The sequence below is a fragment of the Cucumis sativus genome, chromosome 2, assembly GCF_000004075.3.
Source record: "Cucumis sativus cultivar 9930 chromosome 2, Cucumber_9930_V3, whole genome shotgun sequence".
In the NCBI taxonomy this organism is placed as follows: Eukaryota; Viridiplantae; Streptophyta; class Magnoliopsida; order Cucurbitales; family Cucurbitaceae; genus Cucumis; species Cucumis sativus.
Window position 1 is genome coordinate 23,860,037 of NC_026656.2, and position 140,870 is coordinate 24,000,906.

The 140,870-nt window shown below is 32.8% G+C and overlaps 16 protein-coding genes and 1 long non-coding RNA gene across 34 annotated transcripts; 11 read left to right on the forward strand and 6 right to left on the reverse strand.

The window, feature by feature from the left end:
- Window positions 1-982: 982 nt before the first annotated feature.
- LOC101203434 ((-)-germacrene D synthase) lies at window positions 983-5,410 on the reverse strand. The gene is made up of 7 exons (XM_004151868.3): window positions 5,212-5,410; window positions 4,860-5,127; window positions 2,646-3,021; window positions 2,333-2,551; window positions 2,062-2,203; window positions 1,728-1,976; window positions 983-1,437 (listed from the first exon to the last, which is right to left on the reverse strand). Exons 1-7 carry the CDS (start codon window positions 5,359-5,361, stop codon window positions 1,144-1,146), a joined length of 1,698 nt encoding a protein of 565 aa, XP_004151916.2. The 5' UTR covers window positions 5,362-5,410; the 3' UTR covers window positions 983-1,143.
- Window positions 5,411-17,390: 11,980 nt separating this feature from the next.
- On the forward strand, window positions 17,391-19,712 carry LOC101209976 (microtubule-associated protein RP/EB family member 1C). Its single transcript, XM_004151816.3, has 6 exons — window positions 17,391-17,648; window positions 17,769-17,924; window positions 18,050-18,156; window positions 18,709-18,934; window positions 19,015-19,128; window positions 19,210-19,712. The coding sequence occupies exons 1-6, from the start codon at window positions 17,541-17,543 to the stop codon at window positions 19,474-19,476; spliced, it is 978 nt and encodes a 325-aa protein (XP_004151864.1). The 5' UTR covers window positions 17,391-17,540; the 3' UTR covers window positions 19,477-19,712.
- Window positions 19,713-20,514: 802 nt separating this feature from the next.
- Window positions 20,515-21,405, forward strand: LOC105434696. The gene is made up of 2 exons (XM_031881311.1): window positions 20,515-20,741; window positions 20,979-21,405. Exons 1-2 carry the CDS (start codon window positions 20,721-20,723, stop codon window positions 21,201-21,203), a joined length of 246 nt encoding a protein of 81 aa, XP_031737171.1. The 5' UTR covers window positions 20,515-20,720; the 3' UTR covers window positions 21,204-21,405.
- Window positions 21,406-31,647: 10,242 nt separating this feature from the next.
- Window positions 31,648-33,726, reverse strand: LOC101203191 (F-box protein SKIP2). The gene has a single exon (XM_004151867.3). The coding sequence runs from the start codon at window positions 33,382-33,384 to the stop codon at window positions 31,798-31,800; it is 1,587 nt and encodes a 528-aa protein (XP_004151915.1). The 5' UTR covers window positions 33,385-33,726; the 3' UTR covers window positions 31,648-31,797.
- Window positions 33,727-44,597: 10,871 nt separating this feature from the next.
- WRKY14 (probable WRKY transcription factor 15-like) lies at window positions 44,598-46,281 on the forward strand. 2 transcript variants are annotated; one of them, XM_011650265.2, is made up of 3 exons: window positions 44,598-45,281; window positions 45,666-45,794; window positions 45,890-46,281. In XM_011650265.2, the coding sequence occupies exons 1-3, from the start codon at window positions 44,686-44,688 to the stop codon at window positions 46,047-46,049; spliced, it is 885 nt and encodes a 294-aa protein (XP_011648567.1). In that variant the 5' UTR covers window positions 44,598-44,685; the 3' UTR covers window positions 46,050-46,281. The 2 variants fall into 2 exon arrangements, with proteins under 2 accessions (XP_011648567.1, NP_001267663.1); NM_001280734.1 differs by having other exon boundaries at window positions 44,686-45,281; window positions 45,669-45,794; window positions 45,890-46,049.
- A 3,757-nt stretch (window positions 46,282-50,038) lies between these two features.
- LOC101209488 (tRNA-dihydrouridine(16/17) synthase [NAD(P)(+)]-like) lies at window positions 50,039-54,371 on the forward strand. Its single transcript, XM_011651734.2, has 3 exons — window positions 50,039-51,620; window positions 51,802-51,908; window positions 53,193-54,371. Exons 1-3 carry the CDS (start codon window positions 51,177-51,179, stop codon window positions 53,920-53,922), a joined length of 1,281 nt encoding a protein of 426 aa, XP_011650036.1. The 5' UTR covers window positions 50,039-51,176; the 3' UTR covers window positions 53,923-54,371.
- Window positions 54,372-55,881: 1,510 nt separating this feature from the next.
- Window positions 55,882-60,258, reverse strand: LOC101209241 (probable 2-oxoglutarate-dependent dioxygenase At3g50210). Of its 2 annotated transcripts, XM_004151813.3 has the most exons (12): window positions 59,976-60,258; window positions 59,662-59,777; window positions 58,276-58,394; window positions 58,109-58,172; window positions 57,916-57,983; window positions 57,272-57,330; window positions 57,013-57,178; window positions 56,866-56,885; window positions 56,716-56,762; window positions 56,516-56,596; window positions 56,352-56,441; window positions 55,882-56,246 (listed from the first exon to the last, which is right to left on the reverse strand). In XM_004151813.3, the coding sequence occupies exons 1-12, from the start codon at window positions 60,007-60,009 to the stop codon at window positions 56,121-56,123; spliced, it is 990 nt and encodes a 329-aa protein (XP_004151861.3). In that variant the 5' UTR covers window positions 60,010-60,258; the 3' UTR covers window positions 55,882-56,120. The 2 variants fall into 2 exon arrangements, with proteins under 2 accessions (XP_004151861.3, XP_031736851.1); XM_031880991.1 differs by lacking the exons at window positions 59,662-59,777; window positions 59,976-60,258 and adding an exon at window positions 59,006-59,146.
- A 1,452-nt stretch (window positions 60,259-61,710) lies between these two features.
- On the forward strand, window positions 61,711-65,996 carry LOC101208997 (SUMO-conjugating enzyme SCE1). The gene is made up of 5 exons (XM_004151812.3): window positions 61,711-62,187; window positions 62,263-62,346; window positions 63,878-64,030; window positions 64,115-64,228; window positions 65,589-65,996. Exons 1-5 carry the CDS (start codon window positions 62,119-62,121, stop codon window positions 65,649-65,651), a joined length of 483 nt encoding a protein of 160 aa, XP_004151860.1. The 5' UTR covers window positions 61,711-62,118; the 3' UTR covers window positions 65,652-65,996.
- An 8,029-nt stretch (window positions 65,997-74,025) lies between these two features.
- On the forward strand, window positions 74,026-78,555 carry LOC101202958 (ABC transporter B family member 7). The gene is given in 5 exon segments (XM_031881209.1): window positions 74,026-74,487; window positions 74,489-74,791; window positions 75,486-75,829; window positions 75,906-76,336; window positions 76,945-78,555. Coding segments are annotated over 5 exon segments (2,910 nt in total). The 5' UTR covers window positions 74,026-74,127; the 3' UTR covers window positions 78,417-78,555.
- Window positions 78,556-80,159: 1,604 nt separating this feature from the next.
- LOC101223228 (ABC transporter B family member 19-like) lies at window positions 80,160-89,221 on the forward strand. The gene is made up of 10 exons (XM_031881210.1): window positions 80,160-80,411; window positions 84,253-84,307; window positions 84,406-84,581; window positions 84,723-84,923; window positions 85,449-85,708; window positions 85,895-86,208; window positions 86,294-86,517; window positions 86,756-87,099; window positions 87,182-87,509; window positions 87,706-89,221. Exons 1-10 carry the CDS (start codon window positions 80,160-80,162, stop codon window positions 89,191-89,193), a joined length of 3,642 nt encoding a protein of 1,213 aa, XP_031737070.1. The 3' UTR covers window positions 89,194-89,221.
- On the reverse strand, window positions 84,324-92,873 carry LOC101208754 (zinc finger-containing ubiquitin peptidase 1). Of its 12 annotated transcripts, none has more exons than XR_004214447.1 (11): window positions 92,655-92,870; window positions 92,235-92,341; window positions 91,972-92,083; window positions 90,963-91,852; window positions 90,378-90,489; window positions 89,563-89,658; window positions 89,324-89,482; window positions 88,823-88,932; window positions 85,327-86,389; window positions 85,063-85,190; window positions 84,324-84,906 (listed from the first exon to the last, which is right to left on the reverse strand). XR_004214447.1 is itself a non-coding variant. In XM_004151811.3 (7 exons), exons 2-7 carry the CDS (start codon window positions 92,291-92,293, stop codon window positions 89,399-89,401), a joined length of 1,353 nt encoding a protein of 450 aa, XP_004151859.1. In that variant the 5' UTR covers window positions 92,294-92,341; window positions 92,655-92,870; the 3' UTR covers window positions 89,267-89,398. The 12 variants fall into 12 exon arrangements, 2 of the variants coding, with proteins under 2 accessions (XP_004151859.1, XP_031736744.1); XR_004214444.1 differs by having other exon boundaries at window positions 84,324-84,910; XR_004214449.1 differs by lacking the exons at window positions 84,324-84,906; window positions 85,063-85,190 and having other exon boundaries at window positions 85,219-85,944; window positions 86,067-86,389.
- A 4,004-nt stretch (window positions 92,874-96,877) lies between these two features.
- LOC101222994 (BUD13 homolog) lies at window positions 96,878-103,638 on the forward strand. 4 transcript variants are annotated; one of them, XM_031881233.1, is made up of 10 exons: window positions 96,894-97,208; window positions 97,300-97,476; window positions 99,364-99,579; window positions 99,669-100,566; window positions 101,638-101,702; window positions 101,791-101,852; window positions 101,980-102,083; window positions 102,394-102,466; window positions 102,548-102,728; window positions 103,249-103,638. In XM_031881233.1, the coding sequence occupies exons 3-10, from the start codon at window positions 99,378-99,380 to the stop codon at window positions 103,332-103,334; spliced, it is 1,671 nt and encodes a 556-aa protein (XP_031737093.1). In that variant the 5' UTR covers window positions 96,894-97,208; window positions 97,300-97,476; window positions 99,364-99,377; the 3' UTR covers window positions 103,335-103,638. The 4 variants fall into 4 exon arrangements, with proteins under 4 accessions (XP_011650042.1, XP_031737093.1, XP_031737094.1 ...); XM_011651740.2 differs by lacking the exon at window positions 97,300-97,476 and having other exon boundaries at window positions 96,878-97,208; XM_031881234.1 differs by lacking the exon at window positions 97,300-97,476 and having other exon boundaries at window positions 99,357-99,579.
- Window positions 103,639-112,606: 8,968 nt separating this feature from the next.
- On the forward strand, window positions 112,607-115,008 carry LOC101208513 (benzyl alcohol O-benzoyltransferase). Its single transcript, XM_004151810.3, has 2 exons — window positions 112,607-113,059; window positions 113,825-115,008. The coding sequence occupies exons 1-2, from the start codon at window positions 112,607-112,609 to the stop codon at window positions 114,704-114,706; spliced, it is 1,335 nt and encodes a 444-aa protein (XP_004151858.1). The 3' UTR covers window positions 114,707-115,008.
- Window positions 115,009-119,535: 4,527 nt separating this feature from the next.
- On the reverse strand, window positions 119,536-121,202 carry LOC116402037. Its single transcript, XR_004214392.1, has 2 exons — window positions 121,011-121,202; window positions 119,536-120,871 (listed from the first exon to the last, which is right to left on the reverse strand). It is a non-coding gene; the product is annotated as an uncharacterized LOC116402037 (long non-coding RNA).
- A 1,721-nt stretch (window positions 121,203-122,923) lies between these two features.
- On the forward strand, window positions 122,924-124,783 carry LOC101208273 (benzyl alcohol O-benzoyltransferase). Its single transcript, XM_004151809.3, has 2 exons — window positions 122,924-123,519; window positions 123,617-124,783. Exons 1-2 carry the CDS (start codon window positions 123,070-123,072, stop codon window positions 124,550-124,552), a joined length of 1,386 nt encoding a protein of 461 aa, XP_004151857.1. The 5' UTR covers window positions 122,924-123,069; the 3' UTR covers window positions 124,553-124,783.
- Window positions 124,784-131,120: 6,337 nt separating this feature from the next.
- On the forward strand, window positions 131,121-133,848 carry LOC101208031 (benzyl alcohol O-benzoyltransferase). The gene is made up of 3 exons (XM_004151808.3): window positions 131,121-131,513; window positions 132,127-132,381; window positions 132,824-133,848. The coding sequence occupies exons 1-3, from the start codon at window positions 131,202-131,204 to the stop codon at window positions 133,697-133,699; spliced, it is 1,443 nt and encodes a 480-aa protein (XP_004151856.3). The 5' UTR covers window positions 131,121-131,201; the 3' UTR covers window positions 133,700-133,848.
- A 649-nt stretch (window positions 133,849-134,497) lies between these two features.
- On the reverse strand, window positions 134,498-136,162 carry LOC116402027. Of its 2 annotated transcripts, none has more exons than XM_031880712.1 (2): window positions 135,434-136,162; window positions 134,498-134,983 (listed from the first exon to the last, which is right to left on the reverse strand). In XM_031880712.1, exons 1-2 carry the CDS (start codon window positions 135,580-135,582, stop codon window positions 134,713-134,715), a joined length of 420 nt encoding a protein of 139 aa, XP_031736572.1. In that variant the 5' UTR covers window positions 135,583-136,162; the 3' UTR covers window positions 134,498-134,712. The 2 variants fall into 2 exon arrangements, 1 of the variants encoding a protein (XP_031736572.1); XR_004214383.1 differs by having other exon boundaries at window positions 134,706-135,284; window positions 135,434-136,159.
- Between the last annotated feature and the right edge of the window lie 4,708 nt (window positions 136,163-140,870).

Genomic DNA, 140,870 nt, shown 5'->3' on the forward strand with positions numbered 1-140,870 from the left:
GCTGCTATATATTTAATTATTAAAAAAATAATTAAGTATATAGCAACATTTTAAAAATTTGCAAATATAGAAAAATTTGTCAAATTCTATTAATGATAGAAATCTATTACCGATAGACCATGTTGTAAATATTGGTCTATCATTGATAGATCATACGAGTTTATCAATGATACAAGTCTATCAACCATAGTTTTGCTATATTTGCAATTTTTTAAAAATATTGTTATATCCTTAATTATTTTTCCTCAAATGACTATAAATTACAATTACCTAACTATTATTGCCAAAATTGAATCACAAAATTCAAAAACAATTTTAAAAAACAGAACTGGAGTTATCTCCCAAGCAGACATTTTTTGAATTCTATCATTGATAGAATTTGACAAATTTTTATATATTTGAAATTTTTTTAAAATATTGTTATATTCTTAATTATTTTTCCTCAAATGACTACCATTTACAATTACCCTAACTATTATCGTCAAAATTGAATCACAAAATTCGAAAACAGTTTTAAAAAACAGAACTGGAGTTATATCTCAAACAGACATTTTTTTGAATTCAACGAGTACGAAAACTTAAAAACAAAATCACCAACAAAAGAAACACTTAGTTTTTGGTCTTCAACTTCTTAAAATTAAGTTGATTTTATCTCAATTTTCACACTAATTTACCTATTTCTCACGTAACATAATTAAATATTCTTAGCAAACTTTCACCCCCACAAACATTAGATGCATAATGGATATTAGACATGTATCAAGAGTATCACTTGTAATGAACTTGGAATGGACTTATTATTTGCTAAATGGAAAAAATTTACGAGAAGTTTGCGAATCATTGTCAAACTCAAATTTCTGGCCGCCACTAGTTTCCCTCGTTAATATAGTGCTAATTTTCGCTTACATTCATGCACATATCCTACATTGGTCTTATAATAATAGAATAAATTTGATTGATCTCCAACATCCCAGACATGTCGTCTTCTAAACCCATAAAAAAGATATATATTTTCACACTATTTTATTTTAATAAAACACACATAACAAAGTACATGAAAACATATTAAGTTCAAACTGCGAAGCATTCTTACAACTTTTATTGAAGGCATTACAAGTTTAAATAAGTAGATTATAGATATGTTCAAATTGGCACAGGCTCTGTAAGCAATAAGGCGATAAGATGTTTAGTTTCTGTATTAGCAAAAGTGAAACCATCTCGTTCCTTATAATAGAAGTCTGTGACTCGAGCAAAATTGGGTCCATAATCATGAATCACACTTGGAAACTTGCCACGTTTTATGTAATCTTCTATTATTTCTTTCCATGCTTCACCCACTTGCTTTTTCAGTTCAGCTACGGCTATCTCTTTTGATACTCCATATTGTTCCATGTAGCACTCAATCGAACAAGTAACATGGCACCTCTCTTCTCCAAACTAAAAATATGTAGACACATGATAATTATTCTTTATTAAGCCATTTGTTTCGTAAAGAAGAAATTTTAAAGGTGGATCGATGTTGTTTATGTAGACTTAATCTTCAAAACTGAAAAACCAAGATCTAAGACCTTCGCTCTCACCCCTTGACAACCATTTGGTTATTAGTTTTTTTTGTTCATTCAGTCACTAATTTTTTTATTAGTTATCTACTATTTTACATATATTTTCAAATTTTCTTTTTATTTTTTAAGTTAGCTAACAATTCAACTTTCATCTACTGTACGTACCTTGTGGGAAACTATGTCATTCACAAGTCTACTAGCAGCTTCACTTGCTTGATGAAGCATAGGGTTACCTTGAACCCATTGGAAAACCTCTTCTGAAACAATATTTCCTAAAGATAGGAAGGCAATTGAAGCCACAGCATACACGCCAATGGAAGTGGCACTAATTTTCATGTACTCTTCTATTGTTGGCACATAGTCTTCATTGAACCATTTAGCTTCCACTATATAAAGTTTACATTGCCTTATTATCTGTCCTCAAAACCCTAAAACGTATTAGAAAGTGGGTACTCTTTTGATGAAACCACATTATTACAATGTCATAGAGATCTCTTACCCCTTCTTTTGCATAATCAAATGCATATGGAATATTGTTGTCCATGCACATATCTTTTATACTCCCTTCATAAAATTCAAGTATAGCTTCATACAAAACTTTCATGTAGTTTGGGAGCTCCTCAATGCAATTCAAATCCCATCTTTATATTTAATAAAAAAAAAATCAAAATATTAGATGGAAAATCAATATTAGTTAAGGTAAATTTGATTACTTTAATTAATATATAATTTTAACAAATGCTAAAACTAAGAGTTTTGAAGAGCCAAACCTTTCAATTGCTTTGGTGAATAGTTGAAGTTCTTCAAGTGTGCCATAACAATCATACATATCATCAATAACTGTTATGATAGCAATAATTTTGGCAACTATTGTTCTAGCACTAGAGTACTTTGGTTCATAGTATATTCCCAATGCCCAAATATAGCTCTCCACCACTCTATCTCTTGCAAAAGGTAATTTCTCTTTTAACTTCAAATCATTCCACCACCTATATATGTACATATACATTCATAATTAGAAAAACATTAACAACAAGAAAATTTTCAAAGATGGTATAGGAAGTTTTTATTGAAAAAAGATACCTTGAAAGTTCACCAAGTTCTCTTTGGTAGAGTTTTTGAAGTGAATTGTAGTCTAACTTTGCAAAAGTGAGCAAAATATTACTTTTCTTCAATGGATTGTTGCGATAGAGAGAGATATAGTTCCTAGTCATGAACCTTGGCAAAGTTTTATAGATTGGCCACTTTAATGCATATTTAGCTTCTTCTGAGAATGGAGAAGTGGAATCCATTGCCATTGCTTCAAGTTGAGTTGATGTGAATTCTAATGCTTCATCCATTATATTTTCTCCCTTCATTCTCAAGTGAGATGCCTCATACAAGCTTAATAAACCTCTTTCATCTTTTGTAATTGACTCTTTGAAATCTCCACTTTCACTTGTAAACTTTTTTAATATCTCTATTGAAATTTACAATGTTTATGTCACAGCCTCTTTTAGAAAATTATTGGAAATAATATAAATCCATGCACTTTGAAAAGTTGAACAAGTCGAAATAAAAAAAAATATTAATTTTGAAGGAAGTGGCGTCACAGAGAGGGTTTAAAAATTTTATTCAAAATTATATAAGGTTTTCTATGATTAAACAATGAAAAAGAAAATTGCACCTTGGTATAGATATTAGCTATATAATTTTTAAAAAATATTTCTTAACCATATTTTCTTATCATTAACAATATTTTGTTAATTTAAAAGGAATGATGTTGGTACATTATCTGCAAGTCTAAAAAATATAGCAAATCGAGACCTGGGCGTAAAATATGACAAAATTTTCACTTATAAAAATATTCATCTTAAATTTTTTATTATTCTTAAATTACATTTTAATAACTTATTTCTCTTCCTCTTCTTAATGCTCTACTCATTATATATTTATTCTCTAATTATTTATTTTTTATGTTTTAATCTTGATTTTAGAATATCAATAGTACAATAATTGTCATATAAAATATAATGGTTGTTGATCGGAATAATTTAACTTCATTTGTGATTTTTTTTTACTTTCTTCGATTTGTATTTAGAGTTGATTTTATTTTATTTATTTTTACATTGATTTTGTTTTGATTTTATTTTGTCTGAGTTTTGTATATTAGTGTTGTGATATACTTATATTATATGTATTAGTTGGTTAACGTGATTTTCGTTTTTCTAAATTTTATGCAGTTCATTAGAGTATAATTAAGTATATGAATGATGTAACTCAACGTATAATTATCAAGTATATCAACAATATATTGTTAAAGTGAATCAGTAAAATGAATCATTAACAAGTATATGAATTAAGTTTATAAGCGTATATCGATAGTATATCAAGTGTATAAGTAGGACTTCAAGCATATCAAGTGTATCTAATCAATCAAATGTAGAAGTGAAGAATACCAAGTGTATCTGCAGTACATCGAGTGTATCAAACATATCATGTACATCAAACATATCAAATTTGTTGAGTGTACCAATGAAACATAGCAAGTTTATTAGCGGTGTATCAAACTTATAAGTGAAGTCTTTAAGTGTATCAAACTAATCAAGTACTGTATCAAGGCCTAAGGAGTATCAAGTGTATCAAGAAGAATCAAGTGTAACGAGGAGTATTATAATGTGTATCAAGATGTTTCAAGTGTGTATCAAAAGTTATCGAGTGTATTAACGAGTATCAGGTACATCAAGTGTATCAATCAAATATAATGTATGAGGTGTATTCAAAAGTATTATGTGTATCAAAGGGTATTAAGTGTATCAAACGTATATTAGTAACAAGGGAATTTGTGACATTTTACCTCTTGATGTGTGAGTTAAGCTTTGTTTTTGTCATTTTCACAAATAGTAAAGTGTGTGTACTAAAGGAAAATTACAATGGATGACTATTTTAGCAATAATAATTAAGGATATAGTAACATTTTTAAAAAGTTGTAAATATAGCAAAACTATCACTGATAGATTTGTATCGCTGATAGATTTCATATGATATATCAGTGATAAACCAATATTTGCAACATGGTCTATCAGTGATAAACTTATATCATTGATAGAATTTGACAAATTTTACTATATTTGTAAAATTTTTAAAATTGTGTTATATACTTAATTAATTTGAATTTAATTGCTAAATTTGGAGTTATCCCGTATTATAACTTCTTTTCTGATTTTGGGATGTGGCCCAAGATAATAATTGAGTTTAAATGTCATAATCTTTTATTAGCATTAATAAATGGTAAAATTAATTGAATGAGAGACTTACCACAAGAAACAAAGAAACCTCGTTGCCTAAGCAGTCGGAATTTAAGAGCCACAATGTAAAGATCCTCCACATCTTCTTCATCAACATGGGCAGAATTTTGAATTTGATCAAGTATTTTGTTAATTTCATCTTCAAAGTGGTATGACAAACCTAAACATTGGAGTGAATCAATCAAACTCAATTTTTCTGAATGCTTTTCAGCAGCTACAAACATGCTTCTCGCTTCTTCTTTAAGTTCTTCAAGTTTTTTCAGGACTGAATCTTCTTCCTGAATTTTCATAACCTTTATGTAACATATAAATACAGAAATTGCATTTGAAACAATAACAGTAATTAAAAGACAAAAATATACCAAAAGATTGGAAAGATTGGAAATATTGGAAAGGAAATAATCTCCCCAAGCACTTGGTTCATGGTATTCAATGCGACGAAGAACATCATTGTCGCTTAAAGTAAGTTTATTTGCTGCCTCGGATTCTGATGGAGTTATTTGAAATGACATTTTTCTTTTTTTCTCTCGACCTCTTTTCCTTTTATGAGAATATGTATAAGATCCTTCCTCACCAGCTTTATAAGAATCGTTTAATGAGGATTTGGATGATGATTCTTGGGTGTAGCTAGTGGGAAAGTTATTGAACTTTAACGTCAGGTTGATATTCTTTTGATTTTTTAAGTAAATAATTTATTTTATAGATATTTCGATAGTGTTGTCTTTTCCATAATGAGTAAAACGTTTCCCACCAATTTTCTTAAGTTGGTGTAGGCAATAAAAACTATTTTAGAGTAACTTTATCTTTTTCATATTTATATTTTCACATTGATCAAAAATTTCAATTTTGTCCACTTAATCTATGTATTCAAAAACTTCATCATACCACTATAAACACAAATTACAAATTTAATATAATTCTAAATAAAATAAGTCGTGTGTTGTTCAAACTGAAAAATAGAGCTGAGGTTATAATCAAAACTGTTACTGCTAGTAATATATGAACCTTAGTGATCTTCAGACTTGAATCTCACTTGTTAGAACTTGAATTAAAGAAAAATACAAGTTTTTAACATTACGTTTTTTTTTTATTTGAAAAACCTGCATCGGTCTTTTAAAATATTTCTAAAAAGTGGATGAAAAATAACCCCAATAGATGATGTAGAAAGAAAACTTGGCAAAAATAGCACACTTATGGTTTTACATTATTTCAAATGTAGCACACCTTGAAAAAACTCAAATTTGTTTTCTTGATCAATTTCAGCCGACCTCGACAACACGATTGTTTTGAATTTTTTTAAAAATAGTTTCAACATCATTTCTTGGCCCATCTTGGTCAAACTCGACACAAGATTTTGGATTTTTTTTTTTTAATTTGAAAATAAAGGGTATTCTCTAATAACAAAAACACCTTTGGAAGCCCAAACGTTTGATATTTGTATACCCTAAACTCTGTGCTCATTCCGATTGAGACGTTACGTGTTTGCTCCCAAAATTGAAGAGATTTGACTAATGTTAGGTGTCCAAATTTCAAGAAGTCATTTTCAAGCTTAAATATGGGAAGGTAATTTAGTTTGAACAATTTCAAAGTTTAAGGCTGAAATTATGTTATATTGTTTTTTTTTGAAATCTAAGGCAGAATATGAAAAAAATAATATGTGGTTGGTTTTGTAGTTGGATATATGGATATATAACTAGATTTTAATTAGTTAATGTATGTGGTTTCATTTGATGAATCTCAATAATTTTATCAGTCTAGGCTCGTGTAGATGAAGAAATCTCTACTAAGATTGAAGAAATTGTTCAAAGATTTGTTGAATGTGTCTCGAGATCTATTCCATTTTATATGCATTTTGTGGGGTAATCTCAGGGACAATTTCGCCAAATATTGGATCGAGATACATCACAGAATGCATATAAAACCCTTGTCTTGTGGCATCTAGCTAGTGCAATGTTTCTCGTGTTCCATTGTTAATTTATGTTATTCCTGATTATTAATTTTCTTTTAGACATCATGATTCATTAAACTAAATAATCTTTTGATTCTTTATGTGAAGTTTCAATAATTCTTATCATAATTGTAGATCTTGGATGACTTAATCGATTATGCTAAATTGCAAATATGTTTGGATTCGTGAACTTTAGGTCCATTATTGCATGTATTTCAATTACTCGTATATGTTTTTCTAATATATGTTTTTTATTTGAGACTGTTGATATAATGTAAAGATATTCTATTTCATTCTTTTCGTAAGTCTCAATATGATAATCATTGCAACATATATCAAATGCATTATCAATTGTGAATTTTGTTTCTCTAAGTAAAATAGTATTTGATTTTTCAAACCCTTCAATTATTAGGTTTGCAGAAGTTGATACTGCATTGACTTTTACTTCCAGCATTGTCGTTTGAAGAATTTTTTTTTATTATTTGTATGTATTGTGTGTGTCCTTGTACTGTCTGCCAGACATGGATCTTGTTTGTTCATTTCCGAATCACCCAACTTTTGAAAATGATTTATATTTAATTTCTTCATTTAATTAAAGGAAATAATTACAATAAGTAAAACATACATGGAATGTCTAAGATTTAATATTAATAAAAGCAAAACATGAAGATAACAAAACAACAACATTATTTTAGATATTTTCAAAATCAAAAGAAACACTCGTTGTTCCATCAAATACACTGATCTTCTTTTTAGAAGTTTCAAAGAAATCTATCATATCAAAATTAGTTTGGTTGGATGGATCGAATATATTGTTATCTTGATGGGTACTATTGACTTCTACATTTTTCTTTTTCTTTTTCTTCTACAGGCAAGCTTGGTATAGATAAACTAAGTGTTTTGATGTACGAAAAATTAAATATGTGACCAATGTCCAGTCATACCACGTCAGTAGCATAATTCTTCATCACTTTGTAAATTTTTATTTTGTGGAGTTTTCCCTTTATGATCATCGTTTCTTGTGGTTCTTTTGAAATTTGGATTATTAGAATGACCACCATAAAAATAATAATAATTTTTTCCTTCCACGATATCTACCTCAACCATGACCTCATCCAAGATGAAAATTCATAACATTCGCTTCAAGAAATTGTGTTCCATTTGGTTGGGATATATGATTTTTCATCAACTTTTTATTTTGTTTCGCAACAAGAATGAGATGAGTTCATAATATTTTTTAAAACCTTTATCTTGATATTAGCGTTGCAGGAGCATATTCAAGATATGAAAAAGTAGAAAATGTCTTTTCCAACATGTTTGTACTTGTAACTTTTTATCCATACAATAACTTTTAAGTAATTCTAATTAATTCAGAATTTTAAATATTTATTTAAAATCCTGTACCCTCAAATGTATCTAATCATGATGAGCTTGGAAAAGATGAACTACTTTTAAATTATCATATCTTTCTTTCAATTTATTCCACAACATATGAGGATCTTTTATGGTTAAATATTTTGACTTGAATCCATAATTATAAATGTGACGACAAAAGAGAAAATCACAGCTTTCGTTTTTTGTTGATTGGTGATTGCATTTTCTTATTTAATTGTATTTTTTAGATTCATGGCATCGAGATGTATTTTAGCATCGAGAACCCATGATAAATAATTTGTACCTTAACTCTAGTTTTGCAAGATTTGTCATGGTAATATTATAAAATATATTATAAATTTAATATACATCAAATATGCAAAATAATATTTATTTTATTAATTACCTTTAGGACCTTGGAGGGAGGAGACGATTGGAGCTCATGCTAATAATGTATTCTAAAAACGAGGTGCAACTAGAACACGAATATAGAGAAATATAACATAATATAATAAAAATAATAAAAAATCTCACATTTACCCACTTCCTTTGAGTGATTTGAAATTGCTCCAATATAAGTGTATTTCTCCAAACTCAAAAATGCTAATTAAAGGCGTGAACTACTTAACTACTAAGAGATGATGTTCAATGGATACGACTATGACACGATGAACACTAAGCATGATAATAGACATCTATATTAATATTTATAATAAAAATTAAAAACAAAATTATCCCAAGATTTTGTAATGATTTATCAACCACCGACTTTTCTGTCTCATATATATTATCATTCTCTTTTTAAAAAGTAGAAACAACAAACCTCAATAACTGTGTTAATTCAGAAAAAACAAACTTCAATAATTGTATTTATTGCGTTTTCACTATTTTTTGTCAAACGATAATTCTTGGAAAAAAATATATAATTAATTGGCATATTTAATATTAATTAGCATATATGGGATCTTTTATTAAAATATTGGGAATGGAAAAAAAAAAAAAAAAAGGCAACTCAATGATATGATTTTAAACAATAATAAATATTATTGTAGTAAAGATATCATTTTACCAGAGATGCAAAATCACAAGTTGAATGTAAACCTAAACTAAGAAGATTAATTTTCTTTCCTTGATAAACTAACAGATAAACAAAGGAAACGATAATTATCCTCCATTCAAAATGACTTTACAGTTTGCACTTCAGGATGGAAATACAATACACTTCACTTGTTTTTACTTAGAAACTGTTTGGTTTGTTATAACACATCAAACTCTTGATTACTTAACGATAAGCTTATAGATGTAGGGGCTAAATAACCCTCACATGTTCTTACTAGTCGGCCTAAATATTACGGGAGCCTAATCTAGCAATCGGAGCTTCAGTGATGCCAAAAGATCATTTGTCGTGCAATGCTTCCATGTGATGCTTTAAGATAGAATATATTATTATTATCGAAATGTAATGGAACACAGTCTGATATCAACTCTAGATCAAATAATTTCATTCCTACCTTTGATGTAGTGGCAGTATGGGTCGGACAAAGGAACCGACGTGTTTCTCTGATAAACTATTTTTACAACCCAAGGTTAGTGGGGGAATTTGAGATGAGTTGTTTGAATGGAAAAATAAATTACACAAAAATTAAATAGCTGTGATAACAACGACAAAAATAATATCTAGCTTGGATTTAATTTGGATTTCGTCAATTCAATCTGATTCATCATAGAATTCTCCTTGGGTTTAATTATTCGTTTGCACTTAACTTAATTAATTAGAAAAATCTAATAAACGTATCTCAGTAAGAAGGCATAGTTTTGGTACATTCCATTGTATTGTAACATTTGCATTATGGGCACCACCACGTTGCATAAAGCAACCCTTGGGTGGGGTGCAATGCAGGAGAGGCGCCGTGACGCTGAAGGATGTTATAATGGCTTTGCAATGCCACAGGGGAGCGTCGTAACGCCCAACATTTAGTGCGCAAGTGTTTATGTCTCAAGTTCGTAGCTCTGTGGAGGTATAGAGTAGCACTGCAGCCCCATGCCATATTCACAAAAACTACCCATTATGTCTTCCGATCCCATATTCTCAACTTGTCAATGATCAATTCTACGCTGGATTGATGCTCTAAACTTCCAATTAAACTCATTTAGTCTCGAAATGAATATTGAACAAGAACTACATTGTTTTAACCTTTTGGATTCTGTAGAAAAAGTAATGTTGATAAAGTATATCAAAACAAATGAAGTATGCATTGGAACAAATCTACACCTATTCGGTCTTGTGTCTGGTAATTTCTTTAGGAGTTGTACGTCGTAGCTACTATTGAATGCTCTCATGGGTAGCTGAATACATTAGCAAGCGAACGAGCATGGGAATGGTATCCTGCCGGACTTGTTGGTTATTGTTATAATCAATAGGAGTTGTTATGTCTAATCAAATGGATCAGGGAAGTATGTAACACATTTTATGATCACCAGTTGATTGTTTGTTAATTAGGCAACACAAATTGTGATGTATATATGTGAACTAACACAATCCATAAAGAGCTACAAAAACATTCTCTTAAACAGTGAAGGTGATGTTCATTGTTATCTTATTTTCGTATTTTATTTTCTCGCATTCTAGTTTCACCTTTCAATCAATCTATAGAGAATCTACTAATAAAATATTAAAATTACCACGTAATGGCAAAACAGATGCAACATTCTGATACACTTTATTTATATATAAGCAAAAAAAGAGTGATTACATTAGTCACAAATATGCATAATAACAAAAGGAAAAAACATGAAAGAACATACCTAGCCTTTCTTACCCTAGCTGAATATTTCCCCAGGCATGCATCAGCAGCCATCCTTTTCAAAATGATAATAATAGACCTAGCTACGTAGGCCTCACTTGCTTATACCTATTTATACCTCATTCTCTCATTCATGTACGTGGTCCTCGCTTGCACGATCTTTTTCCATCATTCTCTCGTCATTAGAAGTTTGTACATTTACCATTTGCCCCTTCTTTTACATGTATGGACAATTGGGGGTCTTACACAATCCTTCTGCCACATTCTACGATAGTTGCAAATATAACAATTAAATTCAAAATAATTAAGTGTGTACCAATATTTTAAAAAATTTGCAAATATAACAAAATCTGACAAAGTATCCGTGATAGAAGTTTATTACTAATAGACCATGCAACTATTGATCTAATAAATCATAAGAGTTTATCAACGATAGTAGTCTATCACGTATAAATTTTGCTATATTGACAAAAAAAAAAAATTGCTATATACTTAATTATTATTCCTAAAATTGTTACCACTTTGTAATTAACCTATAAATTTAACTTTAAAAAAAAGTATACATGTTGTTGCTACTATTACCCAAGTTAGTAGACTTATAGGTTGTTATTATTGTAAATGATTTTTATTGTGAGAACCGTAAATAGGTTGTCAGTTTCAATTAGTCACAATGGTCATGTAAACTTTTACCATATGTATGTGATATACAGGCATTAAATAGCATATATTGAATCTTAGTTTATTAGATTTAAGTGATGCAAATAATAATAACACTTTATTTATTCATAATTTGTTTAACATGTAATTTAAAAATTGGATGGACATAAATCCAAACATTATTAAAGACATAAATTGATTGATCGAGTAGACAGTACAAACTGACGACTAGCTAGGGAACAACAGAGTCGTCATACTGTGATGGCATGGTGTCTAGGCAAGAGCAGTTAGCAATTACAGGCTCCATTGTAGGGAGAGCAGACTTCAAAAAAAATTGGCTTTCAACTAACACTCAAACACGAGAAACAAAATCGCCATGCATACGACATGCATGCTTCTGAACTAAAAAACTTGCTTCAAATATTCTTCATTTTGTTGAGTTGCCCACCTTACCCACAACGCGTAGCACATCTAACTAGAAACAAAAAAAACGAAACAAAATGGCTCCTCATGCAACACCATCATTTTGTAAAAAGGACTGACCATTAAGATAGTTAATGTTGTAATTAAAAGTTATAGATACTTGTCATGCTACATTTCAAAGTAAAAATAAGATAAAGAACAACTTAATAAGTTTAAGTTGACAAAAACTTATTGAATTGGTGTTGTAAGAAGCTACACTTTAGAAACCAAAATTATGGATGGACAATCTTTAGGTAGGTTGTTTTGAACAAAATGAGAACTTTTGCACTCAAATTACCATAGTCAAACCAACAACTAACAAGTTCTATTGAAAAATAGAACATAAATAACCAAACATCTTTATCTAATGTGTTTCCTTTAATAATATCAACTCCACTTTAAGAACCTACAAAATATATGTTTACTTGTTTATCCGAAACAATCCATATTAGTGTCATCCATATTAGTGTCTATTGTGGTGATGTCCGTCTCCATTACAAAGGAAGCCCAATTGGTAATTAAAAACTTAAAAATTACATATTATTCTTCTTCCTACTTTGGGCCTTTTTTTTACTTTATTTTGTGATTGATTTTATGTACCACATAATAACTAGTATTATAAAAAAGAGAGGTACCTGTCATGCTACATTTCTGAAAAGGACTAATCAATATATAAGATCCTTAGTGCTGTAATTAAAAGTTACAGGAACTTCTCGTGCTACATTTCTAAGTAAAAAAAGAATAATAAAGAACAACTTAACAATTTTAAGTTGATAAAAACATATTCAATTGGTTTGTAAAAGCTACATGTTAGAAATTATACCAATAGGCTACATTTTAGAAACCAATAGGATGGGTAGTGATCATTAGGTTGGTTGTATTTGAACAAAGACGAGAACTTTTAAATGGCCATGCCTTCCAATTACTATATATACTCAGCTAACAAGTTATCTTCAGGTCAAATAGAACATAAATAACCAAACATCATTCGTTAATATGTTTTGCGTTAAAATTTATGTCATAAAACTCGTAATTTATAATTTAAAATCAAATTTTATTTCAGAGTGATTGTTGAGGACTTATTAATGAAAATGAATGCTATAATCTTGAATCCAATAAACTAAAGTTCTGAGACTATTTTGCATAGACTTGACCTTTATATAAAGGCACAAAAATAGAATCAAGTTCATGCATATTGTCTAAACGGTTTATAGTGTATGAATAAGGTTGAAACACAATATTAATGCAGTCGGCTTTGTAGTTAGTACAAATAATGTGATCCTAAATTGTTCATATAGTGATATGAAAGTGGGAGCATCTTTTGTAGAAGGTTTACACAAGACTGAACCCATGAAATACTTACTTTTACGTTATAACACCATTTATTATATAAAACTGACTATTTCGATCATTAATGAACTAGCACTACAAAAAAGGGGCTCTTCCGACACATAAAATTGTCGGGAGATATATGAAATACGTCGAAAAAGCCTTTCCCGACGCATAAATATGTGTTGGGGCAAATGTGTCGGGAGAGGAATGTTGTGCGTCAAAAATTCCTAAACATCTCCTGACGGTGTATGAATGTCAAAGGATGTTGTCAATATGGCATCAGGAGATGTCGCGGAACTCCCGTCGCACATGTTAGGAACTGCGTCGGGAGTTCCTATATTTTATTTTAAAAAAATATCTTCCATTAATTCCTAAATTCAAATTAAAATTCAAACTCATCTTCAATCTCAATTTCAACACTTCAATTTAAACTTCAACACTTCAATCTCAACATTCAACACTTCAACGCTTCAAATTCAAATTCCTAAAACTTACAACTAATTCAAAATCCTAACAACACTTCAAATTCAAATTCAATACTAAAATCTGCAACTAATTCAAAATCTAAATAACTAATTTGAAACCTAAAATCTAAAACCTAAAACTAATTTAAAATCTAAATACTAAAACTAATTAACTAAAACAAAAGAATAACTAAACTAAACCACTTACTGACGGCGGCGGCAACAAGGACGACAATGACGACGGCGACGGTAACGGGGATGACAACGGCGATGAATGACTCTTCTTCTTGATTTCCCTTTCGGTCTCCCTCTCCCTCTCTCGATTTTCTTTCTCTTTTCTGTTTCCATTCTGTAAAAAATGGACTTAAAAAGACGAAGAACTCCCGACGCAGAACGAAAATGTTGAGAATAGCACCCTATTCCCGAGGCGATTAGTGACACGTTGGGAATCCCTAAACCTATTTCTGACTGATTAGTGACATGCCGGGAATCCCTAAACCTATTCCCGATGTGATTAGTGACACGTCGAGAATCCCTAAACCTATTTTCGACATTGCTGATACCACATCGGAGAAAGGCGTAACGTACAATTAATAATCTGTCCTTCCTCTGACGCAACACTGTAAACGTTGAGAATAGGTGCACATTTTCCTACGCACCTGGCACCACGTCAGAGGAAGGCCAAACGATACAATTAATTATCCACCCTCTTCTGACACTACACTTTCCACGTCAGGAATACTGGCTCATTTCCTGACGTACATCGCACCGCGACGGAGGAACCCTAAACCCATTACAGCCAGTTCCGACGCTAATGTGTCAGCGTCGGGAGAAATACCTTCCCCCAACGTGCACCAAGCTGCATCGAGAAACACTGGCTTCTACCGACATCATGTTTTCCTACGAATTTTTCTGCGTCGAGAAACTCCCGATTTCTTGTACTGTAGGTAAACTTAATCTTAATTTTGAGCTAACTATGAACTCTTGTTCACATCGGATTATCTTTAGATCTGAATAAGTAAGGACAACTAATCAACACTAGCTCAACAAGCCTCCCATTTCAAGGGTATAAGACCCTATGGATATAATTGAGGACATAGTGTGCAAAATGAAATTCACACTTAGCCGTTTTAGAGTCTTGGAAAAAGGGCCACACCCTCTCATTAGTACGAGAGAGATTTGATTTAGAGGTTGGACCTTAATCCAATTATTTAATAGTGGATAGGTTGTTCCATTATGCACTGAATCCAAATCAAACTCGGTGGTAAAATAGTATTTTGACTTACAAAAAACCTATGAATGATTATCTTACTATTCATGGTCATATCAAATAGACACAAATATATCTATTGTGAGGGGAGTGCAAGATTTTAGTGAAATAACTCATTAGTTAAAGAATATTGCTTAGCTTGGTTAAAAAGAATTTAGTCAGTTAATCTTGAATCGTTGGAACCCATGAACTATAGGTCCATTAGGTTCCCCGGCTAGCTTATATGAAATAAAACTTGGAACAATATATTAGGTTAGTACGAATAAATCAACTTGGGAAATGAGAGAAAAACCAACAAGTATATGTGATATAGTAGTCGGTTATTAGTTAAGAGGAACTTTATGTCTATATGCGATTTAAATATCAAGAATATGAAATGTGGATTCATATTCAAAAGCTCGAAAATGATGGAAATGGTCAAAGTTGTAAACAGTTAAAGGTTTGACATTTAACTTTGAAAAGTCAAACTTTGATCGATTTTTATTCAAATTTGATTTGAATTTCACAAAAATGAACGCAGATTCATCATCGGAAGGTCGAAATTAGTCGAGACGGATAAATTGGTAAAAATTCATAATGTTGACTATTGGTTTGAAAAGTTAAATTTTAACTTTGACTAAAAGTGTGAAAAGACCATTTTGCCATTTTAACTGAAGTTAGTGATAAAATCCAACAATTTTTTAGGTAGTCAATGAGAAGATCCAACAATTTGTTAGATAATCCACATTAATTTTTTTTAATCCAAAAAAAAAAGTTTAATTTTTCCACGCTAACTCGTAGTAGGATAAATGGCTACATAGAAGGTAAAACACATAGCCCACAAAACGCAGTAATTATTTGTTGAATGTGAGGTATTGAACTTTAGTGAATTAATTACATGTAATTAGTTTATAAAAGGAGATCTAATTTTCAAATGTTGAAAAAACTTTTGTCCCAATTTTTTTTTTTTAAATTCTTCACCACAAGAAACCCTCCCCCTCTTTAAAAGTGAATTTCTTCCATCAATTTTCATATCTTATTCTTAGTTTGATTACTACATTCATCGGATCCCACAACTCGACTCTGAGTCTATAGTATAGTGGGTCAACACTAATGATAGTTCGATTCGAGTGCATGCAAAGATTATGAGTGATTGAGAACTACCGAAGTTATGTGTTATTTTGAACCTAGTTTTTATTTAATTAGAGAGATTTAAGCATGTCAATATCCAAATAGATTAGTTATAGTTAGAGTTTAATTTGATCCTTATTCCCCTATGCAAACGTTTGTTCTTTTGATCGTTTTCTTAACAATATCAACTTGATTTGATGAAATATATGTTAAATTGTTTATTCGATAGGATCCAATTACATATTATTTTCCATACGCATATAGTGCCATCTTAAAACCCTTCAAATTCAATAAATTAGCTTTTTTCCAGAAGCATTTTTTTTTTAAATTTTATGCAGTGGTGTTTGTCACTGTTGTAAAGGAAGCTCAATATTGGCAGATCAGTTACATACAAAACATCACATATAAATTCTGAAAGTCATTCACTAGCCAAGATGCTATGTTTGGATTCTTTTACTATTCATAACAGTCTTACATATTTATACTATTCAAAATATAATAACATGTATTTTTGTAAATCTATTTTAAATTTTTATTAAAGAAGTAATTCTTTTTTAAAAAATAAAAAATTTGACATTACTAACCTATAACAAAATTAAAAATTATATGTTTTTATGAATGACACTAATAGAAAAACTATCAATTTCTATTATTAATAAAATTTAAAATTTTATTATAATTTATAAATTTATAAATTTTATCTTATTTTTTTAGAAAAAATAAGGTAATAATTACAATTATAGATTTAAAATTAAAAATTAACTTGTCAAATTTTTATTTAAAATTTTAAAATTGAACAACTTTGCATAAATTCTAAATATATATAAATATATATATAGGTGAAGTTGAGATAAAGTTTTGTTGGCATTCTTTTTTATTTTAAAAGTATTATGAGTTTGATGTGTGCATGTATTGGGTTCTTTGTAGATCTGCTTGCTAAAAAAATAGTAAAAGCAAAAAGAAAAGAAAAAAATAAAAAGAAACTGATGACGTGTGGCGACTTCATAGGCTAGTATAGGGCCACGTGGCTACCAAGATCTGGTCTTTATAATTTCAATGGGAAGAAATTCAAAATTTTGAATTCCCTCCTCACCCCCAACCTTTTCAAGAAAATAGCCGTTGTAAGCAACCTTACTCATATTAAACCCCAACGTTAAGCAAAAATATAAATAATAAAAATAAATTAGTTCTTCCCACAAATCTTACACTTCAATTCCAACAATCTCACTCCCTAAACCCCATTTCTGAAAACGAACTGAAAGAAAGAAAAATGGCTTCAAGTATTGGAATCATGGATTCGGCTTACTTTGTTGGCAGATCTGAGATCCTTTCATGGATCAACTCCACTCTCCACCTTAATCTCTCCAAAGTTGAAGAGGTTTTCATTTCCTTTCTCTCTCAACTTCTTTTTTTCTTTTTGCATTTTGGATCTCAATTTTTATTATCATATTGTTGCAATCGACTGTTCTTTACAATGAGTCTTGATGTTGTCGCACAGTCTTGCTCTGGTGCGGTCCAGTGCCAGTTGATGGATGCGGTTCATCCAGGAATGGTGTCCATGCATAAGGTCAATTTCGATGCGAAAAGCGAATACGAGATGATTCAGAACTATAAGGTTCTTCAAGATGTGTTCAACAAGCTCAAGATCACAAAGGTTCCGTTTCTCCCAACTTTGATGGCTGGATTGGTTTTTTTGTTTGATTCATATTTGGTTTTGACTTAATGTTTCTTAGATCTGTTGTTCTGAAACTGCAATTTTATTCTTGTTTATGTTCTCAGCATATTGAGGTTAGCAAACTTGTGAAAGGTAGACCACTTGATAATTTGGAGTTCATGCAATGGATGAAGTGGTACTGTGATTCCATCAATGGAGGAGTTCTACACAAGTAAGTTTCTTCTTCTTGCTTTTCTCCTTTCACGTTCAGGAAATTATGAATAATAACTTGATTTTTATGATATTTACTTCATAGTTATAAATTTGTCACATTCACCTTTAATGTTATTGTTTAACCTTAACAACAACGATAATAGAAGACGTAACAATAAATGTGAAATTAATAATTTTCATAATATTACAGTCCGATACTTAATCAGATTGCTTGTGTATTTTGATTACAAATTTGGAGATGGATTCCACGGTTCTTTGCGATTGCGAAACCTAGTAAACAACAATAAATGCAATCAAATAAGACTCACTTTTCAAATTACCGTTGATTTATGATGTTTCCGTTGGATAAACATTACCTTAGCTATACTTAATTGAAACCTCCATTAAACATTTTCTAAAGTTGAGAAGTCTATTAGAAACAATCTTGTAGGAATTTAACCCGAAATCTTCCTGAAGATTTTTTGTTAGGTTTCAGTAGCTTTTGAATCCAAAAACAATTTGTTTATTTTTGAAGAGTACTTGGTTATAAACCACCGTGTTCCTTTTCCAGTTATAACGCTTTAGAAAGGAGAGAAGCCTGCAAAGGAGGGAAAGAAGCCAGTAAGAAATTTGCAGCTTCTCAATCTTCAGCCAAGAACTCAGTGGCTACATCTAGATCTCAAACCTCTCAGAATGCAAGAAGAAATGAAGCCACTGCTTCTATCAACTCAGCAAATCAATCAGCAAAAGCTTCAAGGCCTTCCTCTAGTCATGGAGCAGCTGTATATGATGAACAGGTAATTTGTGGATTACAATATGGATATGAGTTCCTTCTGTTTAGAACATCTGATCTGTAATGATAAGAATTCCCATGCAGATCACAGAGCTGAAACTTTCAATTGATAGTCTTGAGAAAGAAAGAGACTTTTACTTTGCCAAATTGAGGGATATTGAGATTCTATGCCAGAGTCATCAAATACAGGACTCCAATGTAAAGTACTCTTAAGATTTTAGAAAATGTCAATTCTTTCCATTTTTGCTCAACTTTGAGGTGATGAACTCTGTACTACAGGTTGTAAGAGCGATAAAGAAGATTCTGTATGCTGGGGAAGATGATGCATCAGTAGTGGTAGAAGCTCAAGCGATGGTGTCCATGGATGCCCAAAAGGAAGGTAAGACAACAACTGAAGGGATTTCTGCAAATATGGAAACGCAGAAGAGAAAAACTATTCAAAATCTTGATGTTGATGCTGTGGGGATTTCAACATTGTCTCCTAGGCAGAGAATTTCTGGTGTTTCTGATGTTCATTGCAGTAGTTCACCACTGATGACTTACTGATTATGGATGGAACTCTTCAACATTCTTTGGATTTGATGAACCACAGGATTTTCTTAAAGCAATCATGAATCAATTGATTCATTTACACTAGTACATTTTCATTTTGGGAGATGAAAGCTTCTGTTTAACATGGTTTAAACTGTTGTAGAATGTATACTCAGACTCTCAGACAAACAATGAAAGAACATTTCTCGTTATTAGAATATATCTTGCTAAACTTGGTTTTAGGTTGCCAATCAAATCTGTGGTAGATGTGAGGCTGTGGTTTTGGATGTCTATTTAGAGTTGGTTGAGGAGCTGGAATATAATAAAAAATACTGACAATTTCAAGAGGAATCGAAGGTGAAATGAAAATAGGATCGTGACGAAATGAGTTTGGTATTATAAATCGAGTCTAAAACGCTCAATTCAAACGTGAGTTTACAAAGCCGTTCTATTATGACTTTCCAAACAATCTCTTAAATATTAAAGTGGAAAGTGCATTTAAGTGAGATTAATAACAAATTCATCTCTTTAATTTTCACTCTCCATCGGATATAAATCTACATATTAGTTTATTTTTCATGACCATTGGAGCCCAAAATAGACACCAAGTTGAGAGGATGATTGAACATATACTACTTTCAAAAGTTCAAAAGTTCAAAAGTTCAAAAGTTAACGTATTCATCAAATACAACCTCAAAATTTGAATGTAGGATTAAATACAAAAATCCTTCACAAACTATATTTGACAAAGGGTTAAGTTTTATGAATATTAGTTTTTTAATATATATTTTAATTCTCTATATCACATCATAATTTGCTTGAGAAAAAGGAAAACATTCACTGAAATCAAATCATGTTCTTCACCACCCTGAAGCCATGTGAATACCCTCAATTCAGTTACACTCGATTGGACAATCCAAATATATAATGATATGGAGATTTGTGCTACTTAAATCTCAAAGTAGTAGACTTATGGATGAAGTCCCTAATTTAGTGAAATTGGTTTCTAAAAATGAAATGGATGTATGGGTAAAATTTGAAAGTGTTGGACCAAATTTATGGTAATGTCATTGGGGCGATTCAGTCGGCTATTCTTGTCCATCGGCATAATTTATGGGTCATACAATTGTAACCACTAGCTTTCACCCAAAAAAAAGAACATTGATCTCTCTTCCTATTAATTTGTTTTGAGAGACGTGAGCATCTCTTAGTTCCTTAAAGAGCTCAGCTCATTTTCATCCATTGCCAACAAAATCAACATGAATATGCAAGCAAACAAGGCATGTCTCTTCCTCTTTCTCTCTCTCTCTCTCTCTCTCTCTCTCTACGGTGGCTTTCCTTTCACCCTTTCTAGCTTTTCTATCTTCATTTCTTATTTTCAAATCTACTAAAATGAAATAATTTACTTGTAATCTACTCGTGGTAGATCAAGTTAATTTGGCAGGGTTTAAAATAATATGGGTATGATTTAAGTTATTAATATGAATATAAGCTACAGCTTGAAATTGATAATTCAGGAAGTAGAACGTAGAAATGCACAAGGTCAAGTGGAGAAGAGAGTGGAGACAGTAGACTATCGATCATCGGTGGGGCAAGGCCTAGAAAAGAGAAATGTGCAAGTAGTCCATCTCCCTCATTCCTCAACGGAAAACTTTGCCACCAGCGGTGGTGTCCTCGCCGGAGCGGCAGCAGCGGTTGCCAACACCCTCCAATCTGCCAAGGAAGCCATCTCTCGCAAATAAAACCCATATACATATATATATATATATCCTTTACATTTCACAAAATCCCATCTTCAAACTAAATCAAATCTAAAGAATTAATAGTACTTCACTTTTTTTCCAACTTTCTACTATGTAATCAAATAACAATTCTACATAGTTTGTGCCTATTGCTTACAATATATATCTGCTTAGAAATGGGAACACGGAATTCTTCTTCTTCTTTTTCTTCTTTTTATTCTCTTTTGATTTTTTTTTCTCTCTTTTGATTTTTAAAGGTAATAGATTGCGTAATAAACTCAATGGGTACTTCTCTAAAACATTCCTTTAGGTGGCATAGATAGTTGAAATACTTACAAAATGTGTAAACCCCATCTCTTACAATGTTCTATATATATTTTAATGTCTGAATTAACATTTTAAAAATAACTAATATATGAATTTTACTTTAAATTAAATGTACTATGTAATTTTGAGTATGCGTTAGTATGTTTATATGAGCATGATTACAAGCATTATTGGATAAAATTGGAGTTAACTTAGAAAAATACAACATAAAGAAAAAAATATGTGAAAGGCATTTCGTTATTGTACTTTTCAAATCCTTCAAATCCACTAATTTTGTAGTGTTGTCTGTACTAGAAGTTAGAAATAAAATAATTATCATTTGTAATTTGATAATTTTTATTTGATTTTCATGCTTCATTACAATTATTTAGAATCAAGAAGTTCATCTTCTATTATATACTAAATCTTCCATATTAATCAAGACAAAGATTCTTAATGTTGTTAATTAGAAGTTACAGGTAAAGGCCATGCTGCATTTCTAAGTAAATAAAAAAATAAATATCCTAATTATCTTGAAGTGTTGTTGAGAAAAACTTATTCTGATGGAATGAGAAATGGGCAGTAGGTTGTTTTGAACAAAGATGAGAACAAAGATCTTTATCTAATGAATTCCCTAACAATATCAACTCCACTCCTAAGAACCTATAAAATATATTTTAAATTGTTTACCAGATACTATCCATTTACATTCTCTTTTCCTCATGTTCATATTAGTGTCATCTTAAAATTCCTTGGAAATGAAGAAAGTTTTTTCTATTGCAAGTTTTTTTGTTTAATTGTGGTGGTGTTTGTCGTGGTCGTAAAGGAAGCTCAATTGGTAGGGGCAAAGCTCACATGTGACCTAAATGAGATGAATGACACAAAAATAAACTTGAAAGGAAGGAATGGAAGCAACTGAGAAGGAAGTGACGATGAACGTGAAGGAAATGATGTTGAAAATGAAGAAAGTGATGGAGAGTATAGTTTAAGATGTAAAAGAGAACAAAGAAAATGATTGCAAAGAGAAACAGTGCACCACTGAGGGATCAATATTGAAACTAAAAAGGAAGACAGATGACACAAAAACGAAAATGGAAGACAGGAGTTGCAGACTGAATTAAGTATAAAAAGTTAGAGATGCTGAATTTTATTAGGAGAATCAAGAATCATGGGTCTACACGCGAAGCATTTTTTTTTTAAATCAATGACTTGGCTGACTGAAAAATTGAAAAGGTTGTCATGGTGAGTTTTGGTCAGGATGAAGTGAATTGGTTCACGTTGAGTAACAACCAGAAAAAGGTTGCAACGTGGGTGGACTTGAAAGAGTGGATGTTCAAACACTTCGAGCAAGACTCATTGGAAAAACATAATACAGGTCCAATAACTATTACGTGAAGAAATTCTTGAACTACTCTGCCTCTTGTCGGAAATGGCTGAAAGTGTTTTGATGGATGCATTTGTGATCGGATTATCATCGTTACGAGCGGAGGAGGTGAGTAGACATCCTCAAACTTTAGAGGCGTGTATAAAAGAGTTGACTTAGTTGGTGAACGACTGCAACCTAGTCCCTAAAATTGGTTCAAAGTGAGTATGATTATCATGGGTCGAAAGAAAAAAGAAGCTTGATTCTTAAAGGGAGGGCCTAATACCAAAATAGGAGGCCCACACAAAATGGACTTTATCATGTGTATGATATCCATTCCAATTAAAGGGAACTGTGAAATGAAGTCTATTAAACCACCAATTCATCCAAAAGCTTCAGGTAGTGGTTAAAGGTAAATTATGTGGTTAAAGGCAAATTTAATTATATATCACCAACAGTCTCCCTCACATTGGGGAGGAAACGACAATGCAGGGTTTGAACACAGGACCTCCTTGGCTCTGATACTATATTAAACCACCAATTCATTCAAAAGCTTAAGATAGTAGTTAAAGGCAAATTTAATTATATATCACCAACAAGGTCCATCTGTGAAAAGGCTATCCGACGTGGAATTTAGCGCAAGACTGGACAAGAGTCTTTGCTTTAGATGCAATATAATGATAAGTACTTCTACTGGCATCGTTGTAAAGTGAAGGAGAATAAGGAACTAATGATATTCATCATTAACGAAGAAAAAAAGTAGGAAGAAGACGGGTTGAGCGAAAACGATGATAGATAGGAGATGGTCGAACTCAGCACGTTGGAGGTATTAAAAGATGATGAAGTTGCACTAAGGACAATCATGGGGTTCACTGCGAAAAGAATTTTAAAGCTAAAATGAGAAATAAAGGAAAGAGGAATGATTGTGCTAATTAGTAGTGGGACGACGCACAACTTCATACACTAGTGGTTAGTAAATGAATAAGAATTGGAGGTACCAAAGAGAATCAATTTTGAGGTGACCATTGAAAATGGAATGGCATGAAAGGAGCGTGGCATGTGCGAACACGTGGAAGTGAAGCCCCCGGAGTTGACAATATTATTGCAAACTTTCTAGCTATCGACCTCGGAAGGATAGATGTAATATTATTGGAGATGTAGTGGTTATGTATGACGGACTTCATGAAGGTGCACTGGGTGACTATGACTGTGTTGTTCATGGTAGGGGAACAACCAGTCATCCTACAAGGAGATCGCTCCTTAAGTAAAGCGGAGTGCTCACTCAAAGCTATCACAAAAACATGGGTCTCTAAAGATCGAGTTTCCTAATTGAATTTCAGAATTTAGAGATTGAAGAGACAACTGCCATGGGCAATGAGGTGGAAGAGAAAGGGAATGAAGAGGATTTACCAATGATGAATTTTTTTTCCACACCAAAAAGGTTGCCCCTAAACAGATATGTAGACCATCACATTCTTTCGATGGAGGGACAAAAATTGATCAAGATCGTACAAATATGGGTACAATCAAAAGCTAGAGATTAAGAGATTGGTCACCAAGATGTTATAGGCCAAAATTATTAGGCTGAGTTTATATCCGTACTCTAGCCTAGTGCTGTTAGTGAAAAAGAAGCATGGAGGATGACGTTTTTGCGTTGATTAATTACCGTAACCTTAAATCAAGGCACCATAGTCGACAAGTTTCCAATACCCGTTTTAAAGAAATTGCTTGACAAACTCCATGGGTGCAATGTTCTCCAAACTGGACTTAAGATCTAGGTTCCATTAGATAAGAGTGAGAGAAGAAGACAACATTGAGAAGTTCGAGTTTCACACGCATGAGTAACATTATGAATTTTGGTCATGTCGATTGAGATTACCGACACCCTAGCCACATTCCAATTCTTAATAAACCATGTATTTCGACCATTCTTAAGGAGATTAGTGTTAGTGTTTTTTTCTTATGATATTTTGATGTACAATCCAGACATTGCAGAACGTAAGAGACATTTAAAAGTGGTCTTAGCCATATTAACAGATCACCAGTTGTATGTCAATCAAAAGAAATGCATTGTTAGGCACCATAGAATACAATACTTGGGCTGCTGGATATCAAGTCTAGGTGTTGAAGCGGATGGAGAAAAGATCCAAGTCATGGTAGATTGGCCATTGTATTGGTTCTAGACTTAGCCCTTTCTAATTCTTCACTTTCGTTTATTATTCAGACAAATACTTCAAGTAGTGGGTTAGGAGTGGTGTTATTCCAAAACGCCTGACCCATTGCTTATTTTAGCTAAAAGTTATCACCCCAAGCTCAAGCTAAATCAATACAATGAGAGAAAATTAATGGCAGTTGTGTAGCAGTTCAAATGTGGAGACACTACTTATTGGAAAAGAGATTTACAATTATATTGTATCAAAAGTCCTCGAAGTTTCTGATAAAATAAATTGGAGGTACAAACATAGTTTAAGAAATGGCTAACAAACTTAACAAAAATTGATTTCAAGTATACTAGCCTGGACTTTAGAATTATAAGACAATCGATGTTTTATCAAGATGGGAACATCCAACAGATTTTGATAAAGTTACATTCCTCATATATATCAATATTGATTGCAATTAATGTACCGTTTTGATATTCTAAAATCAAAATTAATATTGTTAGGATATTTTGTCAAATAGTGTATAATTCTTAATTCTTTTATGAAAATAGCTAATGTTCCTATTATTTAGGAATCTTGATAAGATTGTTTCCTTTTATTATGGAAAAGATATCTACATAATATATTCTAAGAATATATATATATATCGTCCGAAGACAATTGGAGAGGTGAAGAACGTCACGAATATCTGATGTTGATCTAATCGCTATAGTTGTATGTTTTGATATGATTATGAAATAAATGGATATGATTATGAAATAAATGGATATGATTATGAAATAAATGGAGTATGTTGATGAGAAGACAACTGAATTGAGGGATCGGTTCATAAAAGCAGGGGGAGCTTGTATCAGTCTTCGAAGAGATTATGCCCATCCTCAGAGGGAGCCTGAGTTTATTATGCACACCTTCGGGGAATCTCAATAATACTCCTTATCTGAGCAGAGAAGCTCCCTAGATGTAAGGAATATTTGCCGAACTCCCTAGATATGTATCAGTCTTCGAAGAGATTATGCCCATCCTCAGAGGGAGCCTGAGTTTATTATGCACACCTTCGGGGAATCTCAATAATACTCCTTATCTGAGCAGAGAAGCTCCCTAGATGTAAGGAATATTTGCCGAACTCCCTAGATGTAAGGAATATTTGCCGAACTGGATTACCAAAGTGCGCTGTAATTTTATTGTCTATGTGCTTTAGTTAAACAAATAGTCCTAAGCTATAGAATAGGAAAGAAAAGTAATTCATGGATGCCTAATAATAGCAATACATCCCCTTCAAAAAAAAATAAAGAAAGACAAACAAAACCATAAATAAAACTTAAAAAATCATTCAAATCATTAAAAAAAATACAAAAAAAATCAAATTATTAAAACCACAGGGACAAAATCAATAATAACGAAGGACGAAATCAAAATCACAAATCCATCTTCATATGAATCTCGAACGACATGACAAACAATTCACAAATGAAGATGTGCCCTTGCTGATTTTGAAAACCAATTGAAATCTACCGATGAAGAAGAATGAATTACTGAAAATGTAAGAAAAAGAATGACTAGGGCTTAAAAAGTGGGACAAGAAATACTTTCAAGGGTAGTTCGAGAATAATAACAAACTTAAATATAGACTTTTGAAGAATGAGAATTTTGCCTTATTTGCTATACACTATTCTAAAACTTAAATTCTCATTCAAAATAAAAAAAATAAAAAATGTATTAAAATGGAAAAGAAGACAAAGAAGATAACTCATAATTTTGGATGGATATAGTTCATGGACATAAATGATGCATAAGAATAGTTTATTATTGTCATTTCTAGACTATAAAACTTTGTATCAAACAATGGCATATTTATTCTACCCATTCTCACAATTACATTTTTATCTAACTAATGTGAAACTTTGGTCGCATTTCCAACCTTTGCTGCTATGAACAAAAGACCAACCGAGTCTTTTAGAATGGTCATCCAACCATATAATTCTTAATTTTCCGGGCCAACTACTTTTCTCACTTGAGCATTCTACCCATTTGATAGAGTTCAACTATAAATTACACGAAAACTACTTTCAAGGTTTCATTATCTAATGTTTGTTCGCCAGGACCTAAGAATTATATAAACCTGAATAAACTAGAGACACGTTTGATCCCCCACTAGAGACGGTTTAAATCAATCACACTTGATGATCAACAACTACTAAACCACACTAATCATTTTCCATTTTCCAAAACAAAACGCACCTTTAGTAGCTAATTTTAATCATTTCACTAATTTACTCGCTCAACGCAAAGTAAAGTATTATATAATGCACTACTTTTTAAGAGAAATCTCTTAAATAATGTCATTAGTTGGATGTGAATCACCATGTTTGCTTACTATAAACAATTAATTCCCTTTCCTTCTATATATTAGTTTTTGCCAAAAGTTGTTTCATCATTTAGTGCACCCAACTTTCTTTCATGGTTGCATATATGAGAAATGGTTGTAACATTGTACAGTACACATATGAGAATATAAATGAACTTCTACTCTTCAACTTGATTTCGAAAATTGTTTACATATATATTGGCAGATATTTAGATAGAAAAGAAAAATCATGGCATAAGAATAGAAGCTAAATTTTCTCAATCAAAACAAAAATATCCTTAATGTTGTTAATTAAAAGTTGACATGCTACATATCTAAGTCATCCCTTGTTTTTAAAATGTTTAGAGGATTAAAATAAGCTAAGACATTGTAACTTATTCAAATGATGTTGTAGAAGCTACATTTCAGAAACCAAATGAGGAATGGGCTATCATTAGGTAGGTTGTTTTGAACAAATTAGATGAGAACTTTTAACTGGGCGTTCTCTCTAGAAATAGAATATAAATAACCAAACATCATTTCCTTAACAATATCAACTTCACCCTAATATTCTATAAAATACTTGTTTATTTGTTTACACAATACAATTCATTTACATCTTCTTTTCCTTGTACACACATATTAGTGTCGTCTTAAAACCCATCAAAATGAAGAAAGCTTTATCTATGGAAATCCAAGAAAACCTTCTGCTGCTTGTTGCAACGACCTGAGGAAGCACAGAATATGTTACTGTCAATACAAATACAATCCAATGATCCAACCTTATTTGAGAGCTCCTGCCACCAAAACGATCCTCTTTAATTGTCAAGTTTCTCTACCCTCTTGCTAGAATTGCAAGCATCCTTCTCATGAGATTCCGTATGCAACAAAGATACAAACACAAGCTATTAAAAAATAAAAGTTACATATTGTTATTCTTCGTTCATAATTCAGTTTTTTATTCTTTATTTTCTGATTGATTGTATGTACCACATCAAGGAGTTTCGATATTGATATATATGTTAAATAACAAAATTGATCTTTACGTTTTAATGTAAAGTTTTAATATTTATTTTCATTGTATGGATCGACTATTATAATTGGCTATTGTTGTATATAGCGAGGGTTGTCAAATTCTCAATAGGCAAAATACACTTATCCAAAATAATGATTTGTATTACTAAATAATTGTTCTCAGGCGAATTCAATAAACCCTTTAATCGATGAAGATTTGCATAAGAATGAAGACATTATTGTCCAAATTCTTGATTCGAATCTTTTGGTGCAATATTTTTATTAGATTGAGATGATCAAGACGATGTTGAACTATACATGGTGAATGATATCACTAAAGTCTCTTTTTTCCTTTTTATCAAGGAGGTAAAACCATAAGGTAGTGTTCTAGCTTATCCTTTTCTCTCATGTTCATTCATCATGTCAAAATGCTTTAGTCTTCCTATCTTACTTCTCCCTACTCCAGTTGTTTTGGATATATACTTGTGACTATGATATAGTCTTACAACAACATAAAAAGTATATATGGATGATAAATTTAAATGTAAAAACGAGCCACAATCGGAATACAAAATCGAGAAAATATAATATTAAAATAATAAAATATAATAAATAAATAAATAAGAAAAGAATAAAAATAAAGAGAATTAAAAAATCAAATTTCTTCACTTTCTTCCATGTATCGGGTTCTTTTACAAATCCACAAAAAAAAAACTACTTTTTATAGACAAATTTGAGTAGGACGTGAGATTACGTGGTAACTATGAGTACGTGATTATTTTATTTAGACTCTAAGTATCTACATCTATAATAATAAAATACATAGTCATGAACATCTACACTATCATATTACTTATTTACATTTATTGTTTCATTACAAAAAAATAAGTCAAACATTTTTAAATATAGCTTGTATTGTGATGTTATATCCCTAATTAAATGTAGTTGTTATAAATGAATGGTTTCAAGACTAAAAACTCAATTAAGGCTCTAATTATATAAGGAATTAAATAGTAATTAAAGCCTTAATTGAGTAACTAATTATATTAATTTATAACTGACCAAAGTTTTACATAAACGGACAGCATTTATATTCATTGCACTTTACATCCCTGTTTATATAACCCTAAACCAAAGTGTATCTCAAGTAAATCGAGACTATGAGATCTATGGAAAAGCTCTTTTTGGTATTTTGTTTCTTGCTTGTGTTGTCATTGGCTATAGTTCAGCCAACCAAGGGTCTCGGGCTGGAGAGATGGCACATCCATATTGTCAATGGCCTAACCAAAAACCAAAACTTGTTTGTTCATTGTCAATCCAAAGATGATGATTTAGGGAAAATAAATCTTAGCGTTGGAAAGGAATTCAATTGGAGTTTTAAGGTAAACTTTTGGGGTACATCGTTGTTTTGGTGTTACTTGCACAAGCCAAATTCAGAGTACTCCGTATCCTTCGAAGCATTTTGGGTTGAGAAAAAATCGATTTGGTTGTATTATAGATGTTACAATACTAATTGTATTTGGATAGCTAAAGATGATGGTATCTATTTGAGAAATAACCCACTTGAAAGAGATGATTTTGTTCATAAGTGGAGATATTGTTCCAAAAAATAAAACTCAGTTTATTTGGATTAATACAAATGTCCTCTCCAACATTCTGTTTGTATTTTCTTTTTCTGATTTTCTACATTTTCTTTGTTCGATCAATGAGCCGTATTGATGTGTATTAGTTTTGTTTTGCAATGATACTTGTGTATTTTTAACTGCATTATGATGGAAGTTCTTGTTAATTTTTTTTTTCTAACATGGAGTTGTGTTCCTCTTATTAGTTTTGTTTTGATAGTTTGGTTTAGGCTTTAAATCAACCTATCATACAAATGAAAAATTGATTTGTTTACCAAATGTATCACTACTTAATGCAAATGCTACATACATTTGACACCCTGAATGATTACACTTTTCTCCTCTTTTTTTATTTTTCTGGATTAATAATTAATACTTCTAGAAATTGGGCTTTTATTTGGGTCAAATCCAAATACTCTTAACTCAAAATATATATTTGGGTAACAGTAATAGATCACTATTTGAATATTTGAATAATAATAATTAATAATATAGTAATATTTTTAAAAGAAATTTACAAATATAGCAAAACTATCTTTGATAGACTTGTATTGTTGATATACTCGTATGATCTATCAGTGGTAGATAAATGTTTACAATATGACCTATCGATGATACACTTCTATCATTGATAAAAAAATTTGACAAATTTTGCTATATTTGTAAATTTTTTAAAAGGTTGTAATATACTTAATTATTTTGAATACAATTACTAAATTTTCAACTGCCCTCTATATTTCAATAAAATGTCAATTTTATGTAGTATTTTGAATCGAGAAAATTAAAATTGTCCCCACTTTCATTGATTTTAGTTCTAGTCAGTTGGGTTTAATTTTTAAGACTTAAAGCCACACAATCTTATAGTTGTGAGAGTAGGGGCACAGTTACTATGCTCCAACTTAATATGTTTAAAATAAAGCATTATTTAATATATATTATAATATGAAACTTTAAAATTAATACAAAATTCAAATGTGAGAGGGGACATGTGTCTGTTGGCCCCTATATAAATCCATATAATTCCGTCGGTGAGAGAGAATATGTGACTCATTGAAAGGGAGAGATTAGACTGTGAGATTTAGTGGTGTTTAGGACGAGTAGTATTCAAGATTATAATAATCACGACCTTCCTTGGTATTTGATCACTTTATTTGTTTTTCAATGTATTTGTTCGACATAGCAAAATTTTTAAATAAAGATTTGAAATTATATTATTTGATAGGCTATATTTGTTATATTTACAGTTATACATCAATTATTCGCCCTCGTATCATCCCATACTAATTTCTTTAAAACTTAATCTAATTAAAGTGCTAGTTCTTTGAGGGAAATTGTAGTCCAAACCATAAACTTCTAAACTAAACCAAAAATAAAATAAATAATATTTTTACAAACATCAAACCAAACCAGTCGGTTTGAACCGGTTCAGCTCAATTAATCGGTTTAGCTCGACCCTTAATTGACATTACTAATAAGCATAATTATTTATGACTGCTAATTAGCAGCGATATATACCAATATTAGTTTACCTAATATGTTTGATATGATGTACCTAAGTTGATAAACCATTTGAATAAGAATGCTGGGAAAACAATTCCATTACCTGATTAGTTCAGAGTTTTATAAAGAGGAATTTAACTATTAACTAATTGAGCTTATATTCTTTGGTGTGATATATATATATATATATGTAAAATACAAATCCAAAACACATGTATTCTCTCCACAAATAAATCTTCAGTCACAAAAATCATACAACATTCCAATTCTTATAAACATCATGTCATATACTTCTACTTGACCACCTCCCAAATGTGCACGCCATCAAACTTCTTCCAGCCAGCAGTCCCAACGTTGTCTTCAAAATCGTCAATCGACCATCCCCGGCGACTGGAGCTCCAACCCCTGTCTCCATCAGCCTCGGCTCCAGGACAGCAACTTCCCCAGCACTCCCCGCATCGCTACTACTCGCATCCAAGTGATCAATCTCCTCAACATCCCAATTAACACTCAATGATGTCCTCTTCTCCACAAGCCACTCCTTGATCTCACCAGTCACCCCTTTGCATTTCTTCACCTTAATCTTAGCTAAATTGGGACATCCCCAAGCCAGTGATTCAATTCCAATATTTGAAATTGGACATCCTTTGATGCAAAGTTTCTTCAACGACTTGCATTTTGCTGCAATGCAGGCAATCTCTTCATCCCCAACTCTACTCCCACACAAAGCCAATCTCTCCAAATTCACACAGTTTGAAGCCAACAATGATAGAGATAAACAAGTTGGGTTTACCCCAATTAGAACAAGCTCTTGTAAATCTACGCATTGTTTAGCTATGGCCATCAGCCCTTCATCTCCTATTCTATTAATTCTCCACCCATCAATATGAAGTTTCCTGATCTTTTTACAATATTCGGCAATACGAGCAAGGCCAAAATTTGAACAATCCCATACTTTGATAAGATGCAATATCTCTAAATCTAAACAGTTAGAAATGGCTGAAACTCCACAGTCACTCACCTGGATCCTCTCAATGTGAACTTCTATCAAACTAGCCATAGCATTTCCATGGCCAAACAATTGGAAGAGGTCATCCCAATTCCCTTGGCAGCGAATGATCTTCAGAGCTTTCAGATTTTTAGAACCCATGATCAGAGGAATTAAGCTCAACCCATCAACAAGATCCTTCAGCAGAATGGATTTCAGAGACGTCGCTGCTGCGCCGGGCACGATTGGCTCGGTACCGGCGATGACGCCACGGAGACCCTTCAAGGACAATTCCTCCAAAGTGCTGCAGTGCTTGAGGAGAGCATTTATGGAATTCCCCCCCAACGCACATGTACTACAAGAGAATTTCTTCAAGGTTTTGCAATTGGAAGCAAAAGCGGCAATACCCAAATCCGTGAGTTGAAATCTGCCGGAGAGCTTGATCCGGGTCAGATTCCGGCAACGGATTGAGACGAGAATCAAAGCATCGTCGTTGATTCGAGAGATTTTCCGGTTGCATCGAAGAGAAAGCTTCTTCACGGAGTCGAATCGAGTAAAGAGAGATGGAAGAAATGGGAGAATCTCATCCTGAGCATTGAGAGACAAACGGTGACGGCTCTGACCCTCCACTTGAAACCACCGCTTACAAACCAACGAACAACTTTTCCGGTCACCGGAGTTGAGGAATCGGAAAATGGAGGCCAAACATTCATCAGGAAGAGAAAAAGTAAAGTCCACAAAATCCAACAAACCCTCATCGTTTTGCTCCGTCGAAGGAAGAGCCAAAGGGGAAGAGAAACCACCAATTTGAGAACCCGGCGGCCATTGTTGGAGGCAATTGAGGTCCGGAGAGGTTCCAGCAGAAGAATAAAACTGACCCATCAGAGAGAAGGGTTGGTAAACCCTGAAAAACGAGAAAACTACCACAGAATTGGAGAAGATAAAAAGGGAAAGTCGAGTTTTTGGTTATGTGGGAAAGGGAAAAATATAAAGGGGAAAGAGGGGTTAGATTGAGAGAGAATTCGCGGTGCCGACGCCCCGTCAAAAGGGAATGCGTGTCATCTCGCCTTCGATTCAGCGGCGAGGTGCAAAAGTCACAAACAAAAACAATGGAAGTGAGGATGATGACCAGACCAATTTAAAAAAAGGAAGAAAAGAAAAGGGAGTAAAGTAAGAAGTAAGAACCAAGGACTTGGTCTTGCAAAGACGCCATTGCTTACTTGGACCATTAACATATGAAATAAAAATAATAACTTTGTGAATCTTCCCAAGAATTGATTTGTCTTCCATTTTCTCATATATGTTATGTGTCTACAACACAAACCATTGAATTATGTTGCTATTTTATATTAAGCTTCCACGTACTCTATTCTCATTCTTGTTTTCAAATCTACATGTATTATTGGTGTTTTTTTTAATGAATAAATAGTTCACATCATACACTACAAAGACTTTTGGAACTTTAAAATGATAAATTTCTTAAAATAATATCAAAGATAAGTGGTAGAGGAGTGTTGGAATAACGGTTATGTAGGGAGAGAGAACCAATATTGATACCAACGGAGGAAAGCATTGGAAAAGGTAAATGTTCTAACACTTTACTATTGCATTTGTTTATTGAATCCCTCCCTATATAGGGAAGAGATAGCCTATGTTCGGTATTTCATGTTCTAATAAATTCTGAAAATAGTACAAAAGTGTTGACAATCATCCTTTCCGGTAACACTTCACTTTGAGTATATTTTTTTTAATCTAAACTTTCATAATTAGCTAGAACTCAAATATTATAAAAAACGTACTAATTTAATTACATGAATGCAATAGTAGTAATAGAGTATCTTTTAGAGGCATTGTCTAGTTAACCTTGAGCCAACATGTTATATGACTTTTTTTTTCGGGATACATTCCCCTAATGTAATATATATCTATGTTTTTATGTGCTTATGTGCAGCACTAAAAGTTATAAAAACTGTAACTAAAAAGTGGATTTAGTTTTGAGGAAAATTGGTTATGCTTTGAGGAATTTGAAAAGATTATTAAAAATTAGAATCAACTCAGAGAAGGAAATCCAAACAAATCAACACAAAGAAAGCTGCCTTAACTTGTGATCCATAATGATTGCAGCTGAAAGAGAGATTGTTGAGAAACACTTTGAGGAGGATGAGATGTAATGGAAATAAAAATTGTAGGAAAGACTGTATAAATTAAATTATGGGAAGACAAAAATACAAAATGATCCCATCTTCGTCCGACCCAACACAGAGACTCATTAAGACTGCTTGCTAATTACAAGATGAAGATGGAAATGGCAATTTGGTGGACATGGAAGAGTAATTCAGTGTTCAAATAGCTCTAAAATACTTTGGAAACCTCATTGATCCAGATCAAGAGATAAGAAGAACTAGTTCTTCACTCAAAGCTCATCAAAACTTAAAAAACAAAGTGATCAAACTTATTTTAATATTTTTGACATGCAACCTAAATCAAAAATTATAAAAAATATATGTGGTGATGAGACTTTATCATCTACTAAAGGATTGATAGAAAAACCATAAAATTTAAATTATCAAAAAAACTTCTTTAAATAACTAAAGGCAAGACTTAAATAGTCTCTTGATAAAACTCAATGTACTGTAAAAAAACTGAATGAACCCTACTTAAATGTTGGGGTGTGGCGGGACTTGATCGGGTTGAGTTGTACTAAAATATTCTGAATATGGATAGTGGAGTTGGGGATCTTAATTATACTACAATTGTTCTTAATCCCCAAAGGAAACTATCAAACATCAATAGGGAATTTTTGTCCTATTATTTTTTGCTAACGCTTTGGCCAACTGACCGAAGGGTGTTATGGATTGAATAATCTCTCCATACCAATAAGCAAGCAGAAAAAAATGCGGTGCTTTGGCTTGAAATTAGCTAGATATGAACAAGACTTATGATAAGGTGGAAGGGAGCTCTGTTGAGTATGTGATAACAGAAAAGATGAAGATGGGTTGTTGCTAGTGTTGGATTCAACTGATCGTGCAGTGCGTTGAGACAATCTTCTCATACGTTCTCTTAAATTGGATTGGTGAACAACAATTTCGTCCATTTCCACGTCTGCAATAGGGGATCCTCTTTTGCCCTATTTATTCCTTATTTGCTCATAAAAAGCCTTTTAGATTTCTTCTAAACGTTTTTTCAGGTTTGTAAGTCAACTTTCATAGTTCCTCCTGCTATTTTTTTTTCAGATGATAGTCTTTTGGTCTTTTGAGCGAAGGAGTCTATGTGGTAAGTGATTAAAGAGTTCCAAGAGATGTATGAGCAGAGACTTTAGGCCTAACTATAAATCTAAGTAAGTTTATATTGTTCATGACCAACAAAATTATATATAACCATAACATAAAATATTGGTCAAAAAATTTGAAAGTATAATCTGTTATCTCTTGGAGTAAGTATCATGTTTACGTGGATATTAAAAATAGGTGATGACTATAAGTGATGTGATGTTAAATTGATCAGGTCTATTATTGCAAGTATATGTTGTCACAAATTGTACTCTAGGGTGTATTCCAAATACTCTATGATCCAACGGACTAATAAACAACTCAATTCTTTTTAATTAGCACAACACTTTCAATGCAAACCAAGTATACTGGGTAGAAATGGATGAATTTTTATTAGTTGATTTCTAAGAATAAAGGTAAATATATATGTGAAAATTGGGATTAGATGTAAAGTTTTGATCCATAGTGTCACATCCAGCTCTGCAACGCGTTCTTAACCTCGTGATGCAGCACGTGAACTCAACTTTGAGCAGCTCCGACACTTCAAATGAAATGTCAGAACGCTCTCAACTTAAGTCCTTGAACTTTAGCTTGATCGCTTAGCTCCAACTCAAATCTAACCCAACTTAATACTTAATTATTAGACAATAAAAAACATACACAACACATGATATCAACCAACTCTTTTATTACTTAAAAGTAATTGTTCCAAAATATACATGTTACACACTTCATTAAGTACATGAACTATAAAAATAATGCTTAGGACACCTTGTGAAGCTTGATAGACTCCACTTAGAACCCAATGGCTTGCTCGGCTTAACCTGTGTAGTACCTTGGCCTTACTTTTTTTCACTTTGGACTTAAACACCAGGCTAACTAAGGGGAAAGGAAACTTAGAAGTATTGGTCACTTTTACTTGATAGATCATTTCGCCCTGCAATCCTTTTCTATATGATTATCTTTACTCATTATGTGCGCATAGTATGTAGCTCATTAATAGAAATAAAACTAATGATTTACTCCTAAACATAGCATACAATCATCAAACATAAAGTTTTAGCTTGAAACATAAAACACACAAGCTTTCTTTGTAAAATTTACTTTTGATTAACATTAATGTGAAATACAACGTTACAATATAACATGAAACTTTAGAAGGAAAAGCTTTTCTAAAAGCAATTCAACTTTAGAAAAATCACTCGCAACTAATTTTCCTTCTTCAGAATGCATAATCACCCAAAAACTTTCTTCTCGCCTTGTGTTTATTCTTTTTAGCAGAGTAACTCTAAGAATTTTAGCATAACATTCCTTTCTACTGTGATTTCACCCCTACTTATACTACTCCAAAATCATAAGACATTCTTAATTTTCCTTTAAGCTTGTCCACTCCTGCTGGAAGGATTACATATGTAAGCTTATTGAACTTTCTAGACCATGCTTACCTTTTAACCCTTGTATGTGGCCCATTAATTGAGAACAATTAAGAAATTTTTCACAATTTTCCTAACTCACTTCATTATGCGTTGACCCTGAAAATGCCTACTTTATCTTGCTCGCAATCTCCATCATCTCGCGTCGCCTTGTTCCAGCGCCAACCACTACTCAGAATGCCTTCTTCAAAAACACTTTCTTCTCAAGCACACCTTCAAAATCCTTCAATCACATTTCTTACTTCCAAAGTCACCCTTCCAATTCAAGCTCAGGTCTCACACATAGACAATTTAATTACCTTAAGCTAAGCTAAGTGACTGAATCTCAATCGCATCACATGATATGAATAATGAACAACTTCTATTTTAGCTTGTTACAGAAGTTCTTTTAGGAGACTAAGTAGCCAATCATATATCTCTATAAATAAATGAATCTTCTCTAAGTCGTATGATGTGTCTTATGTTTAAGGTCATGGATAGCTCCTTATCAAGAGAGCTATATTTCTCGGTAAAATCATGTTAGTTCTAGGTATTTAATGCTTTATCTTAGTGTCTTGACAAGTAAACAAATAATTGACACCTCCAAGCGGTTTAGGATACTTTCAATATTAAAATAGAAGAGTTAGTAAGCAAACAACACAACAAGGATTAAGCCTTAACTAGGAATCGTTTGGGAGAAGGTACTACTATAAAATTGGCATTACTTTACGCTTAAAAACTGTAAAGTATCTGTTTACTTGACGTTTTTCAATGCATCAAGTAATCCAATGTCAAGAATAAGAGGGTTTTACTTGACCGTTTTTAAGCGTCAAGTAAAATTATACTTGACAGTTTATACTTGGGGGTAAGGATTATGATAGGATGTGTGTAGGAGAAGGGTTATGGAGGAACTGGTATGATAAGATGTGTTTGGAATGAGAATTATGTAAGTAGTGTTATGAAATTTATTTATTTTTTATTTTTCAAAATTCATATTATAAATCCAATATACAAATTTTGTATACTTAATTTACCAATTCATCCTAATTTTCGTAAAACAATTTGTCTTATTTTATTTCAATATGATGTTCATTTTCAACTTGTTTTAAGTAGTTGTTACGTGTCAATAATTTTTTTTAATTCATATTCTAAATTCAAAACACAAATTTTGTATATTTAATTTACCAAATCATCCTAGGTTTCGTAAAATAATTTGGGATCTTTTTTAAAAATAATGTAAAATTTGAAACATATATAAAAAATAGGGTGGGTGCAAAACTATTTTTAAAAATAGGTGATTTGAGGTGCCCGTACACGACTTCCATGCAATGGACCCCACATATTCTATTTTTTCCATATTTTTATATTTATACTACACTGAGTCCCACATTTTTTTATTTTCTCATTATTTATATATGTGGGTCCCACACATTTCACTTTTTTCATTACTTATATATACATACCCACATATAATATAATATATATATATATTAAACATTCAAATTCTAAAAATATCTTTCTTTATTAAATTAATTTATTTTTTTATTTTTTTTCTTTATATATATATAAATATCACAATCTTCAATTTTTCTTATTAAATTCATTTTTCTAATTTAATTTAATTCTTTCTTAATCAAAATTATACATATATTTTTTTTCCAATTTTCAATTTTTAAAAAAAAATCCCATATATTAACAAAACATGTTATTGAAAATATATGTTTCAAATTTTACATTATTTTAAAAATAGATTCAATAATTTGTCTTAATTTATTTAACTACGGTGTTCATTTTCAACATTTTTTTAAGTATACATTACATTTCAATAAAGTGGTTTTTGTGAATGTAATGTGACATGCAACCTGTAAACATGTAAATAAGTGCAAATAACAATTGAAAATACGAAGTACGGAAAACAGAAAATAACAATCAAGATTTTTATCAATTCTAGTTTTGTTTTCTAGAGGAAAATTACAATAAATCTAGTTTTAGGTTTCTCTTCCGTTCATTTTCATCTACTTTTAAAATATTAACTTTAATTTTTATTCCTTTTAACAATGATTTATATACTTTCAAAATATTTATTTTAGTTCTTCTACAACAATTATTGGATAAAAAATTCACGAGCCTACTATGTAATAAAATATTTGTTATGTTAATTTAACCGAACTTAATTTAATAACCAAAATAACATTATGAAAGTGAGAATTAAATATAGAAAAACCACTTTTAAATAATAGGTTTGTTGAAATTACAACCCCACTAATTTTTAATTTAATCAAATAGTCCTTATAGTTTGCTAATTTTTGTAATCAATTTATGGTAGTTTGTTAAAATTGAATCATTTTTTTTTATTGAATTAACATCCCTCAGATATTTAAGTTAATTAACAAAATACAATGAGGTTGTGATGATATTAAAATTTTAATTTCACAAATATATTGATATAAATTCTAACATAGAGTTGATTGAAAGTAATTAAATTAAAATTTTAATTGTGTAATCACAATAAATTACCTTAATTCAAGAGTAAAGAAAGAAATGAAAATCTTACTTAATAATGTAGTTGTACTAAATTCATAACTTAAAAACAAACTGTGTTTTTAAAAGTAAAGAAGATTAAAATTAACAAAACTTATAAGTATAGAAATTATAAATGAGAAGAAAAATTGAATTAAATATTATTTAAACTTTTATGGGACGTTAATTATAAATGAGGAAGGGTTGAAAAAGGATCAATGGTAAAACTAGGGTTATGATAACCCTTTTTCCAAATGCGGGTTGGATTATATAACCCAATCCTTCCCCCAAACACCCCTTTAGAATTTTGGAGGTAGCACCACAACACTCGTCCAGCGCCTGACTGGAGCTCCATGATGCTTTCACTGCGACGTTGCAGTACTCCTACATTTCCAATTTACACGCTCAACGCTCTGCTTCGACAAGGTGTCAAGCGCTACGACGCTCTAATAATCCTTAGGTCTTGACGCGGTTAGATGAACATGTTAGGTGTGGATTCAATATAGCATGTTTGGCTATTGAGCTGTTAGGACAATTGGTCAGAGTTGTGATCAATTGAGCTACACATATACAAGTATTAATCACTTGAAATTAAACACTTCAAGTTCCACTTATCCATATATAAGCTAGAACATTCCTAATTAGGGATATTTATCGTATAAATTCGTTGCATTTTACTTTTATGCTTCATCTCCCTTACTTTCCATACCAAACACCCATATCGACCACACTTTAATTAATTAAGGACAAGCATAATTGAACTCACCTTTTATGCATCCTTGTAGATCGACCCTCCACTTGCATTACTTGTACATTTTAGTAGTAGTAGCATTTAGTTTTGGTGAATTATAAATTTTATTTTATCAGTAGATGTTTACAAAATGACAGTAAAGTCTGCACGTGTTTGAGACGACGTAGAGAAATCGACATCCAAAAAAAAGTTGATTTTAAAATAAAACAAAAATGAACCACCACCAATCTTTTTTACGGTTTGACTCGACGTAGAAATAAAGTAAATAATTTTAAAATAAAATCAATAAAAGAAATGGTCGAGGAAAAACTAAAGTTGATTTTGGGAGTCATTGGTGTATGAGGAAGGCGTTAGCACCTCAATACCAGTTTGAAAAACAACCACCAAGTCTTATATCTTGAATTAAAATCATTATTTAAATAAAGTTCATTTTAAAAAATAAATTTTTTGAAAATGTATTATTTCATAAATTTTTTAAACATTGATTAAATCATTTTTTCTTGAGATCAAATCTCGAACTCACGTATATATTCACCTCTGGCCTTAATAATCTCAAAATAGTAAATTTTCATATATTGTTAGTTTTCATGGTAAAATGCTATTTAAGAACAACCGTATAAATTAGTAAAATGATTGAATATGAAACTTACTAAATTATAGATTTGATTTTGTACATTTGAAAAACAAACCAACCATGATTTAAAGAAAAATTTTCTAAATTGAGTTTTATGAAATATTTACAAATTTACTTTAAAAGAAGATTAAAATTATTTAAAAAAATTAAAAACTTTAATAAATTTTAGTTAGAAATCAAATAAGAGAGTTAATGACCAATATAATATAATAAGCAACATATAAAAATTGCAACATAACAAATTAACTAAATAAGAAAAATTTATAAAAAGTGTTCGGATCGATTTCGAACTCTGAAAGAATGGACTTCCTCCCCTCAAAAATCTAAAAGTGACAGACTTCTAGATATTTCTAGATTTTGTCGTCGGAATGTTTAGAACAGTGAAAAGAAAAAAATAACTTTAAAAAATCAAACTACTACTTGGTAACTACGATGTAATGCGGATATATTCAAATTACACCACAGTATGTTGCAAAATAAAATGCTAAAGGAAACATGCATACATACATATATTCTTTAATTTAGCTTTTTTTAATTAAATTTATCGAGAGTAGCAATTACTCAATTGCTCTCATGATCAAATTCTTGGAATAGGAAAAGATCTATATAACGGAAGCTAGATCTATTTATGATTGATTCAAAACTTTTATTTTATATCTTTGTTTTATGCAATTTACTTCCTTCCACGACAATTCCTTACAAACCCCATTCTTGGTTTCTTCGACTATGATTCTTTTAATCAAGAAACAAACATGGTTTGATGTGTTCAACTCGATCTTACTAATAAAGATTAGTGCTTGTAATAGATTTGGTATAATCATTTGATCATAACGAATGCGACAAAAATCCATCCAACCACCAATTGGATGAAAATGAAAGTTGTTTAATAGAGCTAATAAATCTATACTTATTCCCTGCATATCACAAAATATCATTTGATATAAAGTATACTACCTTTCATATCATTTGAATGATAAAAGTTGACGATCTTCTCAATATATTCTTTAGTAGATGAACTATTATTTTAAAGAAAAATAATCCAATATGTTATTTATTTATTCATATTCCCAACTTGGTATGAGTTCATGTGACATTCAAAATCTTGACCAATACATGTATAAAACAAATATTCTTTGCTGTCACAAGTATATATAATAGTATAAATTAAGACTAAATCATAGATGTATATTATATAGATATGTGTGTGTGTACCTAAAAAAGAGAGAAAACTCAAAATAAAAAATATGTATAATAATTCATCTAAACTAGACATTTTCGTACCTTTAACAAAAACAGGTTACATGTTGAAATCTTTAATTTAGTTAAAACCCATTTAATAAAATAGTATAATAAATGATATATATCTCTTTCTTGGGTAAATTTAAGAAAGTAAATTAGGAATCAACAATAGAAATGGTAAATTAGAAGAAAACAAAAAAAAAAAGAAATGTAGAACGAAAAGTCAACCGAATATGATATGCAAATATTGGCATTGCTTCTTATTAACTTATTCTCTAGTCTCTACAATTATTATTATGATTTGTTTTTCATTTGCCGTAGTTGAGACGATTGGTAAAGTCTAATATTTTGACCTAATCATAGTCCAATGTCCCATCTTTTAAGCTATGCTTTTATGCTATTTCCCCCAACATACATATTCTCATTCAAAATTTGAAATTATTTCACTTCTTCCTCTTCTTATCATTATTATTCATTATAACCTATTTTGACTCTTTGTCTCACTATCTATATATGTGTGTTAGTTTGACTCTAGAGATACGTAATTAGAGATATACGCTTCTTTTTTTTCTAGATCACTAGTTTTTAACACAAAGTAGCGTAGTTGGTAGATAAGTGTCTTTAGCATATCTAATTTATCAAATGTGGGGTCAACCTCAACTTCAACCTCATCCTCATCCTCGATTGTGGCTAAGTTAGGTTAATTTGAATCTTGGTATGAACTTCCCTTTTACCATACTTAATTATTGGGACATAAGGTATAATGTTGTGTCTTGAGTTCAACCATTTTTTTTATCGAATAGTTTGAAAACTCCATATAAAGTGAATATTATGTCCTCTTAATTATTGGGCGATGTTAGGTTTGTTCATTGTAAGCGTGATTATTATTATTATTTTGTTATATTAGTTGCACAAGTGCACACCTTCAAGTTATAGTATAGTTAAAATAGTTGGTTCAAAAAATTTATAAACATAATTTAAAAGAAAACAATAAATAGTGTTGATTTAAGAAAATTCATTTAGTAAAAACACCATTGGGTTTTGATTTCGTTCAACAAAGTTGTGGAGGCAAAAGATTTACCAACAATGTTTAAATCCATCGAACTCTAAAGATAACTTAGCCACTTATGATGTGTCATGGAAGAGAAACTCTAAACATGATGGAGTGAAGTATAGAAGAAAAGAAAGACTTAGTCATTGAACTTGATCCATCTTCGACATGTGTCCACGTTTTCTTCCAATTAATTTTCTTTCAACCTCTAGAGAAAGCTCTATATAATCTTTCACAAATTGATTGAAAATCGATGTGCAACCTCTTTTATATAAACAAACATTTATCAAAATTACGTAGGATTCATATTTCTAATACGATAAGTAAAAGATAAAAAATTTAATTTAAGTTGATTACCAAAAGTAAATAAAAGAAAATCTAAAATATAATGTTGAAAAGAATGGAAAAAAAGAAAGAAACAAGTAGTCACTCATCTACAATGCCCAGCCAGACCAAGAATTATGGCTAAATTATGACATCAATTTTCATGCCTTTGCCTTAGTTGGCCACTTTTCATCAACTTTGACTCATTCTCTTGCCCCACCTCAAACTTCAACCTATTCAACTCATATTTGTTCCTCTTAAATTAGTCTATTCTAATTCAAATGTTCGATTTTTTATAAATAAACGTAATAAAGCATCAAAGAACATAAATTATCAATAAAACTAACAAAAATTCAAGTCTAAGAACACACATTTTTAGTACATTTCACCCACTTTTTGGCGTGTGTTGTTTTTGTTTTGATCAAAGATCGCTCTCTATAAGGAGGCCTATTTGTTCTCTAGTAATTTTGGTTGGGTATTCTCTACTTTGAAATGAGCATTATTGGAGTTTATGAATTGAAAGAGTTAGACTTTTTGTGTGGTTTGTGATGTGGTAAAACAGTCCTAAATAATTCATATGATTTAATAAGAGATAGGTGTTATGTTTAAGAGTTATTAAGAAGTAAATTAAAATTATAAATGATTGTATGTGAATATAAATACATGAAAGTATTTAGAAAGGGTGTTGTGTTTGAATGTATATTATTTGAGTTAGAATAAAAGTGGATACGAAAACCATAATTTAAAAGAAGAAAAAGGATGAATAGAGGGAGAGGGGCCCATGAGTGATGAGGAAGGAGAACATTGGTCAATGAGAAGACCACACAGAGAGGATCAATCAATCAATTGTTGCTTTTAAGACCTTCAGTTTTCTTCTTTTCTTTTTGTTTATATTAATAACCTCCTTCTTCTTCTTCTTCTTCTTCTCTTCAATTGAATGATTCAATCTCCCTTTTCACCTTCTTCTTCTTCTTCCTAATTCAATGGCGGTGGAGCTCCTCTCCGGCTTCACCAACGCTCCTCAACTCTCCTCCCGATCCCCTATGGACCAAGACTCCGCCGTTCAAGAAGCCGCCTCCGGTCTCGACACCCTCAAAAAGCTCGTCACATTACTCTCTCATTCTCCCCCTTCTAATCTCGACTCCGATTGCCAAGCCGTCGCCAACGCCGCTGTCTCCCACTTCCGCAAGGCCATATCTCTCCTCGGCCGCTCCTCTAGGACCGGCCATGCCCGATTCCGCCGTGCCCCTTTAGATTCCTCTAAAATCTATAACGCTACCCCCATTCAACAAATCCCTCCCCCCTCCCTTGACCGCCTCGACTCCGCCACCACCATCAATTTCTCCTACTCCACTGCTCCTACTTCCTCCTTCTTAACCTCCCTTCCTGCTTCCGATTCAGAAATTAAGCTCCAGCATCAACCCTCTTCCTCTTCTTTTCAGATTACTGATCTTTCCAGAGTTTCCTCTGTTGTCTCTAAGCCTTCTTCTGGTCTCAAGAGAAAGTGCGGTTCTGAGAATTTGGGCTCTGGGAAATGCGCCGGATCTTCTGGTGGTCGTTGCCACTGCTCTAAGAAAAGGTAACAACTACCACTTAAACCCCTTCAAAATTTTCTTCGTTTTACTAATTTTCTTTCACGATTTATATTCTGAATCTTAGTGTGTAACGTAACGATTTAGTTCTTGTAATTTCAAGTTGGGTAAGATCTAAATCTCTGTCTGCTACTGATGTAGTTCACAATCTATCTGCCAATTGAAACTATAGGCGTAAATTAGTATCAACCGTTACTTGAATTGGGAATATGGAGGATTGAAATTAGTACTTAGTTCAATGTTAATTGGAAAGGAAATGATGTTTATTAACTGATCTGATACTATTATGTTCCAAGTATTTCTCTCATCTTTTTCAATGGATATGGACTAAAATAAACAAATCCCATGTGTTTGTTTGTTGAATTGAATAGCAGAAAATTGAGGTTGAAAAGGGTGGTAAGAGTACCAGCAATAAGTTCAAAGAACGCTGATATTCCTCCAGATGATTATTCGTGGAGGAAGTACGGGCAAAAGCCGATTAAGGGTTCTCCATATCCAAGGTAAAGATCATAACCCAATCATCAAGATCACTCAAAGTTGTTAAAATCATCAAGTTTTTGGGGAGAATAATAATAGAAACTTTGTAATTTTGCAGAGGTTACTATAAGTGTAGCAGTTTACGAGGATGTCCGGCAAGAAAACACGTTGAGAGAGCGTCAGACGATCCATCTATGTTAATAGTAACGTACGAAGGCGATCATAATCACTCTCAATCAGTTGCAGAAGCTTCAAGTCTCATCCTTGAATCTTGGTGAAACACTAAAGTTTTGTGTTTTGTTTTGATTCATACAGAAAAAAGAAATAGGAATGGATGAATTTATATCATAGATCATTGTTCTTTTTTCTTCATGTATACAAATGTGGGAAACTCTGCGAAGAAAAAAGAATCGTTTGAGGGTTAGAGTTTTAGTAGGATATTTGAGAAGAAAAAGAAATGAAGAAGATAGTGAATTTGATTTGATTTGCTAAGTCCTGTTTCATTTTTTTCATTTGAGTTACATATAGATTACGTTTATGAATGTTTCTTTAATCTGAATACAAAAGACTTGAGAGATAGAACTAAAGGGTGGGTGAAGGATTTGGTCAATGGCTTTAAGAAACAAATTGGAACAAACTAATCGTACTGATTACGGTTGACTGTGTGAAGGGGAAAAGATGAAAGTGGGTTGGGCAGTTTTAAGAGAGAAATGAAAGGAATCTTGTTTTGTTTGGTAATGAAGAAATGGTTGGAGGTTTTCAATGGGAATGGTTGGATGTAAAAGAAGGTTGAAGAACACAGTAGAAATGGAGCAAAGTCAAAAATGGTGGGCAAGATTGAGAAAAATCTCAACTAGCTGAAAGGGCATGATTCTTTGTTTTTATATGACAACCCTACAACCCTCATAATGTAGTTAAATATTATCCCCCACCCATTGAATAAGTGATTGTCGCAAATATAATAATCAAATTCAAAGTATATACTATAAACACAACTATATAAAAGAATTTATAAAAATAGCAAAATTTTGATTTAGTTTCAACGTAGATTTTACTATATTTTTTTATTTCTTTTAAATATCCGTATATGGGGATGGAAAGTAAAATGTTGATAAGAACATGTAGAATGAAAGTGATGAATATATGATGGGCTGTGGAAATATGAAGGGATAGTTTACGAAATTTAACAAATTTGAATATTTGAATCTCAGATTTGATTAAGGAAAGTTACAAAATTGTATTGGCAAATGGTCAAATTGGTGCATGCATTTCAACTTTTTTTTCTAATTACAAAACTTTGACTTTGCCTGCTTACGTCCCTACCAATTTTTTCTTTAATTATTGTATTACTTTATTTTATTTTGACTACCAATCTGTCTTTGAAAACAACTATTTCTCTTTTTCTTTTTCTTTTTCTTTTTCTAAGAATAGACTTTAGCTTTTATAAAGTTAGAAGAAAATTATTGACTAGTTAAAAAAATATGTAATGTTATATGTTAATATGCTTATCTTTTAGTGAACTGTTGGGGCTTATTATATTGCATGCATCATTGTTATATATTATTATTGCTACAAAGTTTAGATAAATATGCAAAAATTAGTTGGAATAATTAAGGGTTAGGCAAAGACGAGGTGTATGTTGATGAAATGGTCAAAGGGTGTGGGTATTTTAGTTTTGTTGAATAATATGTATATGTGTGTGTCACACTTCCAATTATGATCATGCTAGAGTGTTTGTATATGGCATGTTGTTTTAATTGATTTTTTATTTTATCTTTTACTTACCACACACTTAAAATGTTTCTGCATGACTTAAATACTATATTTTCCTGTAATTGAATTGTTTTTCTTTTTGAAAAATACATGATTTAATTAATATATTTGTGAATTTGAGATATGTGTTCCTATCGATACAAACATTGATAATTTCAATGTATTCTTTATCATATGTTGGAATATGAAATAAACAATGAATAGAAATGGATACATATAGTTTTTGAGAGAAAAAGGAAGAAAGAGCTTCATACATATGGAGATGTTTGACTAAGTTGGATTTTGTAGGAGTTGTCATTGGAAGTAGTCTTCTCCAAAATGAGGGGTCGAAGTGAGTTGTTGGAGGTGATTATGGAAGAGAGTTATTGCAAGGTCCTGGTCGCGCACTGTCAACATGATGAAGGACCTACATAGGGATAATGTGTGAAGTGATTATGCGAAGAAAGGCCTCTACGAGAAGAGAGTTACACAGTGGACAATTGGGTAAGATTGAGCTACTTCATCTAAGAACAATGATATGACCCCGATGCCAATAGGTTGACGATTGATTGGACATTGTTGTCCAATCCGAGTTCAGGATAAAAGGATGACAGAGACATGTAGCATTTTAAGATTGAGTCACTTCTCACCGCCAGCTAGGGTAATCATTCGAAATGGAAAAAATCATCGTAAAGATCTATAAATAAAGGAATTCAAGTCATTTTGAAGTCACTTGTACCCTAAATTTGTTAAGAAAGAAATAGGGGGTGTCCAAGGATTCAAGACGTTGAACAAGCTCATTCCGGTAAGGATTCCGAGAAGTGAAGGGAAGACTCTTGGGCGAGGAAGTTAGGCTAAGGAGCTAGTTGGGTGTGACTGTGAGTAGTTTTTTACTTTCTTCCTAACTAATCAAATGATTTGATTGTATATTTTGTGTTTGGAAATTAAATTTTTGATATTGAGAATATTGTTACAATGTTATGTTTTGTTGTGATCTTATTCACTAGCTAAATTGAATTTGTGTTTTGAGTGCACTTGAATATATGTTTAATTCTTTGAAATTAGTGTAATTAGGATGATATTTGATCCAACTGTTTATGAAAATATGAAAGTCTACACGCATGTGAAACAAACAATAATTGCACTACCAAAATATATGTTATCTATAGATGACTAAATAAATAAATACAAATTCATTTCCTAAATCAATATAATTGAGTAAAAGAGAGATTCTGAAAAGCATTCATTACCTAATAAAGTTAAATTTTAATATTTCAAAACTAAAGCATACATCAACGTTCTATCACCAACTGAGGTAAATTTGTATCCCTAACTAACCACTAATCACTAATAACTCTCTTATGGACAGTTCTCAATAATGTAACTTGTCTAAATCAACCAAAATTGAGTGTTTGATAAACTCATGATGTGTTTGACATGTTACACTTGCTCAGACGACGTGGCCAAATCATTTGTATGAGTTTAGTGTTATGAGTTTCATTTGTATTGTTTTTAATCTTCTTTTTTTTTTTTAATTTTAAAACAAGTTAAATAATTCTTTTCAAGTTTTAAGAGAAGAGATGCATCCAAGATTAAAGATTGGTTTTAAGATAAAATGAGTGTAAATAGAAAAATATTTACAAAAATATAACAAAATTTTAGGTTCTCTTAATGATAGAAATTTGTTGAATAATAGATTTGGACCAATGAAATTAACAAGTCGTGAAAGTTCTTATCAATCTTGAGCTTACCATCTTATGAAAGATTAAAGACTCGAACGATTAAATCTTCCTTGAATTTCAGAAGACTGAAGCTCAAATTGATTTGTAACCATAACTTTCTAAAGATCGAAGAACAATAAGTTTTAAAAGTTTAATTTGTGTTGAAGAGAAAACTTAGTATATATTAGAGTGTGTTTGGGAGCGATAGTTAAAGTAGTGATTTTTTTATTTCTAAACAATCAAATTTTATTTGCGTGGAGGATACCTAGCATCAACAACATATAGTAATTTTTTTAAATAAATTATATAAATAGTGCAAAGTTTAATATGAAAAATTTCATTCGCTTACTAGGCATCAATTGCTCCTATGCAATTATGGCCAATATCGATCATCGCTTTTAATTTTACTCGGAGTTCTCTAAATTGTAGATTGTTTGGCTTAATTATGTTGTGAGACCCTAAAACACGTTTTGTCCTATGCGATGAGACCTAGGCAGAACAAGAAGGCTACGTGATAAAGGATGGTTAGTGGGAAGATGTAACGTGGCGAACTGCTTGGAGTTTAAGTTACTTCTCCAAGAAGTAGTAGCATAGTCTTGATGTTAGTAGGTCGGTGATTGATTTGACTTTTCCATCCAGTTCAAATCCAGGATAAGGATTTGGGAGAGATATATGGTGTCCTGTGATTGGATCCTTCTCTTTGTCCACAGAAGTCATCACTTCTACATGAAAAACTTCACGAGAGGGGCCTATAAATAGATGAAGCTTGACCATTTTGAAGTTGCTTCTACCCCGAGTTGAATTAAGAAGGAATTGAGGAGATCTCCAAAGTTTTCAAAATTCTCATAAACTTGAATATCGGCAAAGAAGTTGCAAGGAAGGGAGTTCTAGACGGGGGAACTGGACGAAGAAGCTAGCTGTTTGATTAAGTGTGAGTGGTTCTTCTTACAAGATGTTTTCAAAATGAAAATGATTTCTAAAATGTATTTGAATTTGTATATGATTTCATTTATGCTTTCCAATTCTTAAAAATGCATATGATTTATAAATGAATTAGACTTATTATGACGGGAATGATGTGACAAAATAATATGTATTTGAGAATGACATGAGATTTAAAATGAATGGAATGATGAAACAAGAAAGATCCTTTGTATCCTATGTGATGAGAATACCTCATATGTATGTGATATTTTATCCTTGTTGTGTGATATGAGGTAAGATGCTCTATTTTGGTTGTGTTCTAGAATAAAATGTCTTATTCATCTTGAGTAGGATGCATCATATATACTTGGTGGATGATCTGATATGAGATGTCATTTGCTTGTTGTGTGATCTGGTATCGAAAGACGTGTTATGTGTGATGAAATTGGTGAAATTAGTTAAATGCATTAAGATTACTGCACATAGTTGTAACTTGGCAAAATAGTGTTGTAAACAATTGAACTGAGAAAAAAAGGTGTAGAGATGGTTATGTTGTATGCAAAATTTGTATTACGAAGTTATATGAAATGGTACAAACAAATTTTAAATTTAAAATCACAAACTGTAGGGACCAAAATTTGAAGTTTAATGAAAGTTAAAGATTATTACATATTTGAAGGAAGAGGTTATAGATTTTATAAAGTGATGTATTTTCAATTACATACAAAATGTTATTTTAAAAAATTATAATGGGTGTTAATCATAGATTTAAAAACAAAATTTCATAAATAGAATTGGGATAGTCTCATGTGATAACATAAAACAAAATTGATGATTTAAAACTGAGTTTGGCAAGAAACAAAATGGTTGGAGGGAAATATATTTACGTGAAAAACCTAATCCATAAGGCATAAACCCCGAAAGAAATAGATTCCATTTGCACCCTAAAATCTCCTCTACCGGACCGGCGGCGGCGATGGGCTGCCTAACCATCCTCATCCTTAGGTTATGAGATCTCTTTCCAATTCTCATCTTCATCTCAAATATATATTCTCTCTCCCTAACTCTCTCATGGCTTCCTCTCTTATACAAACCCTTAAACCAGATTTAGCTCCTCAAGACCTAGACGACCTTCTCTGTTCCCCTTCACACAAACAGCCACAACACGAATCCTCCTCTCTTACCAATTCCACTTCCAATGACTCAACTCCTCTCTTGGGGTCGCCGACTGGATATTTGAGTCGCGAGTCGCGCATTGAACGAGCCTGGGCTCACTGGACCAAGCTCGGTCGCCCAAAGTTGATTGTAGCTCCCATGGTTGATAATTCGGAGTTGCCATTTCGTTTACTCTGCAGGAAATATGGTGCTGAGGCTGCTTATACGCCTATGCTCCATTCACGAATCTTTACCGAGAACGAGAAGTATCGGAACATGGAATTCACCACTTGTCAGGTATGTGACAATTTAAAGCCATTTTATTGTGTTAACAACTTAAATATTCTGTTTCATTTGGAATTCATGTATGTTTCCGGCTGCTTTTTGTGGATCGGTAGCTAATTGTAGGTTTTGGTCTTGGCTGTACTATTGTTTATGCTTATTTTTCATTGTTTTTCAATTTTTGAATGCTTTGTAGGAGGACCGTCCATTATTTGTTCAATTTTGTGCCAATGATCCCGATGTTCTGTTGGAGGCTGCTAGAAGAGTGGAGCCATATTGTGATTACGTCGATCTTAACCTTGGGTACTCTCTATTACTCTAATTTGTACTTGGTTGATTAATTCGTATGGATGTTTGCATTCTTTATGGTCGTATGATCCAAATGCTGACTTCTTATAATTCTTGTCGGTGGTGGAGTGAGGATTTGTTCTCCAAAATACTTTATGTTTGTTAAGATTGTGGATTGTTCACCAAGTACATTTTGTCATTAAGAAGTAACAAAACAAAACTACAAAAGAAGGGAGCCCTCAGTAGGAGGATCTACAAAATACTTCTCCAATTAGAGAGCAGGAAAGGAAAGCTATAGTAATGAAAAAGAGGGGAGCATTTACGCCAAGTCACACAAACTAACTATTGTCCCAAAAATATCCTTAAAATTTTTTCTATTACGCTATTGGCAAATATCCTTAAAGAGCACTCACATAACGTTCCCGCAAGAAGCCTCGTTTCCTTTCTGAATGGATGACCCCTTGAACTTCAACTGTTTAAGCAATAAAGATCTTTGGATTCTCTGGTAGGACCATATGCTAAAAAACACCTTCATAATAGCCAGGAGATTCAAATACTTCATTCCCTAAGGAGGACACTATGTCTTGGACCATTTTAAACTTTATTATAAGTTGATGCATGTGCATGTAAAGGTATCCGAGAGAACTTGATATTGAGGAGTTTGAAAATCCTTGAGGATGTCATTTTGTCCCAGACAAAGGTATTTGGAAAATGGGGAAAATGGCGTCTTTTCTGAATGGTTCAGCTTTTCAAATAAGAAAAACTGAAAATATTCAGCCAGTGGTGAGCTTAGTCAAATTTGAACCAAATATACTCGAATCCGATCAAAGATTGAATAGTTTGCTAAGTAATGGAAGTGGTGCACCCGGTTAAAATTTTGCTTCCATATCCTAGAGGGCTTGAGTTCGATCCTCCGTCCTTGAGATTGGATCTTTTTAAAGACATTGGCGGCTTTCCTTCTGTTCAGCCAAATTTTTTCAGCACATCCCATTTGCAGTTCACAGGTTCTAAGCCCAACCCAACGCTGTGTGCCATTAACCAAATGGTGTACTGCTTCTAAACACTAAACCAACAGTTTGGTAGGTTTGGTTATTATGTGTGACAATTCAGTTCGTTTTTTAAATTTCTTCCTAGATTTAGCAATTTACTTTTTGATACTCTAAACTAACAAAAACAATCTAGGATAATCTGAGTTCACTTGCTTTCCAAATGTGTTGCATACCAAATATGTTGATTGTGTTCATATTTTTCACTTAAGGTTCCTGAACGTCAATTGAGCAGTCAAGTAATTTTGTGCAGGTGTCCTCAGCGTATTGCAAGGCGAGGAAATTATGGGGCTTTTTTAATGGATAACCTACCTCTTGTAAAAGCAATAGTAGAGAAACTGGCTTCCAATCTTCAAGTTCCTGTATCATGCAAAATCCGAATCTTCCCAAATCTACAGGATACAATTAATTATGCAAGAATGTTAGAGGATGCTGGATGCTCTCTTTTAGCTGTTCATGGCCGCACAAGAGATGAAAAAGATGGTAAAAAATTCCGAGCTAACTGGAGTGCCATTAGTGCGGTTAAAAACGCTGTACGAATTCCAGTTCTTGCCAATGGGAATATACGGCACATGGAAGATGTTAACGACTGTTTACAAGAGACGGGAGTTGAGGGTGTGCTCTCGGCAGAAACCCTTCTGGAGAACCCTGCACTTTTTGCTGGGTTTCGAACTGCTGAATGGATAGAGGGCCACGAAGAAAATACCCGGGATGGTAACCTGGATCAAGCGGATCTGCTTGTAGACTACTTGAAGCTTTGTGAAAAATACCCTGTCCCATGGAGAATGATCCGTTCGCATGTACACAAGTTATTGGGAGATTGGTTCAAGATTCATCCACACATTAGAGAAGACTTCAATGCACAATCGAAGCTCACCTTTGAATTTCTTTACAATATGGTGGAGCGGCTGAGAGAATTGCAGGTAAAAATGCCTCTTTATATCAAAGATTCTCATGCACTTGCAATTTCATCCAATGCTTGATTGATTCCACACATAATAATTGATAGGTTTATGGTCTTAACTTAAAGATTCTTTGAGGAAATTAGATTGATACTGTTGTTGTACCACTAATATTCACATAAAATTGTCTTTCTTCAATCAGCTTGAGCACACAGTGAAGAAAGAAAAGATTTTGTATTTATTCTTGCGAATTGTAGCCTTATTTGATTTAAATAGGTAAGAGAGATAAGAGAGTAAACATTACCTTTTGGCTTTGCCCACATTATCTATTCTACCATCTTGTTTACATTCTTCTAGAAACATTTTTCATTGTGTTCAAATGTTCATAGTGATTTGATGCGAGACTCTTGAAAATGTAATTCTTCGACATGTTTCATTTTAGTTCAACAAATGTTCGGGGTGGAGATTAAACTATTGACACCTTTGAAATAGTAATTGATATTTTATTTATGAAGCTATGCTTGGATTGATACTTATATTTCACATTGATCTTTGTATGATCGAACACTACTGGGTCAAACAATCTTCATCCTAATTGAATAAGAAAAGTAAAGATCGTACGCTATGCAACTTGATTCTTATGAACAGTTTATTTATCGCATGTTTGGAGTTTCTTTTGGACACTTTGGAGTGAGCACAATAGTCGACTTCTCAGAGACAGTCTGTTCTTTCGATAGATTTTTGGATTTTGTTTCTTGCACATGTTTTCAATTCCTGTGATTTCTGATCTTCCTTTTTGTTCCTCTATCTTATCCTTTTTATTTTCATTATCATAAGAGAGATTTCTTGTACTAATATATTCTCTCTTTTCGTTTCTATTTTTTTTTTTTAAAAAAAGATCACGGTTGGCCCATCTCTTCAAAGTTGTAGTTAAGTTGGCTCTGAACAGATTATGCTTGAACTTTGTAAGAGCAAGTATGTGCACATACGTGATCAAACTTTTCATTAATGTTCAATCATGTTCTTTCAAAATAGTTTTTTAACTAGCAATTATTTAGGATTGGAATGGGTAAAACCTTCTGATGTTGTTTACTTCAAACCCTAAAACCTTCGACTTCCAAAATTTTGTAATTTAATTACTAAATGTCCTTCAACTTTTCAAATATTCTCAAATTTGTTACTCAAAGTCTCGACTCTCTTTTTTGTGTATTTAATTTGAAGTACTAACTTACATGGATTACTAATTTACAAAATGTCTCTTTTTGTGTATTTAATTTCAGATAATTATTTTTTTTAAAAAAAGAACTTATTTACAACGTTTTTATCTTTAAAATCCTTTATTGGGTTTCATATATTCTTCTTTCGTTTTGCTATAATCTAAATGCATTTAAGAGGGTTGGTTTCGAAATTGATGAATAAGAGTATAGTAAAAGGGTGTTGAAGAAGAGTGAGTATTAAGATTATAGATCGAAGCACGAGAGAGATTCCAACAGGAAGGTGAAATGAGGTGTAGTGGTAAGTGTATCTTCTCAACTTTTTTTAAGCTCAAAACAGTGTTGATGCAACTTCTAAAAGTAGGCAACATTTTGAACTAATATATTAACAATTTTCATCTATTTATGTATATAGACATATTGACACTAAGGACATTTTAACTTAAAAGGTTTATCAAGGGTATGAAGTTTATAAATTTTCTTCAGCAAATTATTAACGGATTCACCAAATGATAATGGTAAAGATATTGCTTCAGTACAGGTATACTAAAAGTGTCGTCTAATGTCATCTCCTCAATACTAATGGAACTTCTCATTTTCTTTTAACACAATTTCTAAATATTCAACGGCGCGATATAACATTTACTTCGTACAAATTTTCTTATCTCATTCAACAAATTTTTGGCTCAACCATGTGTTTGCATCGCTAAAGCTACAAAAAAAAAAAAAAGTTTTGAACAGAAAGAAAAGGAAAGAAAAAGACAATAATAATAAGCAAATACATCTTACAAAATCAAAAGTTTTCTTCTCTTTTAAAAAAGTATGATAATTGGAGAACATTAGCACAACTTTTCTTCCAATATAAGAAAAAGTTCAAATAGAATAAATTATGAACCTTCTCCCATGGGGCCATAAACGGTAAAGAATCGAAAACAAATTTTAATACATAACAGTAAGTTGACAACAAAAATCAACTACAAGCTTCAGTATTGCACATCTCCACATAATAAACAAACAGAAATACAAATACGAAGATAGAGATCAAAGGATTGCAGTTTTGAACCCTCAAACAAAATTTGTGAGGACTTTGCTAACCAGATGTTCCCCATAGACAGCTCTCTTGAATTTTGATTCTCCTCCTGTTCTATTCTTGCAAATTTCCAAAGGCTCTACAGCTGTGTCAAAGTTTGTCTGTTTTTACAGAACAACAGCAAGTTCATATACATTAATGAAAAGCAGAAGAAAGAGAGGGATTACTGTAGTGGATAGAAGGAACAGAGAGAAAGAGGAAGAGACCTCATAGAAATATGCTACACAAACTCTATATTTCAAAGATTTGTTGATAACTCGATGTAAAGTTGACTCGTACAGCCCATTTGAGTAGATCTACAAATTCCAAAAGTTTTTCAATCAAAATATCCAATTAATTTGAACTGAGATATTCAAACGCGATCCTGTACCTTGAGCATGTCACCAATGTTACAAACAAAACTTCCAGCAATTGGTGGAGCTGATATCCATTCTCCAGATAAGTTTCTCACCTTTCACCAACTTATCCATCAGTTTATAAAGCAATAACTGAAGCAGGAGAAGATAGGGAGGAAAGAAAAGAAGCAACACCAAAATCATTTTGATGATTGTTGATTGTTTCAATCTTTACCTGAAGTGCAGTAATATCATCATCCTGATTAACCAATGTCAACAAACCTATCAAGGACTGATATTTAGTACTATGTAATCAAATAAACAGATTTTTTAAACTCAGTCATGATTTAAAAGGCTTTTTTTTCCCTCTAAGTATTCTTTTTACCATAGTCGGTGTGAGCCCCGCTGGATGTTGCTCAATGGTGAAAAGTTGAAAATGAAAGGATGGGAAAAGAACAAGAGCCAAAGAAACACAAAAGCATTAGATCCTGAAGATATATAGGTAGAAAAAACTACTGAAGCTGCAAATTACCATCCAATGTCATTTTCTGGGACATCAGAGGCCTTCAAAGAGGAGATTCCAGGATAACCAATAAGACGCGTAACCCAAAATGAATTTCCAGCTCTATCTCCCTCGAATTCATATGGGGATCCACCCAATGCTAAAGCGATTCCGCGCATAATATTTCTTGAAACATCTGATAACATATTAGAATTGACAAGTAAGAATCTATATTTTTTTTTCCTTTTTGGGTTGGGTTGGGTTGGGGGAGCTAACAAAGAAACTTTGCCTGTGCAGAGGTTGATATATTCTTCCATCAGTTGCTTGAAGTTGGGAGGATCAAGTGGCCTATATCCATACAAATAAGAACAATCTCAGATTGAATCCATCTCAATACTATAAGTGTTTGATTCACCATCTCCTTAAGTTGGTGTAAACAATTTAACTCTGTTAGACTTACAATTTTATCGAATAACTCCATTTTCCATTTTTTATACTATTCACATTTACCAAGGAACTTTATCTTCCCTTCTACCACTACTTACCTTCTTAATCTACTTTTTACAATTATAGAGGAACTCAACCTTACAACTTTGCATCCTAAACACAAACTTACTAACTCCAACGTATGACCCCAAGACTTATTAACTTCACTCAATGGAAGTGGGCTAAATGTCCCCCAAACATTCCCTAAAATATGGAAGAAATATGTTGATAGTAAAATGGAATCACTGGAAGAGGCATTGAAACTGGCAACTAACAACAAATTGATTAAATCTATGTTTTCTTTAATTTGTTAGTGTCCGGGTCAACTTACACACTCCTCGAGTATCATGAGACAACTCGCTTGACCCTACAACATTAGGTGAAAATACTAGGTAGGTAACCACCAAGGATTGAATCTACATTTTGAAATCCATAAATTATGCTTACCATTGGTTACTACCCTCCATAGTTTTGCCAAGAGTTCCATACGTTCCTGGTTTAAATTCCCTATAGCACTGTATACAATTGCAAACATGAAGACACAGAAGTTTAGAAATTCAAAATACAGGAATAGATGGCTTCCATTATGACATGGAAAGTTAATATCAGCAACTTGTTCAATAGATGAAGACAAACTCACGTCTATAGCTTCATGCATATCTGGAACTCCTTTGGTTATGTTTTCCCCTACTCTTTGATATCCTCTGCATATAAAATTTTAAATGCGCATTGGCTTCTTGAAATTATCAACAGAAAATTTGGCTGTTTACATGTGTGAGAAATAACATCCTATTCTCTTCAACAAACCTGTATCCACTGTCTGGAGTCAACTTGATTTTAATTTTTTCTTCATAAGGAAGTTGGAAAAACATGCGTGTCACTTTCTTTACCTCACTAAGGAGGGATTCAGAAATACCATGGCCCTTCTGATAAATCACAAGACATTTTTTTGTCAAATTTCATGTCAACATATTTGTGTTAGAAGTGAAAAGAAAAGGATGAATACTTTAAAGAATGGTTATATTATCATACCAAAAAGTATTAGAACTGGACAGAAAACTTCATGTTTTGAGAAATAAGGATGTTATTAATTATTCTCAGTACAGCTAGCCAAGACCTTTTAGAATTTCTTTTCTTGAAAATTTTCAAATGGCACAAGTATTTTACTCATAACTTTAGATGATTATCCTTAAAATATTAAACATCTACACTATCAATCTCTTCTAAGTTAATAGTTTAATATGGTAGACCAAGTTAACTCAACTTCTAGAAGTGAAAATTTATTCGGGCTTGGAGGGGTAGACTATGCAAAATTGACTCACAAGTCATATCAGATGATCTTGATGTAATTGAATTTTCCTATGAAAAATCAAATGGTGCTCGAATACGAAGTTCATGAAGCTGCCTAGAAATTTGATACAGATTAATGGACCATTTACTTGGGTCTAATTTGAGATCCAACATTATTCTTACTTCCAGAAATCAGGTGGATCTCTACCTCAGCGCTAACCGAGCACCAGAGAAATGGTAGTCTTACCTTGACTTTTTGAGGAATCTTTCATCAGTGGTTGTGAATGACTTCACTAATCACACTGGTGCACAGGAAATGTCACTTGGGGATCTTGTCATTATGTGACTTCAACATTCATCTTTTATTTCGTTTTATAAACAACAAACTTTAGGAGCATTAAAAGTTGGGTCAAGAGTGGAATTTAAAGACATGTTTGGGAGTATTTTAAAATGATTTAAATCACTGTTTTTAATTAATCAAAACCAATTTTGTGTGATTTTCAACTTGAAACGACTGATTTTAAACTATGACTCCCAAACATGTACTAAATCCCTAAATAGTCGCAAGTGAAGACCTCATCAACAATGGAAAAGCTTGGCCAGGAGGGAGAGGTAGTCTTAATGGTGGTAGTTGGGAGGAAATAGACATTAAAATCAAGCAGAAATTGGTTTTTAGGAGTGGGTAGATTAATTATTGGAGGTAAAAACCAAGTGCTAAATCAAAGTAATTTCAACAACTTTACTTTGTGTGGGCCAATAGATTCCTAATTTGACACAGCAAGAAAAGTACTATGTAGAATAAGTTCCTTAGAACATTAATTACAAAGAAGAGACCAGTAGCTACCAGCAACATCAAATGATAATTCATCACTTCGAAAGAGAGGAAGGGGGCAATAGAAATACCGCATAAAAGAAGCCAGTCTCTCTACAAGCTTGATCTAATTGCTTAACAACTTCAATTACACTTGCATCCTCTCCCATTTTGGGATCATCTCTCTTTTCCATAAGAGGGCCAACATCTGAACAAAAAAAGGGTTTGAATTAATTAGAAAAAGAACTAAAATTTTGAAATTCCAAGGAGGAATTGCAAGTCCCTTTTACTTCCTCGCCATTTTGAATCTTCTTTTACGAAACCAACCAAAACCCATGATTCAGAAATTGCAAAAGAACATGAAACTAAAATTGAAAAGGTGAGGAAGTAATTAGGGTGTGATTACCGATTACGGGAAAGGATGTGAAGTCGGTAGGCATGAGTGAGGATTGATGATTTAGTCTTGAATTGAATAAGTACGAAAGAGAAATCGGATGATTTTGTTTGAGGTTCGTAGATAGGTTTATTTACAGATGAACAGTAAAGACCGGCAAGGCTGCTCCGTCCAGACAGGGGTCGGAGTTATGCAGACATTCGTCGTTGCTGAATCTCACCCGGAAGGGTTAGAACACAAATTTTGTATACAAATTATTTGGAATTAATAGTACCAAAACATAAAATATCATAAATGATGTAACCCACTGTTTACTAATCCACCTTTAAAATGGGTGCATTTGTAACGTGTTTTCATTCATGAATCTATCGTAATAACTATGATTCAATTTCTTCTAGTCATGTTCGTTACTTTGTATTTGATACTTCTTATCGTTATTATTATTATCTAATGATAATTAATAACGATATGTTTGTCGATAATAGTAGTTGTGATAGATTCATATACAATTTTTCTACTATGGTAGTAGTAATTAAAGATAATGGTAAGGGTATATAAGGAAAAATTGGAAAATCGTTTAAAACGGACAAAAACGTTAATATGCTACTTGATTGATTGACCTCAGTTTTCCAATTAAATTGTGTATGTTAGTATGAATTTAGAGGTTGTGGATCCCACATTTGATTATGATTGTTAAACAACAAATGAAATCAAATAGGTCATTTTTAGGTTATAATTGAATTAATGACCTAATTTTAAACTTTGTGAGGTCTTGTAAAAGTAAATATGTTTTAACATTTGCTCAACTTATAAGTATCATTTGAAATAACACAAGAAAACATATGAAAAGAAAGAGGTAGCTAAAACAAAGTTACATAAACTAAGATGAGACCAAAACAAAATTGCACTACATGAGGTACTGCATATCTCAAGCTTGATTGTGTATCTTTTGGCGCATAATTGTGACATAATCGTGTCTGGGCACCCCAAACTAGGAGATTATGCATCATCTGTTGCACAAGTATGTGATCACGTGGCTCTCTTTGTCCCCTTTTGTTTTGGTTATATCTTCATCAATAATGACTTCTTTTTAGGTTATTTTCAGTAATTATGAGTAAGTAATGCTTGTGACTTGCTGAATATGCATCATAATTACTAAATTTTTACCAAGCTATGAATCTGAAAATTGGAGAAATGTTATGATTGAAGAACTTGGTGCGATGGAAAAAAATAAGACTTTAATTTCCAACAAATCTCTTGTTTTCAAATGACTAAATAGACATATACGAAGTTCTTTAAGCCATTTTTGTTTCATTGATAGAGTGGATATCAGAATTAACACGCAGAAATATAGGATATCCTTAGTCTTGAGAGTTTTGAATAACCTATAGAAACATGATTTTTTTTTTTTTTCTAATTCACATTTTACACCATTACCCTTCCATTTAATTACATATACACATATCACCTACCACAATGATACTTATTGGTAGTAAAGAAAAAGGTGAGTAGAGTAGGTTTATATATAAGATGGAATATTGAGTGATAGGAGAGCATAAGACCGATGAGCTAATGAGATGGAGGTTTTATGTAATTGATAGTTAATAATGAATGAAGAAGTGTTGGTAAAATTGAAAAGGCTTCTAGAAAGGAAAATGTGAAGCATTGGCATCCGAATTTGGAAGAAAACAAGCGGCGCCCTGAGATGAAAGAGAACGTACTAAAGTCTCCCACTCTATTTCAAGAATTGGCGTGATTCTCAAGCGAAATTTCCGTAATTCACCACACAAATTCTTAAAGAAAAAGAAAAAGAAAAAACTCACAGATTCTGATTTGACTTTTGAAACCCCAACCCCAACCCCAACCCCCATCATCATCTCCCAATTTAATTTCCCCTCGATATTTATCCAAATTCAGAAACATAATCTTGACAATTTTATGCTCCATTCTTCCAATCTCAGCCGTACGTTTCGTTCAACCTCCGATTCTCCCCCACTGCTCCTTCCACTACCTTTTTCTTTCTATTAAACTCTCCTCTTACACGCTTCTTCTCTTTCTCTCTTTCTGTCTGCGCTACGATCGCCCATTTCCGATTTACGTTTCAGGGCTCCAACACCTGTTCTTGGGTTTCTTTACTTTCTTCTTATACACAGCCATGTCCGGGGGTATTGCACGCGGTCGCCTTGCGGAGGAGCGGAAGTCCTGGCGAAAGAATCATCCCCATGTCCGTTTTCGTTCTCTCTTCTCTTTTCGGGGAAAGACCCTTGTTTTTGTTTTGATTTTTCTTTTCTTTTTTTAGGGTTTTGTTGCCAAACCGGAGACGATGCCTGATGGGACTGTGAATTTGATGATTTGGCATTGCATTATTCCTGGGAAAGTTGGGGTATGGTTTTTTTCTTTTTCTTTTTCTTTTTTTCTTTTTTTCCTTGCAATTTCGTGGATGTGTTTTGTATTGGGGTTTTGATTTATGGCTTGATTGTTGCTTTGGATGTATTGCAGTTGATGCCTAAATTGCGACATGGACTCTTCCCATGTTCTGAATCTTGCATGCCCTAATTCTTGTTTTGCTCTGTGGAGCTCTGTGTTGGGTTCTTGATGAAGGATGTTATTTCTATGATTTAACGGGATGGTATTAGTTATTTAAGCTTCTAGACACCTCTTAGTTCAACTATATTTAGAATCTAGATTTGGGAAAATGAAACAAACTTTGTGACTCTATCTGTCTTCCTGTGTCTGCGTACTCGAACTTCATTTCACTTTTCTTTGCTTGTTATGGCGTTCGGGGCATCTAGGACTTTTCTTTTCAACTTGGGATTACGAACTGGCCTGTCTTTTGAAGCTTTTATCCTTGCAATCAACTGGTATTATGGCTAAAAGACAACCTTCTTTCCCATGGCAAACTATCTTGATTTCAGGGCTCTAAGTTCCTTTTGGCCAACTACTTGAACTCTCTGATCACCAAATGAAGCTTGTTGAATACAGGAATTGAAGAAAGGTTTAAAGTAAATTGGGTACTATATTAAAACCTTTTTTTTAAGTAGTATATGGTGACCAGTGTCCAGTCGACACCTTCATGCAGATTCTTATGATAACAAAACTGAAAATATTTTCCCCATATTCCAGGTTCTTCAATATATAATCCATTTGCTGCTGTACCATGTTAGTATAAAGAAATGGAATAAGTGAAATCTTGAGTAATTATCTAGGCTGAGAAGTTATTTTGGTGTATAATTCTATTAGAAAATGGAAAGTAATAATTTCCAAATTGCGACTAGGGAAAGGAGGTATGCATTTTATCCTTTGTCAGCTGAAATAGGCCTACAAGTGCGTTGTTTAAGCACAATTTTAGGCCGTAGCATGCTTTTCATCAACAGTAATTGGGGATTTCCGTTGACAGCCTCACTTTGAAGGTTTAATTATTAATACTTGTTGGGTTCTAGTATCAAGTATGTGAATGACTTTGTTGAAATCACATCTATTGTCTATGTGAATGGATCCTTCCCGACTTGATTTTTACTTGAATTTACTTTTCCCTTTTTTTGTATACTTTACCAGACCTATACCTGAGCTTTGCTTGAAACTCAACGTTTCTGTTTTTACACTGAAACTAGATTCACTCGAGCATAAGTTGGTCTCAGACTCTCAATGCATTTTCAGTGTATGCATGCATAATACTTTAGTAGGAAAGTCTTTGGTTATTAATCTCTACTTCTGGGTTACGCTTTCCACTTTTCTTAAACTTTGTGCTGTTCTTTAAAATGTTCCCGTCTATATTCCTTCTTTCTATCATGTATATTAATCTGTGGACTTTGTTCATCAACTTAAGTACTTCTTTGAAGTTTTCTATAGCATTGAAACTTGACAAAGCTATTCTTAGAAAAAAAAAGGTTGACAAAGCCATTAATTTTCTACAGACAGACTGGGAGGGTGGTTTCTTCCCCCTTACACTCAATTTCAGTGAAGACTACCCAAGTAAGCCACCAAAGTGTAGATTTCCTCAGGGCTTCTTCCATCCTAACGTGTACCCATCAGGAACTGTCTGTCTATCGATTCTCAATGAAGATAGTGTAAGTAGTAAATGAAATCTTATGTCTGTATGTTCATTGAAACATCACCTGTCCTATCCTTGAATTTCCTTTGTTCATGTGTAGGGGTGGAGACCAGCCATAACAGTTAAACAAATTCTTGTTGGAATCCAGGATTTGCTGGATCAACCAAACCCTGCTGATCCTGCTCAGACAGAGGGGTATCATCTCTTCATCCAGGTATGTCATATTTTGTTTTTAGATAGGGCAGCGGAAAGCTCAATCCTTGGCCATGAGGGTAGGCTAAGTGTATTCCGTAGTGATATATCTATGCTTGCAGATGTAAAACTAGTGATTTCAAAGATTTTGGGAGTGGTAATGGCGACATTTGGTTCTCAATTTTGTGTGAAGGCATGAGAATCAGAAATCCATGCATATAGCATGTTCAGCTATTGGCATCTGACCTGCTTACTAATGTGTGGGAGTTTTAAGAGACATATTTGTTGGTCAAGGGTGGGGTGTAGTAAATTGAGAAGGCGTAGAAGAAATCAATTAATTATATGATTATCTGTTGTGTCTTTACCCTCTTTACCCTGATTGGTTTAGGGCTTGTTGGCAACTTATTAGTTTTCTATTTTTTGTTTTTGAAAAATAATTTTTAAAAAACAGATGTGTTTGGTAACTAATTCACCTTTTTGTTTTTCTTTAACCAAGAAACTTGCTTTTAAAATTATGAAGGAAAATTGAAAATGAATAAAAGATACTTAAAAAAAAATACATTTTGTTTTCCCAAAACAGAAAACAAAATCAGTTATTGAACGTATATGTTTTTTTTTAATAAAACAATTTTAAAAACATAAAATACAAAAACAAAAAGTTGAAATGGTTACCAAATGGGCCTTAGTCATCTTTCTTATTCTGTTCCACTATAATTGATGATTCTCCTCGAGTATTACAACCATTGCTGTCTACTTTTGCACACTAATTTTTTTTGTTTATTTCTAAAAATTAATTTTTCAGATGATCTTATCTACATGGTCCTGTGATTTTGAATTTTGTGCAAATTATTTTCGAGGGGGAACATTTTATGTATTTTTTATATTAATTGTTTCTAGATTAGATACAACAAAAGAGGCATACAATATGCATTTCTAGACTGCATGTGATCCTTGAAAGAGAAACTTTGAGAATAGTTGGTTTTCAAAATGGAAAAACTGAAGGGGTCTTGACGGATGGCCGTCCAATTTCCAACTTTCATATGTCCTCATGAGTCATGTGAGTTTCAGTGTCATGTCCCTGGGAAAGGGTGTATGATTCTGGTTCTTACCTATAAACCACTTGATTTGGAGGGATTACTTGAACCATACTCTGTTTGAAGAGATTTCTGACTGCTAGACTGTGTGGTTGGTAGCGGTTATTTTTGTTGAGGCACAGAGGTGTATACTTGAACAAGATGTGTTCTATAGGTTGTATGACCACGCCTTTGAGCTAACTGGCTGAAGAGTGTAATAACACAAGTTTTGTGAATGTGATGGAATTGGATACCTGTCTGACTTCTCTGATTTTCTATTGTTAAATGGAAGAATTTATTCTTGTGCAGGATGCCGTTGAGTACAAGAAGAGGGTTCGCCAACAAGCCAAGCAGTATCCACCTTTGGTGTAAGCTGATTGTGGTTGCCATTAAACTTCTTGAGTACTATGATGATATTAGCAGCCAGTTGCCACTGATTGAATCAACATTTTAAAACTGACTCGTTTTATAGATCGTTGGTATGTGGTGCACATTTCAACTGTCATGATAATCTCTGAAACTTTAGTGTTTCCCAGATATGGAACCAACTTATGTCAATATTTATATTGGTAGACATGTCAACAGCCTGGTGCTGCATTGTGTTCATATTGTGAACTTGTGGTTTCTTGCTCTAAAAAGTGTATGAAAGAAAAGGTTTTTTTCTTAACGTATGGATCAACTGCTACTTGCTTTTATAAAGAATGCCTTTTTTATGTAGGTCTTCTCTCTTAAGATTGATTGAATAACCTCATCATTGCTCTTGATAACAGGGATGCTCATTACTTATTTAGATTTTCCTGTCAATGGCTGCAGTGGCAATCAGCGCTTTGAAGTAGAAATCTAGAAAATTATGATGACTTGGAAACATTCTGATGATGATTTTTCTTTATGGTATTTTACTACTTTTTAATGTCCAATCATCTGGTTTTGCTAAATTAATACGCTTGTGTGGCCGTTGTTGAGTTTTGCTTGCATTGACACATGAAACGGTTTAAGAACACGATCAAGTGGTTAGCTTGAAATTGTCACCGTTCCCCAATGTTATCCTCCTTTTTATCTTTACACTAAGAAGTCATTTATAGGCTTTCTACATTTACATTTGTCCCGCACGCACTCGAATCATCATCTGAACCCTTCCAATGGTTACTAGTAAGAGTGAGGGAACTGAGATCCGTTTGATTTGGGAGTTTTGGACCTTAGTGGAATTTGAAAAGTAGTCATTCACAAAGGACATTGATGTAATTCAAGTCTGAATTTAATTTCTCAAAATGAATTCTCTGCCAATTATGGCTAAGATAAGGGGTATTTATTGAGAATTTGTAAGTAGTTACAATTAGTTGAAATAACTGTTTATGAAACAGCCTTAACTGTTAAACAGTTTAACTGTTTAAACAGTTTAACTGTTTAAACTGTTTTACTAACTAACTACAGCTGTTTAACCATAGCTTTATTCTATATTACATCATTCCACCCCCTTAGCATCAAACTCGTCCCGAGTTTGTCATGAAAGTTGAAATCCATCTGGTGCAATGGAGTATGACCAAACCAACCTCCTACATTTTGGACAAAAATATTGTGTTCGAAGGGATAAAATCGAGACAAAAAATCAAATATGGCCACTAAAAGATGAATCTCTCCATCGGCCATAAACCCAAAAAAGACGTTCCCTTCAATCTCATTTAAAGCCGTCTTCAAAGAATCAATTTCAAAAGAATAAACTTTTGAAGAAAATCCTTCCAGAATCACATTTTCTTTATTATTCGCTTCAAGTTCTTTGACGGTTTGAAGATTCATTTCCACCTCAACCAATGTGTCGTTGATCTTTTGCTCGGTGTTTGATACTTCTTTTTCATCTTCTTTGTTTTCTTTACTCATATCACTGCCTTCATCTTCAGCTAGTGCTATTGTTTTCCTTTGGGGGCAGTTGTTGGATAAGTGGCCAGGTTCACCACATCGAAAACACTTCCCTAAGGACGGGCGAGTGTAATTGTTTAGACTCTTCCCCCTGCCTGCTCCTTCTTTCTTTTTGCTTGCCTCTTGAGTATCGAACTCTTTACCCTTCTCAGCCACTGATGTTGCTGGTTGTTCCTCCGTCCTCCTGTTGTAAGGTTGCTTCTTGGTGGAGTTCGTCTCCCATGTAATCTTTCTGTTAGAGTTCTTCAATCGTGCTGTGATCATTTCCTCTACTGTCTCCGCAAGAGAAATAGCTTCCGACAAGAAGCGAAAGGGCTGTAACTTTACCTTTTCCTTGATATCAAATCGTAATCCGCCAATGAACCTTGCAATCTGATGCTGTTCGTTCTCACTCAGATTGGTTCTTGCGCTCAATCTGTGGAATTCTTCAATATATTCTGCCACAATTCGGCTCCCTTGGCGGCAATTCTGATATTGATTATACAATGTTTGTTCGTAGTTCGGTGGCAGAAAGCGTGTCTTCAAGAGCTTCTTCATCTTCTCCCACGATTGGATAGGTGGTTTGCCGAATTTCTGCCGATTTATTTCTAGTTGGTCCCACCAAGCCGAGGCTCCTCCCCTCAACTTTAGAGCCACCAAATGTACCTTTTTTCTCTCGGGTGTATCCATATAGTTGAAGAAGTTCTCTGTATTTTTAATCCAGTCCAAGAAAGATTCAATATCGCGCTTGCCGTTGTACGTTGGTAAGTCAATTTTCATTTTGTAGTCATGATAAGTTTCTCGTCGTGCCTCCTGCCCTCTGTACCCTTGGGGCATTCGGTATTCTTCGTGGTCGTTCCAAATATTTCTTTGCTCGTCTCCACTTGATGATTCGTGATCTTGCGCGTTTTGCCATTCGTCATAATCTTCTTGATCATCGTCGTCAGCGTATAATTGTGGTGGTGGGTTGAAATCAGCCCTTCCTCGGTTAGCGTATCTCGGGTTGTGGAGATTTCTGAAGTTTCCCCGTCCACGTTGTCTTCGCCTGTTGTTGATTTCACCATCGTCTGCCATTTCTGCTTCGAGCCGGGGCGGTGTCCGTAATTCGTCCATCCTTCTTGCCAATAGTTCAAAGTTGTCCATGACTCTGTCTATCTTCCGGTGTAAATCTCCCAAGGAGTCTTCGACGGCCAGCAAGCGAACCATTGATGTCCTTGGTGAGAGGGCGGCGGTGTCCTCCGTCTCTTCTTGCGCACGGTCGTCCCCCGTGGCTGGGTTGTTTCCTCTCCGGCCAGCCATCCGTCCAAGAATCGGGGCTGCTCTGATACCACTTGATGTAATTCAAGTCTGAATTTAATTTCTCAAAATGAATTCTCTGCCAATTATGGCTAAGATAAGGGGTATTTATTGAGAATTTGTAAGTAGTTACAATTAGTTGAAATAACTGTTTATGAAACAGCCTTAACTGTTAAACAGTTTAACTGTTTAAACAGTTTAAACTGTTTTACTAACTAACTACAGCTGTTTAACCATAGCTTTATTCTATATTACATCAGACATGCTTAAGCTTAAGCTTGTGGGTTTTGTTGTTTCTAAAATTAAATAAAGGGAACAAAGTGGAAAGGACCGATTATATTCAATTCAGATACAATTTTGAATACAATTTATATAGGGGATCAATTTTTTATTTATCAAACTTAATTTTGATTTTTACTTACAGATACAGACAGTCATGATACCAAACTAACACTTGTAGATAGATCAATTTTTCATCCTATCGATTATTTACCTAAAACAAACTCATTGATATGTTGGTATATATGGGTAGTTCGATTAAAATATTAAGGATGGATTAACAGATATTTATCATGTCTCTTATATACACATAAAACATAAAATAAACTAAAATACTTTGTATTAATTTCAATATGATTATGAGCTCTGATAATAAAACCCTTCAACTTAGCTTAAAAACAAGACAACTCATTGTTGAAGGAGCAGTTTTTCAGAACATTTTTTGTAAGATTGATCAATATTTCTCATAGTTTAAAAATATTCTTAAAAACTTGTATTTGTAGTTTAAAATGGACATCAGATTAGTCCTATCCTTTTAGCTTCCATGAAGATCTTGAAACATTGTCGTTATTGTTTCAAAAGCTTGTAGAGTAGTTTGAGAATTGTTTGGGACTTTAAACATTGGCAAGTATTGTCTTACTATTTTAAGAGTTATCAATTGTTCAACTTTCAACTTTCAAAATACTCCAAACCTACGTTCCTGTTTTGTTTAAGTTAATTATGTATGCTTTTGATTAATTGAAATTATACAAAATATGTCGTTTAGGTTAAAGTTTCATGATAGGTTAAACATGTCATGCATTATTTTATTATTTTTAATCAATATCAAAATAATGCAATTATTTTGTTTCCTACTAACATCAGGTTACCCACAGTTATAGATAATTTAATTCAAATTTTGGATAGTTTAAATTTGAATTTAGTTTCTCTTTTTTAGTATTAACTTTAATGGAATGAAAATATTAAAAATATTTTTTAAAAATTTTTGTTACTAGGCTTTGAAAAGGTTAGAGAGGTAATATTATTGATTAACTGAATTAGTTTTCAACCTGATTAAAGGTTAATCAGCTTAATCATCCATAACTAATAATTAACAAATTTTAAAATAAAAATTGAATATATAACCTTGTTGAGTTAAAAGATTTAACTAATGTGACCGCTTTTCGAATCGTTTTAAATTTTGTTCTCATTTGATAATTGAAATCTCAATCATATTTCAAAAACAAAAACAAATTTCAAATTTTGATTTGATTTGATTTCTTAAAAAAAAAAATGGTAAAATGTAGATAAATAAACAAACGAAAAGACAAAATAGTTATGAAACGTAGCTTAATAATTCAAAACATTCTAAATTGATAGATAACTAGTAATTTGTTTTGGTAGCAGAATTTAGTTCATGAACTATAAATTCATCAAAATATGAAGGTGCAAAGTCAAATTGTTACATACAAAATTATTCCCAAATATCTATCAAATTAAGTTTTTTTTTTCTTTTCAAAATCTACACCACAATTTCATTATCGGAATTAAATTAATTTTAGAGATCAAGCAGAAAAAATACGTAGACAAAAGGCAGTGGTAAAGAACAAAACACAAAAGATAAAAATTAAAATTAAAAAAAAAGTTGCTTATATCATCATCAGTTATTTAACTTATTTCTCACTTGTCTTCAAGTTCTCAATACATGTTCTTGAATCAGTTTTCTGTACTTTACTGTTGTTTGTTAATGAAATTCTTTTCTTTGTTTTTGTTTTTTCTTAAATAAATATTTTCAGTACCCATATTCTTGATTTTCTCTATAATTTAATATAATTGTTGAATTTTCACAACTACTTAAAATATAAATTTTGTGTATTTTAGTGCTTTTGTTTAAATGAGATTCTAAAATGGACCTTCAAAATCAATTTTAATAATACGAAAAACGTATTTTTAAAATAGTTAGTCCTTTCCTAACATATACTAAATCAATCATTTCAACCCAATAACCACTTGTTTTTAAGATCTATTCAAGTTAATGACAATAATAATGATAATTATAAATTTAGACTAACTGAGTCATATATTTAAGTAAAGTCTATATATACATATATGTCCATTATCATCACAAGACAACATTAAGAAAGAAACAAGAAGAAAGGCCACTTAATTCACACACCACTTTTCACTTCTTAATTTTATACTTCATTTATTGTGATTGAGTTAGGGAGTTGTATAAGAAGAGAGACTTAGTTATGAAGTGCAAATTATTAAATTAAAGAAGAAATGAGTTATGAAGAGAAAAATCAAGAAGAAAATGGGTCAACAACAAGGGATGATGCTTTGCCATTTCACAAGCTTCTTAGCTATGGTGATTCTTTGGATTGGGTTTTAATGGGATTAGGGACTTTTGGTTCACTTCTTCATGGCATGGCTCAGCCAATTGGGTATCTTTTGCTTGGCAAAGCACTCAATGCATTTGGGAATAACATTACTGACCTTGATGCTATGGTTCATGCCCTCTATCAGGTATATCTATTATTTTTTCATTCATTTTTCTATGATTATTTTTATCGACAAATTGTTGAAACCACCATCTCAACCAATTATGCACCCTCAAACTTATACAAGTGTTATAATTAAACCTTCAAACTTACGTAATTATAACAATTGTCTAAGTTGTTTGTAAGCTTAATTTAGTTTTTACAAATTTTCCTTAATTTACTAATATGGTTTCCTTGATTCACTAGTATGGTTGGTATCCTTAGTAAAATTACAAATTGTTAGAAGTTGATATAGTTTAAAAATAATAGTATTAAGAAAAAATTGTTCCATGCATGCCATTTAACTCAAATATCTTTTATCTATGATTTGTTTGTGTTTGAGATTGTTCTCCATGTGTTGTTGCTACATGTTAACACATTAGGATTAGAAAGTTTGATAGCTAATTGAATGGCTTGGAAGAGTATTAAACCAAAACACATGTTGTGTGTGTGTCAGTTTGAGCCCAAAATCTGTGTTGATGAACCAATGATCATCCATTCTCTAAGTGAAGATTATTTTGTTTTGGGCAGGTGGTTCCATTTGTATGGTACATGTCCATAGCCACTTTGCCAGCAGGAATACTTGGTAAAAGCCCCTTCTTCCTTCAACATTTCAATAAATTCTATATCTTCACAGATATATCCTTACATTTTTCTCTATCTAGAAATTGGGTGCTGGATGTATGCAAGTGAGAGACAAACAGCTCGTCTAAGACTTGCATTTCTACAATCAGTCTTGTGCCAAGAAATTGGTGCTTTTGACACAGATCTTACTACTCCCAAAATAATCACCGGAATTAGTGGCCACCTGAGCATTATTCAAGATGCTATTGGAGAAAAGGTAACAAATTTGCCAACTCTCAAGTGTTAGAAGCACTCATAAATGGTTACACTTTTCATAAAACTCACCAATATAAACTTTTAGATTTAGTGTAACTAATTAGCACGATATTAGAGTTAAACAGAAATTGAAGTTTGATTCTCGATTGTTATAACCTATCAACATAAACTTTTAGGTCCACTGATTAATTTTCATGATATTTTATGATTGTTTGGGTGCAGTTAGGACATTTTATATCGAGTGTGACGACTTTCATCTGTGGAGTTGTGATTGCCATTATAAGCTGTTGGGAAGTGTCCTTGCTCACTTTGTTGGTTGCACCATTGGTTCTAGCAATTGGAGCCAGTTATAATAAGAGGATGACTGTCATTTCCTCTCTCAAAATGGATTGCCAATCTCAAGCTACATCATTGGTTGAACAGGTAAAAATACCAAACAAATATGAAAAGAAAAACGTTATTTCTATTAATTTTAGAAAAGTTCTACTCATCTCTGAATTTTGAATTGTAACACATTATCTAAATCATTAACACTTATGATGGTCATCCGTACCAAATTAAGACCATACTCCATTTGGCCACTTATGGATCTCCAGAAAAAACAAACTTAGAAAATTCTTCTCAATAAATAAACTTAGGGAAGTCATTGCTCAACTTCAAGTTTTCATTCTTTTGCACATACTTTATCTCATTCATTTACTCGTAGAATGGTCGTCAAATAAGTATGTAAGACCAACATTTAATTTATGATATTAATGACAATATTATTCTTACTTGTTTTCATCTACTTTGAAAACTATCACCACAAACTAATATACCAAATCATTTCGACATGTTTTTTCTTCATTCACATGTTTCTTAAGAAAATATTAAGTAACTCACCTAACTTCATGCCACTTTGGAGTTTCTATGATCAAACCATAAAAAAAGTGTATCTTGTCGGTGTAAATTGCCTATCAATTCCTTTAAAGCTTTTCTTAAACATATATACTTACTTCTTTCATATTCTCATGACTCTTTTCATCAAGACGTGTTCTTAGTTCATAGACCCCTTGAACTCGAGCATTCCACAATAGTTAGAAACTATACGTAGAAACAACCAAAACTTATGGAAAATAAAGCAAAGAGATTGTTTGTAAGCAAATTTAATTTGTTTTTAACATATAGATTGATAATGTTAACTGACATGTATAGAGCAGTCAATATCTCAAATAAGAACAGTGTATGCATTTGTGGGAGAGAGAGGCAGCATGAAGGCATTTGAAGAGCAATGTGAGAAACAGGCTGTAATGTGCAAACAAGAGGCACTTGTGAAGGGAGTGGGCATAGGAATGTTTCAAACTGCAACCTTTTGTTGTTGGAGTCTCATTGTATGGATTGGAGCTGTTGTTGTAACTGCAGGGAAGGCCAGTGGAGGGGACGTCATAGCTGCTGTTGTGAGTGTTCTCTTTGGAACAATGTGAGTATATTCAAGTTCCAGACTCGTTTTGATAACCATTTTATTTTTAGTTTTTTAGTTTTTTGAAAATTATGCGTGTTATCCAACCTTTTCTATACATGATATTTTCTTGTTTTTGTAAGTAGTATTTCAACTCTTAGCCAAATTTAAAAAACAACGGTAAGTCTTTTTAAATTACATTTTATAGTTTGACTTGGATTTTGAAAAATATCGAAACAAAGAAACAAATAGGTGGAGTAGTAGCTGATTTTCAAAATTAAAAACTTAAAGCTAAGGTCTCATGACCATTTGGTTTGAGAATTTAAGTTATGAACATTATTTTCACTTATAAATTTTTTTATTGTGTTATTTATTTTTCACTAGTGTTTGAAAAACCAAGTTTTGAAAAGTAAAAAAAAAAAAACAATCCTTAAAAACTTGCTTTTGTTTTAGAATTTGATTAAGAATGAGGTGTTTCTTTTCGAGTAATCTTCTAACCATATTACATAATTTAGGAGAAGGCAAATATAAATTTCATAAAACAGAAAACTAAAAACAAAACCTTTACCAGAAGAGAACTTAAATGAAAAACCATCTTTTTTTGGTGGATTGCAGCACTTTGACTTATGCTGCACCAGATATGCAAGTATTCAACCAAGCAAAGGTTGTAGGGAAGGAAGTTTTTCAAGTCATTCAAAGGATCCCAGCTACAAATGACAGTTTAGAAGAGAAGAAGAGCACATTAAAACATATTGAAGGACACATTGACATAAGAGAAGTCCATTTTGCTTACCCATCTCGTCCTCAGAAACTCGTCTTTCAAGACTTCTCTTTGTCCATTCCAGCAGGCCAAACCGTTGCCTTAGTCGGTAGCAGCGGGTGCGGAAAGAGTACAGTCATCTCCCTTATTACTAGATTCTATGACCCTCTTCAAGGTATGCCTCCACCACCCCCTTTTTTTCCTCTTCACTCTCATTTTAATTCAATTTTCATGTCAATCTCAAGACCACTTTTCTCCAGGTGATATTTTTATAGATCATCAGAACACCAAGGATCTGAATCTGAAATTCCTCAGGACTAACATTGGAATAGTTTCCCAAGAGCCTGCACTTTTTGCTGGAACTATTAAGGATAATATCAAAATGGGAAATATTGATGCAGATGATAAACAGATAGAAAATGCAGCATTTATGGCCAATGCACACTCTTTTATATCTGAACTTCCAAACCAGTACTCTACAGAGGTAAAACTATGAGGGTCAAAACAATTTTCCTTACATATCAGTACACTATTTTTTCTGCCAAATAATTATTAAGTTGCACCTCTTCTTAATAATTCAAGATGATTGAAAATTCTACCTGTACTTTGGAGGAAATGATATCACTTTTTATCGGTGATAGATAGTATAGAGTTTCACTTAAAACCAATTGGCAAAGGGGATAACAACTGTGAGGCTTCTTGATTTTTCCAACGTGGGGATTCTCAGCATGGTCCGCTAAGGTGGTGTCTCTTTTGGGTTCACCATTGTTAATCGAATCAACTTTTTTTATTGGACCGATCGAATATCTGTTTGAATTTTATGGGCTTTGATACTATATCAGATAGTATGTGATTCTATCTCAAAACCAATTTATAATGAGAGAGTAGCACATCTATCTTATAACAAGTGTGAGGTCACTTGATTTTTCAACATGGGATTCTCAACAAAAACATAAGACTTGAAAGGGGTGTTTAGGTCAAAGAGTGAAGTTATTTAGTTATGGAGCCTATAGTCTAAGAGTTAATAAGTCATTAAATTGATGCTATTTGTCAAGTGACCTATGAAGTATTTGGCTAAACGAAAAGTGGAGTTAAAAAGTCCGTGTGTTTAAAATATGCCATGATTTTTCTAACATCTAGTTCAATAAAATGAATAATTAGTATATGGGCAAAAACTTCAGGTTGGACAAGGGGGAACTCAACTGTCAGGAGGTCAAAAGCAAAGAGTAGCTATAGCAAGAGCAATTCTCAAGAATCCAAAAATTCTCTTACTAGATGAGGCCACAAGTGCATTAGATTCAGAGGCTGAGAGGTTGGTTCAAGATGCCCTTGAAAAGGCTATAATTGGAAGGACAACCATTTTGATTGCCCACAGAATATCAACCATTGTTGGTGCTGATATGATTGCTATCATAGAAGATGGAAGAGTTTCAGAGACAGGAACACACCAAAGCTTGCTAGAAACAAGCACATTCTATAGAAACTTATTCAACCTCCATAGTATCAAACCACTTCAAGACTCAAGGTTTGTTCTTCATACTAGAAAAAAGCAAATTTTACTTTAAAATATAACTGATATCATTTGTTTATAAATGGACCAGCAACTCAAATTCTTTGTCAGAACCAGGAAGTACCCATCAAGAAGCTCAATCTAGTGATCTTGATCAAGACGAAAAACCTGAGCTCGAGAATTCGAAAATAGATTCAATGAGCCAAGAGGAAGAGAAAGTGAAAGTAAAAGAAATGTTCTTTAGAATCTGGTTTGGGTTGAGTAAAATAGAGATTATGAAGACTAGTTTTGGATCTTTGGCTGCAGCTTTGTCTGGCATTTCGAAGCCTATCTTTGGATTCTTTATCATAACAATTGGAGTAGCCTACTATAAAAAAAATGCTAAGCAAAAAGTTGGGTTATACTCCCTCATCTTTTCTCTATTGGGATTATTATCACTTTTTACTCACACATTACAACACTATTTCTTTGGAGTGGTGGGTGAGAAAGCAATGAGAAACCTCAGAGAAGCTCTATATTCAGGTACTGCTTAGCAACACTTCTCTTTTAGTTTATATAGAAAGTTTAAGATGATATTATCGAGCTGAGACTCTGTTTGATAATCATTTGTTTTTTAAAACTGTGTTTGTTTTACATCATGTTTAATCTGTTTTCATATTTTGTATTTAAACGTATGAGTTCTTAGGGAAGTTCTAAAAACGAACAAAGTTTTTTAAAACTATTCTTTTTGTTTCAATTTTGGTTTAGATTTTGAAAATGCTCCTAAAATGTAGAGAAAAAACATTGAAATCAACAAGTGGAAGTGATGTTTATGGGCTTAGTTCTCAAAAACAAAAAATTAAAAACCAAGGTCTTGTTTATAAACACTACTTCTGTGGTTCTACCTAATGGTTTCTTTGGTTTGTATCTATTTTTTAGGAGTGTTTCCAAACACAAAGCTCAAAATTTGAAAACTAAAAAGTAAAAAATAAAAATGTGTTATCATTTTGTAATTTCACTAAAACTTCAATTGTTTAATTAGGAAATATGAAATAAGTTTTAAACAAACATGCATAATTCTCAAAAATTAAATAGTTATCGAACATGGTAAAATGATTATTAAACAAGGTATAAACTAATTTGATGAACTATTTCAGTTGTACTCCGCAATGAAGTAGCTTGGTTTGACAAACCTGAAAACAACGTTGGTTTACTTACATCAAAGATAATGAACACCACTTCCGTCATAAAAACCGTAATAGCCGATCGAATGTCTGTCATTGTACAATGCATCTCCTCCATTCTCATTGCCACAATAGTGAGTTTTATCATCAACTGGAGAATGGCTCTAGTTGCTTGGGCTGTCATGCCTTTCCATTTCATTGGTGGCCTAATACAAGCCAAGTATGCCAAAGGATTTTCAAGAGATTCTGCTGATGTTCATCATGAACTTGTTTCATTAGCCTCAGAATCAGCAACCAACATAAGAACTATTGCTTCTTTCTGTCATGAAGAACAAATAATGAAAAGAGCAAGAATTTCACTAGAAGAACCAATGAGAAAAGGTAAGAGAGAGAGTATAAAGTACGGAATCATTTACGGCGTCTCTCTTTGCTTATGGAACATTTCAAATGCCATTGCTTTGTGGTACACAACAATTTTGGTTAGCAAGAGACAAGCATCTTTTGAAGATGGTATAAGATCATACCAAATTTTCTCCCTCACAGTACCCTCAATCACTGAATTGTGGACATTAATTCCAGCCGTCATCAAAGCCATCGACATATTAACTCCAGCATTCCACACACTTGATAGAAGAACACTGATTGAACCTGAAATACCAAAAGGTGAAACAACAGATAAAATTGAAGGGAGAATTGATTTTCAAACTGTAAACTTCAAATATCCTTCAAGGCCAGAAGTCATTGTTCTTAAAAACTTCAGCTTACAAATCAAAGCAGGATCAGATGTTGCACTCATAGGACCAAGTGGGGCAGGAAAATCCTCTGTTTTGGCACTTTTGCTAAGATTTTATGACCCTGAAAAAGGTAATATCCTTATTGATGGAAAAGATATAAAAGAATACAATCTAAGAACATTGAGGAGACAAATAGGATTAGTCCAACAAGAGCCAGTTCTATTTAGCTCATCTATCAGATATAATATTTGCTATGGAAGTGATCAAGTGTCTGAAGCTGAAGTTTTGAAGGTGTCAAAAGAGGCTAACATACATCAATTTGTAAGTTCTTTGCCTGATGGATATGATACAATTGTTGGAGAAAAAGGTTGCCAACTATCAGGAGGACAAAAGCAAAGAATAGCCATTGCTAGAACACTTTTGAAGAAGCCAGCAATTTTGCTATTGGATGAACCAACTAGTGCATTAGATATTGAATCTGAAAGAATTTTGGTTCGTGCTTTGGAGTCAATAAACGGGAACAATGGCTCTAGAACTACCCAGATAACAGTTGCTCATAGACTCTCTACTGTGTCAAACTCAGATGTTATTGTAGTTATGGACAGAGGTGAGGTTGTGGAGATTGGTTCACATGCCACTTTATTGACAACTCCTGATGGAGTGTACTCAAAACTCTTTAGGATACAGAGCCTTGTTGAAGATTAATATCTTAAATCATTAAAAGTAGGATGTAGGAGTAATATCTTTGTATAAAAAGGAAGTACACAATGGATGTTTTGAAATTACAATGATGGATAATAGAACTAAAAGTGAGAGTACATGGACCAAAATGGAGGTTTTGGAAGTAGTGTCTAAATCATTATGATATATATTGATTTGCAAAAATATTGGATTGTTTAGGAGTAATTGGTACATAGGATTTTTTGTGTTTTGATTAGATCAATTGTAACAATGTAGTTTGTTGTGTAATATAAGAATAAAATGATTTACATGCATTCTAGTTCTAGCAAAGTTGTGTGATTTTTCCGTGGTGAATTTACCGCATTGTATTCTAACGTTAAAGTTATATATTTAGATTGTCTTTTCAAGTATTTAAAAAGTATTTTTTTTTTTTACATGTTAAAACACTAAAAGTCATTACAAACCAACTTTTTATCTCAAAACGATGGCCAATGTTATAGTTTTCAATTTAATTAGGTATGTATTCTGTTTAAAATTATCTGATATCGCATAAGACAATTTTTTCATGAATAAAAAACTTAGAAAAATAACTTTTAGCCATTTAAGTTTGGATTAGGTTGCATTTATATCTATAATTACACCTTATATATTCTTTTTTTGAAAAGGTCTTATTAAGTATAACTTAGGATGGGAAGATTTGACAATTCCGGTCCTCTCAAATGATCAATATGTGTTTTCCTTTAATATAATAAATGTACATCACAATCTCTCATACAGTACTCATAATTTAACCAATCTGATATACACAGCAAAGATAATGCTAACGAAGACAGTGCTCAAAACCAAACACAAAAGATAAAAGAAAATACGACGTTGCTCTTTTCTCCATTATTTAAAATTGTTTTTCACTTGTCTTCAAGTTATGTGTACCCATACGGATCTTGACTCGCTCTACAATTAATAACCATTCAAAGCTTCACAGCAGTGGAATTTTCAAGCTTTCTTTAGAATATCATATAGTTTATAATTCTCGATTTTATTTTATACCGTCTATTTTTAAACGGACTCGTTTAATTTTTTTTATTTATTGTCCTTTCAATGAGTCTTAGAGGCAGTCCATGTTGTTAGCCTTTTCAAAATACATGAATGAATGCAACCATTTGTTGTGTGTAACGACTACATAAATATACATCAGTGGTGTCCCTTAGCACAAATTACTCTCTCAACAGATAACTTAACTCAAATAGTCATCCATTTGAGGTTATCAATGCACTTCTAAACTTGACTAATAGCCTTTTTTATGTGTGGATCGAATATAATAGATGCACCAAGATTAGTTATTTATTAAAAAGGTGGCAAGAAACAGGAAAACAAAGATTCTCCCATACAGCCTCCTTATTTATAAGCATATATAGATTAACCTTTTATATGAATTTTGAAACAGATATTTATATTGTGTCTAAACATTATTATTTCGATGAAAATTAAGTCCAAAGTACATGGACCAAAACCCTTGATGATTATATTCATCTACTTTTTTCCACATTTAAAACTAAGCACCTTATATAATCACAAAACAACATGTAGATAAAATCAAGAAGAAAGGCCACTTAAATTCAGTACATTTCTACTCGTCTTATAGTTTAATATTTCATTAGGAAACAGCATATACCGAGAAGATTCTTTTGATTCACTTCAGCTATTATGGATCTGTACATATATATAAATATAATGTTGGACTTTGGTTTTGCATGCAAATTAAAAAAGATGATTCATGAAGAGAAAAGCCAAGAAGATCATCATCTTGGCTCCTCCTCCACTGATGGCCCAGCTTTTCCATTTCACAAGCTGCTTGTTTATGCTGATGCTTTGGATTGGGTTTTAATGGGTTTAGGGACTTTTGGTTCTGTCATTCATGGCATGGCTCAGCCAATTGGGTATCTTTTGCTTGGCAAAGCACTTGATGCATTTGGAAATAATATTGATGATATTGATGCAATGGTTGATGCACTCTATGAGGTATATTTATTAATTCTATTTGTGCCTACTTTTTATTTATTTATTTATTGTTTTTACTTCATGATATTGTTTTTTTTACAACATATAGTTTTGGAATATTATATAAGTGTTGTAATTTTAACTAAGTGAATGCAAAATTTGTTGCTTGAAATGATAACTTTGTTATTTGTTATAAAAATTATGTAGAATGGATATGTGAGTTTGGTTTCTTCATGAAATACTTTACGTACAAATAATATAACAGAATTTTCACTCTGACATAGGAACCAACTTCCATCTATCAAATGGCACAAAGAGCCATTAATGAAAACTTGTACTATTTTTGGTACCTAGAGATCAATAATTAATAGTAACTATACTCAAATTTTAAGAGTACAAAAGGTCTTTTTTCTTTTTTTCTTTTCCTTTACTAGCTAGTTGTAAATAGAGGAATTATTAAATTCAAACCATTAATAGATATAGCATGATGCAAAAATAATTGCAGACATTGTAAAATTTAAATATGGTTAAAATCTATTATTGATAAATTTTGCTACTGATTGTAGAAGTTTATTAGTAATAGAGTCTACCACTAGTTTGGTTATCAATGTTAGAAATCCATCACGTGACTACAAAGTTTTTTTAATTGTCTTTTTAGTATTCAAATTTTGATGAATATGTGCTTTTGGTCCATGAGTTTTAAAAATAAACATTTTTAGTCCCCAAGTTTATAATAATAGACCTATTTGGTCCTCGAGTTTTCAAAATGTACCACTTTAGTCACCGAGTTTAAAAAATAGATTTATAAGATTCAGAAAGCATTTTATGTTTGATTTTTCAAAAATAATTATATGGTATTTAAAATTTTTAAAAATAGTTTTAAAGAGGATATGATTTTTAGAAGTTATTTTTCTAATTTAAAATGTCATATAATTATTTGAAATAAAAGTATAAAGTTATTTAAAGAGTCTTTTAAATCTATTTTTAAAATCTTGTGACTAAAAATGTACATTTTGAAAACTCAGAATCAAATGAATCTATTCTCATAAATCTAGAGATTAAAAAGATCTACTCTTAGAACTTAAGGACGAAACACACCATCCCAACCACACATGTTTTTGAATTAAAAAAAAAAAGTTAGAAAACATAATTTTGTGGTTGTTTTATTATAATCAACATCAACTACACGTAATCAAAATATGGTATATAATAGACTTCACCTAAACAATAATATAAGTTATTCATATTGAAAGGTATGTATGTTGTGATATTGATTCTATTTTAGAAAGAGAAATGAAGAAGTAAAGTATTAAACTAAATTTTAAGCATTGAAGATACAGAATAAAAAAAAAAAAGGTAACAAAGGTTTTTTTTCCTATCAGAAGGCCTTCGAATTTTAGGTGGTAACAAAGGTTCCAATGTGGTTCTTGGCCACTTGTGTACCATTGATTGATTTAACGAAGTAGGAGTAAATGTTCATTAATGTCTTCTTGTGGTAAGACTCGTATACAAACTCCTTGAGTTTTTTTTTTTATGTAATAGATGCTTTGAATAGCACGAAGTAGGAACAGTCGTTTTTCACTGTTTCAATGAATTGAGTCAGACTCCAATTAAGTTGGTTTCTAATATGGAACTAAGTCTTGGCCAATCAAGATGAGCTCATATTTCTATTATGAAACACCCTAGGACATGTGTGTTCATTAATCAACGACTTAATTTGGAATGTATTATTTGCATCCACGATGCTTGCATGCAGTCTCCATTTACACCCATTAAGTTGTAAAACTGCCCAAGTCAATAATCTTTTACAGTATCTTTTAATTGTATATGGTTAATATCAGTCTCATCCTTAAACTCTAGAGAATTATGTGGATTATTTAAGAGATTCTTTGACCCGTATAAACCGAATCAACTTCTCCTTCAATCACGCTTTGGTATGAAACATCTAGGAAGGACACGACTCAATTGAATAATCTAACAATATCTTTAGAATACTAAACATAAACGTTTTTTAAAACTAAAATTAAAGCGAGAAAGTTTGAACCTAAATTGCAGAGCTATAGAGACATTAACTCATGCCTTGATGAAGTGAAAAAATAAATCACTCGAGAGAAACTATGAATGAAAGCCGGTAAATAAAATAATCAATGAAGAAATAGCTCTCCTCCATTGTCAATTTCATGCACTTTAAAAAAAAGCAGTCATGTGATGAAGGAATGAATACCTAGTGTGATGGTTGAGAACACCCACACCCGATGAAGGATTGAGAAACAAATATCAACCAGGCCGATGAAGGAAAAAATCACCCTGGGGGCTGGAGACACATATCAAGCAGCCATGGCCGATGAGTTTCTCCAATGTTGGCTAAACTGTCTCGCAGTTAAGAAGAGGTTAACGGAAGTGTTTTTGTGGTTTTAATAATTGGTTTTATTTTATTAAATTTGATTTAGTTTAAAAACAAAAACTCACTGACAAGTTTTTAAGTCCAATCAGCAGCCATGTGGACAATTTTTAAGTCAAGTGTGTGATTGTACTAGTGTTGAGGGACCTAATAAAATTATTCTTTCAAAACGTAGGGACTAAAAAAGTTTATTTTTAAAACTCAAGGACCAAATGCATCTAAGGATGAAAACTCGAGGTCTAATAAGGTATTTTTTCCAAAATATTATTATGTTACCTTGCCAAAAGGAAAAACATAATTTTTTATTTTTTCACATTTAATTCAATTAAACATCAAACAAGAATATATGCCATCCATTAAACATAAAAAATAAAATCATCAAACCTAGATAGGAAGGTCTTCCTGTAATCTCATTGAGAACGAGATGAAAATTGGGATCAGAGGATCGAAACCCACGGCAAAGAGGGAGACAAAAACTCACGGCTAAAACACAAATCTAGCAAAAATCCACAAATTTGATGAAAACGAACCGTGAAAACACAATTAACGCAAAGAGGAAGAGGAAAGCTCAAATCCAGTGAAGAGGAAGACGTCGTGTAGAGGAAGATTATGTGAGGCGAAGAGGAAGACAATAAAAGGAAGATGAAGATGATGGTTATTTGGAAAAAACGATGAAGATAAGAGGAAGAAAAAGGAAACCATATGGAGAGTGGTTATTTGGTAAAGAAGATGGAAATTAGAGGAAGAAAAAGAAAAAGAAATTTACGAGAGGAAAACAGAAAAAGAAAAAGTATTGAAACACATGAAAAGGAAACCAATAAAAGAATTGAGAAAAAGAAAAAGAAAATAAATAAAAACGAATGGAGAAAAAGGAAAAAGAAACCAATAGAAATAATTGAGAAACAATTTTTTTCTAATAATAAAATGATAAACGTTTCTATTTTTTTAGAACGAGAAACAGATAACGTTACCAAACACTTTCGTTTCTTAAAAAATGAAAACATAAACAAAAAACAGGAAACGAAAATGTTACCAAACGGAACCTTAATTATTATCCTAAAAAGTGTCATGGAACGCAATTAGCAACACAAGTAACTCTGAATTTTCTATTGAACGTATATCATAGTTTTAGAGAGAAGCGTTCAAATATTATTCTTCTTATCTTTCCAACACTTCTCGATAAACCTTTTTGTATGATTTGTAAATCTTGTCCAAACGCTTGCGTCTTCTAAAAAAATTATATATCTATTTAAACTTTATTTTTGAGCTCCAAATTATGTTAATTGAAGAGAATTTTATTTGTTCAAATGATACTTCAAAACCTTTTTTTTGAGTTTTGAGTAAGTAGCTCAATCAAAACCCAGCCTTCTCTTGATTTGTACCAAAAGAAACTCAAATCTTGGTCATTTCTAATTGTGAGTACTAAATATGGATTTATTTAGTTTATTAAATTTTTGGCAGGTGATTCCATTTGTGTGGTACATGGCCATAGCCACTTTCCCAGCAGGAATACTTGGTAAAATCTCCCTTACTTCCTCAAACTTTTGAATAATATTACTTCACATATGAAACTGTATAGTATGTATGCTTATATTTCTCTTTTGTAATTAATAGAAATTGGGTGTTGGATGTACACAAGTGAGAGACAGGCAGCTCGTCTACGACTTGCATTCTTGCAATCAGTGCTTAGTCAAGAAATTGGTGCTTTTGACACAGATCTCACCACTGCCAAAATAATTACTGGAATCAGTGCCCACATGACCATTATACAAGATGCCATTGGAGAGAAGGTAAAGCCAATTATCACGATTCATCTGCTCAATTTTTTTGGATTTAATAACGATTTATATGATATTAGAGAATGCACAAAATAAAAAAGAAATAGTTTCTCTTTCTTCTTTAATCTCTTCTCTAATATTGCATGGATGCAGTTGGGGCATTTTTTAGCAAGCGTGGCGACTTTCATTAGTGGAGTTGTGATTGCTATCATAAGCTGTTGGGAAGTGTCATTGCTCACTCTCTTGGTAGCTCCATTGGTTATGGCAATTGGGGCTGCTTATACTAAGAGGATGACTCTCATTTCCTCTATCAAAATTGGTTACCAATCTGAAGCTACTTCCTTGATCCAACAGGCAAACATCCCCTCTCAATTAGTATATATGGAAAAATAGTAAAAACTTTGATATTTCTACTTAGTTTGTTGTCTTTAAAAAGAGTATTCGGCTCAACAGTCAAAGCTAAGAGAGTAGAGTTGTGAACTCCTCTACTTACTTGGCCCAAAGAGCTTGTGAGTCCTACTGTCTTTGTGCTGCTTGTCTCTCCCTTAACTCTAGAATTTCACTCATTGTCCCAAAACACTAATTGATTTGATTTTATAACATGAGGTAACATATGAAAAGCTGCAATAAAAATAATAAATCATACAAATGCATCAAGCCCGTCTTTTCAGGCAATATATCAATTTCCATACGTGATATTATTAGTACTTCAGAAGTATAAATAATACAACTTCAAATTCAGAATATGAAGACATACCTATAGTTTAGAAACTATGTAGGGACAGCCAACACTTATCATAGTCAATCGGAAGAACCTGTTTGCAAACTTGTTTTTTGATATGTATAGAACAAAAATGTTAACTAATATGTATGGGACAGTCAATATCTCAAATCAGAGCAGTGTATGCATTTGTGGGAGAGAGAAGCAGCATAAAGGCATTTGCAGAACAATGCGAGAAAATGATTGTGATGAGCAAGCAAGAAGCATTGGTTAAGGGAGTGGGCATAGGAATGTTTCAAACCGTGACTTTCTGTTGTTGGAGTCTCATTGTATGGATTGGAGCCGTTGTTGTAACTGCAGGAAGAGCCAATGGAGGGGACATCATAGCTGCTGTTATGAGCATTCTCTTTGGAGCAATGTAAGTAAAAAACTATATCAGCATATCAAAATGTGTAATCCAAAATGAGCCAAAGATGTAGAATGTTAAAATGAGAACAATCTTACTTGAACATGATCCATTATATCGGTTGTAGAATCGTTTCCTTGAGTTCTAAAAATGTTAAAATGAGGAATACTCTCCTTTTTCTTTTTTGGTGAGTTGCAGCTCACTGACTTACGCTGCACCAGACATGCAAATATTCAACCAGGCAAAGGCTGCAGGGAAGGAAGTTTTCCAAGTGATTCAAAGGAAGCCCTCGTCAATCGATGGTTCAAAAGAGAAGACGTTGGAGGATATTGAAGGCCACATTAACATTCAAAAAGTCCACTTTGCTTACCCGTCTCGTCCTCATAAACTCATCCTTCAAGACTTCACTTTGTCCATTCCTGCAGGGCAGTCTAATGCCTTAGTTGGTAGCAGCGGGTGTGGAAAAAGTACAGTCATCTCCCTTATCACTAGATTCTATGACCCTCTTCAGGGTATGCCACCACCAGCCCTTTTCCTTTTCATCCCCTTTCTCTTATTGTTCATAGTCATGTCAATCTTAAAACAATTTTTCTTCAGGAGATATTTTCATAGATCATCAGAACATCAAGGATCTGAACCTGAAATTCGTCAGGGAAAACATTGGAATAGTTTCCCAGGAACCTGCACTCTTTGCTGGAACCATCAAGGATAATATCAAAATGGGTAAACGAGATGCAAATGATCAACAAATAGAAAATGCAGCAGTAATGGCAAATGCACACTCTTTTATATCTAACCTTCCAAACCAGTACTTAACAGAGGTAAAGCTAGAAGAGCCAAAAAAAATTTCCTTACCTGACAATGTCATTTCCTGCCAGAATTCAAAATTTCACCTGATTTTAATAATTCAAGGTGACTAAGGATTCTACCATAAAAGAATGAAACACGTATTTATCTTAAGTTTGCACAAGAAACAAAACAAAACAAAACAAAATCATTATCAACATGTTAGTGATGTCTAATTTAAAAAAATAAAAAATACGGGGGTGAAAATTTCAGGTTGGAGAAGGGGGAACTCAATTGTCAGGAGGTCAAAAGCAAAGAATAGCAATAGCAAGAGCCATTCTCAAGAATCCACGAATTCTCTTACTGGATGAAGCCACAAGTGCTTTAGATTCAGAATCTGAGAGGCTGGTTCAAGACGCTCTTGAAAAGGCTATAGTTGGGAGGACAGTCATCCTAATTGCCCACAGAATGTCAACTATTATTGGTGCAGATGTGATTGCCATAATAGAAAATGGAAGAGTTTTAGAAACAGGAACACACCAAAGCTTGCTAGAAAAAAGTATATTCTACGGCAACTTATTCAGCATGCATAATATCAGACCAATTAAAGATTCAAGGTTTGTTCTTCATACTAAATAAACTGCATTTTTTTCAAAAGAAAACATGACTAACTGGTTTGAATTGTTTGTTGATGGACAGCAATTCAAACTCATTGTCAGAACAAGGAAGTGCCCATCAACAATCTTCATCTTGCGACCTTGATAAGGACGAGAAACTTGAACCCAAAAATTCTAAAATAGATTCTTTGAGAGCAGAAGAGAAAGAGGGATCAAAAGAAATATTCTTCAGAATTTGGTTTGGCTTGAGTAATATAGAGATAATGAAGACTATCTTTGGATCTTTTGCAGCAGCTGTGTCTGGCATCTCTAAACCCATCTTTGGATTTTTTATCATAACAATAGGGGTAGCCTACTATCACACAAATGCAAAGCACAGAGTTGGATTATACTCCCTCATCTTCTCTATGGTGGGATTACTATCATTTTTCATGCACACCATACAACATTATTTCTTCGGAATAGTGGGAGAAAAATCAATGAAAAACCTCAGAGAAGCTCTCTATTCAGGTATAATTTAAGAACACTTTTCTGTGTTTATATAAAAATTTTAAGAGCATGCTATGGAGTCAAAAGTAGCTTCTAACGTTAACTAGACTAATTCAGTTCTTCCAATGGATTATTTCAGCTGTACTACGCAATGAAGTAGCATGGTTTGACAGATCTGAAAACAATGTTGGTTCACTTACATCACAAATAATGAACACCACCTCCATGATAAAAACCATAATAGCTGATCGGATGTCTGTCATTGTACAGTGCATCTCCTCCATTCTAATTGCCACCACCGTCAGCTTGATTGTGAATTGGAGAATGGCTCTCGTTGCTTGGGCTGTTATGCCTTTCCACTTCATTGGTGGCCTAATACAAGCCAAGTCTGCCAAAGGATTTTCAAGAGATTCTGCTGTTGCTCATCACGAACTAGTTTCACTAGTCTCCGATTCAGCAACCAACATAAGAACTATTGCATCTTTTTGCCAAGAAGAAGAAATAATGAAGAGAGCGAGAATGTCATTAGAAGAACCAAAGAGAAAAAGTAAGAGAGAGAGTATCAAGTATGGAATCATTAATGGTATCGCACTTTGCTTATGGAACATTGCCCATGCAATTGCTTTGTGGTACACAACAATTTTGGTTCACAAAAGACAAGCATCCTTCGAAGATGGCATAAGATCATACCAGATTTTCTCTCTCACAGTACCCTCAATCACTGAACTGTGGACATTAATTCCAACTGTCATCTCAGCCATTGGCGTACTAACTCCAGCATTCCACACACTTGACCGGAAAACTCTTATTGAGTCAGAAATTCCAAGAGGTCAAAAAATAGAGAAATTTGAAGGAAGAATTGAGTTTCAAAGAGTAAAGTTTAACTATCCAACAAGACCAGAAGTCATTGTCCTTACCAACTTTAGCTTAGAAATCAAAGCAGGATCAAGGGTGGCTCTTATTGGACCAAGTGGAGCAGGCAAGTCTTCCGTTTTGGCACTTCTGCTCAGGTTCTATGATCCTGAAGAAGGTAATATCCTTATTGATGGGAAGGATATAAAAGAATACAATCTGAGAATACTGAGGACACATATAGGGTTTGTGCGACAAGAGCCTGTTCTATTTAGCTCCTCGATCAGATATAATATTTGCTATGGGATCGAGCACGTTTCTGAAACTGAACTTTTAAAGGTTTCAAGAGATGCTAAAGTACATGAATTTGTCAGTAATTTACCTGATGGATACGATACACTTGTTGGAGAAAGAGGTTGCCAACTGTCTGGAGGACAAAAGCAAAGAATAGCCATTGCTAGAACTCTTCTGAAAAAGCCAACAATTTTGCTCCTAGATGAACCAACGAGTGCATTAGATGTTGAATCGGAAAGAACTTTAGTTAGTGCTTTAGAGTCAATAAATGGGAATAATGGCTTCAGAACTACCCAGATTACAGTTGCCCATCGGCTCTCTACAGTGACAAACTCAGATGTTATTGTAGTCATGGATAGAGGTGAAATTGTGGAGATAGGTTCACATAGCACCCTATTGACAGCTCCTGATGGAGTGTACTCAAAACTCTTCAGGATACAGAGTCTTGCTGATGTTTAATATTTTAAATCATTGCAGGTAGAATATATGTCTAATATGCTTATATAGAATAGAAGACAACTATAATAACTAATTTGTTGAAGAACTTGATTTCTATTATCAGGTGAATGATTTGATTGTGAATTCTTACAAATGAAAGATTTTGTAGTTTAAATACACCTCAATGACTTGTGCCTTAGGGAACAAAAAGCTACAATACGTTCACTTAAATCTCCAGAAAGATGCTATCGATTGTCTTGAGTAATTCCACATCAACCCCAGCAGCAATTCCAGAATCAATATAACACAGCTGGAAAAAGATATATTAAGTAAACAGTCTCTATTCAATAACCAGAAATTTTAACTTATAAGTTTATAGTAAAGAGAAACCTGGTATTGTGGCTTATTTAGCGTATGAATTCCTCTTTTTATTAGTTGCTGCCATCCAATATTTTCTCTGAGGGCCCTTTCAAGGCCTCTAGTATTCTGCATATTACGCATAAGATCATAAGAATGCAACATGTAAAAAAGAAAACAATTTCAACAATAATTAATCAACTTAAATTGCCAACTCCACCTTCTTGGAAGAAGAGTCTTTTCTTAAATAAATATATTTATGCACAAGAAACCAAAACTTCTATTTACAAAACTAGTTTAAAGAACTTAAAAGTATCCATATAAAACTACGAGAAACAATAATAGCATCAAGACGCACATGGCATGCACATGCTAAAACCATCTAGTCAACAAGTATAGTGATATTTAAGCAAATTCCAAGATGAATAAACTGTAACAGCTCCACTTCCAATATATCACACTAACACAAAATAGCACAAGCGTTTCCACCGTCATGAGATGGTAGGATCTTCCTTGCTGTAATGTAATAGCCACAGAATACACACAAAATACAAGAAAATTCTAACAATGCAAAGATCACTCACATATATACTAACACAAACCAACGGCTACTAAGGGTTGGGAAGGAAGCACAGACACATTGAGAAAAATGTATGCCAATTAAATATAGCAATTACACAATTAAGAGTATTTTGAAGATAGCGGAACTTTATGATGATTAACGAATTGATAATATTGAAGCAACAAAAGAATATTCTTCTTTTTCTCAGTTCAAAATTGGGTAACAGAAAAACATAACAGCTGAAAATATAAGGCTGACAACTAAAATTGCAGGGGAAGAAAACTACATGAGCTGGGTCCAAAATCAGGAGATTATATTGCTGCATTCCGTTACACTTCTGTTTAACTTGAATCCCCACAATAGTCCTAGAATGTCCATCATGCTGAAAGAACAATGGCCTGCTTGAAAAGATCTTATGAAGTTAATGATAATGATGGCACATTCTTTCTTGTATCAAAGATTAAAAACTTTGACGATAAAAGCAATGGGACCATTTGAAAATTGAAACCGGTTGTGATACCTTCCACATTATAACTTTTTTAACACGAAAAGACATACAAAGTGCCATATGTCATTAATATCCAAAGAATGAAAGGGATGGTACAAACGAATCCACCAAAAGAAATCAAAGAAGATTAGAAAGAAAAATTCTCCAATGGGTTAAAATAGAATAACTACAAAATTACTTAGAAACAAGACCCCAACCAAAAGCATTGAGATGATGATGTCCTAACTCCTAAGAGACCGCCCAAGATTTCTCTAAAGCAAAACAATGTATAATTATCCTGATGCCAAACACATAATACATCTAAAAATTGATGTTAGAATAAACAGAGAAAAAAAATAGATTAAATGTCAATTAAAGACGTACGTTTTTTCACTAATATTTACGCGTTGGTGATCATACGTGCATATCCTTCCATCAGAGAAGTAATTCCAAACCCAATCAACTAGAACTTGATGACCCTTGGCTTTTTTAGGGGACTTATTTTTCGTGACATTTTGAGAGATTTTAAAATATACGGAATTTTCATGCCCACTAGAACCAGTTTGTGGATCACTATCATTTGTACGGACAAGATACCTATCCATGGGCCCACAAACCTTAATTGTCTTTCTCTTATTTGCATCAATTAGGTTTTCCATTTGTGCCCCACTACTTGAACCAGGGACTGAGAGATAAAGTTCCTCACACTCTTTAGGACCAAAATCAATTATCCTTGCCTGAAGCCCAAAGGAACGCAAAAGAGCAGCACATTCAGTGGTTCCAATCCAATTTTTTTTGCCATAAATTTTGTAGTTAAAATGTTCTGCCCCATGTACATCAAATCCTCTTTCCCAAGCAACCTCAAGCCATCTCTGAAGTGATGGAATATCTGGAACAACTCCTGACCCACCAAATAAAATGTTTCTTGTTTCTGGTCTTTGCATTAGCAAATGAGAGCATAGCATTTGAATGTTCCGCCATCCACAGCCCCACCCAAAATCCTCAAACTCAATACTCTGATAATGATCAACATACCCTGACAAAATACTAGTCGAGTCATGAGATTCTAATTCTAAGCAATTTTTTAATAAAGACATCAGACCACCTTCCACCTTATAAAAGGCACCCCTATTCTGTGAACCAATCAAGCATGATACCTTTTCATTAACATTCAACTCCCCCATCACCGAAGTGCCGCTCTCACAACTTAACTTGTTGCTACTCAAAGATCCCTCACACTTAATCTCTTGTGGCATGTCCCCGTTATCATTATCCTACAAACAAAAGTCATATAGGACCAAATTACTAATATTGAAGCCCGTAAGGAATGTATAAAGAAGAATCGACCTAGAATCAAGGCTTTGGGATTGAAAAGATGGAACAACTTGCTTACATTGTCATAAGAAGTAGAGGAAAAAGCCATTTGTTGGGCCAACTCAAAGTCCATCGCAAGTTGGCGTTGTTTATTGTCATTCTCTTCATCCTCAAAGTGACCATTGGCATGCCTGTAACGGCAATAACATAAAGACCTTCCTCAGTCGTTCGGTAAACCATATCTACAAAAGCTTTGGAGTCAAGACTCTAAATATTTGGTTTACATAATCAAAGAATAAAGGAATTGATTGGTATTGCAAATGAAGCGGCAAGAAATGGTACCGCTGAAGTTCGTCTGATGGAACAACTTGGTCACAGAAGGGGCAACTCGATGAACTCATTGAATCTTAGGAATACAATCTGTGCCGTCTCCAAATTTCAACACTAAACTGAGTGGAAACATTACCAAGATTATGTCCTACTAAATCTAATAACTAAGATAATTTAGAAAAAAATTTAGCAGCACAACATCATCAGAATACAGACTACAAACCCAAAATCATCTAATAGACATTTCATCAACTGATCCAATCACAATGGGTAATATTAAAAAAATACTTTATAACCAAGCTCGAATAACATTACATAATTAACTAACTCGAATACACATGAAGATGGCATCAAAATAGAGTCAATGAACAGGGTATCCAAAACTAAATTCAACAGGTCAGGTCAAGCAAACATAAACAATTAAAGAAGTACCTAATAACAACTATTCTTTCTGAAGCCTCCTCTTGAGCATCACCAAGGTCGAACAACTGCAGAATCTGTGGGTGGAAAAGTACGAAGACACAGATTGAGTAAGTGGGTCACACCTATAGAGCCATCAAACAATATACAAAGGAAGAAGACAATTTTTCCCTTCTTTTGAAATTTTCTCGATCTTTGTCTAGGTTGAAGCTTGTCGGGGAAATTATCAAAAATATGCCAAAAATAGGATAGAAAAAGAGTTTTAGGATTGATGGTTAAAAAGTTGAGATTTAGGACAAATTTGGGGTGAAATGACGAAAGTACCCTTATTTAATTTTACTTCATAGCTTTACTCCGGTGTCGTTCATCTCGCAGGTTTTTAAATTCAAATGTTTAATCTGAAATGAAATGAAATTCAAATGTTAAAAGTTACATAAATCAATTCATTTCAGATTAACACATTTGAATTTATGAACATGCGAGATGTTTGTGAGATAAAATAATAATAACAATAACTTCCTGATTTATACATCTCTAAAACAACCATAAATCAACTTGAAACAATTAAAAATTATATTTGATTTATACATTTAAGATGCAAATATATATACATATAACACAACCCGATTCGAATTAAAAATAAAAATAAAACAAACCACAGTGCGTGAGATATTCGTCGGAGTAGAGGATGAATGACAACGAACTAAAACGAAAAGTTGACAAACTTTTAAGAGAGGAGAAGAACTGCAAATGAGTTTTTTTTTTTTTTTTTTTACTTTACTTACTCTACATTGAAGAGGGAGAGGTTGGAAGAGAATAACAAATGTGGAGTAAAATTAAATAAGGGTGTTTTCGTCATTTCACTCCAAATTTGTCCTAAATCTCAACTTTTTTACGATCAATCCTAAAACTCTTTTTCTACCCAATTTTTGGCCCATTTTTGGCAATTCTCCAAGCTTGTCTCGTGTATTTTTTTTTTTCATTTTTCATTTTCCATTTTTCATTTTCCATTTTCCATTTTCCATTTTTCATTGTTTTGAAATTCCCAATCTTATATACATAATAGTCTACCAATTTAATATAAAGAAAACATTATGTAATAGTATCCACAACAAATGTAAAACTTTGGGATAAAGTTGATAACATTAAGACCAATTTTGGAATGGTGTTGCTATTTTTCTTCTTTAGAAGTAAAGAAAATCAAAGCAAAACAAATGGATTGTTTTTATTGTAAATGTTAATATAAAAATGTCATTTATGTAGATGATCAATAGTGTACTTGGTGGTCATAATCATGTGTCAAGCAAACATGGCTTCTTAGTGGCCATGTAATGACACATCTCACTTGCCAAGTTGTGTATATATAGTGACATTTGATGGAGTTGTTATTGAAATTTATGTCCTAAAACTCGTTGAATATTAATATAATTCATTGACTGTTATTAATAAAGTGTTGTTATTATAATTTCAATAAATGTTACTGATTATATTATTAATTTTGTCTTAATAGTCCAAATCCAATAAACTAATATCCTAAGTTGTTTGATGAGTCTTAAACGATATATAAAGACATATAGTGATCAATGTTTGAGACTAGTTTAAATGGTCTATAGTATAAGGATAAGACTGAGTACCTTATTCTGGTAACACTATGGATACGACTCACTTTATATTTGATAAAAACGCAAAAATCTAACGCGTTCATGTAGGTGACATGCTAGTGAGGACATCTTATGCAACCGAACCACGAAATAGTTACCACTAGATGTAACTTCTGTTTGCGATGGACTGTTCTTTGATTTGTACGGGTGAGAGTGGCATGCCGATATGCTTATCATTTTGGGTACAAGACTAAGTGGGGAGTTGGAAACATAATTACACAGATGAAATTCACTCTTTCCTAACTTTAGAGTAAGTAGATACATGTTCCCTTAAATGGTGTTTTCGGGACTTGAACAAATGGCCATACCCTTTGTTTCTGTTTATTGGTTGGACCATAAACATGTTGTTCATTAGAGAAGCACTAATATTTAAGAACTAGAGGTAACACAAGGGTAAAACGATAATTTGACATAACACTAGTTAACGAATATTGATTAATATGGTTAATGAGTTTACCCAATTAATCTCATATCGTTGTAACTTCTGATTCATAGGTCCATCAGGCCTCCTTCCTAGCTCGTATAGGGTAATGAGATTTATTTATATTGATTGTAATTTGAAAGGTTCAAACTTATTTTAGGAATTAGTATAATGTATGGTGATACATTATAATAATACAAACTTTATTATATAAATTTAATTTTGGATATGATTCAAAATTAATTAGAAGTATTGATTACAAGACATTTATTAGGACAATTAATTGGAATAAAAATTACAAGAATTAATAGCAAGATATTTATTGCAAGAGTTAATTACAACACAATTTTTAATCTACTAGAAATATTTATCCGCCCACAACTAGGCTACATATTGTCATCTAAAGAATTTCATATTCTTCTAGTCTAGACAATCCTCGAGAGAATTACTACTCTGTTCTAGAAGAATTGATCAAATTAAATTATTTTTATATATTTTCTTCACAGATTATTCTAGAAGTATGCAATTTAGTTTCGCACCTCTCATCCACTTAATTATAAATTCGTTGATTAATCATTTAAGGATCTATTTCTGCGACTTGCAACACAAGTAGACTAAGTTATGCAATAAAAAGTGCTAACTTTGTCTCTAGGTGAGGACTATGTTATAAAAGGTACACTTCCTCACCATGCGCTGATATTTCTTCTGATTCTACGTTGAGTACGAGTTTTCCTCACGCTTGTCCAAGTGTAAGTGAAATGAGACATTTCCTAGGTAAGCTAGGTTACTTCCGCTACAAAGGAAGCTAGGTTACTTCTGCTACAAAGGACTTTTATCTATTTAGACGTACCATTTGGGACTCAAAGACCTGTGACTCATATCAACTCACCTCAATCATAGCTCACGAAGTGCTCCAAGTCGTCTATGAGGCCTAACACGGTCTAGTCCATGTGTTGATTCGCCTCTCTCTACCCATCATGGCCAATTCGATAAAATAAAAAAAGTGAGATTTTCACAGCATCCTCATCGCTCTCAAAATTGAAGTCGGGTACTCTTTGTCCAACTTCGACCCATTCATATTGGACCTATCGCCCATGTACAGTTGTCTCAACCTCAAGGCTTTATCCTCTTCAAACTGAACGAACATCTCAACCTAAGCCTCAACCTCATGATGGTATTTAAATCCTCCTGCCTAAAGAAGACCTTCTGACCGAGTAATTTAAAATTGATTACGTTGTTCCGTTCATCATCCACCTCTCTCAATAGGATGTAGTGGCAAAGAGGTCCATTAAACACCAACTTAGCATCTAGAAAATGACATAATAGAGTTTTCCTAAATATGTGTATCTATCTAGATCTTTGTTTTTTTAAATGATTGACACGGTCTTCACTAAGTGGGAATAACATGTCAAGTTAGCTAAGAAGAAGTCTTTAGAGTTGATCTTGGTGAAAAGAGGCATCTCCAAAACAGAAAACACACGTAACACAGGATAATCAATAGCTTGTCCTAAAACTTGGGGCAATCTCAACAGAGAAAAACATGACTTGCCAATTGAATTTGAAAAACATTGCACCGGAATGCCATGAGATAAGAGTTTTACATGCATCCTATGATGTATATCTCGGTCCAATCTCGGGCGACATCATCTCCGAGATTACTTCACACAAATGTATGTGAAACAAAACAAATATGGGACTCCTTCAATAAATATCAAGGAAATTTCGTCGATCTTGGTCAAGATTTCTCATATGCTGGGCCTAGATTGATGAAATTGTTGAGATTCACTGAACGAAACAACTTGCATTAACTTTAAATTTAGTTCTACATTCAACTATAACATAAAACCAACTACAAAATTTTCCATCCACTTTAGAATTCATGGAAAACACTATAACATAACCTTAAATCCAGTCATAAACTATGAAATCGTTCAAAGTAATTCACCTTTAGAGATTTAAGTTTGAGGATGATTTCTTTAAAATTTAGATAGCAAAAATCGAGAAAATGTCTTTGATTTTGGGAACAAACTCATTTAGTCTCGGTTGAAATGAGCATATGGTTTAAGATTTAGAGTTTTAGGAGAATATCTAATGTTCGGGCTTTCAAAGATATTTTGGTCATTTGAGAAAATTCTTTATAAAATGAATAAATAGAAATAATTGAGAAAAATGAAAAAAAGAAACTGTTTTTGTTTCTAATTAGCCGCTTCTTCCTCCTCCGTAGTTCTGCATCTTTTTCTTCTTGCAACCAGCCGCCGCTGCCGTTAGCCTGGAGGGTCGTCGCCGCCGTCGAACTCTCCGTTAGCCGCTGCACGCCCGTCCGCCAAGCGTCCCAGCCACGTGATTCCTTCAGCCGCGCCTCTGCCGTCTCTTCTTTTTCTTTCGCCGCCGTGCCTAGGAGTCTGCGTCGGCCACCATCTGCTCTCCGCCGTTCGGGTTTCGCCGTCGTCGCACGCCGGAGTGATCTGTTAGGTAGATCCTTTGGTAAGTTGTGTTTTCTCGTGGGTTTTTGAACTATTTTTGGCAACCCATTAAGTATGAGTTTAAATCCATGAGTTTTATGGTAATTTTGAAGGTGTAACTTGAGGTTTATGGTTGAAGACGTACTGCCCAGCGGGTTCGACTTGGTTTCCGCTGAGGTTTTAGGCAAGAGTACCTTTATTTCCTTTATTATTCCTTCTCATGGTGGACGCTTTAAGCCTAATGGTTTCCAATTGTGTTCAAGGGATGATCAGTGAAGGCTTTGAAGTGGGTAAGGATCAAGTGACTCTTCCTCATCTCCATTTGGCAGATGATAGTATATTCTTTTGTTAGATCTTGAGTTTGGATAATGATTTGATTAAGGTGGGAGACTGGGCTAATCTAGTGAATTGTGAGGTGGGAGTCTTTCCGACTTTGTATCTTGGGCTTCTTTTTCCCCCGAGGCATTTGTCTTTTTGGAGTATGGGGAGGATAAAGTGAAAGAGATTAGCTTTCTGGATGAAAGTTATGTTTCAAAAGGTTTTGAGTGGGATTTCTGTCGATTTCCTCTCTTTTTAGATTCACAAAACGTGTTCAGTGTGTAAGAGCCTGAAGAAGCTTATGAAAGATTTTCTGTGGGAAGGTGTGGAGGAAGGAAAAAGAGCTGATTTGTTGAATTGGGAAACCAGGTATAAACCCATACACATAGGGAGGCTAGGGCTGGGAACTTAAGGGCTCGTAATAGGGTGCTATTGGCAAAATGGTTATGGTGTATTCCCTTTGAGTCCTCTTCTTTTCGGAATGGTGGTCTCAGATTATCACAAGCAAGTATATGGTCCTCATTCTTTTAGTTGGATCTCGGGTTGGATTAAAGGGACTTTCTAGAACTTGTGGGAAGAAATTTCTACTTATTTTCCCTCTTTCTTTGAGTTGATTCAGTGTGTTGTGGGAGATGGGTCACATGCACAAATGGTAGTATTCATAGAAGCATTGCGGAATGATTCGGGCAAAGAAGAGTCTATGAAATGGAAGAAACAGAACACAAGGAAGGGCCAGAGCCCAAGCATGACAATGACATTAGTGATGTGTAAGGCCCCTAGTTATAGATATTGGAGATTATTAATAGAGTACTAGTAGGATTATTAGAAGGGGCATATTAGTAATTAGATAATAAGTTGGTGAAGGATTTTTAGTTATAAATAGAGGGCTTGGGTTGAGGGGAAGGGGTGAATAATTTTGTAGTGGGATTTCTTTGTGATGGAATTTGAGGGAGTCTAGCCATCTCGAAAGGTTAGGAGTTACATTGTCACTTGTTCTTATGAGATTATAGTACATTTCAATATAATTTCCATTTTTAATTGTTCTTGAGTTGTTTGTGTGTTCTTGTTATGTTGATGATAGGAATCACTCTCAATGTTGTAGTAGCTCTGCCTTGATTTCCTCTCTTTTTGGCTTAACACGATAGAGTTGGCGGATCAGCTTTTTGTTTCAAGAATTCATGAATGCAATTCAAGGGGGTTTCAAAGGGGAGGTGTTGGGTGTGGTTGCTACACTAGAGAGAGGGAATTGCTAACCTTGAGAATGCTAACTGCTTATTCAAATTTTGGTTGATAAGAATTCAACTCAGCATACGAGGATTTGGTGGAAAGGATATTCTTCCTCCCTCCAGCATGAACCCAATTTATCTCATTTAACCTCCATGTAGATTTAATAAAAGGCCTAGTAAAAGGGCTCATATTTGTTTATTGAATAAGAACCACAGCCGACCTTGTTGCTGCAAGAACATTTTCAAACCCAGTCTTTTAGAATGATCACCAAACCTCGGGCATTCGAAGATAAAAATTTGATTAATTGAACCAGAAGACCTACCGACAGAAAAAAAAAAAAAAACTCTTTTGAGGATGGGGTAAAGGGTATTTCATGTAATTGACCACCACTGATGGTAATAATAGAAGAGAAGTCATACTGATGTAGGGGAGGAAGAGAGAAACACTATCTGCTTAATCAGAGACTGTTTTCAAGGGATAACTCAAGTTTTAAAGTTATAAAACATTTTAGGCCCCACTTTGCTATATCTACCTTGCAATATCTTTTTGTATTTTTTTCTAATTATATGGTCTTCTGAATGTTTTCTTCTTTTGGTATCATGTACTTGGACTTGATTAATCATAGTGTGCAGGTATTGGAGATTGAATGATGTCTGCAAAATCGAAGTCCCTTCAGGAATATCTGAAGCGCTATGAAAGTAACACTGAAGAGGAAAAGAAAAAGAAGAAAAAGAAGAAAACAACAGCAACAAACAAACCCAATGCTCTAGGTGTTCTAGTCGTGGATGAAGATCCTGTTTGGCAGAAACCAATAATTATTGAAGAGGATAATGCTGACAACTCAACGGGTAAGTATCAATGTGGTTTATGAATGTGTTTATTTTGTCCTATGGAAATTTTGGCTATTGTTTTACATCCTTGTTCTCCTATAATGTAGATGAGGAGCCACAAGTTGATGAAGATGTTGAGGTTAAGAGAATGAGGAGGCTTGAAGAGCTAAAAGCCAAGCGACCGTATAATTCCATAAGTGAAGATGGAAGCGGTTGGGTTTCACTCTCTCCAAATCGTGCAAATTCTAGCATGGTGAACTCTGATATGTCTCCACCTCGTAGAACAAGAGTGCGGAATGATACACCTTCTCCATCTAATGAGTTGAAGCCTCCAGTACCCGGTGAAGAAGGTGAAGATTTTTCACCTCCACGGAGGAGGCCGAGGAAACCTCCTAGCTCACTTGAACATGATGAAAAGCCTACAAATTCTACGTATCCAAGTTCTTCTCCAACTCAAAAGGATAAAGTTTATAGAGATGCACACTTACAGGGAGCTAACTCGTGGCATATAGATTATGCACAAGAAGATATTGATCTATCACCTCCACGACAACGAAGGAAGCGTTACCATACTCCCTCGCCTGAACCTGATGCAACTTGTACAAGATCTGTTTCTCCTCAATTTGATATTTCACCTCCTCGTAGATCTGATAGGAAGGCATCTAAAACAAGTTTAGGGGGCAACCACAAGGTTGATCTTTCTCCTCCTCGACGCAGAGCTTCAGACTATGTAGGTGATGAACGTATATCACGTGGATCTGATCTTTCACCCCCAAGGAAACAAAGGAAGGATGTGAGAGGAGATCGATCACTTTTAGATAAGCAGTCACGGAATCATGTTACTGACGCTTCGCAAGAATCACCAACAGATCTTTCTCCACCTAGGAAAAAGCAAAAAGAACTACCAGTTTCAGTCTCCTTTAAACAGACGCGCAAGACTGGTTTGCTTACTCAACAAGAGTTTGGGGAAGAAATGTCTAAAACTAACAAAGAGGATTGGACGAGGTAAGGATGTTGTGATGGCAATAATTTTAAATCATTTTTGGTTAGAAGGTTTTGGGTTAAATAATCACTTCTGTCCAATAAATTTTCTTTCATATTTATCTTGTTTTGCTGCCATTTTGATTAGAAAATTGGATGGCTGGCTGTGAATGATATAGGATGCTCTATGAGTTATGATCACAATATACAAATGCCCAAAAATATAAATTGTTTAGGGATGGAAGTGTTTTGGAATTTGGGTCACTTTTCTTGTGGTGCTTGTCTATATTTCCGTATTTCCCTTCTTGAAGTTTTATAAGTCAATGCTGTATCTATTTATGCTTCATGATTGAGATTACAGACTATGGTTTGCTTTTGACCATGGCTTCAAACTTTCATTAAGTGGCTGTCCCAATGATCAGAGAAATATATTCTTTAAAGCCATAGCCATTGACCTCCCAGTATTTATTTTGTGTAGAATCACCGTACCCTTCTATGTTTTCCAAGTTCAATGCTGACAACTTCTGTTGTTATGTAGTAGGGTAGTCAGGAAAAGCATCATCCCCCTATTATAAAAACTTAGAAGGCAGCTTGGGTAAAGTTTGAAAACTCCAAAACATCACCAATAAGGGCCTTTTAACCCCCCTTTTATAAAAAAAAATGAAGTTTGTCGGTTGAATACAACACAATTACATTTGGTTCTGTTTCAATGAGAATGCCTTTTCTGGTGTAGACCAAGAATGAATTTTATTCAATGAATGACAAATAAAAACAGAGCTCCCTTCAAATAGGCCCAAGGGAAAAGGGCTTTGTCACACCTAACTACCCTAACTAACCTAAACCGCCTTTAAATAGACCCAAATGGGAAAGGTGTTTTCACACCTAAACTAAAATCAAAAGAAAGGAAAAATTACCAAATCATATTTGATTAAAAACCTCTACTTCATTTTCCATGAATTTATACTATTTCATTTTCTTAAAGAGAAGTATGGTGTGGTGAAATATTTTTATACTCTGTGTGGTTATGCTTTTCAAATAGTTTTTGACTTCTATATGCATTTACAAATGGTGGAGTAACCCTTTTCTTCTTTCTAGGTTTAAAGAGATGAATCCTTCGGCAAGTAGTAATGCGGACCCTGTGTATCGTGATAAGATTAAAGGTAAGGCAATCAACATCTCACCTTTCTTTATCTTCTGGAAAAATTGGCATCATGTTAACAATATACCTCACACTTCAAAACATTACAGGAGATCGCATTTCGAAAGAGGAATTCTTAAAAGCACGCGGAAAAATAGAAGAAAAGGCCAAGGTACTTCCAAGAGTTATGATTTAAATTTAAATTTCAGTTTTACACTACTTCAGAGGAGATATAGTTCTCATCAATGCTTTTATCAAATCTCATTGTCGTTGCTTGTGATGCTGGTCTTCTGTCACAGGAGATAAAGTTGGAATGGGGCAAGGGCTTAGCTCAAAAACGAGAAGCAGAAGCTGAACTTATGGAGTTAGAACTCGAGAAAGATAGACCATTTGCACGGTCAAGGTAAAACTGAGCACTCTTAGTTTTTAATTTTAATTGTACTTCTGGAATATCAAATAAAATTGGAAGGATACAGAGATTATTTTACTATTACCTGTGTGCCACTCTATTAGCTACACGTTGAATGGTTTATGAAAGGATACTCTCCAATTTTATTTTTAGTATCTTCTTTATCCTCTTTCCTTTTATTTCCATTTCTAGGATCCATTACTTTAAGAGATTTCCTAATGCCTAGATTGTTGAAAATGGAACCCAAGTGCAATTTTTTCTGTACCTTTATAGGACTACTTAATGTTTGTCAAATTGCTTTCAGGAATGATGCAGAACTTGACACAATGCTGAGGGATAGATTGAGATGGGGTGATCCTATGGCACACTTGGTGAAGGTAAATTCACTCTAATTCTAAAATGAGCTGAAGTTGAAGAATTGATTGCAGGTTTGATCTTTTGCATTGCACACATTGCAGAAAAGACAATCTGAGATGGCTCTTCCTGATTTAGGAGACAATGAAAAGATGAAGGAATCAGGGTTCATGATTCCTCAGGACATTCCACCTCACAGCTGGCTAAAAAGAGGATTGGATGCTGCACCTAATAGATATGGTATAAGACCCGGAAGACATTGGGATGGGGTTGATCGTAGTAATGGTTAGTTCATTTCTGGTTCTTTCTATATTATTACTTGGTGTTTGAAATAATCAAAATAGATTAAGTTATAGTTTTTGGTCTTGAACTATATCAGTACTTAAAAACTTATGACAGTTTCCAAATTTTGAGTCAGCATCGTGAAGTGGCATTTACATGTATGTTACAATTTGGTCCCTTCATCTCTAGTTTAGATTTCAAATTTTCCATCTAAGTAATTCATAAATAGGATAGTGTTCAGACAACCTATATATGTTTTTACAATTAGATCCTTCAACAATATCTATTTCTTTAATGAAGTCAGTACGGGTGATTTTGAAATAATGTAAAAGTGTACTGGTATATTTTGAACTTTTACATGTTTGAGGACGTCATTAAAATTAATTTGAGTTTAGTGTTAAGAAGTCAGCCAGGCCTTTGTATATTCTTTTTAACTGCGATGTGCTTGAAAAACAGCCAAAACAGTTCATATCTTACATCTATGTTCTTAGGTCTTACATTGTTTAATTGATTTTCCTCGTAGGATTCGAGAAGCAAATGTTCAAGAGGATGAATGAGAAACAAGCTACAGAAAGGGAAGCATATCTTTGGTCTGTGTCTGATATGTAAGATGACAGGAAGTTGCTTTTCAAGATGGTGATTTCCTGCAACGATATGTAGCTTCTTTTCAAGAAGATGATTTTTATAATTTTGTATGTTCATCCGTAATAGCTATTGAGGAATTCGTTTTTCTATATTACATTTGATATGGTATTCAACACGGTGTCATGGCAATTGTAGTTAAATTGGTAGCTTGATAACCGATGCAAAGAAAATTTCATACGATGTAAGTGAGAATTCTAACTTTGTGCAAAAAACCACATGCTAGTTGTTTCGATGAAATAACATAAAGTTGAAAAGAAATTAAGTAAAATAAGTTTAGATGAAATACAAATTTTTAAGGTTAGTTGCTCATGCATGAATGATCATATTTATTTAGATTCTTACTACTTGAATTGAACATTCCAAACCCAAAAGGAGATTATGTTTTGCAAGAATACCAAGATAGATTGAATTTGCAATCTTTGATATTTGAAAATAAAGGGAAAAAGGAAGGTATCAAAAGACTAATGTGATTTCAAGGAGTCCAAATAAATAAAAGGTACAACGTGTAGTAGTTTTGAAGAATGTTGGTCAAGAAAGACTTAAAAGAATTAAAAGTGACTATATATATATACCAACAAGGTGTACTTTTTTTTCGGTGGCTCATCTAAAATTCTATTGTAGATAGATTGTGATGTTTGCTATATTTAAAAATAACCTTGTTATATTTATGGTAAATAAAAGAACAAACCTTAAAAAAAAAGAAAAGAAAAGAAAAGAATGATAAAATGTTACATTATACTCTAGAACAACTCTAAACTTTCATGAATGATGAATGCATGCTCAACTTCTCAAAACTCATTTGTCCCGCCACATAGAAAGTACCAAGAAGAGGTACATGTATAATCTTTTTTAACAAACAAAAATTATAAATATTAATAGATAATGCCAAAGACAGGCCAATTTTGGAGGGGTTGATGACTTGTAGGATTGAGTTTGAAAAAAAGTTGAGATTTAGGACAAATGAACAGTGAAAAGTTAATTACGCCTTTGATAAAATTTCTCTTCTCCTTAACCTAAAACATACCCTAAAATTTCTCTTCCCTTCTCCTTGACATTTCTCGCTCGCAATTTCTTCTCCTTCACTCAAAAGACTTATTCATCCTCTCATATGATGAATGTTGGTAATGCAACGATTAATGTCAAAGCACGCCTTTCGGTTTTCTTTCTTCAGTTTGTCTTAGGACATCAGAAAATGTGTTTCTTGAGCGGCGGTTGAAGAGTCAGTGTAAACCACTCATTGTCTTTCTTTTTCTTTGCGACTTAGTGTAAACCTCTCCATTGTGAACGTTGGTGAGTCAATAGTGAACGTCAAAACACACCTTTCTGTTGCCTTTCTTCGGTCTACCTTCAGTTTGCCTTTCTTCGCGACTTAGTTCCTCGAGTGCTATCATTGTTTAATTTCTTCACCAAATCCAAATAGGTGATTACTCTCTCTTTCTTGTTGTATATACTCTTTTTTTACCATTGTACAAATACATTTATATAAATTTGTGGTAGCTACTATATTCATGATTCTAAGGTGTTTCTTAGCCTGTTTGAAAATCTACCGTTGGGTTGTCTATTGATTTGTATAGATACATTTATAAGGTTTTTCTATTGTTGAGGTATTTACTTATTCTTATCTTAGAATATGAAATAATTGAGTTCTTTTGATCTAGGTTAATGTGGAATTATTGTAGATTAATATGGAATAGTTGAGGTGTTTTAAGAGGCTTTGCACATGTTGTATGCATGTTTAGAAAGCCTTTTATGTATTTATGAATCATCTCGCACACTCCAAACTTTCACTATGCATTTCGAAATCAAATTTTTGTCTCTCTTAAGTCCTTTGGAGTACTTTTATGCATGTTTAGTAAGACTTTTAGGTACTTATGTATCATCTCACACATATCTCGCACACATCTTGCACACATCTGACTCATTCAGAACTTTCACTATGCATTTCAAAATCAAATTTCTACCCATCTTAAGTCCTTTAGAGTGTTTTTATGCATGTTTAGTAAGTCTTTTAGATACTTATATTTTGTTTTGTACACATCTCGAACACATCTTGCATATTTCAAACTTTCACCATGCGTTCCAAAATCAAATTTCTACTTCTCTCACACATCTTGCACACATCTCGCACACATCTCGCATACATCTCGCACATTCCAAACTATCACTATGCTTTTTGAAATCAAATATATGTCTCTTATAAGTTCGTTGGAGTGCTTTTATGCATGTTTAGTAAGCCATTTAGGTACTTATGTATCATCTCCCACATATCTCGCACATTTCAAATTTTCATTATACGTTTCAAAATCAAATTTCTACCTCTCTTAAGTCTTTTGGAGTACTTTCGTGCATGCTTAGGATGCCTTTTAGGTACTTATTTATCATCTCACACATATCTCACAAACATCTCGCACATTTCAAATTTTTACTATGCGTTTCAAAATTTGATTTCTACCCCTCTCAAGTTATTTAGAGTATTTTTATGCATGTTTAGTAAGCCTTTTAGGTACTTATGTATCATCTCGCACACATCTCGTACATTCCAAACTTTCACTATGGGTTTTTAAGTCAAATTTCTACCCCTCTTAAGTATTTTGGAGTGTTTTTATTCATGTTTAGAAAGACTTTTAGGCATTTGTATTTTATCTCGTCCACATCTCACACACATATTGCACACATATCACACACATTCCAAACATTCACTATCATGCCCCACCTCAAATGTCACGTCCCACGACCAAATGGAGGGTGTGTAGGCTAGACATTCATTGCGTACTTCTTGTGTGGTAATGCACTAAACGTCTAGTAAGCAGAATAACTCTTCCTCTTGTCTCTTAGTGAAGCTCTTCTACTTTAATTTTGAGATTTGCACCTCTTTTATAGCGAAAACAACTCGAGAGAAAAAAAATATAACGCAACTAAAACTTAAACTCCTTCCTTTATTAACTGAAGGCTTACGGAAGTACAAATTACAAATTACACTTTCCTTTGAATGAAATAAAACAACTCTGTTCTTCTCACACCCTTCTTCTTTTACCAAGGTGCCTCTCTTTAGGTCAAGGTGTTCTGCAGTATAAGACTCCGATCTCAGCCCTTTTTCCTCTAGTCATCAACTGTCCAACCAAGGACATCCTCTAGAGACTTCTTTCTTGTTTTTCGCCACTAACACTACTCCTTGTAACAGGTACCTGAAGGTGGAAAGGTGACACTTCCTTCTTCGCCTAGGTTGCCCAACTACCTCTCTTAGCAAACCATGTTTATGGTTACTCTTTCCCTGACTCAGCTCTTCGACTTTATGGCTCACCAGGTTAGGCCTCACCAGCCTGGATATTGCTTTCGCCTTCCTCATGAGTCGAGCCATTCGCGCTAAGGAGCAATCTACTTAACTACTAGCTCCTTAGATGTATTAGAAATTTTCATGGTTAAAGAGTCACATAAGGCAACCTAAATACTATGTCTACCCTCCTTAATTTGGCTACACAACCTCAGAACTAACCTTTACATGGCCTCAACGGCTGACAACCTAAATAGGAGAAACACTTAAAAACATAAGTCAAACATACTTAGTGAGCAACGAGGTTTAAGAAAACATTTTGAGAAAATCAAAAGGAATCGACAAATTAATAGACAGTATGGCAAAACAAATAAAGTTTGTCATAGCGAATAGTTAGCACACGCCGCATAACCACCGCAATTTAATAACCTTACAATGAGTTACCAACAGCCACAATCGCAAGCTCATTCTTACATTAGGGAATCACCTCTCGTTGATCTGGGATTTGCTCTTGCGAGTATCACGCTAGTTATGTGGGATATCAAACAACATCATGCCACATTCACATTCTTAGATCTGAGAGTTACATTCCACTAGCGTCTCTTCAATATCTTTGTCAAAGTGAGTGCTACAACGCCATATGCTGGAATCACTTCACGACAAGTCCATTCTGAGACCTGGGAATCTCCCCTCGCTTAGACTTGGGATTCTCTCTCATTCAGTATCAAGCAAGTTATCTGGGATATCCAACAACGTCTCTCCACATCTTTCTTACAGCTCCCCTCGATGTGAAAATTCTTCCCTTGCTGACTTGGGATTCGCTCTCGCCAGTATCACACGAGTTACTTGAGATTTCATCCAGAATCGTGCGATAGATCAAGCCACAAGCATACAACACAATATCACTGCTTACTTATAACATAAATCAACACAATGAATAAGGCATTTTATAATCACAACATAGAGAAAGAATACTCAACATGCATTGTGTATAAGCATCACTTTTCAGAATGAAGATCAACTAGTGGTTTATAAATTATATGAGAAATCATTCACCACCATTTGTAAAACACGTTTTACCATCTTTCAAAGAATACTCAGGTTCATAGAAAAATTTTGTAACGCCTCAACTTTTTATACCAAGCTGAGGTCATTACCTTAAAAGATAAATAACAATTTGACAATTTTTTTTGAAAAGAGAAAAACTATTTTTTTAAAATTAAAAATAACATGAAAACATGCAACGCAACTACTTCTACAATTTTAAAGATAATAAAAATAAATAGATAAAAATGTTTAAGCTCAAAATACTGAAAACAAACAATGAAAAGCGGAAGCAAAACTGTGTCTCCATATGGCATGTCTCAGATCCTTTTTGTCGCTTGCCAACTTTCCTCTATCTTTACCTTTGCATGAAATATTAAATATAGAAAATGATAAGTATAAACATATACTCAACAAGGGACCCACTACTAGTCTCGCTAGGTGTCTGTTAATTTTTCGTAAGCAAGTATCCCAAAACTATCGTGCTCCCAAACACATGCTATCCAATGATTTCGTAAAGATACATCTGGGCTCTCGGTGAACCTGAAGGAAAAACCTAAGAGATTCAAGCTGTAAATGACCCTGTCGGACCACTCATAAAACATAACATGACAGGCTAGTGAGTCATATCGAACTCACATCAGTCATAAAAAGTAACATATCATGACAGGCTAGTGGTACCATCGAACTCACATCAGTCATAAAAAAGTGGTGATCCCGAGGGACACCCATATAGGTACGATCCTAATAGACAAAGTTAACAGAGCACCCATCCATAGCATGTAGCATATCATAAACACCATAACATGGATTGCTATATTTGTTGTCATCATGTTACAACATTTTCCCAGCCAATGAACATGAGACCACTATGCTATTCCAATGTCATTTAAATATTTCCTTGAACCATTAGGAAATGCAAGAATAATTCTTCACGTTTCTAGAAAAATTGATTCATGATATGTTCTCGATTCATTGTAAAACAAAGTAGGACAAAGTCATTCTTATACTTATCATCCAAATTTTGAGTAAAATATTGAACACAAAGGCCATGGAATGTGGAGGGAAAACGAACAAAATACCCTTGAAGAAGCATATTTTCCAATATGTGACAAAGCTTAGATTAAGTGTAAGGGCTTGATCGCACACCACCAAGGCGATAAAGACCATATGATGCTGAATGAAGAGATTTCTGATTGTAGAATATGTTTCGCGAAAGAAGTATGTGTGAGGTTCTGGCCCAAAGAAAGGAAGTTCAGTTGAGGAGGATTCTTGGTGAGAAGTCATTTTGGATAAGAGTATAGGACGTCCCGAGAGGAAGCATGCAAAAAGGGGAAAGACGATGGAAAGAGGAATACCTGTTTAAGTTATACCGCGCGAATGTAATCGACGCGATAAGAATAAGTAGTGAGGAAGAAGCCTATGTTGGATGTCAAGTGTTAGGCGTTTAATGCAGTAATGCGAGAAGAAGTGCTTATGCATAAGGGAGTTTGACGAGAAGTAGATGTCTTGTTGACAAGACTAGACAACTCTATGAGGAAAAATACATGTTTGTTGCTTCTCAAGAAGATAAATAGAGTTAGGCATTTTAAAGAGTTTGGCTTTCCAAGGAGATGAGGTTGACATCTCAAGGGAACGTCCAATCACCATTGGCAGTTTAGTCTACGTGTTGTGTTCAAATTGGTTGCATGATGTGGTGAATCGACAAGGAGACGTGTAAAATGTTGAAGTGACCCTTGGATGTGGAAGGTCTATAAAAAGGGCCAAAGACCAAAAAGGAAGGAAAAATTTTTGTTCCGAAGAGTTAGATTTTTGGATGAAAATGAGAATAAGGGAGATTCTAAATGCTAAACGACTGGTCGAGGGAATCACTAGGCGATAAGAGAAATCCAAAAACAGAGAAGGAAGGAGTTGAGGCTAAGTATATTTGTGAGTGACAAAACAAGATTCAACATGGTTTCTAAGTTGTTATTTATTGTTGATTCTTTTTTGTATTTGCTTACAAATTATGAATAAATGTTGCGAGTGATTCGTCCTAAAAAAATGAGTTTCTTTGTTACAAATGTTTGTTATTGAGTATCTCTTATAAGTAGAATATCTGTGAATCTTCCATCAATGGAAGAAAGATTTTATAAATGACTTTCATAAATAGTTAATGTTGTGTTTGTAAATTCTATAAGTGGAAAATGTATTATATTGACGATCATCATCTGAAAGTATTCTTTCGTTAATGCTTATTGTATGATAATGTCACTACTGTGATATCATGTATCAAAAGTAAGCTGGGAAGCCAACCTTTCTGTTTACTGTTTGTAATGGATGCATATTGAGAGAAGATAAAACCTATCGCATGGCGCTAGTCGAGTGTGAATTTTAAGTTTGAGAAAATGTTGAATATGATGAGACGTTGGTGGAAATCCCAGGTAACTCGCATGATGTTGGTTGAATGTCAGTCCCAGGTCCAAGCAAAGGGAGAATCCCAGGTTCTGATGATGAGTTGAAATGTGTGTTGGCTTGAACGAGTAGAAGTATTTGTGCTTGTGGTGACGATTGTTGTGGTTTGATGCAACGAGAATTATTTGTTTGTAATATGATCTTATTATTTATTACCTGAATCTTGTTTTTCCTAAAAGGTTTTCCTCAAACTCATCACTCACTAAGTCCTTTTTACTTATGTTTTAAGTTTTCAACTCTCTAGGTTGTGAGGCATTGATGCCAAGCAAAGGATGGATATCAAGTGTTATAGTTGCACCTTGGTGGAGGAAGAAGAATGATAAGAAGTCAGCTTTGATCTTGGTAAAGTCAATCAACGTTTTAAAGAGTTGTATTTTGTAAACTCTAAACATTGTAAAAGTGTTAAGTTAATAAAGAGAAGTTTCATACTCATTCCGTTGTATTCCGGACTATTCCGGAGTTTCAAACATAATTCATATTCAAACTAGATATTAATTACAAAATAATTACAGTCCAATAAAATCTCTCAAAACACACATAATAGCGTGACTCTCACTACTTCTAACTACCCCATAAAGAAATATAAAACTTAGTATATACTACAAAAAGAATCAGAGTCCACAATCAATGAGAGGAAGGTCAACCAATTCTTGGTCCTCGACCGCTACCTCGGGGGGCATTTAAAACGCGAGCTAAAACTCAATGAGTGATAAGTTTCCAAAAGTAAAAACTTGTAAAACATGTTATCAAGAATATTTAAATATGCATCAATAATGAAATCATAATCAAAATATTATAATCACACATTACTAAAAATCACAAGTGTTGCCAACAAACCTGTAGTATGGCCAAAAATAGCTCACACATGATGAAAGAATCATGTGGGCATAACTAGCTCATGCATATTTAGTACCCGCCACGATAGTAGCCTCCATCCACAAGGAAACACGTGGCCAAACGGAGCTCACACATATTTAGCACCTACCACACTAACAACATCCATCTAATCATGATAACATACTAAATACATGGCCCATAATAGCTCACACGTGATCCATATTCATAAGGAAACACCCGACCAAATGTAGCTCGTGCATACTTAGCACCTACCAGGGTAACAATCTCCATCCGCTCTTATATGCACATAAAGCCACACCGACCATGGGTTAAGCTAGACCCAAAGCCATATCACAATCCTCCATCCATATCCTTACATAGGTCAGGTTTTCAAATCTCCGGTCATGGCCTCTTTCAGCCTCGAAACCCTATGACAACCATAGGTGACGCTACGAAATCACATTCATGAAATAATATTTAAACAATATCGATATTCTCGAATATGAGAGAAAGATGAAAAAAAATACTGAAACAATCATGAAATAATTTCAAAGAATCTTGCCGAAAATGATGAAGAAAAGATAGTAGATTTAAATAGAAGAATAAATCATATAAAAATAGAAGAAAGAAAATCTGTAAGAGGATATGAAAAAATCTGAAAGAGAATAAATCAAAAGGAAGGAAGAAGAATGATATAATATTGTTTTTTCCTACACGAGACCTAAATATTTTTGGGTGTAAATCTTTGGTTTAAATGTTCTATTCTTTTACAATTTTCCTTCCCTCTATATAAAAGGGAAGTAAGACTTGGACTCTAATTGAAAAGTAGACTAACAAACATAGTTACCACTAAACTGCTCACAAATATTAAACAATAATTGGTTTTGTTTATATATATTATATAAAGACAATAAAGTTTATATTAAATCCAGGGATGTATACATTCATTTAAATTTCCTTACTCTTTCCTCAATAATTCTATCTTTTCCCACCCAATCAAACAAAGACACCACTCTCTCTCACCTCATTAAATACAACTTTTTTCTGATATTAATTATATACATATATATTTAATAATTACTTTTCCATAAATTCCAAATTTCTTTCAATTAAATAATATAAAGGCACACATACATATATTTAATTACTTAATCAATTTCACTAAATACATTTTTATCTTCCAATTCAAATTAAATTAACACCCATAATAATTTAATTTAATTCTAAATTACCTTAATTTGAAGTGTTGTAGCTCCTGATCACTTCTTATATGGTTTAATACTAATTTGTACAAATTTTGTGTACCAACCAACCATGTAATTCTTATAACTCCATAATTATTTGTATCCAATTTTGTATAATCTATTTGCTTATGTCCCATAGTTTCTATACTCATATTCCCATAAAGTCTTCACTAAATTCACAATAATTCTCATCATTTAAGTAAGCTTACCAAACTTGATTTAATTCATTGACGATTGACATAAATTTGGGAGACAAAAAAAGTAAAGAATGAAAAAGATATATAGCTAAATTCATCCCTTCCTCCTTATACAAATAGTGCCCTTGTTCCTTCCAAAAAACAGAGCCCTCATTTGCAAATTTATTTTCGTATATTGACAACAATATAATGTCGTCCGAAGCCACTTCTCTTGCGTTCAAAGTAGAAAGATGTGAACCAGAACTAATTGTTCCAACAAAACCAACACCCCATGAATGGAAACAACTTTCTGATATTGATGACCAACAAAGCTTTAGATTTCAAGTTCCAATGATTCATTTTTACCCACAAAATCCAAATATGGAAGGGAGAGATCCAGTGACAGTGATAAAAGAGGCAGTTGCAAAGACTTTGGTTTTTTACTATCCTTTTGCAGGCAGAGTTAGAGAAAAGTTTGGTAAGAAGCTATTTGTGGAATGCACAGGTGAAGGAGTCTTGTTCATTGAGGCAAATGCAGATGTTAGTCTACAACAGTTTCAAGATTCTTCTTCTCTTCAACCTCCATTTCCATGCATGGATCAACTTCTTTATGATGTTCCAGATTCTGATGGGATTCTTGATTCTCCATTGTTGCTCATTCAGGTATTTATGCTCTTCATTTGTTCATTTATTTCATAGAATTATTTTGAAGTGAGAAAGATGAAGAACAATAGATGAAGTGACAAAAACGGCGAGTGATAAAAGATGATCGTAACGAACAATTACTGAAATGAAAGATAATTAACTAACTGTGGGGTGAGCTATAAAGATGCAAACTATTCTTTGATACCAATTAAGATAAGAACAAGTGTATTCTTGATACCAAATGGTATAAAGAGATTTGTCTCAATTATGTTTTTGGAATTTCCCTTATTTTACGTGAACCTGCAACAATAATCAAATTAACCTCCAATAATGAGAATCAATAATGTATAACGCGAGAATCAATTAATAAACAATAATCTCAAGGGAAGTTGGTCATGGTTGCTTGGAAAAATGGATCGATGATCAAGAAGAAAGGTGGAGTTGTTCTTATCTTGAAAATTTTGAACTTTTCACAACCTAATAAATCAAATTAGGATTAAATTCTAAAACATGCATCCTAATCACAGGAATATAAAGAAAAACATAAAGATAGGATAAAAGGACAACCTTTAACCTATGTACGTAGTATAAATTTAACCAAAAACCTTTCAACTTTATATACGAACCTTCATAAATATCAATATAAACAGGTGTACGATGTATTAAAGATGTTGATGAATATGGATTTATAGACTCATAGTGTCTTCTGAATAATGAAGGTTCCCTTTAAATTATTATGGCAGTACAAACTAATTCTATTTGGTTATTTAACTGTTCATGAAGGTAACAAGACTCAAATGTGGTGGTTTCATCTTTGCTGTTCGATTTAACCACACAATCACTGATGGCATTGGTATGGCTCAATTCCTAAAGGCCATAGCTGAGATGGCTCGTGGAGCTCTTGCGCCATCCATTCTTCCAGTATGGAAAAGAGCTCTCTTAAATTCAAGGGACCCTCCGAGAGTCACTTGCCTTCATCATGAATACGATGAAGTTAACGACATAAACGACACTACAATTACCCTCGACAATATGGTTCAACACTCATTCTTCTTTGGGCCGACCGAGATATCTATCATTCACAGAACTTTACCCACACACTTCCACAATTACCCCTCGGCCGAGCTTCTCATGATATTCATTTGGCGCCTTCGTACCATAGCCCTTCAACTTAGTCCAGAAGAGGAAGTGCGTTTGCTTTGCGTCGTCAATTTACGCACCAAGTTTAACTATTTACCATTAGGGTTTTATGGCAATGCATTTGCTTTACCTGCAGCACTTACTACTGCAGCTAAGCTTTCCCAGAATTCTTTAGATTATGCCATTGAATTAGTTGAAAATGCTAAGGCTAAGGTGACAGAAGAGTACGTGAAGTCTATGGTGGATTTAATGACGGTCAAAGGACGACCCCATTTTACTGTGGTTGGGTCATTCCTTATGGCAGATTTGACTGAAGCTGGGTTTGAGGATGTGGACTTTGGATGGGAAAAGGCCATATATGCCGGACCAGCTACCGGAAAAGTTGGACTTGTGCCTGGTTTGATAAGCTTTTGTATTCCTTCTAAGATGAGAAATGGAGAAAAAGGAATTGTGGTGCCTCTTTACTTGCCAGCTCCAGCCATGGAAAGGTTGGTGGAAGAACTTGATGCCTTGTTGAAGATATAAGAACATTTTGAAATTGAAAAACACTACATAGATAATGAAATGAAAATAATTGGTTCGCTCGAAAAACAGTACTACACAGGAGAGGAACCTTTTGAAATTGGAAAGAGGAAGTGGACTTTATATATGGTTTGTATACTTATCTTTATGTATTCATGTAATAACAAAGATGAAATGAAAGCAGAAAATAATTTTTTTATAACAAAATCCGTAATGTGATAACTCAAAAAGTTGAGTCTACTATGAGATGTGACTAAAAGTATATACATATATTTTTGGTAAATAAGGCATTTATACTTGCTTTATGATCATCATATAAATGTCATTTTTAATAGCTTTCCTGATTTCAATTATTGTTAATTTTTCTCTCCCAAACACTAAAAACATAATGGTTGTGTGTATGAATTCTATGGATGGCAGTTCTTTCAATAAAAAATATCAATTGAAAGTTAATTCATGTTTATGGGATGCAAGATGATTATTTATATGAAATATTAAAGATTTTACTGTGGATATATATTGATGTTCCTTATATCATAAAATATTTGTTACATTTTAGGATTATTTTTTACCGTCATAAATTGATGACACAAAAAAGAAAAAAAATACCATTTTCGACTAAATAATTGAAACTACATTTTGTGAAGTTAGTTTTTATAACTCATTTTCACTCTTTCATCTATTTTGGCTACTGTTCACGAGTCATGGAAGTCCATTTTTGTTGTAGTGTATTGTAAACTATTTTGAATTTTTCAAAAGTTGATCAGTAGTTTTATAATTTTAAACCTTATTGTGATTAATTATTTAAGCAGCAAATTATAAGTTAAACATATAGTTGGTTTTTATTTATTGTATTGTTTTTTCTATTTAATTTGCTTCTTTATTTTTTTTAAACTCACAAGTTAATTGAAAGCAAAATTGCGGCTAAAACATTTAGAAAAAAACAGCTTATAACACTAATTTTTTGTGTATTGTGAATATGTTAAAATTAGTGATATCAGATGACTATCAGACGGTAATCATAAGTTATCGTAGGTCTATCAGACAATAATCATAGCGCTATCTGAGAGTCCTCACTTTTAAATTTGCTATTTTTACAAATTTAGAAAATGATGTGACATAGATTATTATCATAATTTTTTTTGCTATTTTTGCAAAAATCCCTAATTTGAATCTCTTAACTGTAACAAAGCACAATTTTTCTTTCAAAGCCAAACAAATTAGAGGTGATTTTTTTTTTTCATTTGAAACTTATTTTCTTTTCAATTACTTTAGTTTTTTTTTTAAATCCATCTATACTCCTTTGTTTTTTTCTCCATATTGTTCTTAATTTTCACCCTCTATACACAATTCATGATTTTAAAGAAATTTCTTTTGATTCAATCCAACATGTTTTTGAATGAGAGAGAAAGTTTGTTATTTAGTCTAACCACATATGGGACGAAGATCTCTAAAGATTACAATATGTTATTCAATCTATAACATGACAATTGCCTTCATATGCAGTAAGTTGCATCCCATAATGTATATTATGTTGCCTGTTTTATTGAATTGAAATACAAACACTATTGACTTTATTCATTTTATTTGTCTAAAATTATCATTAGTTTCAATATTTCGTGTTGTTTTATACACTTTCTTGAAAGAAAAAACTTCAATTTTTACAACAATGTTATTCATTTTTCAGTAGCTCAATGAGCATTGAGTGCACTATTTCTTGCACACACACTCTCGTTCTTGCACTCTCTTTCTCATGCTTGTGAGAACAATTTTAGATAACGAAAAATTCGCCTGAAAACTTGAAGTTTACTTATTATAAAGAGATCTCTTCAACTCAAGTCTGAGTTTTCCTCTGGAAATGGCAAGGTTTGTATTATTCTTCATCTTGTGTTATAAGGGATCTTTATCCTATTCATCCTTTTTGTTAGTAAGAGGGACTTTGTTTAGCTAGGCATATAAATGTAACTATTTACTTAGGCCCTAGGGTTATCTTTTTGCCTTTTATTTGTATCTGGATTCCCTTATGAGAATTGAGAAAGTGTGGGAGTTGTTCAATCCTTCTCCAAAGTGGTTGATAAGTAAACCAAAGTTAAGTGATGATTTTTCGGATTTCAAATGCTTGTCATTTTGTTTTGTTTTTTTCCTGGTGTTAATCCTTTTCCCTCCTCTTTACTTTTTAATCTTTATACTTTCTAAGCTTGTTATGTTTTGTTTTAGGTTTAGGTTTTGAGATTGTTAGATCGAGTGTTGGATGAGTTATCTTATGAACTAAACGATTGGTATAATGGTGCAGTCTTTATATATATTTAAAGAGCTCTTATTTTCATCCCTTTGCAGTCGTCTGCTTCTCAAGTTCATGGGGTCAACAGTTCTCTCATTGCAGTTCATCAATATTCGGTGGTAGTGAGTCCAAACACAAAAGGTAATATAATCTTCACTGATCTTCCTGCTCTTTCGTTTTCCCTCACCGTCTTTGGCAGCTGATGTTTTACAATTTGAACCATTGTTCACTGATGTTTCTCGTTGCTTAAATTTGATTGTTTATGATGAATATCAACTTATCTTGATGTTTTTTCCGAGGAGCAATCACTAAAAGAATTTAATGATTGCAATAGAAGAAAATGCCAGCGAATACAATTAGTCAGGCTTTATCTTTGTGAAGTTGGTCATTTGTGGAGCTTATTGCTCTCTCAATGTTTTCTTTTTTTGGCAAAGGATGATCAATGTAATAGTTAAGCTTCTCACTTTTTTTTTTTTTTTTGTGTTTGGAGCAAGTTGTATATGTAAATGTTCACAATATTAAGATTTGATTTTGTATATATACATGTAAAAGAAAAATATTATAGTTTCTAAAATATTGTTGACATAATGTTGATTTTTAGCTATTTGACCTCATAGAAAATGGACAATGATACAAAAAATTAATAAAAATAAATTTGAAAATACAGACCCAGAAGCAAGGATTATGTCGTTTTAAAAATGACATTAAATGCCTCTTTAATGGTTTATAACAGACTTTAAATGTCTCTTTAATGTCGGTTTTAAAACGACATCAAAGGCTAACCGAAGTAAAGATCTTCAATAACACTATAAAAAATGTCAGTTTAAAAATGACATTAATGAGGCCTTTGATATCGTTTTTAAACCGACATTAATGAGGTCTTTGATGTCGTTTTTAAACCGACATCAATAGCATAGATGTCGCTTGCCAATCGACACTAAAGGTCATTAATGTCGGTTTTAAACCGACATTAAAAGTAAAATTTATTCTAGTGTAACCTCTATGACAATAATTATATATAATGACATTTTTAGGAATGATTGAAATGTAGACATTTTAATTTATTTTTTTTAACAATACTAATGACGCTTGTAAGTTTCAATTGAATAGGTTAGTTCATTTGAGTAAATAATGTTTTTATATAATGATTTGCAAGTGACTTTCTACTCTAAAATAGTTCTTAATTATTAAACTAAGTTGTTAAGAGATTAGCAAGGTAGAAGAGTAAATGGACATTCTTTTCCTTTTTAGTGGGTATCCAAACATAATATACTAATTTAAGTGATTTCAAATAATTTTTTGTTCCAAAATACAAATAGCAATTTTAAATCATTTTATTTTCTTTTAAAATGTTGGAATTTAAAGTCGTATCTGTTTAAATCTTGATGTCAGATAGAGGATTAGAGATATTTAGCAATAAAAGTGATCGACAATTTGATAGAAGGGTAAAAGTTGTAGGTGTGATAGAGGAGTGAATATGGCATACATGGTCAATACACAGTCTTAGGAACAAGACAACAAAATGGTGTAGTAGAAAAGATTATCCTGATGTACAACGTAAGGATCTATAGTTTGACATAGGGAACATAGTATTTTAGAAAGTGGCACCTATAAAAGGTGTTCTAAGGTTTGAAAGGAGGAGAAAATTGAGTCCTCGTTTTGTAGAGCCATTTGAGATACTTGAGTGGATTGGTCCCATGGCTTATCGTTTCGTGTTGGCTTCGTCATTTTATTCAGTTCATGATGTGTTTCATGTTTCTATTATGAGGAAGTACGTAGTAGACCCATCACATATAGTTGACTATGAGCCATTGCAAAATTAGTGAGAAATTGAGCTATGAGGATTAACCAGTTGAGATTTTGGCAAGAGAGGGTCAAGTTGCCCCATAACAGAAAAATTGCACTGGTGAAAGTACCTACGACGAAATCATAGAGTTGAAGAGGCCACAAGACAACGAGAGGATGATGAGAGTCCGGTATCTCGAATTACGTTGTTCGAGGATTAGAACATTTGAGGATGAAATTTCCTTAAGAATAGAAGAATTTAACGCCCAAAAATTAAAGTAATTATTTCATATTTAATTATTTTAATTTTCATTAATTAAGTTTGAACTCATTGAGTGTTATTTTGAGTTATCTAAACGTGAATTATCTAGTTTTGTTGAAATTATAATCAATAAAAGGATTTGGGTTTTTGGTAAATTATGGTTAATTACAGGAGAATTGTCAAAAATAACAAATTTGACAAAATGTTTACAAACATATAACAAAATTTTCAAATTCTACCAATAATAGACCAATAATAGACACCGATATGCTTCTATATTAGTGACATTGATAGACAATGACAGTTTCTATAATGAATAAAATCTAAAATTTTGTTATAACTTGTAAATATTTTAATTTATTTTGATATTTTAAAAAGCCGTCGTAAATAGATATGTATATAATTAATCCAGAAAATGGGTAAAGAAAATTTTATTTAATCATTGATGGAAGATAATTGATTATTTGAGAAAAGGTAAATATTTGTTGAGGAGACAGGTTGATGTGATTGGATTTATTAAGAAAGAGAAGAAGTTTGGTTTTTAATCATAAAGGAAAAGGGAAAAAAGAAACAGGAAATGGAAACTGAAGCATAATATTATAACTATTATTATTTAATCTTATAAATGGTGATTCGTATAGCATGTCATTTCATCTTCTCCTTCACCATAGAAGCCCTACTCACAACAATGACATTGTCGCCGTTGTCAGTCGAGCTTCGCCATCAAGTCCTTTGTCGTTGATCCCCTCGTTTCAACAAGCTGAAGGATGTTCTACATCGAAGACTGCACGAAACTCCGAGTCGTTCGTTAGTCAGAGCAACCAGTCTTCTCTACGCAAACCTCCTCATCTACGCCATATTCCTTCATCTAAGCTGATTTAGTCGCGCCTAGTCGAACAAGTACTTGACTGAACTACGCCCTCCGTTCGTGTCGATCTCTGTTTCTGTCTAAGCTACACAAGTCGCACACGTTTTTCCCTTCTTTTCAAGCCATGCCGCGTCTCTTCTCTCAACCAAGCCATTTACCTTTTTCCAGCCCACCTTTGGTGGGTATTTATTACGCCCTACCTCAAATGTCACACCATGCGACCAAGTGGAGGATGTGCTGCCTAGACATTCATTGCATATCTCTCTATGAGATGACACGTCGAACACCTAGAAAGTAAAACAATTCTCCTTCTTTTCTCTTTGCAAAGCTTTTTCATTGAGCCTTAGAGACCTTCACAACTTTTGCAACAAAAAAATAACTCTTCAACAATTAGCTTTGCACCTAACACTTTTACAAGCACAACTTAATTTTAACCTCTTAGGCAACAACTCAAGGAAATACAATAAAACAACAGAAATAACTTAACTTCTTATTCTTATTAACTTAACACTTGCAGAAGTTACAAGATACAAATTACAACTCTTAAACTTCATTGTGCAAGAAATAAAACTAAGTTTGGTTTTATCACATCCTTCTTCTTTCCACCACCTAATGCTGCTTCTTGAGATGTGGTACTTAGAAGTGTGAAGCTTTCCTCTCATCCTTCTCCCTTAGACAATCCAACTTAAGGAAAAGCTTCAGACCTTCTTTCCCCCACCTCAGCTCTTCAACTCTTTTGCTCTCTAGTTCATCGAGTTAGGCCTCACTAACCTGGTTATTGCTCTCGCCTTTCCACCAAGCTTTCTCATCCACGCTAAGGGAGCAATGCGCTTACCAACTGGCTCCTTAGGCGTATGATGAGAAGCCAAGGCTAGCACGCCATGTAAGACTACAAAACAACTATGCTTTCCCTTCTTAACTAGGCTACAACACCTTAGAATCAACCTTCGGATGACTTCAATGCTTGACAACCTGAGAAGGAAAAAACTTAAAACATAAATCAAACGATTTTAGTAAGTGATGAGTTTGAGAAAACCTTTTTTTGAAAGTACACAAAATCACAAATAATAAGATCAAACCACATCAAATAAATCATAGCACATCAAACCACCATGAATAAAATCACTATCCCAACAAGCATCACAAGCACCGCGTGCTCACATCATTTCGCAACAAGCTCAACACTAAGACCTATGATTCTCTCCTTGAGGTAAATAGATGTATGTTTCCTTAAATGGTGTCTCCGGAACTTGAGAATAAAGGGTCATACTCTTTTTATGACATGAAAGGAGTTTATGTTTAGTAGTTGGACCATGAGCAAGTTGTTCATTAGAGAAGCATAATTAATATTTAAGGACTAAGAAGTTACCTAAAAGTAAATTTTTTTACCCAAATTGTGTTAAGAATACTCGTGAAGAACTGAATTATAAGCTTGTTGTTTATCGGTCTATATTCATGAACACAAAAATATATCTCACTGAGAAAATTTCCAACGCCAGTCTTTACTGAAATGTGCATACACAGTTAATGAATCTAGCCAATTAATCTCATATCATTGTAGCTTTTGATAAGTAGATCTATTAGATTTCTTTCCTAACTTGTAAAGGGTAATAAGGTAATTAAATATGTTGGATGGAATTTGAATGGTTCAAATTTACTCATAAAACCAATATAATAGACTATGAAATAAATATGAAATTCATAGTGAAGAGAAAACTTTAAGTGGGGTAGCAAAAAAGGAATAGAATGTGTGAAGTTTTTATTTCTTCATATTTAGTTAGTTTTGTGTGTGGCTTAGAAATTGAGTTGGGGACACCTTTAAAATGTGTAAGTTGCCAGAAACCGTCCATCCTTAAATGTTTTCTTGTGGTCAAAAACGGCATTAATGAACCACAAAAGAAAACGTGAAAACATATATCTCACTCCATTTAACACATTCTTCATCTTCTCCTCCTTGGTTGTGAATTATGTTCACACAAAATAAATAATGATCATCAAAATCATTTATTATATAATAGACTATGCCTTTCACGTTTTTTAAATTACAAAACTAACAAATGTAGAATCGATAACTCTCTGATAACACTCTGATAGTCACTGATACCCGTATAATATCACTAATTATTTGTCATACTTTTCATATTTGCAATATAAAAAAAAAGGTTATCCTAAGGTGGTATTTTTTTCTAAATGTTTTTGGTAATTTTCTAATTTTTTTATTTGACTTTCCCTTTCATTTATCTTTACTTTTAATATTTATATACATGTTTACCTTCAATATTTTAATAACTTTTACTCTTCAATGTAAACTTTTATAAATTCATTTAAGAGAATTATTGTTAAAAAAATTCAATTAATAATATTAATAGTAGTAGAAAGAAGTGGCACTTGCAAAAATAGTAAAAAAAATTATGATAATATCATTCATGTCACTACATTTTCTAAATTGCAAAAATAGAAAATTTAAAAATCGATAGTCCTATGATTACCGTCTCATAAACCTTCGATAGTCATATGATTACTGTATCATAGTCGATATCATCAATTTTGTCATATTCGTAATATGCAAAAAATAGATCTCATGAGCTATTTTTTAAAAAATAATTTTATCATTTGATGCAATTTTTCAAAAAAAGGAGTTAAATACTTTAAATGAAAAAATGGTTGAAAATATTACTAATATGACAAAATTTCACTTATAGACTACAAGATCTATTACGATTTATGGCTGATAGACAAGTAAAAGTTTTGGTTTATATTTTGTTATATTTTAAAATAGTCCAGTAAAAATTAATAAAAATTAATTTAATTATTAACTACATTATTTTTATATTAACCAAACAAAAGAAGTAGGTTTTTTATATATAAAAAAATAAAAGGGGTAAATCTTGAAACTTAGTAATAAGGTAATTATTATAATTGAAACTTAAAATTACCAAACGAAAAAACCAAAAAAAAGAAAGAAAGTATTCTTTCAGGTTTCCCCAACCTTCTTTACAACTACGCCTCAAACTTTTACATACCTACCTTTTCCCTATAAATACCACTTTATGCACACATCTTCCCTCCCAACACTAAAAAAACAAAATCACACATCTATTCTCTCAAAAAAAAAATTATAATTTCTTCATCTTCACACATATTTCTTTTGTTTTTTTTCTTTTTTCTAAATGGCAATATCATCCCATAATAATTTTGTGTTCCAAGTACGTCGATGCGAACCTGAATTAGTTGCTCCAGCAAAACCTACACCCTATGAATTTAAGCAACTTTCAGACATTGATGACCAAGAAGCTTTCAGATTTCAAGTCCCATTATTATTCTTGTATGCTCATAATCCAAGAATGGAAGGAAGTGATCCAGTGAAAGTGATAAAGAAGGCAATTTCAGATACATTGGTATTTTATTATCCTTTTGCAGGAAGATTGAGGGAAGGCCCTGGAAAAAAGTTGTTTGTGGAATGTACTGCTGAAGGTATTTTATTTATTGAAGCTGATGCAAATGTAGCTTTACAACAATTTGGTGATGCTGTTCAACCTCCTTTTGCATTTCTGGATGATGTTTTGTACAATGTTCCAAGCTCTGATGGGATTATTAATTCTCCATTGTTGCTTGTTCAGGTATGTGCATATATGCATATATATTACACTAGAAGAGTTAAAAGAGAACTTAACGTTCGATGGATAATTGTACTGATCCTCAATTAATGTATTGTAGGTGACACGACTCAGGTGTGGTGGTTTCATCTTTGCCATTCGTGTAAATCACACGATGACCGATGCTTTCGGTTTAATGCAATTCATGACCGCAGTACGTGAAATGGCTTGTGGTGATACTGCACCATCTGTTCTTCCAGTTTGGCAAAGATCTCTCTTAAATGCAAGAGACCCTCCAACAGTCACTCATCGCCACCATGAATACGACCAAGTTGTTGACACAAAACAAATCAACATTTCTCTCAACGAGATGGCCCATGGCTCCGTTTTCTTTGGCCCTACAGAGATCTCTACCCTTCGCAAAACCTTACCTATCCACCTTCGCTATTGCTCTTCCTTCGACCTCATCACAGCTTGCCTTTGGCGCACCCGTACCATAGCCCTTCAACCAAACCCAAACGATGAAATGCGCTTACTTTGCGTCGTGAACTTACGCTCCAAATCAAAGTATTTACCCTCAGGATATTATGGCAATGCGTTTGCTTTACCAGCAGCAGTCGCCACTGCAGGCAACCTTTGCCAAAACCCATTAAGTTATGCAGTAGAATTGATTAGGAAGGCTAAGGCAGAGATGACAGAGGAGTACATGAAGTCTGTGGCGGATCTTATGGTAATCAATGGACGACCTAATTTAACTGCTGTGAGATCTTATGCGGTGTCTGACGTGACAAAAACCGACTTGGAGAAGATAGACTTTGGATGGGGAGAAGCAATTTTTGGAGGCCCTGCCATGGGAGGGGTTGCAACCGTCCCTGGTTTGACAAGCTTTTATATAAGTTTTAAAAACAAAAAAGGGGAACAAGGAACAGTGGTACCTTTCTCATTGCCTGTTGAAGCCATGGAAAGATTTGTGGTAGAACTTGATGCTGCGTTCAAAACAAAACCATTGAATGAAGTGGAAAACACTAAGCAAGGGTTCATTCGAGCTGCTTTATGATGGAAAAAATATTTAGGTTTTGGGAAACAAACGTGAGAATTATATTGTAATAAACAACTATTCCTCTGTGTAAAACAAGGAAAGTATTAGGGGAATTCGTAGGGTTTTGTGATGTGATTTGAAAAATGTTATTTCCGTTTGATATCTGATAATATAAGTTATTCCAATGTTTCTTGTTGAAGGTAAGAAAATAACTCTTCCCTAAATAAAATCACTTTTCTTTCTAATTAATTAATTCTCTTATTAAAACTTCTCTTTTCCACATCCTCCTCTTTGAAATTTTTTAGTATAAATATTCTATTCTTTTCTTCCATTCAAACTAATCATAAGTCATAACAAAAAAACTAAGATGTAAAGAAGAAATCAAATTATTATTCTTATGTTCTCTTTTATCTTTTTTTCATTTTGTTGTATTTATTTGCTTCTATATATAAATATGTCTTCGGTATATCTTTGTGGATGTTTAAATCATGTAATCTTAGATTTTTTTTGTTAGAATGGAAATATGTGATTTAAATATATGTTTGTGTGTATTTTTTCAATGAGATATGTTTGAGTCATGTAAGCATGAAGATTTTTTTTAGAATGTAGCTATGGAGAATCTTAAACATTGTAAAATTAAAGAATATATTCTTTGCTCATATTTTTTATCATTCAATCAATTTTTGTTTTTTTATTAGAGTTGTTTTACTAATAAAATAGCTTTTCTGTTTTTGTCATAAAAAATTCATTAAAAGTAATAAAAACTTTAAATTCAATTTATTTTATAATTTTAGAAGTTGAATAGCTTTATCAAGTAATTAATAAAAAGTCGGAACAAATTTATGATTTTACAATAAATTATAATAAATTTTAGAATTTGAAAAGTTTGAATTCAATAATTTAACAAGACTATTGAACTCTTAAAATTAAATAAACATCACCTTTGTGTATTTTTTCTATAAAAATCTTGTATGCATATATTTTTTTTTTCAAATTCAACCATTTTTCTAAAGTTAGTTATTTGATGTATAATGTGACAGAACATAATAGATAATCACATTTTTTTTTTATAAAAAGTTATGTATGTTTATTTTTTTTTCTTGACAAAGAATTTATTCATTTGACCATATGATATGAGATATTAAATAACTGCACTAAGATTTTCTTTTGCTTTTTTCCTTCCTAGAATAATAAATTACAAACTAAGTGCTTTAATAAATAATGTACGCTTATATTTGAAAAAACAATTTTTAATTTGATTTTAAACATCAAATATGTAGATTAAAAAAATTATCTCAAATAAAAATTATCTCAAATGCATATACTAATCTCTTCCCTCCGATAGATATTTTTACGTTTTTTTAATGAATACAATCTTCTTTCTAATAAAAAATTATATTTTAAAAATGGATGAAACATGTTTTGAAAAAAAAAAAAACAAAATTTTATTAAAATTCAACAATTTCACATTGATTGCAAAATTATTTTTTTAATACATTATATCTTATAGAATACCTTAAACATTAAAATATTAACATAAAGTCACTTTTCATCCTCTCCATTTTCCACTTTTATTTTGGATGACCTTTTTTATCAAACATTTTTTCTTCAATAATCTCAGTATCAAATAACTTTAATGATAACAATAGTAATACATATCTTTTATATTTATTTTTCTTAAAATGATGTATCTTTTGTACATTTAAAAATTAAATTTGTTGAATTTTGCTATATGTGATATTTTTATTGACTTCATATATTTTACATTCATTTAATAAGTTAAAAAGAGTCACATGCAATGCACGTGTTGAAAGACTAGTTGTTATAAATGGATACAAAAATATTCTACAATGCTAAGAGTGCACCTATGAATCTTGAGAGTAGAGTGATCAATATAGTTAATAAATGTTGATTAATGTAATTAAATAGTTCAATTAATTAATCTCATATCATTTGAGCTTTTAATTTGTAGGTTCATTAGATCCCCTCCTAGATCACTAATGGTAAAGTTGTAATAAAAAAAAAAAATTGAGAATCAGGATTAAATTTTGGCCATATATATTTGCAATTTTAAAAATGAGTCTTTTAAAAAAATATAACAAAGCAACAAAATATTTACACGGTATAGAATAATTTCGAAAACAGAAAAAGTCCATAGGCCAACAATGGGAAGTACCAAAAAATGTCACGTGATTAATTGACATCCAACACACATAATATATTCGGAAAACGATTCACTTACCTTTGACGTTTAGAGTTGACTATTCTTTCCTACATGATCGTTTAGATTTGGCTACCTATATCTAAACAATTTTTTTTCAAGATTTTTTACTTCGTTTAGATTTGATTGTTTAAATTTGGATAGTCAAATCTCAACAATTTTTTTGGTACATGTTCAAAAGTGATAGTTTATATTGGAAAAACAATAATTTATATTTGGAACATAATCATCTAAATTTGGCTACCTAAATCTAAACGATTTTTTTTAGATTCGTTGTACACGATAGACTATTTTTGGTAAGTGATCATTTAGATTTTGCTATCTAATATCCATTTTTTCACGATCTTTTATATTTGGAACAACCAAATAACAGTTTGCAAAAAATAAAAAACTACAGATAAAGAAAAAAAGACTATGAAAAGAAAAAATAAATCGTAGAAGGAGAATAAAAAGAAAGACGATGAAAGGAAGGACAAACCTGGTATATTTAAAAAATGATTAGTTTCATGAACTTTTTCATTTTGTTACACGTGCTAGATATTTTGTCGGTTTGTTATATTTATAAAAATTAACCTTTTAGAAAACCATTTCTATATTTGTTAATACGTACCATTTTGTTTTTTTTTCTTTTTTTACCCATCTTATTTCCTAGACTGTATTTTTATTTTTTTCTTTGAGGTTTTTTAAATGATAAAATTATTTAAAATATTTACTAATTTAGCAAACTTTTGTGGTCTTAGACATAGATAGACATCATATACATATATCGGTGTTGATCAACAACTTTTAATGCTATTTTAATATATCTTATTTTATTTTGTTATATTTGAGAACAACTCAATCTCTCTTTTAGACAGTTTTTTTTTTTTAAGAGAGCAAGAGAGCATAGGAAAGGGGATATCAAATCATTTTTGTGAAGTGATGGACACCAATTTCTTCCTTATCTTTTTATGTGTTGTCATAAACGTTTTAAGTGAATTGAAAATTTCAAAACGTAACTGGATTAAGCGAGAAAATAACAATGAAAAATATGAAAGATAAGATTTAATTCATTAACCAGATTGTATACTTATCAATATATAATAAAATCAGATATCAACTCCTATAAAATACTAATTTAATTAGGCATATGCCTAGAGATGTTTTAATTGAAATTACATAAAAGTAATTTCGTGATCAACTTACTGATTCATGTACCATGTACTCTAACTTACTTCTACGTTTCTTTCTTTCCCCTTTAGCTTCACTCGTCTCTTTATATAAATGCCATCCCTTCACACTCTCATACAATTCTCTTTCAATATCAATTCTTCATCTCTTAACTAGGCTTTTTCTTTCCAAATGGAAATAATTCAAACCATCCAGTACTTTTCTTTTCAATCAGTAAGTAAATGCCAACCAGAATTGATTTGCACCAGAAACTTCTACACCCCATGAATTTAAACATCTTCGTGATTTGGATGATCAACAAAGCTTAAGACTTCAACTGCCATTCGTAAATATCTAGAGTTTCTTCTTAATTAAGAGTAATAAAGATAAAATTTTGATCTCGTTTTTGTTGTGCATGACTAACATTCATAATGTGGTATCAGAGTATGCTTTATTTTTTACTCAATTGCATATGATGGGTGTCAATTTATTAGATAAATTGTAGATTGAACTAAAATGAATAATTAAAGTTTGGTAATTATATTAGAAAAATTGCATCATATGACAAAAAATTTAGAAAAAATCAGTCTATGACACATCTTTTTTACATATTGCGAATATGACAAATATGACAAGTAATTAATGGTATCAGTGAGCTACTCACTTTTAAATTTGCTACTTTTGCGATTTAGAACAGGGTCACTTGCAAAAGTAACAAAATTTTTTTTGATAATAGAGTTCATGTCACTACATTTTCTAAATTGCAAAAGTAGCAAATTTAAAAACTGATGACTCTATGATTACCGTCTGATATCATTAATTTTTTCATATTCGTAATATGCAAAAAATAAGTCATATGAGCTGTATTTTTTCTAAATATTTTTGTCATTTAATACAATTTCGCTTTAGAAAAAGTAGTAACATGGTTCCTAGTATCATAATTTTCTTTTCTATTTATGCAAATGTCCCATTAAATTAAGCTTAATTATGTATTAATTATTGTAATTGACCTAAGTTTTGTGGCCCAATTAATATTAGGGGTATTTGCAAAAATAGCAAAAACATTTATGATAATAGGGCAATGTCACTACTTTTGCACATTTTCTAAATTGCAAAAGTAGCAAAGTTAAAAGCAGATAATCCTTTGGTACATATAATTACTTGTCATATTTTTCGTATATTTGCAATATGTAAAAAAGAGGTATTGTGACCTGCTTTTTTCTAAATTTTCTTTGTCATTTGATGATATTTTTCTTAATATAATATTGTTGAGGGTCTTTAATTTTTAGTAGAGTTTGAGTTCAAATTAGGTTTTAATTGCAAGAAATGGGAGAGAAAAGTGGAAAAATTAGAAGAAAAAAAATGCACCAGACTCGATTTCAGGAGTTAGACCCAAATGCCTGACCCACCACCCAGGTCGATGCTGCCTCGTTTGCCCGATGCTCTCACTCGGCTCACACCTGTTTGAAGTGATGTGATGTGATGCTCTCCCTTGAAGACAAGAAAGGTAGTTGGAGTGATGTGACTTCATAGGATTAATATGGTGCTGAAAATTTCAGAAGAATAAAAGTTTTCCACTTAAAGTTGCTTATAGAAGCAATTCGTCTTCATAAAAAACCTAGAGAGCCTTGTACGGGAAAAAGTCCTGTATAGGCCAGAGAGAAGCCTACATGGAGCAAAAATAGAGTATGTATGGGGAAAAACCTAGAGAGCTGGTGGGTCTAGCCACCGGATGTACTCTTCTTCATCTTTTTTTATTAGAGTGTAACACGAAAGCTCATATTCTAAGAGGAGAAGAGTCATCCACCGTTCCCCCTAACTTTTGTTTCAATCCACTCTTCTTTCATTCAATTTTTGTATTTCTTTGTAATATATGTTGTTCATATTGTACAATGGCCTAAGACCTACATTCTTTATATATATATTACATGTTTATACATTTTCAATTCATCATTTCTTGACTTTTCACCTATCAATGTGTTATTAGTAGTTGGATTTGTGGTAAGTTCTCGATAAGAAGTTTAACTTATACGGTTTATCATATTAGTTGAGCTATACTCATAACTTGGTCAATGTTAATAGTCAACTACCCGAGAGGACAAGTGGCAACAATAAGGCTAATGCGCACAAGGAGGGGTTTGGGTAACAAACCTCACCTTAGCGAGATAACTTCCAACTTTTGTATCCTAAAATGCAAACAAGTGTAGACATTAGGCACGGAGAGGTTGTTGTTCTTAAATGAGAAGTTCTATAAGTGCTATAAGTGAAGTCTTCTAGATAAATCCTGCCTAACCAAAAACAATCATTTACATCCTGAAAGGTGAGCAAGTGTTGCGTCTAAACACTTCGAGAGAAGGTCACCTTAATTATGAGCTAATTACGCAAGTTATATCACATAAAAGTTCTCGCATTGCTTAATTGTCTAATAGTGCATAGACCTTCTTTCACATTTATCTCACATACAAGTTAGTTAATTTAATCTTTCGTCTTATCATGCTTTACCCCCTGTGCATGAGTCTCCAGGTGACTTTAAATAACTTTAGTTTTATTTTATACACATTTTTTTACCGCAACTAACCATCATAACACCTACGATGAGTAAGACCCTAAAACTAATATCTTGAAACAATTTTCAATGTTCGACTTTGGATCACCCAGAAAAACTTACTATTTCGCTTGCACTTGAACAAGCAGTAGGAAAACAATGGATTCAACGATGACTTAGGCTTAATGTGATAAAGAGGTACATAGTGAGTATATCACATGACCTATGGCGTATCGCTTAGAATGAACCACGTAATATAGAAAGACATGACAAACACAGTACATGCAGTGAACCTACTTAGTGAAATATTGCAATTGCATTACACAAATATTAGATTACTAAGACTAAATCCCAAACAACATGTTGTTCCAACAAAAGATATCAAATCATTTTTGTAAATGGATGGAAACTAATTTTTTCCTATATTTTGATATAAGTGTTGTCATAAAGGTTTTAAGTGAATTGAAAATTTCAAAACGTAATGGCTATAAGAGAGAAAATTATTTTAATAACCTTTAAAAATTATTAACAATGAAAAATATGAAAGATAAGATTTCAAAATTGCCATGTACTTTACTTACTCCTGCGTTCCTTTCTTTCCCCTTTTAACTTCACTCACGTCTTTATATAAATGCCATCCCTCCACATTCACGTACACAATTCTCTTTCAATATCAACTCTCCTCTCATAAATGCCATATTTTACTAACCCGCTATAATTGTACTAATTCTTTCTATATTAGCGAAAGCAGGATGATGAGGGTGTTAAGGAAGTGTCTACCTAGTAGAGATGTCCGGATGCACCTACTGACCCGACATATCTTTTTTAAAAAAAAACTCTCGACTGATAGCTCATCTTTTTTTCAAATGGAAACAATGCAAACCATCGACTTTTCTTTTCAAGTACGAAAATGCCAACCAGAATTGATTGCACCAGCAAATCCTACACCCTATGAATTTAAACAACTTTCTGATGTGGATGATCAACAAATCTTAAGATTTCAAGTGCCATTGGTAAATATCTATCACCATAATCCAAGTTTGGAGGGACGAGACCCAGTAAAGGTAATAAATTAATAATCGATAATTACATGAGATACCATCTCCCGGGCAATATTTCACGATGAAATGAGCAAAATATATATTTCACATATTGTATTTGTATTGTCAGGTCCTCTTATATTTCTAATGTGCGGTTCTTAACGACATGATTGTTCTCTTTGTTTTCACTATTTAAAATTTTTTATTTTCGACAAAGAAAGGATGAAAAAGGATTTTGTTTTCGACAAAGATAAGGATGAAAAAATTGATCAACTATTCTTACATTTTTTTTCTTACTTGTCTTGATTCAAACTTCCAGCTTTAATTTCGTATGTAAATGTATCTCACAACCAATTGGTCTACTTAAAAATTTTGTGTTCAACAAGGTGTTTTAAGATGCTGTACTCTTTAAGTCAACTATGTTCTTATGATCCAATATCATGTAAGTCGTTATATTAAATATACATGAGGTTCTGTCTCACAAGATGACAATGAGGAAAAGATGTAACTCATATACATGTGAGATTTTCAATCTGGCAAGATGAGAATTTAGATAAAGGAGCAATCCATGTATCCTATAAAGTTTGTGACATCTCTGCGTCATATTTTTCTAATATGAGATTTTCTTCAAACAAAGGTAATAAAGGAAGCAATTGGAAAGGCATTGGTGTTTTACTACCCTTTAGCAGGAAGATTGAGAGAAGGGCCAGGTAGAAAGCTTTTTGTAGAATGTACAGGTGAAGGAATCTTGTTCGTTGAAGCGGATGCAGATGTCAGCTTAGAACAATTTAGGGATACTCTTCCATATTCACTTTCAAGTATGGAGATCAACATTCTACATAACGCTTTAAATTCTGATGGAGTCCTTAATTCTCCATTATTGCTCATTCAGGTATACCATATTTGTCTTCCTTTTATGTTATGCTTTTTTTTTTTTCATTAATATGAGGGGGAAATGTAATTTTAAAAAATTTAAAGCTTGGTTTTGGAAATCATATTTGGTTATACTTGGTTCTTTTTATTTGATACTGATGTTTGAGTTTTTTTTAGTGCTTTTCAATCACGTTTTACATAAGATAATCATTGAGTTCTTAGCTAAATTAAAGAAAAAATAAGTGCTAAATTCGAAAAAACAAGTGCTTAGAAAGTTTTGAAAACATGATTAGAAATTAGATAAATAGAACTAACAAAACTCATATTTTTTCCTTTTATCCTTCATCTATTTTCTTAAAGAAACGAGACAGTATGAAATTAAAAGTTGATCCTAATTAAAACACCAAACTAACAATTAGTTTGCCCTTTAATTTCACTTCATAGTTTTATTGGCCATGTAGGTGACAAGACTCAAGTGTGGAGGTTTCATCTTTGGTCTTCATTTGAATCATTCTGTGGCAGATGGTTTTGGCATTGTCCAATTCATAAAGGCTACAGCAGAGATAGCTCGTGGAGCTTTTGCTCCATCTATTTTACCAGTATGGCAAAGAGCTCTGTTAACCGCAAGAGACCCTCCCAGAATCACTTTTCGCCATTATGAATACGACCAAGTAGTCGACACGAAGAGCACCCTCATTCCAGTCAATAACATGATCGATCAAGTATTCTTCTTTAGCCAACTTCAAATCTCCACCCTTCGCAAAACTTTGCCTGCCCATCTTCACGATTGCTCCTCCTTCGAGATCTTCGCTGCCTATGTTTGGCGCCTCCGTACCATAGCCCTTCAATTTAAACCAGAGGAGGAAGTGCGGTTTGTTTGCGTTGTGAATCTACGCTCGAAGATCGACATACCATTAGGGTATTATGGTAATGCGATAGTTTTTCCTGCAGTAATCACCACCGTTGCGAAGCTTTGTGGGAACCCGCTTGGTTATGCTATAGACTTGATTAGGAAGGCTAAGGCTAAGGCGACGACGGAGTACATAAAGTCTATGGTGGATCTTATGGTGATTAAAGGACGACCCTGTTTAACTACAGTTGGATCGTTTATCATGTCAGATGTAACGAGAATTGGGTTCGAAAATGTGGACTTTGGATGGGAAAAGGCCATTTTTGGAGGACCTATAACCGGAGGGTCCGGAATTATACGAGGTATGACAAGCTTTTGTATACCTTTCATGAATAGAAATGGAGAAAAGGGAACTGTGATAACTTTATGCTTGCCTCCTCCAGCTATGGAAAGATTTAGGGAAATGTTCATGCCTCATTGCAAGTGAAATAAGTGGTTGATGAAGTTGATAGCCATATGCAAACTATTCTATTTGCTTTTTGTAATAAATAAGATTGTTTAAGGTGGGTCTGAGTTGAATATATATATATGGAGTAAAGTAGTATAAAATTCCCATCAAAATAAGATTTGCTTAAATCCTCTTATTTCTTAAATACTTTTTTTCAAGTACTTACACTGTCAATTTAGACCCACCTTAATCAGGTTTCACTACAACAAAAATGGTATAGGACGATAGTTATTTTCTGTCGCGAATAAAATATTTGACAGTTATTTACCGTCATAGAAGCGAAAGTCATAGAAAGTTATTTCATGACAATTTTTGAAAACTGTCACAATAAGTTTTTTATGATAGAAAATAAATGTCGTTGATTATTATTTTATGACAATAAATAACTGTCATATTTTATATTATGACAACAAATAATTGTTATCATTTGCGTATTAACGACAATTTATAATTTTAAAAAATTCGTTTATTATAACATTTTCTAAATGCCAAGAATATGTCAATCGTGACAGGTTTTTTAGAAATTAAATGTCATTGTTTTGCTATTGACGACATTTTTTTCATGTCAAATATAGGAAAATCGTGACAGTTTTTCTTATAAAAAAATATCATTGTTTTAATATTGACGATAATTATGGAGCGTAACGAATTCATAAATTATGACATTTATTTTCTGTTGTAAATTCTTCAATTACTACCATTTTCCCTGTTCTTATTGTCGCTCCACCATTATATGAACTATTTGAACGACAATAATGTTATAATACATAACACATATAGAAACAAATGGTCGACACTTTAATATATATACACTATAATACACTTTGTAATATTAGTACATTTCCAAATACGAAGAAGAACAATATAATACCCTAATAGGTGACCTATGGTTTGATAAATTGTTCAAACTTGATTGAAAATGTACGAATATTACAAAGTGTATTGTAGTGTATATATAATACAGTGTATTATAGTGTACAAAATGTACAAATTCATGAGGCTCTTGCACTTGAGTATATCTTCTTTGAATTAGTACATGTATAATAGGTACATCTTATATATAGTGTTGGTTCTGCATTTAAGCTTATGTCCAAATCTATCCTACTCATGGGAGTACGGATTTTCTCTCGTAATCCCTCTTCAAATCGCTTGCACCTTTTAGCCTCATCCTCAATCAAACTGGTGGCGTACTTAGACAATTTTGTATACTTCTTCTCATATTCAACAACAGTCATTGAACTCTGAGTGAGCTTCAAGAACTCACTTCGTTTTTCATCATGGAAAGAGTGCAGATAAAACTATCAAAGAATGCCCCTTTAAACTCATCCCAACTTATATCAACATCAAAGTTAAAAATCTCATAATTAATTTTTCATTCTCTTTTTCTCAAAGCTTCCTCCCATAGCCATGGAATCTTCCTAGACTATTTTCCTAATTCGAGCAAACAAAAATCAACCAAATGCTTCACTAAAGAACTTCATCAAACACATTGTAAGTGACCAAATTACTTCATCACACAGCCAACCATGGAGAAAAAATATAGATTCACATTGGGAAGATGACCCTAGACAAAAAAAAAAAAAAAAAACAATCTTCTTCAACATAGCAAAATGCTTTCTTCATAGCATGCCAAAAATTATTTATGAGTTCCCTTTTGAAAAATTGAAGAAAATAGAAAAGAGAAATTAAATGCATATAGAAAATTGATATTACCTATTAGATTTCGTTTCGGCCACAAAAGCATAACCAACGTCGACGACCAAGGGAGTCTTGGAGCACACTGTAGTGACGTCAAACACCGACATGTGAAAGGTCCAATTCGCACAGCAAGCCATCTCTCTTCTCCCTGATCGTCTCGACATGTGGCAAAGGGTGGGACGACAAAGCAGAGGGTGAAAGTCCAAGTCGCACACCAAATGCCAATGGAGGCGGACGACAAAGCGGTAGAGGGTGGGGCGAATCAATGGAGGCCTTCGCAAGAGAGGTTTGGGGTGGAGGGTGGGATTGTTTGTGGAGATGGAGAGAAAGTTGTTTTTTTTTATTTTATTAATTATTTCAGGATTTCACAAAATTTTAGCAACCTACGCCATGATTGATGCTAAAACTATTTAATATTTAGTGAATAATATTCATTTCTTATTAATTCTTTTAGTGGCCCAAATTAAAACTTGTTGCTAATAGTAATATTTTTTGTGATCTTTTTGTTGGATTGTTATCAAGTAATTTTTGCCCGTAAAAACTTTATCACTGAATAATGATTTTTTTTATAGTGATATGTATATCTTATGTTCATTTTTTTCTTCTTCATCTTCAATGTGTGGGTTCTTCTGTATTCACAATCTAAATCACCATACCAAATTAGAGCTGGGAGAATAAGTGAAAAAGAGACAAAAGAGGAAAGATAAGTATTTCTTTCCAATTCTTTTCTTTTTGTCTTTACCTTTCGTTTTTTCTTCTTCATCTTCAATGTGTGGGTTCTTCTGTATTCACAATCTAAATCACCATACCAAATTAGAGTTGGGAGAATAAGTGAAAAAGAGACAAAAGAGGAAAGATAAGTATTTCTTTCCAATTCTTTTCTTTTTGTCTTTACCTTTCGTGTAGGTGCATCATGTAGGTGCATTGTGTAGGCACATCATACAGGTCTATCGTATAGGTGCATCTTACAGGTGTATCGTGTATTGTGTAGTTGTCCTCCATTTGTTTTGGGCTTGCGAGAAAAAAAAAATCCCAATAGAAACATTAATGAGGACTTTAACCACTATTAAGTTTGATGACAATGCATCAACATATCCAAAGAAAAATTGACAGATGGACAAAAAAGAAAGTTCTTTCAAATTTGAATTTTAAGTTGTGCTTGTATAAGGAAAAACAAACAGAACACATGTAGATAATAAAATAGCTAGCCACAAGAAGCTCAAAACTCATTGAAATTATACACCAATGTTTGTGGGCTTTTTGATCCTCCATCTTTTGGTGCCAAAAATTATTTCATTGCCATTATTGATGATTTTTCATATATGTATTTGTGGTATGAAAAATTTGAGGCCATAGGTGCTTTAACCACTATTTGGAACCCATGGATTTGGGTAGATATGTTACTTAGAATTTTAAATTGTGCATTTTAAGAAAAAATTATGGAAAAACAGTTATGGTGTTATAAAAAATTAAAATTTCATAAATTTCAAAACTTAAAAAGGGTATTGAAGTTTAAACATTTAATTTAATTTGTGGTTGATAGTAGATAAGAGTTGGATGAATGTAATAATGTAGAAAGGGTAAAGTAATTTAACATGTTAAGTTTTGTTTTTCTACGTCACTCTTTCATTATTAAGTGTCCAATTTTCCAAACATAAAAATTTAGAGGGGCCATTTTTCCAATTTCTCCATTAATTTGGGATCTTTCATCATTTAAAAATTGTAAAAATTTAAATCTTAGACATGCCCCACCACTCTTCTCACCCACTCATTGTATGAGTTTTCAATTTAAACATGTTGCCTCCTCCCCTCCTTTCATTTTTCCAACTTAATTAGTTTGACCTAAACTGTCATATTAGAAGAATATATACAGACATGGTATATTGTGAATCGATATGACTTTCTTGCAATTATAGTAGTCATAGATTTGTTCTTGTGATGATTTTGTTGCTTGTGATTAGAACGTTATGGAGTTTTAGGATTAGAGTCCCCTTTCTCATTGTTTTAGAATGTTTGAATTTTCAATTTAAACATGTGCCCCTCCCTCTCCCCCTCCCCCAAAACTCATTATTTTAGAATTTTGAGTTTCATCCATTTGAGAGTAGTATCATTATTCTTTGAAGTGCTAAGTTTCGTTTATTGAGTTTGATCATATTGAATTTGTTGCTTTTGATATAGACATGCCACCTTTCATCATTATGGAGTTTGTTGTTTTCCCTTTAGATATGTCCCCTCCCTCCCTCCCCCTTCATTGTTTTAGAATGGTTGAGTTTTATCTATTTGAGTAGTGTCATATTTAAAGTACCCAAGTTTCTTTGCATGATTACATGTTATACTTATTTATTTTGTTATGTTACACATTTCAGATTTGACGCACAAATGGTCTTTTATACAAGATTTTGATGCTGACTTCGGATGATTATGAAAAGAGTTTTTAGGTTTGTATCTTATATAATTTTGTTATGAAAGATCATTTTCTTGATTCCAAGACTTGTAGGAATTTTTTGTTATAACTTTTTGTTAGACTTGATAGAATTCCAAGACATGGAACTTGTTGATGTAACTTCATGGTTATAACTTTGGAACTAACTTTGGACGTCCATTTATTTGATGTATGTCTTATAACTTAGGTTGACATTGCTTGAACTATTTATGTCATTATTGAAGTTTCTTGACATATATTTATTGTAATAAAATTGGTGTTATTGCATGTTGCTTAGTGATAGTTCTTAAGATTATTATATTTGACATTTTATAACAAGTTTATATAATAAATTGGATATTATTTTTTATATAATAAAACACTTTTACTGGCGTTTTCAACAATGTCGCACAAGCATTGGTTTCTAAAAAAAAACTCTAGGAATTTTTAGTGGCACACTGCAATACATCATAAAATATATTTGTAACGGTAAAAAATTAACCTTTAGTAGCAACATTATTTGTCACTAAAACATCACTTTTAGTGGCGAGTGCAATACGTCGCTATAAATTAAAATAAATAGTGACATAACATATGTTACTAAAAGCTTAAAAAAACTTTTTTGCGGCACGTAATTTTTGTGTTGCTAGAACTTTTAGCGACAGTTCTAACGATGAATGGCTCTGCGTTGCTAATACTTTTAGCCATGTGTTTTGTGTTTTAGTGACGTTTTTGGTACGCCACGAAAAACGCAATTTATTGTAGTGGATAAAAGAATTATTTGACTTCGTTGTAGTTACGAACAACTTTGATTGATCGACTTATACGACTTGTAACTGTTTTTTTAAAGAAAAAACCGAACCCTTCAATTTAGAAAAATCCTTGAAAGGGGGACATTATCTATTAAAATAGAGATAAGTTACAAGGTTGAAAGGCTAGAGGGAAGCCTAGAACAATCTAATCTAACAAAGCTCTAAAGTTAAGAGAAATGGTAGTAGGATCATACTGTTTACAAGATGGCTGACGCCTAGACCAAACTTCAATCAAGTTACAAATATCTTTCCACAAGTTAACAATAGATTTTAATTTTTCCTTAAAGATTATATTGTTTCTTTATATCCAAACAGTCCAAAGTAAGCCAGCTACTGCAATAAATCTAATGACATTTCTTTTACTTATTTGCTTCAGTTTGGACACCGTTCTGCATAATGTAGTTAAGTTGTCGAAATTTGAAGATACTCTAAAAGCTTCTGTCATTTTATTCCATAATGATTTTGTGACTATGCAGCCTAGAAGGAGATGATCTACATCTTCACTGCTTACATAGCATAAAATACACCTATTTAGATTCAGATATAGAGACATGCATTTTTTTTTAATTACCTCCAAAATATTTATTTTCCTATGGAATACTGTCTAGAGGAAGAATTTGCATTTTTTGGGAACAACTGAAGTCCAAATCAATTCGAATATTTGTAGGTTTTCACAATCAAAATGATGTTGGTGAGTATCTTGTAGTGCCTTTTTTGTTCAATATGTGGTGTACCCTTTATTCCCATTTAATAACTCATATCGGTGTGCTAATACCTCTCATAGGATTTGGGGGCGGGAAGAGTAAGGATTTTATGTTGTCCCATAAAGTGATATCTCTATCGTATAATGGTCTTCTGGGCTTAATATTCTAGTCATTTGAGTTGTGGATCCAAACTTCATTGACTGCTTCATTTTTTGAATTGCATAAGACATAAAGTCTTGGAAAAGAAATGGCTAGAGGACATTTTTCATTACACCTACCATGCCAAAAAGAAATGTTTTCTCCATTGTTAATTTTCCATTTGAAGTTGCTTTCAAACCATAACTTGCTTTTAATTATAGACATCCATGGGGCCTTTAAACTCCAATGCTTTCCATTTGACGGGATGTCTCTGATGAAAGAGGCCGAGTACTTGACATTAACTATTTTTGTCCACAATGCATTTGGTTCTGTCAATAACGCCAAAGTCATTTACATAAGAGCGCAATGTTTGTGGATTTTAGCTTTGAGATGCCCAAACCTCCCTTTTCCTTTGGGCTAGTGACTATATCCCAGTTGATAAGGTGAGAGGTGTGAGAAGAAGTTGTATTATCCAAATTTTCGAGCCCCATAAGAAATTCCTCCAAATTTTTTCAATCTTTTTATAGAAAGTCTTTGGTGCCTTGAAGACAGAAAGTTGGTATGTTGGAAGACTAGAGAGGCTAGCTTGTAGGAGTGTGTGTTTCCCTCCCTTTGAAAGTTGATAATGTTTTCAAGTATTGAGATTTTTTTGAAGTTTTACTATGAAGTTATCCCAGAAGCTCAAAGAATTTTGTTTTCCTCCTAAAGGGATACTAAGATACTTGATTGGGAAGGTTTGAGATTAAATTTTCAAAATATTTTCCACAAAAAGACAACGAGAATCAGAGACGTTGAAACGACTTGTAATTGTTATATCCTATATGGATACAAAAATAATTCTATAGTGCCAAGAGCGCACCTATGAGGCTTTAGTAGAGGACCATAATAATCTAATTGAAGTTTTAGGTTCATTAGATCCCCTCCTAGATCAATAACGGGAAAAATCGCAATAATAAAAAAATCGAGAATCAGGTTTAAATTTTGGCCATATATTTGCAATTTTAGAAAACCATTGCTATATTTGTCAATACGTATCATTTTTTTTCTTTGCTACCTATTCTAATTTCCTCAACGTATTTCTTTATTTTTTTTCTTTGAAAAACTTTTCTCAATGATAAAATTGCTTAAAATATTTACTAATTTAGCAAACATTCATAGTCTATCCGTAATAGATATTGATACACATCAATATACATATATTATTGTTGATTAATAAATATTAGTGATATTTTACTATTTGTAAATATTTTAGTTAAAACGAACTTTTTTTTCTTTTTAACATTTTTTTTTAAAGAGCAAGAGAAAAGGAAGGGGGATATCAAATCATTCTTGTAAATGGTTGGAAACAAATTTTTTCCAATATTTTTATATAAGTG

What these genes read in the sequence shown, in the direction of transcription:
- LOC101203434 (XM_004151868.3), bottom strand. Translation starts at nt 5,361, where the DNA reads ATGTCATTTCAAATAACTCCATCAGAATCCGAGGCAGCAAATAAACTT. An exon ending in AGGTTTCTTTGTTTCTTGTG is followed by an intron (nt 3,022 to 4,859) that starts GTAAGTCTCTCA and finishes AAATTTCAATAG; the next exon opens with AGATATTAAAAAAGTTTACA. An exon ending in ATGACATAGTTTCCCACAAG is followed by an intron (nt 1,438 to 1,727) that starts GTACGTACAGTA and finishes ACATATTTTTAG; the next exon opens with TTTGGAGAAGAGAGGTGCCA.
- LOC101209976 (XM_004151816.3), top strand. Translation starts at nt 17,541, where the DNA reads ATGGCTTCAAGTATTGGAATCATGGATTCGGCTTACTTTGTTGGCAGA. An exon ending in CAGCTGTATATGATGAACAG is followed by an intron (nt 18,935 to 19,014) that starts GTAATTTGTGGA and finishes ATTCCCATGCAG; the next exon opens with ATCACAGAGCTGAAACTTTC. An exon ending in ATCAAATACAGGACTCCAAT is followed by an intron (nt 19,129 to 19,209) that starts GTAAAGTACTCT and finishes TCTGTACTACAG; the next exon opens with GTTGTAAGAGCGATAAAGAA.
- LOC105434696 (XM_031881311.1), top strand. Translation starts at nt 20,721, where the DNA reads ATGAATATGCAAGCAAACAAG. An exon ending in TGAATATGCAAGCAAACAAG is followed by an intron (nt 20,742 to 20,978) that starts GCATGTCTCTTC and finishes TTGATAATTCAG; the next exon opens with GAAGTAGAACGTAGAAATGC.
- LOC101203191 (XM_004151867.3), bottom strand. Translation starts at nt 33,384, where the DNA reads ATGGGTCAGTTTTATTCTTCTGCTGGAACCTCTCCGGACCTCAATTGC.
- WRKY14 (XM_011650265.2), top strand. Translation starts at nt 44,686, where the DNA reads ATGGCGGTGGAGCTCCTCTCCGGCTTCACCAACGCTCCTCAACTCTCC. An exon ending in TGCCACTGCTCTAAGAAAAG is followed by an intron (nt 45,282 to 45,665) that starts GTAACAACTACC and finishes TGAATTGAATAG; the next exon opens with CAGAAAATTGAGGTTGAAAA. An exon ending in AAGGGTTCTCCATATCCAAG is followed by an intron (nt 45,795 to 45,889) that starts GTAAAGATCATA and finishes GTAATTTTGCAG; the next exon opens with AGGTTACTATAAGTGTAGCA.
- LOC101209488 (XM_011651734.2), top strand. Translation starts at nt 51,177, where the DNA reads ATGAGATCTCTTTCCAATTCTCATCTTCATCTCAAATATATATTCTCT. An exon ending in TGGAATTCACCACTTGTCAG is followed by an intron (nt 51,621 to 51,801) that starts GTATGTGACAAT and finishes AATGCTTTGTAG; the next exon opens with GAGGACCGTCCATTATTTGT. An exon ending in TACGTCGATCTTAACCTTGG is followed by an intron (nt 51,909 to 53,192) that starts GTACTCTCTATT and finishes AATTTTGTGCAG; the next exon opens with GTGTCCTCAGCGTATTGCAA.
- LOC101209241 (XM_004151813.3), bottom strand. Translation starts at nt 60,009, where the DNA reads ATGCCTACCGACTTCACATCCTTTCCCGTAATCG. An exon ending in ATATGCATGAAGCTATAGAC is followed by an intron (nt 57,984 to 58,108) that starts GTGAGTTTGTCT and finishes AATTGTATACAG; the next exon opens with TGCTATAGGGAATTTAAACC. An exon ending in GTGTAGCATATTTCTATGAG is followed by an intron (nt 56,247 to 56,351) that starts GTCTCTTCCTCT and finishes CTGTAAAAACAG; the next exon opens with ACAAACTTTGACACAGCTGT.
- LOC101208997 (XM_004151812.3), top strand. Translation starts at nt 62,119, where the DNA reads ATGTCCGGGGGTATTGCACGCGGTCGCCTTGCGGAGGAGCGGAAGTCC. An exon ending in CGATTCTCAATGAAGATAGT is followed by an intron (nt 64,031 to 64,114) that starts GTAAGTAGTAAA and finishes GTTCATGTGTAG; the next exon opens with GGGTGGAGACCAGCCATAAC. An exon ending in GGTATCATCTCTTCATCCAG is followed by an intron (nt 64,229 to 65,588) that starts GTATGTCATATT and finishes ATTCTTGTGCAG; the next exon opens with GATGCCGTTGAGTACAAGAA.
- LOC101223228 (XM_031881210.1), top strand. Translation starts at nt 80,160, where the DNA reads ATGATTCATGAAGAGAAAAGCCAAGAAGATCATCATCTTGGCTCCTCC. An exon ending in TGGTTGATGCACTCTATGAG is followed by an intron (nt 80,412 to 84,252) that starts GTATATTTATTA and finishes AATTTTTGGCAG; the next exon opens with GTGATTCCATTTGTGTGGTA. An exon ending in AGCATTCTCTTTGGAGCAAT is followed by an intron (nt 85,709 to 85,894) that starts GTAAGTAAAAAA and finishes GGTGAGTTGCAG; the next exon opens with CTCACTGACTTACGCTGCAC.
- LOC101208754 (XM_004151811.3), bottom strand. Translation starts at nt 92,293, where the DNA reads ATGAGTTCATCGAGTTGCCCCTTCTGTGACCAAGTTGTTCCATCAGAC. An exon ending in TGATTTTGGACCCAGCTCAT is followed by an intron (nt 89,659 to 90,377) that starts GTAGTTTTCTTC and finishes CGTAATATGCAG; the next exon opens with AATACTAGAGGCCTTGAAAG. An exon ending in TAAATAAGCCACAATACCAG is followed by an intron (nt 89,483 to 89,562) that starts GTTTCTCTTTAC and finishes ATCTTTTTCCAG; the next exon opens with CTGTGTTATATTGATTCTGG.
- LOC101222994 (XM_011651740.2), top strand. Translation starts at nt 99,378, where the DNA reads ATGATGTCTGCAAAATCGAAGTCCCTTCAGGAATATCTGAAGCGCTAT. An exon ending in CTATGGCACACTTGGTGAAG is followed by an intron (nt 102,467 to 102,547) that starts GTAAATTCACTC and finishes CACACATTGCAG; the next exon opens with AAAAGACAATCTGAGATGGC. An exon ending in TGGGGTTGATCGTAGTAATG is followed by an intron (nt 102,729 to 103,248) that starts GTTAGTTCATTT and finishes TTTTCCTCGTAG; the next exon opens with GATTCGAGAAGCAAATGTTC.
- LOC101208513 (XM_004151810.3), top strand. Translation starts at nt 112,607, where the DNA reads ATGTCGTCCGAAGCCACTTCTCTTGCGTTCAAAGTAGAAAGATGTGAA. An exon ending in CTCCATTGTTGCTCATTCAG is followed by an intron (nt 113,060 to 113,824) that starts GTATTTATGCTC and finishes CTGTTCATGAAG; the next exon opens with GTAACAAGACTCAAATGTGG.
- LOC101208273 (XM_004151809.3), top strand. Translation starts at nt 123,070, where the DNA reads ATGGCAATATCATCCCATAATAATTTTGTGTTCCAAGTACGTCGATGC. An exon ending in CTCCATTGTTGCTTGTTCAG is followed by an intron (nt 123,520 to 123,616) that starts GTATGTGCATAT and finishes AATGTATTGTAG; the next exon opens with GTGACACGACTCAGGTGTGG.
- LOC101208031 (XM_004151808.3), top strand. Translation starts at nt 131,202, where the DNA reads ATGATGAGGGTGTTAAGGAAGTGTCTACCTAGTAGAGATGTCCGGATG. An exon ending in AGGGACGAGACCCAGTAAAG is followed by an intron (nt 131,514 to 132,126) that starts GTAATAAATTAA and finishes CTTCAAACAAAG; the next exon opens with GTAATAAAGGAAGCAATTGG. An exon ending in CTCCATTATTGCTCATTCAG is followed by an intron (nt 132,382 to 132,823) that starts GTATACCATATT and finishes TTGGCCATGTAG; the next exon opens with GTGACAAGACTCAAGTGTGG.
- LOC116402027 (XM_031880712.1), bottom strand. Translation starts at nt 135,582, where the DNA reads ATGTCGAGACGATCAGGGAGAAGAGAGATGGCTTGCTGTGCGAATTGG. An exon ending in GCCGAAACGAAATCTAATAG is followed by an intron (nt 134,984 to 135,433) that starts GTAATATCAATT and finishes TGAAAAACGAAG; the next exon opens with TGAGTTCTTGAAGCTCACTC.